Below are 139,411 nucleotides of genomic sequence, written 5' to 3' on the forward strand. Positions count from 1 at the left end.
GAACTGGAGTCTTGGGTTCTGTTCCCAGTTCTGGGAGGGAAGTGTGACGTAGTGGTGAAGGTGTGTGGGAGCCAGGACTCCGGGCTTCTATGTTCAGGTCTGGGGGAGAAGCGTGATTAGGATGACCAGACAGCAAGTATGAAAAATTGGGACAGAGTATGGGGGGTAATAGGCACCTATATAAGAAACATCCCCAAATATCGGGACTGTCCCTATAAAATCAGGACATCTGGTCACCCTAAATGTGATCTAGTGGTTGCAGCAGAAGCCTAGGTGGTCAGGATTCTTCGAGTCATTTCTCAGCTCTGTGAGAGAAATGGGGGTCTAGTGGTTGCAGTGGGGTCGGAGTGTCAGGACGCCTGGGTTCTAAGGCCTGGAATGGGAGGGTGCTCTGGTGGTTAGGGTGTAGGACTTGGAACCAGGGTTCCTGGGCTCCCCCCTGGAAAGAGTAGGGTCTGGTGATTACAGGGGTGGGGGGAACTAGAACTCCTGGGTTCCATTCCTGGCGCTGCTACTCCAGGAGAATACCAATGCCCTGCTCTGTGAGCGCGAGTGCTCAGAGCTCCTGGCGGGGAAGGGCAGATGTTCAGAGTCGCGCCGTTTCTCAGGCTGAAAAAAATAAATCTCCCGAACCAACATAAAAGCAGCCTGACAAGTGAGATAAACCCAGCCTTGTGGTCTAAAAATATTGCCCCTTTATCAAGTCCTGCAGTCAGGAATCCCAGATAGCTGATGGCAGAGGGACACTTGCACGGCAAAGGGCCTTGACAGATCATGTGCCTGATGGAGGCAACGTCCCACCGCTCCGCTCAGGCTGCGCCTGCGTTAGAAGAAACATGCGTGGAGCGTAACAGCGTCCGTGCTGTTACTCGGGTCTGGGGGAGATCCCACGGGCACCGATTCTCATTTACACCGAGGCCCTTTTGCATTACTCTAGCCCTGGGAGTCACACCCACGTTCAGGCCCCCTTTACACTGCCAGCGCAAAGGCACCTCAGTGCTAATGAGGCTCGGGGCCCAGAAGTACTTAGGTGCCTAACTCCCATTGGAAGTCAGACACCGAAATGACATTGAGGTTCTAACTTGTCTGTCAATGCACCTCACTGGGGAGTGTGCGTTACAATCCCAGTTTGTGCTGGGTGAGTCTGTTACAGCCCCATCTTGGGCCCTTCAGCGACCTTTCGCTCTGCAGGTCCCTGGTTCAATCCCTGGTGTGTTGGCCAAGATGGCAGCCGAAACGTGGGGTATGACACGTCGCACCACTCGCACTGACTGGCGTCACACCAGCGCAGCACATGAACCCCCGGGGTTTGCATCTGTGTCACTCATCACCTCAGCGATGTTCCCTAATATAGACAGGGCCTTAGGGGCACCCCTGGGCTGGAACTGAAAACAATTAGCAAAGCAACTTTGCCCCGGCTTTTCATTTACCCGAAGGCCCTTTGCCCCACTCTGGCAGCATAAAGGGGCCTGAAAGTGGGTGAAAATTGGGGTTCTTCCTGGCTTGTTATTGGAGGGTTGTTAGCGAGCCCTGGGGTGCACGCATGAGTTTTGTTCAGTGTACGGTTGCTTGTCAGCGTCAGACGACGACGTGAGTTTGTTATGGTGGGGCTGCTCAGGGTGGCTGAATTGAGCAGGCTAATTTGTTATTGTGGAGTCGCTCATAAAGACGGAGGTGGGTGTGCTGGTTTGTTTATTGTAGGGTTGCTGATAATGAGCGAAGGGACTGTGACCATTATTTTTCATTATGAAAAACAACTTCAAAGCATTTGGTTTAAAGAGCGTTGCCTCACTCCTCTCTCTCTACACACACACACACACACAAATAAGATTTACAAGGACTTTGTAAACAGGTGGGAAAAGCCGACAGGTCAGATTTTAGCCTGTTCTAAGGAAAATGTCCCTTTAAACACCTCGGCTTCTGCTTAACTATATGATTTTGCCGTTCCCCAGGGATAAGTTGCTAACCCTGTCATGCCTCCGAATCCTGAGTCACTTGCATGATGGAAAGAAAAGAAGCAATTTGATGGCAGTCACTGTATCTCAGCCCGGAGATTCTTCTGTGCTCCAGAGAGTTGTCTCTTAGCAATAGGGCCTGAGTGCATTGGTTCTGCTTCATTCAGTCCCCAGTGGCAAACAACTGCGCTTGTATTTCTTAAAAGGTGAAATGGGGGGAGAGCTTTGGAGAAGAAATTTGTTTAGAAGTAATGATGCTGCTGGTTTTACCTAAGGATTAGCAGGGTTTGCTACTGTTAATGGAAGGTTTCCCTCCCCCCCCCCATTCCAAAGTGTTCCCCATTTCACAGGTGAGGAAACTGAAGCCCGGAGCAGCGGTGTGATTTGTCCAAGGTCATGCAGCAAGCCAGTGTCAAAGGGGGGAATAAACGGAATGAGTCTTGACTTCCAGTCCCTTGCTCTAGCCACGAGGCCGTATTCCCCTTCCTGAACTAGGAATAGAACCCAAGAATCCTGGCTGTGGTGGGAGGGAGTGTCAGTTACTGGATGGAGCCTGGGGGTCAGGACGCCTGGGTTCTCTTCCTAGCTCTGCCTAGCACTTGCTGGGGGATGGCTATGAAGTTCAATTCGCTGCTGAGCCTGAACCTCCAGTTTTGGAAGGGATGGGAATCCAAACCCATCTGTGAACTTGACGGGTGACTCTGACCCCTTTGGGGTGCTTGAGGTCCCCTTGCCAGCACAGAGCTCTGAGCTGTGCCCACAAAATCCCCTTCTCCAAGCCTCCACAAACCCCGCTCTGGGCTGACAGCTACTGCCTCTCCAAAGGGGTTTAATTAGCGGCCAGGATATTAGCAGCTCATTAGTGGTTTTCACTAGTGTTCCTGGCAGCTGTCGCCATGACACCCAAACAAGGGTGGAAGAGTCAGTGGACAGCTTAAATAAATGAAGTATAAAAAAACAACCTGCTCCCCCTTTTGCTCTGCCCATGGCTCATTAGCCCGAGAGCTCATTTCCTGCTAGTAATGAGGAAGAAATGGCTTCATGGAGCGCCTTGAGGGCCTGGTGAAATAGAGGTGAGAGCATCTCATTAACATAGCCTGGCGGTAAGGGATAGGGGTGTGTGTGTGCCCCTTCTCTTGGCAACCACCATTGCATTCCTCTGTGTCAGACTCCGACACTGCTAGTCAGGTGGGTGGCAGATTGCCAGATTGGATTGGGTTCCTGGCTGTGTTGCCATGGGACACTGGGAGGGTGGGGGAAAATGTAGACCCTTGTGGGTACTTCACCTGCTTCTGGAGCATCCAGCATTGGCTGGGGTTGGGTTCAGGACATGAGGTGAAATGGACCAGCTAGATGGTCTGTTCTGGGCTAGACTGCATGGACTGATCTAGACAACATATTCTAGATAGGTTTCAGAGTAGCAGCCGTGTTAGTCTGTATCCGCAAAAAGAACAGGAGTACTTGTGGCACCTTAGAGACTAACAAATTTATTAGAGCATAAGCTTTCGTGGACTACAGCCCACTTCTTCGGATATATTCTAGATAGTATTTTCTGGACTAGTTCACCTGAATGAGATGCATTGTTCTAGATGCCCATTCTAGACTGCCCCAGACTTGAAGGGTGATTCTAAGTGGCCTTGTTCTAGGCAGCTCCAGACTAGAAGGAGAACTCTACTAGGCTAGGTGGACTGTTCTAGATGGCCTTTTCTGACTGGATTAGCAGTGTTGATCTGGATGACCTAGTCCAGAGAGAAAGCTCTAGATGGTCTGTGCTGGAATAGCAGTTTCTGTATTTCTTGTTACCCTGCCAGTACCTCAGCCATGATGCTGAATTGCCTTTAGAGGATTCTCTGACACACAACACAGCCAGTGAGCGATCTGGAGTCGTCTTTCAGCTTTGCCTTTCACTGCAGGGCAGAGGGGTCAAAGTGCGGGAGTTAGCGCCAGGACTGTTGGGTTCTATTCCTGGTTCCGATGTGGATTCACAGGGTGACCTTGAGCAAATCGCTGCACCTTGCTGTGTCTCAGTTTCCCAAGCTGTAAAATGGAGCTAAGGAGACCGACCTCCTTGGTAAAGCACTTGGAGATCTACATAAGAAAAGATCTGCGCATTACAATTACGAAGTGCTTTGAGATCCTGAGAGGGAAGACTCTAGAAAAGTGCAGGGTGTGATAATTAATCATGCAAAGGACGCTTGTTAGGGCCTCAGGAGAATCCAGGGGATTTAGCAGACCCTACCAACGCCGTTACTGAAGAATATCAGACTGGCTTTAGTTTAATTCCATTTTTTAGTATAGTCTTTTTGCAATAGGGAGACAGAATAGCTGAATCATTGCATTGTTATGAGTTGCTATTTGTATTGTGGTGGTGCTTCGGAGCTCCAGTCATGCACCAGGACCCCGTGCAGGTATAAACACAGAACAAGACAGTTCTTGTCCGAAAGCGCTTCCCATTTAAGTACGCGACAAGAGACAACAGCTGGCTAGAGACAGCTCAATGGGGGAGCACAAGGAAACAGTGAGACAGTATTGGTCAGCAAGAGACGCTGGGGTCTCAGCCCAGCAGCAGCCTAACCGGCCTCAAGTTTTTTCTAGGCAATGCTCTTAGTGCGGCTTTGTCGTTTGCTCATAGCTCGTAATGAGGGGGATGGAGGGGCAGGGGCAGGGGCAGGTAATTCTCCCAGGGCTGGTGGAGTCTTATTGTTCTCCTGTTATATCACCTTATTTCGAGTGTTGGATGGGGGAAGGGATGACGGGACTGGGACAATAGTCTCCCATGTTCCTTTAAGTTGCTCAGACATGGGCACTCTCTCCCCCACCCCCCGGAAGTACTCCTTGCAGCAGATGGGCTGCATGCCATCCTGGCCCCTCGGTGCCTGGGTGGACCAGGCTGGGGTGAAGGCCAAATCATCGTTCACTCTCCTTTGATGCGATGCCCCTAGGTGCTCCGGGGCCCACGATGAGTTAGCACCTTTCATAAAGAGCTCTGATCTGATTAGTGCTCTGCGGATGGAGCGCGACCTAATTCTTTAATCCAGATGAAAATTAGAATGAGACACTGTAGACCATTAAAGTCTCAGGGAGATGCAGAAATTCTCATGATGTCAATGGGCCAGCTCCCCCACTGATGTAAACGGGCATAGCTCCATGGGTGTCAAATGGGCCAGAGCCCCAAATGGTGTACATCAGCATCACTCTATTGAAATTAAGGGGGCTATGACAATTTAAACCAACTGAAGATCTCTCCCAATGTGACTGACGTGATTTTTACCATCAATCTGTACGCGTCTGTTGAAACTATGAAGCTACAACAGGAAGGGTGGTTAGCTTGGGAGGGTGGGGTGGAAACCTGTTCCTCCTACCTTGGATTAAGGTAGCATTTTGACACTGGGGCCAAATCCACAGCTAATGGGGGGAGGGATCCTGCTAAACCCAGGGTTGTGAGTTCAATCCCTAAGGGGGCCACTTAGGGATCTGGGGCAAAATCAGTACTTGGTCCTGCTAGCAAAGGCAGGGGGCTGGACTCAATGACCTCTCAGGGTCTCTTCCAGATCTATGAGGTAGGTATATCTCCATATATTATTATTTTTTATTTGGTGTAAATCCACAGCACTTCAGTGGAGGGACATTGATTTACACCAGGGGGCGGGGGAATCTGGTCCATTAATTCCAATGCAACTAGGCTGATTTACCCTGGGGGGGGGGGCAGAATCTGGCCATCTTTTTTTAGGTACAGGCGCATGAAGAAACAAACATCCTCGCGCTGACAGGGGCCAAGTGCCATGTGACGGTTGCCATGGTAACAGAAAGCTTTCTGACAGGGTCTGTCTCTGGGTGATGCAATCCAGCGCTGGGGGTTTTGTTCGGTAATAGCAATGCTTTTATGGCATACAATGGTTGCAAGGGGGGGAGGCATTTCTCTGTCAGCCCCCTCGGCAGCGCTCCGAGCTCCTTGTTGTGGTGTTGTCGTCGTTGTCGTGGTATTGCGTGTCCCTTTAAAATGGTGCCTCCTTCCAACCTTTCAAAGGCAAAGAGATAACAGGCGAGGTGACAGAATAACTCAGATGGGAAGGTCACTTGGTTCTAGACAGGCTGAGTGGGGATGGGGTGGGAGGAGAGGAGACGATGGAGGGGGATAACCTGCAGCTTCATATTATCCGTATTGCAGCATTGCTCATGGACCACAACCACAGAACAAAGCCAGGCCCTGCTTCAGTTTCCAGTCTAAGTAAGTAGCAACATGGAAGCAGATTTGACTCACTGCCCAGGCATCTCGGCCTCCTTGTTCAACTCAGCCAAATGCCACTTGCTCTTCGTGGGACATTTTTTTAAAAAACCTTTCTTCCAACATTGCCTATGAAACAGCCCCCTCCCCTCTCCCCTGCTCCTTTGCCACCGGCAAAAAGGAAAACAAACCAAAGCCCAGCCAGGCTTTGCGGGAGGATGGTGTTCTGTTGATTTGTTTTGTATTTTGGTTTTACGCTGCAAAAAAACAAACCAATCCAAGTGAAACAACAATAAAGGGTTGTTGTTTTTTCTGGAGACGTGGGGGGAGGACACACGTTTTCCCTCAATGTTTTATGGGAAATTTTCCACAGTGACTAGTTGCACTGGGACCAGATCAGCTGGGGCAAGGGGATCCATGATGCAGGGGCAGCAAGGGAGGTGGGGGTGGGACATGCTTCGCAGGGCAACATCCCTGGAGGATTCGAACTCTATGGTTTAGACACTAGGGGCAATTTCTCCTCTATGGTTCCTCGCAAACCTAGAGCGGCGGGCGGGTGTGAAAGGTTTTACTTCCGGGAAGATGGCGGCCTCCATGCAGCGCTGGGCATGTGGCTGCGGGGAAGGAATCCGGTGTAACAGTGAGTGGCTGCGTATGGGGAGCCGAGGGGGCTGGAGATATCGGGGGCCCCTGGAGAGCAGAAGGTGGGAGGTTGGAGGTGGAGTCGGGGGGGCTGGATTGGGGGGCTGGAGAGGGCTGGATAGGGATCCGGGGGGCTGGATGGAGAGCTGAAGTTGGGGGTCTGGATAGGGCTGGATGGGGAGCTGGGGGCTGGAGAGCTGAAGGGGGCTGGATGGAGAGCTGAAGGTGGGGGTCTGGAGAGGGCTGGATGGGGGTCTGGAGAGGGCTGGATGGGGGTCTGGAGAGGGCTGGATAGGGCTGGATGGGGAGCTGAGGGGCTGGAGAGGGCTGGATGGGGAGCTGGGGGGCTGGAGAGCTGAAGGGGGCTGGATGGAGAGCTGAAGGTGGGGGTCTGGAGAGGGCTGGATGGGGGTCTGGAGAGGGCTGGATGGGGAGCTGGGGGGCTGGAGAGCTGAAGGTGGGGGGCTGGATGGGGAGCTGAGGGGCTGGAGAGCTGGAGAGGGCTGGATGGGGAGCTGAAGGTGGGGGTCTGGAGAGGGCTGGATGGGGGGGCTGGAGAGGGCTGGATGAGGAGCTGGGGGGCTGGAGAGCTGAAGGTGGGGGGCTGGATGGGGAGCTGAAGAGCTGGGGGTGGGGGTTGGATGGGAATCCGGGCGGGGGCTGGGGAACTGGCATGCTTGGGGATGGAGAGCTAGTGGGGGGCATATAGGGGGTCGGAGGGAGGGGGATGCCAAAGGTTGGGTGCTATACTTGGCTCCCCTTGTCTTGCTTTCCCTGGATTTGATCTCCCATTTGGAATAGGACAGATCAGTTTTGCCAACTGTTCAAATGGGAAGGGGGGCATTGGGTGGGGCAGGTACTGCCCTTCTGGTTTCTTGCAAAGAACCCATTACAAAGGAGATCAGTATCCTTGTCCACATTTTACAGATGGGGAAACGGAGGCACAGGGAGGTGAAATGACTTGCCCAAGGTCACACAGCAGGTCAGTGGTGGAACTGGGAATAGAGCCCAGGTTTCCTGAGTCCCAGTCCACTACGCCACAATGTTTGTATGTTTATAGGCTATTGGCAATGGGTGCTGCTCAATGCAAATGATCATTTCAGCATGTGTAATTATGTGCCACCTTCCTACGATAGAGTGATGCACAGGGAGGCCTGGAAACTGCAGGGTTCAAGTAGCATCAAGCTTTAGAATAGCAACCTGAGTCCATCATGAACGGCTGTCCCAAGAACAAGACCGGGGGGATGACGTTTGCAGAGCAGCAGTTACAGAGGCACGGCTGGAAACAAGGTACGGACTTGATGCATCCAAAAATCAGGTGCACAAAATAACGATTGATCTGGAGTAGGTGGATCGGAAGTTCCTTTGCTCCCTGTCTCCCAACACAAGGACCAGAGGATACTCAATACAATTGAAACGTGGCACATTCAAAACTGTTACATGCAAATAATTTGTTCGTACAATGTGCCATTGGACTGCAGAACTCCTTACCACAAGATGTCATCGAGGCCCAGATTCAACGAGGGATTGAGTGTGTAGGTAGACAATAAGAATGGCCAAAATTATAATAAGTCAATGATAGAATTTTTTGAAGGGATATTAAACCTCATGCTTCAGGGTTTAAGACAATCTCTGACTTATGAGGGTCAGGAGGAAACCTTGCCCCAGAAAAGGTTATCCCAATAGTGAAGGGTTTCTCGCACTCTCTTCTGAAGTAGCTGGTGCTGGCCACTGTTGGGCACAGATCAGTGGGTTAGAAGGATCTCAGTACTGATCCAATCTGGTGATTCTTGTGCTCACAATATTGTGTCTCTTGGCTGCACTGGGTTTTCCATTTCCGTGCAAGGGGCTTGTTGAAGCTTTGTCCCCTTCTAGTGCCTGAACCATGTAAGAGGTTTATGGTTCTATTGCTGGTTAGTCTTTCAGCTAAGAAGCTGGGGCTTGTGTTTTTGGATCAAGAGGTTGTGGGTTCGATCCCCACCTACGATCCCTCCAGGAGCCATTAATGTGAGGGAAGTCCTGCATTTATCTTGCTGTGCTCTCTCTAGGCAAAGGGCTGGGGAAACGAGAGAACGGCATCTCTGAAGCAATCAAAGTGAAAGTGAAATGCGACACAGCTGGGGTAAGGAAGACCTGGTCTATACAAGCAAAACTTATCATCAGTACATCTAGGCTGTATAATGCGGTGCCCCCCTTGGCCTTATACATAGGTGGAGTGCTCTGGGGGCTGGATGACTCTGGGGACTGCGAATAGGCTGTTTAGATCCTGCTCGTTTGCCATCTGGCTTCTCCTTGGGCCTGCATGGAATGAGCCCAATTCCTAGTGGGGTAGGCTTGTTGAAATTGTAGGTTTGTCTGATTTTTCTCCCCTTCGAGACTTCTTTTGGTGTGTGGGAGATTGAGGTGCTGAAGGCCCCCTCTGGGTCCCCTTTATTCCTATCTTTCAAAGGCTCTCGTGGCCGCACCTGATGCTGTTCCATCAGCGCTGCTTCTGGATTGGCTAAAGAGAATCAGCTGCTCCTTCTCTCTGCTGCCTTCCCTCCCAGAGCTGATTCTGCCGCTTCGGCTGCTCCCCCAGCCCCTGCTAGGCCAACAGATGAGGTTGGCTTTAAACTGGCTTCCCCCTGGCCTGAGCTGTCCCACTCCATTGCCAGCCCAGGGCCCTCCCTTGCACACGCATACGCCTCAAGCTCCTTGAATGTCCCACACTTGCACAAGCTCTGTGCTTTGTAAATAAAGGAGGACCTAGAGCCTGACTGGGTTGGGAAGGATCCCGACAGCCGTGTTGGATCAGCAGATCCTGAAGGGGAGCAAGGCAGGGTTTTTTAAACCCTTTCTTTTCCAACCCAGGTGGGTCACGACCCAGCAGAGCAATTCACTTTCCATTGGTGGGATCACCTCTTCAACAAGTCGGCTGCGAACATCTTGGTGGAGGCTGGGCAGGTAAAGGGGGAGATTAGGGGTTGGGGGGATCAGGGAGGCCTGGACGTCTTGATCGAAGTGCTAAGAGCTAGATGGGATTGACAAAGAGCGGCCGACGCCAGGCTACAGACGTGGTTGTATAGGAGACGCCCTCCCAGAACAAAGCCGGACCCTGCTCACTTCTCCAAAAGCGCTTTGGGTGTTTTCCCTGGCCAGAGCTATAATGAATGGAGCTCCCGCAACTCGCCACTCAGTGTGCGTCTGCCTCTGTGGCCAGTCCTCTGACGCTAGGTGTCTGTTACAGCCCCCTGCTACAGAGCCTGGGTCCTTAGTTCAATCTGTAATGACTCGTGATTTTCGCTCGGGAGATCCCTGGTTCAGTACTGGTGGTGACTGTCACATATGTTCTTAAGGACCGTGCGTCACGGGCCTGATCTGACGAGATGCTGGGCTTTACAAAGGGGGATCACTATAGTCACCCCCTTTTTAAGGATGGGGAAACTGAGGCACAGAGAGGTGCTGTGATTTGTCCAGGGTCACAGTGCCAGAGCTGGGAGTGTAGAATCCAGGAGTCCTGAGGCCTCACCTGTACCTTAACCACAAGACCATCCTTGGACCAGTGATCAGGAAAAACATTACAGTTGATTCTTTCTTTCTTTTCTGCTCACTGGTCCAAGGGTCTCATGTGGAAAGGTACTGGGTTGGGTGGCAGGACACTGGCTTTCTCTTTTTGCTGCAGTGCTGTGCTGGCTCGGGCATGGTGTTCTCCCTCTGGGAAACTGAGGCACGCAATCTCTAAAACCGAGCCTATGATACCGAGCCACCTTGGCAAAGCGATTTGAGATTGAACGCTCTCCTTTGCCGTGATGCTAACAGAAAAACTCCAGAATAGTTAGGCAGCCGGTGTTTATGTTACTGAGCAATATTGTCTCATCGTCTCCCACCCCCTTCCCCCCCTTCCATCTGAGAGTATCCACCGGTCATCTCCTGTCTCATACTTAGATTGGAAGCTCTTCGGGACGGAGACTGTTTCTTTGTTCTGTGTTTGTACAGCGCCTAGCACCATGGGGCCCTGGGCCAGGGCTCCTAGGCAGTACTGCAATACAGATAAGAATACAAACACCTGTCAGGAATGGTCTGGTTATTACATAGTCCTGCCGTGAGTGCAAGGGACTGGACTAGATGACCTCTTGAGGTCCCGTCCAGTCCTGCACTTCTACGGTTCTATGATTAACCGTATGTAAGTGTGAAATATGGAGCACGTAATTAAACTAGCTAGTGGCCTGTCGTGAGTTCTGGCTGTTCACACGATGCCTGTTTAAATCTCCTAGGATGGCGTCCAAATGAAAAAGCTCTCTGAGCAGGAGGGGGAAATCAGCAACAAGAAGCCCCGCAAAGCACCCAGTTCCAGGAGCATGCTGTATGGCCGCTTTGTGAAGGTAATAGGGCGTGCGGGTCGGTGTTCGGGATTCCCCGTCGCTGCAGACAGGCTCCTGTGCTGTCGGCTCTAACGTCTAGCATTTCTGTAGTGCCTTCTGTCCTGAAAGATCCCACAACTACACACATGCTTCAGCCACTGCTGAACTTCAGCCACCTTGGGCGTGAAATGAGCCAACTGTCTGGCAGCGCATAGTGACGCTGTGCAGGGATTGCGCACCCAGTGTTGAAATGCAGCCCCCTCTGGGGTGGAGCGTGGTAGCTGGACAGCATATAAGGATGCAGCATAGGGTTCGCTCACTGAGCTCTGAAATGCTGCTGCCTCTGGGGTAAAACAGGGCAGAAGTCTGACAGCACATAGCAACGGTGCACGGGGATCGTGTTCCCTGTGCTGAAATGCAGCTGACTCTGGGGTCAGGCACACAGCTGTTTTGACACCTGCCCTGCAACACTGTACAGTTTAGGGACAGTAATAGTGTATCCAGCTGAGGCTGCGTGGAGGGGAATGTGGCCTAGATACTGGGGCTAATGACACACATTATATGGAGATATATCTGACTCATAGAGCTGGAAGGGACCTTGAAAGGTCATTGAGTCCAGTCCCCTGCCTTCACAGCAGGACCATGTACTGTCCCTGACAGATTTTTGCCCCAGATCCCTAAGTGACCCCCTCAAGGATTGGGCTCACAACCCTGGGTTTATCAGGCCAATGCTCAAACCACTGAGCTATCCCTCCCCCACTGCTGCCGCCATATAGAGTGCTACCTCCTCACAACCCTGTGCTCATCCCTCAAGAGGGGGTAGTGGAGCATTTCGTAGCTTCCCAGGCCAGACAGGACTACTGTGATTGTCTAGTCTGACCGCCTGGATAACCCAGGCCGGAGAACTGCCCCAAAGTCATTGCTAGGGCAGATCTTCTGGAAAAAACATCCCATCTTGATTTAAACACTGCCAGTGATGGAGAATCTACCACGCCCCTTGGGTAATGACTCTCTCTGTTCAAAAGGTACACCTTATTTCCAGTCTGAGCTTGTCTAGCTTCAGCTTCCAGCCGTTGGCTCATCTTAGACCTTCCTCTGCTAGATGGAAGAGCCCATGATTCAGTACTTGTTCCCCATGCAGATACGGAGAGACTGTGATCAAGTCACCCCTTGCCCTTCTCTCTGTTAAACTAAATACGTAGACTCAGGCAGCTCAATCGCTATATGGGACATTTTCTAATCCTTTAATCATTCTCGCGGCTCTTCTCTGTACCCTCTCCAATTCCTCACCGCCCTTCGTGAATTGTGCATAGATGTGGGGATGGGGAAACTGAGGCCCAGAAAGAGACCATCACTTATGTCCAAGGCTACCCAGAGAGGCAGAGCTGGGGATAGAACCCAGGAGTCCTGACTTTTTCAATCTAATCTGCAACGCTACCTCTCTGGACTAACACAGAGCCTGCTCCCCCACCCTCCCACTCGCTTCCCCTTCACCTGCAGCACAGACCGTGGGGAGGTGGGGGTGTCTCCAGCACGGTGATTTCTGACTGCACCTGTCTCCGTCCCAGGCGGCCACGCTGACGGCAGAAGGGGAGGAACCAACGAAGCAGGTTTCCACCTCGGAGAGCAGTGAGGACGAGGAGCAGAAATTGGACCTGTCCAGTGTTAGGAAGTAAGTGCCCAGCCAGGCGTGGGGGCAGGGAGCAGCTGTTCTGAGCCACTGGGCTGGCCCATGTGCTAAAGGCACCAGCCACAGGACCCATCTCTGCTCAGAGGGCCAGATCCTTGAGAACAGCCTGTACCCCAAGGAGGTTGGGGGAGGGGCAGTCCTACTCCGTGATCGGATTCTGCAGTAGTCCCTGTGACTGCTGTGTCATCCCACGGCTAGTTGATCTCCATTGTGTTAGAGCTGTCGTTCTCCCCCCCCCCCCCCCCCCCCCCCCCCGTCTGTCCCCAGCAGTGCAGGAGGAGTCCTTGTGCCACATGCAAGGGGGGTGGAGGGGGCAAGATCCCTGCTGGGTCTTCCTCCCCACCCCGACTTGCCAGAGACCTCAGGGTTTGCTCGGGGACTGAACCATTTCTCCAGGGGAGTGGTGGACTTGGCTTCTTGGTGGCACCCTAGGAGCGAAATAGCCAGTTCTCCCCTCCTCGCTGGGACTTGCAAGCACCATGAGGGGTAGGTGAGCAGCTGTCCCTTTCTGTCTAGTGCCCCATGTGGTAGGGGCGGGGTAGGACACAGAATGTGGGCCCGCTGAATAGAACGGCACTGGGGAGCACACCCTGTTTACCCCCACTCCAGCTCTGGTGGCCTTCCCCACCTGCCAGCCAGCCTCTGACTAATTCATTCAGTCCTGGGGACAACTGGAAAACCGGAAATGCCTGGTTTCCACTGGGGGAATCTCTCCCCAGCTGTTGCCTTGTGCATATCGCAGGCGGCGGTGTCATCCCTTGGATATACAGCTCGGCCTACAGAAGCACTGCAGCGGGCGACCCCTTTAGCAGTTAGCACCCCAGCGATCCCTGCTGCAAACTCTCGTCTCTCTCCCCCAGGCTGACGGATGAGGAGCTGGTCCGAGCCTGCGGCGGCCGCACTGCGCACAAGTAAGTGGGCGGAAAGACATGGCTAGTGCCGACTCGGAACGCCACGTCCTCCCCCTTCCTCAATTGCACCAGGATCCCTTCCAGCCCCGGTGCCTTCCATTTATCCAGCATGGTGGTTGGGGAGGGGAGAGAGTTCCACTGAATGACCTACCTTTCCTGCAGCTCAGGTGGACTTTTAAGGCTCCTGGACTGTAGCGTCCCAGGCTGGGGGCTATTCAGAGCGGGCTGAGTTGGGGGGCTGGTTCTGTTTGATTCCACATCTCAGGAACCCGTCCCCGCCTCTGAGTGCGGTGGGAGCGTGGGGCTGGAGCTCAGACCCTATGCTCTGCCCCCTGGCGGCACATTGCCCCGGCTCCCTGCTAACAAGGAGGCCTGCCAGCAGGACCTGTTCTAACCCCTCCGACACTTGGCCCTCCTGCTTTGCTAGCCCGACCCAGGAGTCAGAGGGGGGATAGCTGGAGTCCAGTTCAGGCCCAAGGAAGGGAGGTTTGGCTCACGCACCCCCTAGTCCCCAGCATCCCAAGGCACCAGCCAGTGTCCAGCTGAGAGTCTGTTGGATGCAACTGCAGTGGAAGTGGGGAGGATACATTGCAGGGCTGACTTACGAGAGGGCGGTCGCAGGTCTCCCTGGCCTAGGCACCATCTCTTCTCAGGCCGTCGTTAACCTGCCCTGTCCGGTGCGTTCTTCCCAGGGGAGCCCGTCACGGTCTGACCATGAGTGCCAAGCTGGCCCGGCTCGAGGAGCAAGAGCGAGCCTTCCTGGCTAAGTACAGCCAGAAGGAGGAGCAGAGAGGCGGCGCCCCAGAGCGTGAGCAGGAGGCAGCGGCGGGTGCCTCGGCCCCGGAAAGCAGCAACCCGGCTGAGAGGCGGCAGAAAGCCAAGAAGAAAAAGCGGAAGAGATCCAAAGAGAGGGGGGGTTGTGCCGAGGAGGAGGAGAGGCGGGCCAGGAAGAGGAGGAAGAAGAAAAAGAAAGAGAAGGGGGAAGCGGCGGAGGGTTTGGAGAGCGAGTTGCTGGACTCAAGGGAGCAGCCTGAGGGGAGGACGGAGCAGGACAGCCCCAGGGAAAGGGCCAAAAAGAAGAAAAAGAGGAAGGGGCAGTGAACGGGGGCTCATCCTGTTTGAGGGGGGTGCCACCCTCCCGCCTGCTATGAACCCGCCGCACATTCATCTCCTGCTGCGGGGCCTCTTCCCAGTCACTCGGCAACCGCTCTTTAGCCCATGTTTCCCACCCCCGCTTTGGCTGCAGGGGTTAACAGGCTGGCCCTCTCACCCAAGGGGGCCGCTCTGTGCACAAGTACGTGGGTGGAAAGACATGGCTAGTATCCGACTGCTGGAAAAGAGCCACTGGGGAGTTTATAGCCGGGGTGGGGGTTTTTCCTCCTCCAGGATCTATCCCTGATGCTGCTGGAGCCCAGCCGGAAGCAGATGCTCTTAGGACTTGTCCACACAGCAGGTTACTGCGTGAGGCACTTTCAGTGCATTGCAGCAGCGTCCACATGGGATGTTACTGCACAATAACGTGCTGTGTAGACAAACCCTTTGACCCCGGACAAGGCGGAGCAAAGAGGAGACTAAAAATACCCCTCACAGCGCTGATCACAACCACTGAGCACGGCTCTGCCCTGCAAGGGAAACAGCTGATCACGTGAATAACTCAATTCTCCAGCTTTTGCATCCCATTTCTGGCTGTTGCGTCCCAAGCGGGGTTGAAACACCAGTAGCGACGGGGGGAGTTTTGCCGCGGACTTGACGGGGCCAGGGTTTCACCCGCTGTATGTTTGCAGCAGGGGTCAGATGGGAAGAGAGGGAAGGAAAGGCCAATTCAGAGAGATTTTTAGTGTCAATAAATCTTTAATTGCAGAGAAAAAACAAGGTGGATTTTATATACACATCAGCGGTGGCTACAGCTGTAAAGCCCATGGAACGCAGGCCCTTCCGTGGGTAGTATATTAAACACACTTCATGTCAGAGCTTCGTTTCTAGACCCACCTGTAACTCCCAACAAATACACTCCCCCCCTTTTAATGAACTTTAACCCTTTGGTTCTGATCCAAAGCCTCCCGCCGACTGCAAAGGGCCTTGGGTCAGACCAAGCACAATCCCCAGCACACGTGTGCTGACCACAGCTGGCTTTGCACGCGCCAGGCAGAGCTATGCCGGGGATTTCCTAACACCAAACAAGGCGCTGAGCGCCCCCACCCGTGAGATCAGCGCAAGTCAAAGGCGCTTTGCAGAACCAGGCCCTACTGGCGCAGCACAGCTAGGCCTCACCCCTACTAACCAGCAATGCTCCCCTCCCCCCAACACCTGCTTGATTCAGTCAAACACGGGGCAGGGCTTGTCTCTGCTTCCCAATCAAATTCCCCCCCTCATTCAGATTTTGGCTAAAGCCAATCCTGCCTGGCCCCGGCTAGGGTAACTGCAGGACACAGTCAGTCTCGGGGTAGGGCGGCAGATTAAGCGAGTATTTTTGCTGCAGAGCCATTGGCACAAACCTGCCCCCCAGGAAGTGATAGCGGCCAGCAAAATGCTGCGCCGCTTTCTTGGGGGCAGTGAGAGAAATGAGCATGTCGGGCTGGAGGCCGTCGGGGCTGCCTTTCTCCACGTCCCAGCCTGAAAAAAACCAAGGGGGAGTCAGTTAGCCAAGTAAGTCCCACTCCAGGCAAACTCCCTCCCACGTCTGAAGAGCTTCCCTGATGTCAATCATAAGAACGTTACTAGTTCCCCACGGAATACGCAAGGCTCAATTCTCCTCTCACCGATCAACAACTCCCAGAATGTCTCTTCCGTGCATTACAGGAGCACCTAGAAACCCGAGCTGAGATCAGGCCTAGGTGCTGCAGAAGAGTGGGGGGGAGAAAAAGTATTTGCCCCTATTTTAGAGCTGGGGAATTGAGGCACGGAGAGATCTGCCCACGGTCACATGGAGCTGGGACTCGAACCCACTTTTCCTGAGTCCCAGTTCAACACAAGACCCTCATGCTGACTAACAAGATGGCTGACAAAGCAAATACTGGCTGACGCAACATAAAGCCAGCTTGTGAATTCACTCACAGGGCACGAGCTGGCCACGGTCAAGAAGGAATTCTTCCTTTCCGTTCCCTACCAGCACTGCCCAAGTGTGTTACCGGGGTAGAAACAATTACCTTCCCCTGAAGCCTCTGGCACTGGCCACCGGGATTTGGCTGGCCCAGTGAGTTTAAATCGATAGTACAAATCTTCACAGCAGAAGCCTGGGATAACCCAACAGGTCTGCTGCTGTCCCGACCAGTGACATCGCTGCAAAGCTCAGCATGTCACCAGGACCTTAGAGGCCCACTAGGAACATAACAACCCTGCTGATGCAGCCAATGTGATCAAGAGAGAGAAGTTAATGGATGCCCGAGCGTCTGGGCAGCGCCGGGACGGGATGGAACGAACCGGAGGGGATATCGATGCTGGCGATGGGGACGGTGACTTGCTCCAAGGTCCTGAGGATGCTGCCAAAAGGTTCCCGCACGGCTCCCTTGAAGCTGAACCCGAAAATAGCATCCACCACCAAGCCATACAGCTCGTCAATCAGCACGGCCTGCAGGCAAACGGGGGTCAAGAGATTAAAACAGCAGGATCCCCCCACCCCGGCACATGCACACTACAGAACATATCTAGGCAAGGAATAGTCTTAAGTACCAGCATCTCCAGCTGGGCCCGATCCTGGTCTCAGACTGGCGTAAATCCGGAGTAACTGCATCGGTTTATACTGGGGTGGCTGAGCTCAAGCCAGGTCAATCCGGGGTGACAAGCGAAATACAAAGGGCCTTATTCTAACCTCACCCGTCTGTAAAGCAGGAGTCGCTCCACTGAAGTTAGACTGGCGTACGGGAGAGGAGGCTCAAGCCCCGTATCTTTGTAGAAAGAGAACACGGCTACCCCAGTCTAAACGCACTGACTTCAGTGGAGTGACTCCTGATTCACACCAGCGTAACAGAGCAGACCACGGCCCAGTCATTTGCACACACGCTCCCTGCTCTGCAGAGAATTGGGTGGCAGCACCAGGTACATTTGTCAGAGATACAGGGGACGCCCAGACGCTGTGGCGATAAGCACCACAGAGATGCCCATGAACAAGTAATAAACCCACGTTGCTCATTTCCACTTTAACTGGATTTATTGGTTCTGCAGTGGTGCCTGAGAGCCCCGTCATGGAGCAGCTCCCCAGCGTGTTAGGTGCTGTACAAACCCAGGACAAAAAGACGCTCCATCCTGTAGCCTTTCCCCTCTGACACCTCGCTTCCCCTTCTTCCTTGAGATCCCAAAGCACTAGGTGAATATTAATGATTTAACCTGGCTACAGGAAGTCAGACTAGGCCATCGCAATAGGGTTCAGAATCGAACCTAGACGAGGAAATTAACCGTTGGTCTGCGTCTGGCACGTGAGCCTCTCTCCCCTATTTTGTGCAGTGAGGCGTATACAACTGAAGCCAATGAAATGGACCAAGACAGCACGAAAGTAACAATGCTGGATATTCCACGCGCCCTACCTCCGATGGGAACTCCGAGAGAAAGGGAATGTCCATCTTCTGGCACTGAGTCGTCAACCCTTCAAACAGAGCTTTGCCGGGCCGCTTGGGGTAATGCACGCTCGGCTCGTAGCCCTGCAGGGACAGAACAATACCAGGCGACGCTCCGGTGTGGTCACGGGGCTGATTCCCAGCACAGACCCACAGCTAGCGTCACCTGCCTGGGGCTTGGATGTATCAGGTCAAACAAACACCACACACTTCAGCCTCCTCTCTGTCCCTATGGTTCCCCAAAGCACCTCCTCTCTCCTAGTTCCCTCTCCCGTCCAGAGCTACACCCTTGTGCCCAGGGCCGAGGTAAACAGCTGCACCTGCCGCAGCGCGTTGGTAGAACTTCACCCAGGGCTGCTCACTGAAAAATCCGTATCCTAAAGGAACGGGCCCCCTGTTACGGAGTCCCCGGGCGATGCTCTGGAACTGCTCCCCACAAAGCCAGTCAGGACTTTGGGGAGGCTCCTCTCCCTCAGAGCAGACTGTCTTCAGGGCAAGAAGCTCACACGGCTTCACCTCCTGGGTCTGAACTTGGAGCATTCAGCATATGCCCCTCCGTGCGCTTCCCACAGCGAGTCCGCCCAGGCGGGGTCCCGGGGAAGCCAGAGGGTCCTGCACCCCCACTTCACAGTCAGACGTGGCTCTCAGCCAGCCAGTAAAACAGAGGTTTATTAGATGACAGGAACACGGTCTAAATCAGAGCTTGTAGGTACAGAGAACGGGATTACTCAGCCAGGCCCATTCTGGGGCACAGCGAGCCAGACACCCACGTCTGCCCTCACTCCTAGTCCCCAGACAGCTCCAAACTGAAACCCCCTGTAACCCCTCCTTTCTGGCCTTTGTCTCTTTCCCGGGCCAGGAGGTCACCTGATCTCTTTGTTCACCTTTAGCTATCCCCTTGCAAGGGGGGAAGGGCCCTGGCCATTTGTTGCTAGGAGACAGATTGTCGGCCATTTATGCACACTGGAGACTTAAAAAATGCATAGGGGAAACTGAGGCACCCACACAGTATTCAGAGGAAACATTAAGAACAGTCCCACTTCGTCACACCCCCTAAGGAACATCTCAGCTAAGATCTGAATGGAGCAGGGAGGTTCCCAGGCATCGTCTGGCTCACTCCTGCATGAGCGAATACGCGTGAAGGACGCTTGCTCGACTGCTGCCTTTGCTGTATCTGCTCTGGGCAGAGAGGACTTAAGTCTCCAGACATATTGCCAGCACTACTCACAAACATCTTCAGGTGCCTGGCACAGACCAAGCCGTCCCCGCCGTTATTCCCCGGGCCACAGACGATCAGCACCGTGGGTGGGCTTTTGGTGAAGGAGCTGGGCGGATAGGCCTGCGGGGGGAGAAAAGAACAGGCTTCGGTAAACAGCACAACAGGCCATTCGTAGAAACACAGGGGTAGCAGGGATCGGAGCCCTGTAACCGACCACAGACAGAGGCGCCGATAACGCCACCTCCAAGGTAGCTGTGCTGCTTGCCAAAAGCCTGGATAACAATGCATGCTGCCTAGCTGGCGGCCTCCACCCCAGAGGTGGCTGCATTCCAGTGGCCTGCATGCGCACGTGTGAGAGAGAGATGATCCTGCTGTGTTTAGTCTCGTGCTCTGGGATGGCAGATACAGCCTTATAAACCTGGGAAGCTGCGTCCCAGGGCAAACTGATCTAAGACCCTCATTTACAACCCTGGGTCCCCTGGATCGATCACTTGCAGGAGCTGCAAGGGGCCACGCCGCTGCCTTCCGGCCCTGCACAGAGCTCCCTCCCCTCCCTGGAAGGTCATGGCTGGATCAGGACGGGCGGGGCTCCCGGAGAGCAGGGGGAACCCGGGTGTGCAGTGCTCACCTTGGCAATGGCCGTCGCACAGCTCAGCCCCGCCAGCTCCATGAGTTGGTCGACGCTGAACTTGTACTCCGTGAAGAGCTCTTGATCGATGGCTTGTGCTTCCTCCTGGCTGAGAAGAGACGCAAACGACATGAGCCACCGGGCGTGTGTGATTGAACGGCTCGTCTTTGCGGCCGTTAGCACAGGTGCTGCCTCTCAGCAGCTAACACGACCACCCGGCTCACACCGCCACTCGAGAGCAGCTAGTCCTCCAGTACCGTCCCGTAATTCCCCCCGGGCAGCCCGAAAGGACAGGCAAGATCCCCCACAAGGCACTGGGAAAGAATTCGGGGAGCAGCTCAGCTCCCTGCAGCGCTAAGGAGCCCAGCAGACTTTGCACCACCCATGAGCGAGCAGCGCCCGCGTGGCCAAGGGTTATTTTGCACTGTTGCTGCTCTCACTTCAGCGAGGCTGACTCGAGAGGAGTCGCAGCCCAGGGGTCGGCAACCTTTGAGAAGTGGTGTGCCCGTCTGCCGGCTCCTGCCAGCCGGGGTCCCGGCCGCTGGCCCCGCTCAGCCCGCTGCCGGCCCGGGGTTCCGTCCATCCAGGCCGGCAGCGGGCTGAGCGGGGCCGGCGGCCGGGACCCCAGCTGACAGCAGAGTGCCACTAAAAATCAGCTCGCGTGCCGCCTTTGGCAGGCGTGCCGCCGATTGCCGACCCCTGCTCCAGCTAATACTGCAGTGAAGCCAGGCCGTAAGTTACACATGTAACCGCTCCAACATCCCAATCCCCGCAAGTATCATCCACCATCCCTGGCTCACTCGCAATCTCTCCTGTTTTACATCCTGCCTCTCTTCCTCGGGATCTCCACCATCAAACATCTTGACAGTGCTGGGGTGTGCCGAGCGCAGTGGTTCTCAAAGTTTGGTAGTGGTGACCCCTTTCACATAGCAAGCTTCTGAGTGCGACCCCCCCTTATAAAAACACTTTTTTATATATTAACACCATTATAAATGCTGGAGGCAACGCGGGATTTGGGGTGGAGGCTGACAGCTCACGACCCCCCCGTAATAACTTCGCGACCCCCTGAGGGGTCCTGACCCCCAGTTTGAGAACCCCTGGCCTAGCGCTTCCTGACTGGCTCTTGCTGAGATCAGAGGCCCGTAGGAATAACGGAGCTGGTTGGAAATCTTCCAACAGAACGTTTTTCTGATTCAGAGACACCGGAGTATTCTGTGGGAATGTACTGACGCCGATATTTTGCCTGGGAAGTGATCAAAGCATTTCCTTTGAACTTTACCCTTTCCACTTTTATATGAAAACGTACAAATTGAATCAAATGTTTGTGGGAACTCAAAATGTTTCAAGGAGGGCCACAGGAAATATTTTGGAATATTTCCTTTTGCAAAAAAAGGCCAAGATTTCTATTTGGGTTAAAAACGAAGTCTTGGCATTTCCGTGGGATACGAATTCCATGTATCGACCAACTCGAATTAACAACCCCCGGCGGGAACACGCACATCTGTTTCCTTCACGGGACGCCAGATTTGCCACGCCAGATCAGAGCACTGATTCACCGACGCTCGTGAAGTTTTGCACCTCCAGCCTGACCGTGTCATAATCACTGATCCAGCCATTCCAGCCACCTGTCTCTGGCCCTGCCAGCCCTGACCGCTTGACTCTGGAAATCAGATCAGCATCTTGTCCCTGGCAGCGGTCGGGCGTCAGGAGGCGGTGGAACGCCCGTGCTAAATGCCACACGTACCGAGGTGTGTGTCGAATCCCGTCCTAACCCCGCCGAGATCCAGGTGCTGCTCCGGGTACCCGGATGCTCAGCGTTTACATTCCCTCTCATCACAGCAATAAGCTGCTCCAGGGAGCCACTGTCTCAAGGGCATCGCCCCTCTCAGGTGACGAAGGCACCCAAAGGTCAGATGGGCTAGTCTAGGCCTTCTCTGTCCCCCCAGTGCTGAGGCCAGGGAGCTTTAGTGCCTCAGGGCTGGGAGTTTGTTTTACCAAACTGTAAAGGCAAGGCAAAGGCAATTTAAGAAGGCAGGGAGCGGGGGGTTACGTGGGGCCCAGGGGTGGGGACGGCGAGGAGAATCACACTGCACAGGTGCAAGCGGGTGTTTTCATCCTCCGAGTCTCCATATTTTAAATTAATTTTAAGACTTCTTCCTCTCCCCTTAGCAACCACCTATAGACACTCCCTCCCCTCCTCTCAGTCCCTGACAAATGGGCTATTCCCCATCCCCGAAAGGTTGCCCCAGGTCCCTGCAGAACCCCCCACTACCCTCCCTCCTTTCCCCATCCCCTGCAGTCCAACCACCTCCCTCAGCTCCTCTCCTGGTGCTCTGCAGCACCCCCTCCCCCTCCAGCCCCATTCCCCCCTCCTCCCCTACAGCCCCCCATTTCCCCTCTCCTTCCTGCAGCCCCCCTCCCTACAGCCCCCCCATTTCCCCCTCTCGTCCTTCAGCCCTCTCCCCCTACAGCCCCCCATTTCCCCTCTCCTATGCTGCAGCCCCCTCCCCCTATAGCCTCCATTTCCCCTCTCCTGCCCTGCAGCCCCCCCATTTCCCCTCGCCTCCCATGCAGCCCCCCTCTCTACAGCCCCCCCATTTCCCCCTCTCCTCCTGCAGCCCCCCATTTCCCCTCTCCTCCCCTGCAGCTCCTCCCCTACAGCCCCCCATTTCCCCTCTCCTCCCCTACAGCCCCCATTTCCCCCATCTCCCCCTGCATACCCCTCCCTACATCCCCCCATTTCCCCCCTCTCCTCCTTCAGCCCTATTTCCCCTCTCCTCTGCTGCAGTCCCCTCCCCTACAGCCCCCATTTCCCTTCTCTCCCCCTACAGCCCCTCCCCTACAGCCCCCCATTTCCCCCTCTCCTCCTTCAGCCCTCTCCCCCTACAGCCCCATTTCCCCTCTCCTCTGCTGCAGCCCCCCTCCCCCGGCTCCCCTACAGCCCCCTACCCCTCCTCCACTGCAGCCCCCCTTTCCCCTACACCCCCCCATTTCCTATCTCCTCCCAGCAGCCCCCTCTCCCGATTTCCCCTCCCCAGTCCTTTCCCCTACAGCCCCCCCATTTCCCCAGCGCCCCCTCGGCGGGGGCAGGCCCGGGGGGCTACCTGAGGTGCGTGACCCCGCTGCGCCCCGGGTTCTGCATGGCGCTGCCGCTGCGCCCCCGGCCTGCGCCCCAGGCCCCCGCAGGAGACACCCGCTGCACCGGGCAGCGCCCCCCGCCCGCCGCCGCCAGCCGGGAGCCCGAGGAGACCAGCAGGCCGAGCCCCAGCAGCGCCCTGAGCCCGGACATCCAGCTCCGGCGGCAGCCGCCCAGCCCAGCTCCGCTCCGCCCCGGAGCGCACGGAGCAGGCGCTGCGCACAGGCGCCCCGGCGTGGGGGTGGATCCCGGAGCCAGGGAGTGGAGCCGGGCCTTCCTCCGGTCTCTGCATCCCCTCTGGGCACTGCAACCCCCCCTCTGGGACCATGCAGCCCCCTCGGGCTCTGCAAAGCCCGCTGAAGAGACAGGCCCCACCGGCAGCGCCTGACTCGTCCTCTGAATCGACCAGCGCCTCTGAATATACCAGCCTCTCCGCCTCTGAATCGACCAGCCCCTCTGAATATACCAGCCTCTCCGCCTCTGAATCGACCAGCCCCTCTGAATATACCAGCCCCTCAACCTCTGAATCGACCAGCCCCTCTGAATATACCAGCCTCTCCGCCTCTGAATCGACCAGCCCTTCATCCTCTGAATATACCAGCCCTTCTGAATATACCAGCCCCTCCTCAACCTCTGAATATACCAGCCCTTCTGAATATACTAGCCTCTCAGCCTCTGAATATACCAACCCTTCTGAATATACCAGCCCCTCTGAACATGCCAGTCCCTCAACCTCAGCCTATGGATATACTTCTGAATATACCAGTTCCTTTGCCTCCGGATATGCAAGCTCCCCTGCTGCCAGGAATACAAACACACCTGAACATGCAAGCCCTGGTCTCTCTGGGTATGCAACCTCTGGATATGGGAGCCCTGCTGCCCGCGGATACAAAAACCACTCCACAACTGGCTATTCTAAGTCTCTGGATATGGGAAATCCATCTGAATATGGGAACCTGTCCACCCTAGACTATGAAACCCCTGCAAAACACACAGGGCCTGTGAGGCTCAGCCCGTGTAATGCCCTCAGAAGGTGCCAGGGGGATTGTATGTGCTGGAGTGATAAGAAAAAGCAATAAAGACCCAATGGAATAGATGTGTGACCCTTTAAAGGGCAGGTGTCTTACGGCTTGGCATCTTGGGTGTGCTTAAACTCGGGTTTGACTCAGACTGCGCCCTTTTGAGCAAATGAAAAAATATTTCTAGAGAGCCTGATTGAAACGTTAAAGGGGACATTGTCAGGGTTACAGAAATGATGTAGTAACTAAAAGCCACAAATATCCTATACGTGGGTGCCAGTAATGCTTAAGATTATTAAAACAGAGTTGTAAAACCATCGAATTCACTTTCCACCGCAGGTGTGGTTTGCTTTATTTTCTTGCTCTTCAATGCAAATGGAAACAGACTAAGGCCCCGTTGCTGCAGGCAGATCCTACGGTGGTGAGGTTGTGCATGGATGGATCGAACGATTATCATTTGTATCAAGGTACCCCATAGAGGCCCTGACCAAGATCAGGGCTGCATTGTGTTGGGTGCTCACTAGATGCATAGTCAGAGACACACCGTGGCCCGCTCTTCCCATTTTACAGAAGGGAGCTGATGCAGAGAGAGATTAAGTGATTTTCTCATAGACTCATAGACTTTAAGGTCAGAAGGGACCATTATGATCATCTGGTCTGACCCTCTGCATGCTGCAGGCCACAAAACCGTCCCTACCCTTTCCTTGACTCTGCTGATGAAGTCCCCAAATCCTGTGTCTTAGTGACTTCAATTGGCAGAGAACCCTCCTGCTAGAGATCCCTGCCCTCAAGGTCACCCAGGGAGACAGTGTCAGAGCCAGGCCTTGAACCTACATCACCTGAGTCCCAGGTCAACCTGTTAACCACAAGGTTAGGATTAGGTTTTAGGAGATCATCCCTGCAACTTGTTTTGTGCAGGACACCTTTGTGATGTCAATGAGACTCCAGATCATCTACTGGGACCCCATATCCGGGGCTTAGTCAGTTTCACTTTTGTTTCTAGCCAGTGTCTTGTCAGTTTCACCTCCCTGAATGCCACCTGCTGTAGGAAAAGGCTGCGGTGTTTGAGTTGCAGGGGACTGTTCACATCCAAGCACAATAGAAGTTATACGAGTAAAAATAAATTCTATGTTAATTTAGGGTTTGTAAAACTTTTTTTTTTTAAACAACCCTTGTATTTATGTGAGCTGACAGGGCCTGATGTACTGAAACCAATTGGCTTCAATGGCCTGTTTTGGCTCAGGCCCTGAACGTCTTATGAAATCACACCTTGCGATGACCCAAGAACTAATAACCTGAATCCGAACCTTCTGGAACCTTTGAGGGTGAGAGAATTCAAAAATCCCAATTCTGTGGTTTCTAACCACCGCTAAACCACATAGAGTGAAACGCCTTTGTTCGATGAGAGAGATCCTTTAATCATGGCCTTAGGAGAGAACTCAAATGAGGATGTTCCCTCTCCAAAGCCATGATCCTACAAGCACGTGGGTGACTTTATTCTTGTGCGTAGTCCCCCTAAAGTCCCTGGGATCGTTCATGCAAGTAAAGTCACACACGTGTTTAAACGTTTGCAGGACTGGGGCCTTTATGCATGAAATGTTAAGGTTCTTCAACAAGTCAATGAGTAGTTAGAGCCTGTACCTATTGAGATCCAGGAAGTGGGTGGGCTTCCACTGCTAAAGGACCCCCCCCCATCCTAAGGGGAGGATCTACAAGACCCGGAAACCAACTAAGTTCGGGGGACAACTAATATAATGACAGGGACAGGAGTGTGGTCCAAGGGTCAAAAGAAGGGAACCTGACGGGGACACCGAGCAGAGAACCTCGGACAGTGCCCACTGCTCCTCAAAGGTGTCAAGGGAGCCAGTGGACGCCACCCAGAGGAACTCTGCCCGGATACGTGAATGGACAAAGGGCAGTCACCCTGCTCCGTCTCAGAAAGAGTTCAAAGCCGGCCCTTGGAGGGGGGGCTGAAAGCAGCCGAGGGAGGCTGATTGGGTAGACAGCTACAGGTGTGGCCACACCCAATTAGGGTCCAGCTGGCCCTGATAAAAGGGCTGGGAGCTAGGCAGGGGGAGTCTTACTCCAGTGGTGGAGTGGGAAGGGCCTGGTTAGAGAAGGGTATCTCAAACAGAGCAGTGCTGGGGAACCCTGGCCAGGCGAGTCCCCAGGCTGAAGCCGTGCTAAAAGGGCCTGTGGTGGTCCTGAGGGTGCAGCCAGGCCAGGAAACGGCAGCAGGTCCAACCCTCTTGCCAATGATGAGCAGCCATTTCAGACTACAGTTTGCCCCTCGGAAAAGATGCTAGATGAATACTGGCAGTTGGTCACTGAGGCAAGGTGGGCTTTGGGGAATTGGGCTTCCCTGGGGAGGATTCCTTAGTGTGGGGGCACTGCTGTGGGGCAATACCCCAGAGAAGGGGCACTGTGGGCTGGGAGGGATGTGGGGTGAACTGAAGGGTAGTACCTGAAGAAAGGGAGAAGCAAGCAGCAGCAAGTGAGACGCTGGCCAGCAGGAGGCGCTCTAAAGCTGAAAGAGCTAATTCCCAGACCAACCAGCAGGAGGTTCTCTGCCGGTGAGTGCACCACCTTGCCACAGAGCCTGATGCACCACCATCCTGCATCATGTGCAATCATTCACACCAGTGCAAAGCAGGTGAAAAACACTATCAAATCAGCAGAGGGTAGATTTTACTCTATTTTCTCTGTGGGTAAAATTTTGCCCCTGTGCAAAGGGCCATGTGCCTAAGGGGGTTAAGTAGGATGTAAGTGGTGTATTTCACCAGGACTTGGTAGTGCTTAGATCCCAGGCACGGGGGTGAATTTCACCTGGATTTAGTACTTCATAGATCCCACGCACAGAGGTGTATTTCATAAGGATTTTGTGGTGCATAGATCTCACACACAGGGGGTGCACCTCACCTCTGGTGAGCGCTTGTAGTGTGCAGGGTGCCAAGTAACATCCAGCAGAAAGGAGGACACACAAAAGTTCTGACACCTTGTACAAAATACAGATTTATTCATAATAATATTTTACAGCAAGAAACAGCAACCAAAAGAATGTGAATTTAAAGCAGATGTTGCTGTGAATGCCACTTTGAGAACGAAAAAAGCTGTTGCTAACTTTATTATTTGTGTTATGGTCACGGCTCAAGGCTCCAACTGAGATCAAAGGCCCATTGTGCTAGGAGCTGTACACACACACACACGGTGAGACACAGCCTCTGCCCTGAAGAGCTAACAATCTAAGGCCCTGCTCCTGCACCTTTACTTGTTTATATTGGATCAAACCCCAGGGTCCTCACTCAGTCGAGTTTCCCAGTGAGGTTTTTCCTGAGTAAGGACTGCAGGATTTGGTTACTCTGTTGGTAACGGTTTCCACTGAGTACCCAAGAATGAGATACCATCTCAGCCCACTCCTTCCTCGTAGGCATCTGTTCCACCCTCCTATCCTTTACCCTAGTCCCCTTTATCGAGTGCTAGTGGTGCCTTGACTCAGAAGGCTTCACAGTCCCATCTGAGGATCCTACTGTGTGACCTAAGAGTGGTACCCACAGTAGAGGAGTGTGGGTCTCTGTCTTCTTGCAGTGGCTGACCCAGAGAAGTGGTTAAGAGTCTACTACAGCTGCCAGCTAAGGGAGTTACTCCTTTAGCTCAAGTGCTGAAGGCTCATGATTTCAGGGCCTGATCTTAAGCCAGTGGAAGTTTGCACTGGCCCCACTGTGACCCAGGAAACGGGGTGTGTGTGTGTGTGTCATGAAATCAGCAGCCCTTGGCTTTCCAGAGTCCAGTGACCAAGGGCCAAACTCAGAGGTGGTGTAAATTAGACCGTCTCACACTAACCGGGGCTCCCTTATATGCATTGACCAGGAGCATCTTGGTTTATCTTACATGCAGCAGAGGTTACAGACAGGAGAGATCATTGCTATTTCCAACAGAGTAACGCCTGGGCAAGAAGTGGTACCTAGCCAAGGTGCCTTTGAAGCAGACCTGTTATAGATAGTAAAATACAGCACCCCATTGGAGAGCAGCTTACAGCCACACGATTGCAAAGCAACGTCCAGTGACGACTGATTGCCAGTTATTTGTAGTGTGCAAAGTCAAACAGCAGTAGAGAGGGAGGGAGGAAAGATATATTTGCATTTTATTATGTGTAAGCCATTGCACTCAGGAACTCTATCCTGACCCCATGGTGCAAGCTACTGTACAAAACGACGCTCCCTGCCCCAAAGCGTTTATCATCCAAATTTGCATCGTGGATTTGTAATGTCAGGAAGGACCTCCACGGTCATCTCGTCTGGCTAATACACGGCTGGGGGATTGCGCTCGGCCACTCCTATGCTGAGCCCGACGACTTGTGGAAAGACATCCTGTCCCGTGTCTCAGTCGAGATGAGCTGGGGATTCGGCAAGATGGAGGTTGCGCCAGAGGGCGAGGGATGCAGAGGAGAAGGCCCTTGCACCAGTGGTGGAGGGACAGAGAGGAGGACGGTGCCTTGAAGAGGTCGGGGGGAAGTCTGTGGAGGGCTTTGTAGACCGAGAAGGGTAAATGTGCCCTGCACCGTGCTATGACTCAATGTCTAAGCATCCCTGGTTTACTCAGAGCAGAGCAAAGCCAAGCCGCTGTAATTTACCATCACATGAGCGTGCACATTATGGACTCGAACCTGCGTCTCCTTTGCTGTGGCCAGGGCTCCGGTCTCTCGCCAGGGAGACATCCAGCTGGGTTGGCAGCAGCTCTAGGAGGGGAGCAAACACGAGGGGAGCGATTAACGCTGTTTTTTAGGTGTTCCGGCTGTGACGCAGGGCGAGGAGTTGCAGTGACTCCGCACGCCGCCGGGGGATCGGACAGGTGAGCTGGCTGGGCAGCGGATTCCACTAGCTAGCAGCTCTAGGTTCTCTTTCCAAGCTCCCACCGCTAGGCCACACTTCTTCCAGCTCTACTCAGTACCCGAGCAATGGCCTTATTTCCTCGCTGGGGTGCTGCAGAGAAGTTGGTGGGGTCAATTCAGGGCGTGATCCCAACCCAACTCCCAATGGACCTACTCCCGACAAACGATCCCGCCCCATGGCCTGGGAACTGTTCCCACTGCAGCATCACCTACCGCTCCAGGGTCCTCGTTCTCAGTCGGAGGGTTTCATAGTCGTGAGGGCCTGTGAAATCTGATGGAAAAGAGCAACACTCAGCAACGGCCCAAGTGGAAACATTTACTTCCAGTCGATACAAAATATTGGCCGTTTGCTTGTATTTTACAGCTCGGTTTCAGTGGAAGACAATGGAGTTATACCAGGCATGAACCTGGCCCGATAAACATAGGAACGGCCGAATGGATCACTCCCAACGTTCACCTAGTCCATATCCTGTCTGTGACAGTGGCCAGCCGCGTGGTCAGAGGAAGAACCTTCCATTTCTTTAGGCCTTCAGAGCAAGCCTGTCTGCCTGCCTGGAAGAGACGCGTTAGCCAAACCCAAGTTCTTGGGCTCAGTTCTGCAGTGACTGGGTGGAATTTAAAGGCCTGTGTTATATGATCTGACCTTAAACTCTATGAATTAAACTCTGTGCAACTCCTGCAGTAGGCAGATGGGGGATTATCTGCCCCCTACGTAGATCTCATGCTGATTTTTAATAGTTAGGTCTCAGTTTCAGCCCTGGAGCATGAGAGATGCCTTCCAGAATTTGCTGTCATTAATTATGAAAGCTCCGTCTACTCCTGATACCCACATAAATGTCCAATCCCTGATACGCACTTAATCCAAACCAGTGGATCATGTCTAATGACCACACACAGCCCCCATGGCCCGTTTTAAGGACTTATTCAGGAATAAGAGAACCCAGGTCTCTTGACCCCCAGTTCAGCGCTCTATCCACTGGACCGGGCTGCCTCTGATTTGGTAGCATACTATGCACACTTTGCATAGGCGTGCATGCAGAATTGCCGCCCACAAGTGTTCAAAATGCATCGGCCCTCCTAAAATCATGACATTTATCATAATAATTAAAAATAAAAGTTAGGATTGTTTTTATTTAGTCTGGGGTATTTTTATCCTCTAGTGTTACACTCAATTCACATTTTCAAAGCTTTTCTTTGCAATCACAAGGGCTAGAACCATTTAAAAAGAACCCTGAGAGCTGAGATTCTCATGCAATCACCTGACTCCAGCAGCTGGGGCTTGAAGAAAAACCCCAAATATCGTAAGACTCGCAGAGCTTTGGACATGCTGCAAAGGACGGCACAAGGTGCAGGCCGATGGGGAATCAGGACCTAGCATTGCTTTCTTTATAAGGCATCAATATTTTGTTTTCCTGCTTACTTTTCGATGAATGATGGCATCTCCCATTCTGCAGGCAGTTGTAGTAGAAAGGATCCGGGTGCAGGTAAGTGTTGTTCAAATTGCTAGGCGAACAAAGCAAAGGCACTTTGATATGACAGTGACAGGATAATCAGAAACATGACAGGCTAAATTAGAGTCTGGATTTTCATTTCCACAAGGGCCCCTTTACATTGCTCTGGCAATGAGAATTCACACCTAGATCTTCATGTCTAATTCATAAACAAAAAGACTCCATAGAACCCGAGCTACCGTTGCTCTCATTGGTCCTTTCTCATGTTCCAAACCGTACAAAATTCAGAAATACCAAGGCAAGGTTTAATTGTCAATTTCTCTGTGTAATGAAACATTAAGATCCATGTATTTTCCCTTTACTACATCACACCCCAGCCTTGACTCCAAGCATACCAATTACAATTATTTTTACACCTGCTTGGAGTTAATATTATGTATCTTTTAGCTAATAGGATGTGTAATTTTAGCTAATATCAATTCTGATTATTTTTATACCTGTTTTAGCCCTTCATTTTGAGTCTTATAAGGGTGGGAACTATCGGTGCTTAAAGTGGGATGAAAAAAGTGTGTGTGTGTGGGGGGGTCTATTGCCGTCTGGGAGCACCCGCTTTGGTAAAATGGTGCTTGAAGTCCACCGCATGGTGACCCTGCTCTATTATTATTATTTTTTGGCTGGGTCTGTGACCCCTCTGACCCTCTCCCCACACATGTTAAGCAGTAGTAACTACTCTATTACAATCACTGTTATTGTATTTTTCCATCAGTGTTGTGGTGGGTGATCTAGGCATTTGCTGCCCCCCACTGGAGGCCCCACTGCCTTGGTGCAACCCCCTCGAAGAAGGCATCCTTTTGAAGAAAAAGAGCAGTGAATTCAGACCTCCAAGAACTGCCTAGAGAGGCCACCCAGGGTCAGTTGCAGGCAGGACCAACCAGAATTGGTCCTCCACTGGCTAGAAAGGCCAGGAGCAAGCAAAAGCCAATCAGAGCCCAGCATGGAAGAGAAGAAGGGGCTAGTTGCTTCTTCTAGGGGAACTGGGACAGGGAAGGAAGGATCTCTCCTGTTTTTTTTTAACCCAAGAAACCAGTCCCAAGATAGGCCCCTAACCATCTTCCTAGTCATCCTTTCCCTGGCCACTGGAGAGTGCTTCTCCCCATAGTGGGGAATAGAACCCAGGAGACCAGACTCCATGTCCATTGCACTAAGTAGCAGACAACACTGGGGTTACCTTTGACTTCACCATTTTGGTTGGGCCCTTGAAGGACTCTAGTTCTTATGTTATGAAATTAAAGGCCAGGCGGCCAGCTTGAGTTACATAGATTTATTGCTATTAAATTAAGGCACACTTGCTTTGCAAGATGGCTCAGGTGAACCCGGGACAAGTGGATCTACAATTATGGATAAGATTAACATACAACGTGGACGCCAAACTTTGTGTCTCTCCCAGAGGCCGCCTCAGTCTTCTTGTGAAATTTGTATCATGATACAACATCACTGAGCGTCTTTATGGTTACACCACTTCATGATGCAATGGCCCGGTGCACCATCGGTGTTACAACTTCCTGCTGCACTTTTACCAGCCAGCACCTATTTTGAGTCTCTCTTTTACCCACCTATTAGCCTGAGGCTGGTTGTGATATTCTGGAGCCGTGACAGCGCTGTTGAGCTCCTCGCAGCGATTGTGTGCTAGCACCGGGCGGCAGCGTGGGTCTCTGTGATCTAGCGGGGATCCTTCCGCCAGGACCGTTGTCTGTGCTGCACCCACCTCTTCAAAGAAGAAGTTTAAATGGTTAGGTAATAATTATAATTAATACTATAATGCCTATCTGATATATTGCATTTTTCGTCAGCAGATCTCAAAGCGCCTTACAAAAGAGGTCAGTATCATTATCCCCATTATACTGATGGGGAAACTGAGGCAGAGAGCGGGGAAGTGATTTGCCCAAGGTCACCCAGCAGGCCAGTAGCAGAGCTGGTAACAGAACCCAGGAATCCTGTGCCTAAGGCCCTGAATTTGGGACTCAGGAGAGCTGGGTACAAATCCTGGCTCTGACACAGACTCCTTGTGTGACCTTGAGCAAGTCCCTTATTTTTCTCTGTGCTGTAACTTGCCATTTGTAAAATGGAGACAATCCTTTAGAGAGACAAGGTGGGTGAGGGAATAGCTTTTATTGGCCCAGCTTCGGTTGGGGAGAGAGACAAGCTTTCGAACCACACAGAGATCTTCAGGTCTGGGAAAGGAACTCCGAGCATCACAGTGAAATGCCAGATGGAACAGATTTGCTTGGCATAAGTAGTTAGCTCAGATTGTAAGGGACCATTCACGGCAGAGTGGCCCATTAAAACTTCTGCAGTCACGGGATAAAAAGAGGAGGTTAGTGGGTTACAGATGATTGCAATAAGCCATAAATCCAGTGTCTCTGTTCAGTCCATGGTTTTCTGTGTCGCGCGGAGTTAGGAATTTAAGCTCCCAGACTCGTCTTTGGAAAGTGTTGGGCAGGTTTCCTTTGAGAATGAGAACATTTAGTGATAGACAGCGATCGCTCTATAGCTGTGACCCTGGGAGTACCTTTTCCAGACCTGAAGAAGAGCTCTGGGTAAGCTCGAAAACTGGTCTCTCTCACCACCAGCAGTTGGTCCCATAAAAGCTATGACCTCCCCGACCTTGTCTCTCTAACATCCTGGGACCGACCCGGGTACCACGACACTCCATAGCATAATCCTCTGTCATTGAGACATACATTCTTCAGGGCTGGGATTGCCTGTGCAGCAGTGTGTAGGAGGTCAGACTAGATGATCATGCTGGTCCCTTCTGACCTTCAAGTCTATGAGAACAGGGCTTAGATCTCAGCTGGGACCTCGACACATCGCTGTAGTACCAAACCTTTTTCTAATCCGTCCAGCCTCTTACCTGAAGCCCTGTAACTTGGTCCCTGCAGAGGCTGCCTCCCAGTGTGCTGCGAGCCACCCCGGGCCCTTCGCTGTGGAGAAGGTCTCGGATGCATTGAAGCACCCAGCACGGACTCATATTGCTCCTCTGTGGTCTCTGCTGGGGGGATGTGCTTCACGAAGGACCTGTTATAGCCACAGAGAAGAAGGTTGGCTTTCTGGTTAAGGTACTGACCGCGTCCAACAAGACGGGAAAGGAAGGGGAAAGACCCCCACAGTGATGGGTGTCATGTTGTCCATGCTGTCCTACTTACGAATTGCTTCCCTGGTGCAATGCCTGGGGCCTGTTCCCATGCCCCTGGTGCAGTGCTGTGGAAAACCGGACCTGACTGGAGGTCTGTAACTTCCCAGGAAAGTGTTTCTGAGCAGAGAGATAGAGAGTGTCAGTGCCTAGAAACTACAGCATTGGGAGTGATAGAGATCCACCTTGATGGGATAGATAGATAGATAGATAGATAGATAGATAGATGGGTGTGTATAGGGATAGATAGATGATGATGGGTGTGAATAGGGATAGATAGATGATGATGGGTGTGTATAGGGATAGATAGATGATGAGGGTGTGTATAGGGATAGATAGATGTGTGTCGATAGGATAGATAGATAGATCGATCTCAGGAAAAGCAAACAAACCTCTTTTCCTTATTTAGCGACACAGAGCAGATTGGCCACTTGAGCTGTATTGTCTCTTGTTACCAGGGCCGGCTCCAGGCACCAGCCCAGCAAGCAGGTGCTTGGGGCGGCCAAGGAGAAGGGGCGGCACGTCGGGCTGTTCGGTGGCGGGTCCCTCTCGGAGGGAAGCACCTGCCGCCAAATTCCCACGGAAGAAGAAAGCGGCGTGGTGGAGCTGCCGCCGGAGTGCCGCCGATCACAATTGCGATCGCGGCCTTTTTTTTTTTTTTTTTTCCCCCGACGCTTGGGGCGGCAAAAACCCTGGTCCTGCTTGTTACTTGACCTCTCTGATCTGGTCGCACTTTTCACCCGCATAAGTGCACAAGGAGCAGGGCAGGGAAGAATCAGGCCCTGAGTATTTACCCTCTAGTTTTCTCCACTAACAATCCAGACCCCCTGCAGAACCACCATGGTGAACGTCAGCGTTACGAGCCATTACTGTCAAATAGGTCAGACTAGATGACCACGCTGGTCCCTTCTGGCCTTATAGGCTAAGACGCCATGTTGAATTTCTCACCGTGGGGCGCACTAGAAGGAAGTTCTCAGGGACATTCAAAGATCCCTTTAGCCTTCATGGAATCACAGGCATTAAAGATGGAAAAGAACTAGGGCCGACCTTTCTTCTCTGTTACAGCTATGCAAGCTTATACGCCAATGGGCTTACACGGCTGTAACTGCGAGCAGGTTTTGCATTAAATCCCCTAGTCAACCTCCTCCTCCACATTCTGGCTTGGCCAAGGTAGGGGTGTTTGCTGAAGCCTATTCTGCAGCACCGTGAGATTTTTTCGGCCTTGGTTCCATAGATTCCTACAGGACTGTTCAGGTGAGTCAGGGATGCAAACCTAAAGGGACCAAGTGACGAGGCTTCCCCGACATCCCTAGCAGGACAATTTCATTAACTGTTCACCAGGGGGCCCATAAGGCTTGGGCGGGGGCGGTAAACGCTGCAGCAAAACGCTGCATTGGCTCTCTTGCCGAATAACGCAGAGTTCAGTGGATTTAAAAAACCCGCCGAGGACAGAATCAAAGACGTGATGTGGGGCAGAGATACTCACAACAGCCTTGTTCCAGCTGCAGCTGCGTCCCCTGCCCGACGGCGACACGCGAGGAAGGACGGCCCAGTGGTTAGGGCACTAGCCTGGCACTTACAAGACCTGGATCCAGTTCCCTGCACTGCCTGTGGGTTGCTCTGACCTATTCTCTGCTACCTGTGGTCCCAGGGAAGTCGAGAGAAGAGCTGGAGCACAGCGCTCTCTGGCCACGCCCCACTCTGCCCCCATTGGTGGCGTCATGTTGTGCCCTTATGCCTTAGCTCTGCCCCACCAGGAGGTTTTCAGGGGGCAGTTTTGGCCAACTTTATGCCCCCACAGCAGCATACGGAGCCTTTGTGCATGTGAGAATCCAGCCTCAAGAACGTGCCAGGGTCAGCCATGCAGACCCACCAGGGACCGCTGCTCTAACCCCCCTGCGCCTGCTGATCACGCAGAGCAGGGCTAATTTCGGTCCCCAGAGGCCAAGGGGAAGCCGTTCATGACTCACCAGAGGGGCAGCCGCGGCTATCCCGCCCCCGTGGGAGAAGCGGCTGTTCAGAGAGAGCTGGTACTGGATGGCATCCGTGAGCTTGTTCACGATCCGCTCCTGGGCCGTTTCGGGGACATCCTGCCGGGAAGTGGAAGAGGGCCCCGTTAGACCGAACGGGGAGAAGGGGTGGCCGGTGCTACAATCCCGCACGTGGGCGTGGGTCGCCTGTCTGACTGAATCGTGGCATGGTCATGCTTTTGAACTGCTTGGCCCCCCCACGTTGCTTTCCTAGCAAGGATCCCAAATTAAACGGGAAGCGTTCGGATGAATGAATAATATCCTAGTTCACCCAGGCCTGAGGCTCTCCAAGAACTTTACAAGCCTAATTAAAGCCTCACACCCTCCCCCACTGATCAATCTGGTCAGTATCATTCTTTCCATTTTACCCGGGGGGGTCTCCAATTGCGAAGGCCGTAGCAGGCGCGTCCTCCCAGCCGTCACTTGAGGAGGAGAGACCAGATCATTACGAGGGCGCAGACACCCCGAATTGCACAGCCAGGGCCTTCATCCTGACAGACGGTGGCCACTGGCTTTAGGGTCAGGCTTGGTGGGGTGTGGATTGGTCTACGCACCCAGACGCCTTACCCGGCACTTAGAGAGCAACGTTAGTGCCTCCTTGTAATGCAGGATCGCCTTCTCGGGGTCTCCTAAGTGGAAGCGGGCTGCTCCCAGCCCTTCACAAGCCTGCCACTGCCCAGGGAGGTCATCTGGACACAGAGGGGGAGACTGGGTCAGAAGAGAGAGCAGGAGGGTCAGACGTCATCCCAGCATTCCCTAGCGCTGTGCCAGCCCATTCCTGCAGTGCCGACCCCGAGGGACCGCTTCCTTGGCGGCCTCCCACCCAAAGGCTGATCCAGCTTGAATCTGCTTAGCTTGGGAGGGCTGCTTAGATAACAGAACTGAGCGGCGCAGGCTGGTACCAGGCCCCCAACACGCTCCTAGGGAGAAAAACCTGCCCACGGACTAGGGATGGCGAACGCCCCATCCTGAGCCGCGGCTCCCCTTACCCGAATCCTTGAAGGCCTGCATGGCGTGCAGATAGTTCTCCCCCGCGGCCTCGTGGTCCCCCAGCTGGCTGAATGCATAGGCCAAGTTGCCAAAACACTGCCCTTGAGCCTTTCTGTTCCCCAGCATACCTGGAAACAGCCAAAGACATCCCCTTTCAGAGCTGGTGTCACGCTGAGTACGTCCACACTGCAATCGGGAGGTGTACCTGAACTAGCTTTGATCTAGCCAGCTCAAGGAACATTACAGGCTGTGCGCTGGAGTATGCCGCACCCTGGGCATAAACTTTCGTGGGGAAAAAAACCCCACTTCTTCAGATGCATGGAGAAGTGGGTTTTTTACCCACGAAAGCTTATGCCCTAATAAATCTGTTAGTCTTTAAGGTGCCACCGGACTCCTCATTGTTTTAGCAGGCAGCCCAGGGTCCCCTGTGCCACTGTTTGGCACATGGCCTTGTGGGACTTTTTTGCAGTGTATTTGCGGCTGCCACCAAGGGTAGGTCTATACTTATCTCCGGGTCCGGCGGTAAGCAATCGATCTTCTGGGATCGATTTATCGCGTCTTGTTTAGACGCGATAAATCGATCCCGGAAGTGCTCGCCGTCGACGCCGGTTCTCCTGCTCCGCGAGAGGAGTACGCGGAGTCGACGGGGGAGCCTGCCTGCCGCGTGTGGACCCGCAGTAAGTACCTTGTAGTTCGAACTAAGGTACTTCGACTTCAGCTACGTTATTCACGTAGCTGAAGTTGCGTATCTTAGTTTGAACTGGGGGGTTAGTATGGACCAGCCCCAAGAGGCAAACCAAAGTAGCTCCTACTTCATACGAAACACTGGCTTTCACCTTTGTGCGCCCATGTGTGTTACAATGAAAAATACATTTTGTAAATGAGTCTGTCTGAGCCTCCAAATGGGGAATAGTGGCTCACCAAGTCAGTTAATTAATTCTCTTGCATAAAGCTATCTTGAAGTTAAGTATTATTCATCGTGAGTGAAGTATCCTTCTAATAATCTAATCAACTAAAGACGCTGCTGTTTGAAAAACTGCCAGGTCCTACAAGAAGTCCACCAGTCCTGAAACATCTTTGGGAGCTAAAGCATGAAGGACTTGCTGTACGTAAAAAAAGGCTCTATATTTCCCTCAACAGATACAGCACCACTTTGCTGGCTCAAAGCGAAAATTATTTAACCCCAATTGTCTGAAGAACATATTTTAAAGTTTCTTACTTATTTTAAAGTTTCTTATTGTGGGATAGCAACCTTCCCCATGGGAAATTGTGGGAGCTTGAGGTCAAGTTCCCATAATTCCCTTTGCTCCATCCCAAGGATACTTTTTAAAAATCACAACGCCTATTTAACTTGTGGAACTCACCGCTACAGGACAGCAAGGACATGATTTTAAAAAGGACTAGGCATTTATCATCCATGATTACATTAGATAAGATAAAGAAATTATTTGGGTTATAAACGCTCATGCTTCAGCGTATGTGTCTCATCACTAACTGAATGGGCTAAGAAGAGACTTTCTGGTTATTCTATAATTGTCCACTAGGGTTTTTTTTCATCTTCCTCTGACCCAGTGGCTCCTAGCCATGGGTCAGATCCCCTGTGGCAATTTATGTGTTCCTAAGATGTTCTGTGAGCGTCCGCTGTGTCCCATTGTCTGCATGTCAAAGAGAAAGGCACATGGGGGGAGGAGAGGGATGCTGTTTAATTTGGGGTATCCAAGACGGGTGACATCCCCCTCCATGCTGAATCAGTAGCCGGGGGTCTGTGCTGTTAATGGATGGAAGACAAAATGTTATTGGTCTCCTTCCTCTTGTTATAGTCTAGCGCCCCTGAAAGGTTCTAGACTGAGAGGCCCAGAGACCAAAATTCTCCCTTTAGTGTTTGCGAAAGGTTTTAGATGGAGAATTCCAGAGCCTTCGATTCCAGCGCCCCGCGTTCTCCAGCCCCGCTGCCACCTACCGTGCAGCAAAGCCGCTCTCTGGTGGAACCCCAGAGCCACGCCGAAGTTCTCCAAGGTGTTGTGGGCAGCGCCCAGGTTCTGCAGCACCACGGCTTCCTTGCGCCGGTCTGCCTGGTCGGCTTGGCAGAGCGGGAGGGCTTTCTCGAAGCTTTCGGCTGCCAGGGAGAAGACCTTGAGCTGGGCATAACTGAGGCCCATGTCGTTGTAGACCTTGCCTGTAGAGTGAGAGAGAACTGGGTTGTGGTCTTGGATTCTCGGATGAAAGGTCGGAAGACAAGAGAAAGGGGCAAGAACTCAGACTTCAAATGCATGACTAAGTGAGCAGCATAAACCAAATGACCTTATCGGAGAAGTTAGAGTCGGGAACGACCGACTGGCCCATCCCACAGGGCGCTGGATCGTTCCTCACAGTCCAAACATCCCTGACTACCCATCATTGGACTACTCTACCCATGGCCCATTGGGTCCTCTGCTGAAAGGAGACAACTAACGTCAACTTTGTTGGGGGCTTTTGTGATGTGGTGAGTGGCCTGTGGAGCATTCAGACCCACCAAGCCCTGTTGGGTAGAGGCCCCCAAGCAGCTACTCCCTTCTCGTCTCTTCTGGTCTGTATACTGCTGATTGGACTGCAGTGGTTTTCACTCCTTACCAACCTTGTTATTCTTTCCGTATGAAAAGAGCCACTATGTACTTTTGGCCTAAACAACTTTGGTTTTAGACAAAGGAGAGAGAAAGAGAAAGAGAGAGAGAAAGTGCAGGCACAGTGTGCGTGTCTCCTTCACAACAAGCTCCATCTGGACGGGACACAAAGCGGCAGCAGAGAGCTCCGAGGAATTTACTGTGCCATACAAAGGAAACCGCATTCGCACCAGCTGCACAGATCTGTACCGGGTTTGATCTGTAGCCTGCGGCCTCCATGAGGGAGAGCACAGCATGTGTGTCTCCTCTGTAACATGCTGCGCTTCAAGGGACGCAAAATGGCGCCTGCCTCCAGCTAGGTTCCTAGGAATGTAAAAGGGCCTTACAAAGAAAGGACAGTGCCGTGCACTACAGGCTTGTTATAGGCTTGAATCACTGAGCTGCAGCTCGCATGGCTTGGTAGTCCCAAGTCACCCAGCCTTACCCAGCAAGACTTTGTTTGGGATGTTCTCACACAGCAGCTGGCATTTGTTCAGCACCTCGACGATCTCCCCTGCCCCGTACCACCGGCTCTGCAGCATGTAATTACTGGCCTCAGCCAGGGCCACCACGGCACCTTCTAGCTTCTCAGCCGCGGTGTAGGCCTGCCCGGCTTCCTGGAAACACTGGGCTGCCCGTGAAGGGTCCTGCATCCCCAAGTAACAGTAGCCCATCTTCATATAGGCGCCGGCCTGGTTGCCAGCCTGGGCTGGGCAGTAGTGACCCAAGGCCTTGCGGAAATACTCCAGGGCCTTGGGGAAGTCCCGTAGCCCCTCATGCGCCACCCCCATGTTAAAGTAAAGGTCCCCCAAGTGCTCCCCAGCCTCTCCCTCCTTGGGCTGGGACTTGAGTAGGAACTCCAGGCCCTTTTCTGGCTTCCCGGTCTCCACGTAGGCCGCCCCCAGGTTGAAAGCACAGGCCTTCTGGACCTGCACGCTCGGGATTTCCAATGACAAGAGAAAGGCCTTCTTGAAGCAAGCCAAGGCCTCCTGAGCCTCCCCAAGCAACAGGGCCTGGTGGCCTGCCTTGGTGAGGTCTTCGATCTCAGCTTGGCTCTTCAGAGGCTTGTCTCCTCCTTCCCCTGCCTCCGCAGGGGCCTTGGCCTTCTCCTTCCATTTCTTCTTCTTCTTCTTGGAGGCCAGAGGTGTGGGGGGATCCGGGTCCACAGGGGGAGCTTCTGACCCAGTGGATTCTACCGAAGCCATCGACAGTTCTGGCGATGATGGGACATGGAGGGCCTGCGGAAGACAAGAGTAGGGGTCACAGAGATGGATCCATACAGGGACTGATCCAACATGGAAGGCTTCCCACTGACTACAATGGCTGTTGAATCAGACCCAAAAGTAACATTAGGTTAGCCTCTAGTCAGGCCACTGCTCCGGTCCACCATTATCCCCCCCTCACATCTGCGTGGGATATTTCATTGCACGGCTGCGACCACCAGCATTTCCTTGCAGGCAATCGCTCCCACAAGCAGCACGTGAGCAGGGAAAGGTCCAACACGAGCCAATGGCCAGAAGTTGAAGCTAGACCAATTCAGACTGGAAATCAGGTGTAAATTTTTGACAGTGAGGGTAATTAGCCACTGGAACAATTTGCCAAGGGTCGTGGTGAAGTTCCCATTGCTGACGATTTTAAAATCAGGACTGGATGTTTTCCTAAAAGCTTTGCTCTAGGAATTATTTTGGGGAAGTTCTCTGGCCTGGGTTACGCAGGAGGGCAGAGAAGATGATCACAATGCTCCCTTCTGGAATCTACACATCGATGTATACAAGGGCGCAGATTTAACACCAAGCTCCAAGAGCAGCCAACGTCTAATTCATGGGAGATGGGAGGAATTTTTCCCAGGCGTGGGGTCATGGCGCGAAGAGGGGATTATCCCATAGCAGCCTTCTGCTGGCTTCCTCTAAAGCCGTGGTGATTAGAGACAGGATAGTGGCTAGATGGAGCACTGGTCTGTTCAATTCCTAAGTTCCTAGCCATGATGGCTAATATTTTGCCATGCACCACTCTGCCGCTGCTGCATATGGGGCCAAATGCAGCCCCTGGGATACTTGATGTATTTCTGAAAGCCCCTGCTCCTGGAGTCAGGTGATGACATGTCAATCTCAGCTTTCATTTTTTCAAAAATAATAAAGTTTCTAGCTCTTACGGTTGAAGAGAAAAAGCTTGAAAACATGACCTGGGCACAGCCCTCGAGACTATTAAAAAAAAAAAATCCAAAAGGGAAATAAAAAGAGCCTAAAATGTATTATTTAAAATCTCATGATTTCGGGGGAGGCTTTTGAATTCTTGGGGTTGGTCTTACTGCTGTTAAACCAGCAGAGTTTACACCACAGCGGAGTTATCCGTGCATCGTCTCTTGGGTGCCCTGTTAGCATTTCCTGCCTATCCACGTGCGGCGTAGCTGAGCGAGGGTGGCTGCAGGGACGTCCCGACTTCGACGCGTTTAAAATTTCGATCAGACCTGCAAGCATCCTACTGACCTGCCAGGGCTCAGGTACCAGGGTGATTGGGAAACGTGTCGAAGTGGAGTTAGCAACAGCATTGAAGGGGCTGGGAGATAAATTAAAAGAACTAAATAGACCTAGATTGGCTAGATGAAGACTCAAATGGAGAGACAATGGTGACTGTTTACACTGTGTGCTGGGCCTCATTCTCATTCGCATTACAGCCCCGCTCTGGCAGCGCGAAGGGGCAACTCTTTATACTGCCAAAGTGATGGAAAGGGGAATCAGAGCCCTAATTACACAGAACATCAACATTCTGAGTTCCTCAATCTCTCTGCTCCCTCTGCAGATTCCTACTTGAATCAGGGTGAGGAGTGGCCTGCGGAGGACAAGAGGAGGGGTGTAGCTAACGGAACAGTAGCTGAGGGAATATAGCCAGTTGGTTAATAGTCCTGCCTCTGCCACTGACTTGCCCCGTGACATTGGGTGAGTCACTTAACTTCACTGGGGTAGATTTTCGAAAGACACACCTTCCATTGGATTTAGGTGCCTAAATGCCATGAAAAATCTCCCTCTCTGAGCCTCAGTTTTCTCAGCTGCAAACCAGGAATAATCCATAACATTACTTACCTAATGCTTCATGATTGTTTGCGGAGCGCGCCCAAGATCTTAGATGGCAGGTGCAGATCACGGTTCTGATGCCAAAACGCCGGTGGTCTCAAAGAAGCATCATGAATGGTTCTCAGGAATGTCTAAGGCTCCTTGAAATCATCCTTAGGCCAGACTGCTTGTATGCCCAACCTTGCAACACCCCAGAAAGTTGGAGCTGCGTGCTCGGATCAGACCAGCTCCCCGTGAATTACACTCAAGCCTGCCACAGGCTGCTTGTTCCTCTGAGTGTTAAGAAAGCGCTAAGGAAATGAGCGAAACCCAGGCAGGTGCACCTGCATGGTTCTACTGAGCTCTGGGGTTCTTCCTCCCGGGAATGCTTCCCCATGATGGCCCTTAGGGCTCTGGTTTCTTCTCAATCGCCTTCCCATTGCTTGAGACACATTGGGCCGCCCCATGGCAACCAGCTGCAACAATGCTGGGCCCTCCCCCGCTGGGGCATGTCACCTGACGGATGGTTAAATCGGCCTCTCAGGGCTCGCGGTTGGGGTGGGTGTTTATGAATCACACTATATGGATTTTAAAGGAATAAAAGGTGGGTGAATAGAGCACAGGTGGAAGGTGCCAGATCAAACGCCCTGGTGACTGGAGTCTTCTTTATCCACAGATACCTGGTATCGCTTCCCCCGCACACTCTTCATGTAGGGTGACCAGATAGAAAGTGTGAAAAATCAGGACAGGGTGGGGGGTAATAGGCACCTACATAAGAAAAAGCCCCGACTGTCCCTATAAAATCGGGACATCTGGTCACCCTATCTTCAGTCTTGGAGCCTCTAGTAAGGCAGCCAGCAAAGGGGCCCGTTAGTAACAATGAGGGTGGCTGGTTTGGTGGATGGCTGAGACCCACCAAACTCACTGCACATAAGCCACCGATTTGCCATCAGATGCTGCTGCTCCCCCGCATTTCTGTGGGAATTTTAGCCAGACCCAGCTGTTGTTCTGGTGCCACTGGCGGGGGAGCTGGTAGCACTTCTGCTGAGACACCATCCGCTGCATATCTCTGTCTCCTGCCACAGTCAAAGGGCATGAAGAGATTTGCACACCAGTCGAGCTACGTGATCATTTGTATTACATCAGCACCTAGAAACTCCAACTGAAATCAGAGCCCATTGGGCAAGGCACAGCACTGTCTGTAAACACAGTGAGAGACAAGTTCCTGAACCAAAGAGCTTACGCTCTATAAGACAAGACAAAGGGTTGGTGGGGAAACCGAGGCACGGAGCTGCAGTGAGTTGGCCACGGTCACCCGGCAAGTCATTGTCAGAGTCAGGAACGATCCCAAATCTCCGGAGCCCCAGGCCACCGGACCACACTGCCTCTCAGTCTAACTGTAGGGCTATTCTCTTCTCTTTCCTTAGTTTTGGCACCCTGACTTCCAGCACTGGGCAGGGTGTGTGGGGGTTAGGGATACACCCACAGCCCTTGCAGCTGCTGGGTATTTTAGTGTGCAAGCCAACAGGATTAGCATGGGTCACTTCATCAGTGGCTTTTGCAGGGTGCTTTGTAAAACAAAGGAGGCCAACTCCTTGCTCCAGCTCATTCAAATAGGGACATGATGCATGACAGGTGCTGAAGACATGCCCCTTTCCAAGGAGCTGCAAAGAATCACAGGCAAGAGTTAGCCCTGGTGTAACTCCCAGGGCTCCAGTGGAATTGACCCCAGGGATGGATCTGGCCCTGCATTCCGCATTGTTCCAGGTCATGGTTGCATGAACAGCACAAAACAACCTGACAAAGCAACACAATCACTTGCCTCCACTGACAACATTGGAGCCCTTTAGGGTGTATTAAGAGAGTGAACATAACACCCTGCCATTCTCACTTGTGCACCTCAGTCATTAATTAATTAAACCTCACAACACCCTTGGGAGGTAGGTGAAGTCTGTAAGGAACTGGCTAGCATGTGCGGTCTGTTGCCCTCTACTGGGTGGAATCAGAAGGGCTCCGCTGTGTGTCACAGGCCCTATACTGCTAAGAGCTAATGAAGATTCTCTTGTAGTTCAAGTGGCAGGGGTCTGTGTGCTTGGAACAGAGGGGGCACATGTTTCAGTTCTGTCCCGGCAAACTTCTGAATGACCCCCATGGGGCCCAGCATTAGTGACAGCTTTGAAGAATTAAGTGGCAGTGACTGTGATATCGTCTCATCCTTCCCATTTCACAGATGGGAAAACTGAGGCACAGAAAGGAGAAGAGAATTGCCCACAGTCAGATAGTGAGTCAGTCCCAGAATCCAGGAGTCCTGACTCTCAAGACCCCACTCTTCTCCCTTGGTGGGGACAGAACCCAGGAGTCCTGCTGTCCATTCTTCCTGCTCCACCCACTAGATCTGCTTCTTCTCTGTTGGTTTATATTAGGGGTGCAGATGTCAGAGGCTGGGGGAGAGAGAGGTCTCTATTCCCCACTAATGTAAGGGCTGTGTTGCAGGGGACTCAAACGCCAATGAGAGATGCATTGGCAGCAGCTGCATTACGCAAACTGCTCCACCCGGCCTGCCTTGGCGAGACAGCCCCCCATTCCCTGCACACTACAGGGCTACTGAGAGCGGGGGTTGGGACAGTCTGTTTGCCCCTTTCTAGCACTTCTCCCCCCACCCTCCTCACACATCCGATGGGCTGCAGGGCATGGGGCAGCGGGGTGCAGAGGGGAAAAGGGGTAGATGTGGAGCCTGGTTTGTGGAGCCAGGCAGCAGATGAGCCCCTGGGGAGGGGAGTGCAAAACTACCCCCACCCCCAGGCTGTACCCAGTGCCCAGGGTACCCCCCAAGCTGTGCCCTGGGACCTCCCTGTCCAGGGGAACCCCCCAGCTGTGCCCAGGAACCCCCCTGTGTCCAGGGGAACCCCCCAGCTGTGCCCAGGAACCCCCCTGTGTCCAGGGGAACTCCCCACCCCCCTATGTTCAGGGGACCCCCCTGGGCAGGGCTCATGGAACCCCTCCCCCCTCTGTGCCCCCCCCAGGACTACATTCCCCAGCCTCCCCCGCGGCGCAGCCACGTGTCCCGGAGCAGCTGGGGGAGGACTGGAGGCGGCGGGAGATTCAAATCCCGACTCCCGAGCCGGGCGGAGCCGAGCTGAGCGGGATGGAGCCGGTGGCGGAGTCCGGGCCGGCCCGGGCGGGCTGTGAGTGAGACCGGGCGGGGGGTGGGGAATGGACAGACAGACAGACATTGGTGTGGGGCAGGGGAGGAGAGGGGGCAAGCAGCCAGGCTGGTGGACGGGAGCAGTGGGGGGCTGCAGACAGAAAGGGGGGTGGTGGAAGGGGGCAGACAGGCTGGGGGGGACAGACTGATGGATAGGAGCGGTGGGGAGTTGCTGGGATGGACAGACAGACAGACATTGGTGTGGGGCAGGGGAGGAGAGGGGACGAGCAGCCAGGCTGGTGGACGGGAGCAGTGGGGGGCTGCAGACAGAAAGGGGTGTGGCGGAAGGGGTCAGACAGGCTGGGGGGGACAGACTGATGGATACCGTAGGAGCTGTGGGGAGTTGCTGGGATGGACAGACAGACATTGGTGTGGGGCAGGGGAGGAGAGGGGACGAGCAGCCAGGCTGGTGGACGGGAGCAGAGGGGGGCTGCAGACAGAAAGGGGTGTGGCGGAAGGGGGCAGACAGGCTGGGGGGGACAGACTGATGGATACCGTAGGAGCTGTGGGGAGTTGCTGGGATGGACAGACAGACATTGGTGTGGGGCAGGGGAGGAGAGGGGACGAGCAGCCAGGCTGGTGGATGGGAGCAGTGGGGGGCTGCAGACAGAAAGGGGTGTGTGGCGGAAGGGGGCAGACAGGCTGGGGGGGACAGACTGATGGATAGGAGCGGTGGGGAGTTGCTGGGATGGACAGACAGACAGACATTGGTGTGGGGCAGGGGAGGAGAGGGGACGAGCAGCCAGGCTGATGGACGGGAGCAGAGGGGGGCTGCAGACAGAAAGGGTGGTGGTGGAAGGGGGCAGACACACAGACACCGGGGAGTGGCTGGTGGATGCAGACAGGTGGGGACGGACAATGGGTCGGAGATGGGGTGGGGGAACCGATGGGTGTAGGGATGTGTGGTCCCGACCCTGGGGCAGAAAGGAGACAGGTCTGGGTGTGCAGGAGGGGGCAGAGAGACACAGGTGAGGGAGGGGCCAATGACCTGACTGTAGATAGGGCACAGATAATGGGGAGGTGCAGGGATTGGTGCCAGACGGACAGGCAGGCTGGGATCAGGCAGAGAGCTGGGTTTGGACCAGCCAGCCAGTGGTGTGTGGGCAGGGCTTGAGAGGGTCGACAGGATAAACAGTGTCCAGGATGGACAATCAGAAAGGAATCTGGCAGTGGGGGGAAGAGTGCTGGCCCTGAGATGGACAGAGTGACGGTTGCCAGTTAGGGTACAGTGTGTGGGTGTTGTTGGGTGATTCCTGTTTCTCCTTTAGAGTCAGGCGATGATCTAGTGGTCAGTTTGGAACTTGGGACACCCATGGACAAATCCTTCCTCTGCCACAGACCCCCTGTGTGACCTTGGGCAAGTCACTTAGTTGCTCTGAGCCTCCGTTTCCCCATCTGTAAAATGGGGACAATAGCACTCCACGGGGGTGATGAGAGAATAAGAATTGTGAGGTGCTTGGATACTATGGTAACGGGGCCAAAAGGAGAGGAGCATAGGGGTAGGGGTAATATTTTGTGGGTAGGATGTCAGTGAGGGCAGAGCCCTTTCAGATGGTAGCCAATACACAGCGGGAGCCAGGAGACGGGAGGGAAGGGCTGGCAAGTTTTCTAGGGAATATGCCAAAACCCTGATTTTAGAGAGAGAGAGAGAGTGTGTGTGTGTGTGTCTGATTTTGTCTCTGGGAAGATTTGAACACACAAGGCGTGTGTGAGTGCAAAAAATACAAATCTGGCTGAAGATGTTTTAAATATGACCTATGGACTGAGTACAACAGGGACTTGTTGTTAACCCAGCTCGCGCACTCTCTCTCTTTTGGCTGGCCATGCAGCGAGGGAAGGGAAAACCAGATCTGTTTACATGTGAAAAAGAAAGTAGAGCATAATAGCCGTTAGATGGAAAGGGTTATTAAGTCATGTCATAGTCCATCCCCCCTCTAGCAATGTACAACTGTTCTCTTCAGTGTGTGGCCTCAGCCAACTTGTGATTCATAACTGTAGATGAAGTCACTTCAGTTGGTGTTTTCCATGGTGGGACTAGAAGCTTTGGCTTTTAATTTCTGCTAATGCAAAACTAGTCAGGACATGGCACTGGGGCAGAGTCTGTGCTGTGGCCACTGAAACATAAAATTCATACTGTTGTTGGTATTAAAAAGTAATTTTGCATAAATCTGAGAGCTGAAATGGGAGAGTGCAGTTCGAAATACACATTTCAAAACTCTGATTTTTGGCAAACGCCTTTTTGCTTATTGCAACCGACCGTTTTAAAAAATTGTCCTTCACCACCGATGCTGTGGTTCGGTCTTGCATTTCCTTCAGTGTGGACAGTGAGAAGAGACAGGCTGACTTCACTTTCAGGTTCTCGTGCATTAGCACAGTGGTGCAAAATATGTGCTGCAAACGGCGCGGGAGAGATTAAGACGCTATTGGCATTGGAAATCCTGGGAATATTTTTACTAAGTTTTCTGAAATCTTAATTGAAATATTTTAATTAATTATTATTATTGTTTTAACAAAACCCAAACTCTTGTCCATGCGTGACCTGGCCTCGTCTCTCTCGAATTGTCCAGATGAGCGTCTCACCGCCGATGAGATGGATGAGCAGAGGAGACAGAATGTCGCCTATCAATATCTCTGTCGCTTAGAAGAAGCGAAACGGTGAGCGAGCATGGAAGGATGACTGATTCATTAGAGGGGCCCTGTCGGGGTTATGTTGACCTACCTTAACTGTCTCCTGTATAACAGGTTTTGCCTTCTAAATCAAACACCGGGCGTTTGGGCTTCTGAAGTCACTCCTTTTCCCCCAATGTTGGCATGCATGGGCTGATCTGTTTCTTGACAAGTGGGTCGTGACCCCTAGGGGAGGGGGGAAGGTACATGAAAGGCAATGGGGAGGACTGAGGAGGAATAACAGAAAACTGCTTACAATCTAAGCAAAGGTTTCAGAGTAGAAGCCGTGTTAGTCTGTATCCGCAAAAAGAACAGGAGTACTTGTGGCACCTTAGAGACTAACAAATTTATTAGAGCCTAAGCTTTCGTGGACTACAGCCCACTTCTTCGGATGCATATCTAAGCAAAGAAAATCTTGTGCACCCTGATCCTTCAAGGTTGTCTTTGCTGTCAGTTTCTCAAAACACACACACACATCCGCTAGATAGGCTTATAGCGATCAGCAATGCCTTTTTTTTTTTTTTACTCTGACTTTTGTAGCAAATGTAAAGGGGGGGCCGGGGTATGACACTTCTTTTTGCCTGTGAATAAAGGGTGGCCAGCCTGAAAAGCCGGAGGCAGTGTTGTTAGACTACCAACAAACAATAAGTGGAAGCAAAGGGCTCTGAGCATGGGCTCGGGCACAAGTGGATTCTAGTCCTGACTGCTACATTTTCCCCTTACCTTGGGCAGGCCAAGTCACCTCTGTGCCTTGCTGTCTCCTGTCGGTAAAAATGCAGAAACCCAGGAGGAAAAAGCACTATCTGAACAGATGCCAAATATTTGTTCATCATTACACATCTCCATCTCCTGAAGCCCAACCCGGTGGCTATGCTGTGTCTGGAATGCCCCGCAGGGTTGGTGGGAGACCGACGCTTGAAGTGGTAGCAGCGTCCTGGTCTTGTAACAACAACGGTCTCCCTAACTGGTTTTCCGTCTTCTGTGCCAGATGGATGGAGGCTTGTTTGAACGAGGAGCTGGCCTCCCCTACGGAGCTGGAGGAGAGCTTACGGAACGGGGTCATCCTCGCCAAGCTGGGCCACTGCTTTGCACCCGACGTCGTCCCGCTGAAAAAGATCTATGACCGCGAGCAGAGGCGCTACGAGGTAAAGGAATCGGGTGAAGGGATTTGCTTGGGTTAGAGGGAGTGAGTTTGAGACTGGGACTTTGGAGACCTGGGTTCCAATCCTGGCTCGTTGTGTGGCTTTGGGCAAATAACGGAAACTGCTGGCACCTCTCCAACTGGAGCTGACGGGAACTGCCGATCCTCTCTGAAGGAAATGCTGGAAATGAAACTGATGAGAGGCATGAATGAAATGGACCAGCCTATGTTCACTTAATAATCTGAATACCCCCCCCAAATTAAATGGGGGCCTTGTGAAGGTTAATTAGTGCCTATCCAGGTCTATAAAGTGCTGGGTAGCATTATCAACCCATGTAGAGGGGGTATTGATCAGTAGAAGACCGTTTCTCTTCAGATCAAGAGATCCCTGGTTCAGGGCCGTAGCAACGAAGAACGTGGCCCCCTCTGAACGGTGGCCCCCTCCGAACATATGTCCGGGCGGGGCCCCTTACAATGCAGAAACTGGAATGCGGTATTTATTTTGCCACTTTTAGGGGTCCCCTTCCTTGCGGGGCCCCCTCCGGTCAGAGGGCGCTCGCTATGCCTCTGCCCTGGTTGAAACCTCTGTTGCCATCAAAGATTTTTAGATGCTCAAATACTGTGGTGATGGGTGGCAGAATAAAACTGAAGAGCTCAGCTCCAGAAATGCTGGTCAGGTGGCTCACCTGGATAACCGCATGTGGGGATGCAAGTGCTCACAGCTTGTCGCTCTGTCTCCCTCGTATAAAGTAGAAATGGACCCCCCGAAGAGGCCAGTGCAAACGCTAATGAGCCGCTTAAATCTTCAAAATGGGGCTTTAAAATCTTGAAGTCTGGGAGTTTCAAAAGCCTGCCCCGCTGGCTTAACTCTGCACCCGTTCAAATCAATGAGAGTTTTACTGCTCATGAAAATCCCGCTTTCAGCACACTTTTCTGTAAAGGGGTGAATTTCAACCCATTCATGCATAGAAGCTGTTACACTGCCAGAGGGCTGTAAAAAGCCGGGGGGTAGGGCGGGGGGAGCTTGGTGTGAATAAGAATTAAGGCCCCTAATAGGTTTAACCTAAATCCACTCTGCTAGGTCCAATGACTTTCTCTTAAACGCTCAATTTCTCTTAACACAGCAACATTTTAGCCACAGTATGCAACTGGCATGTGAGATGCTGCCTGTGTTGGATGTGTGACAGGTTTGTTATATGTGACCTAAAACGGGATTTATTTACTCTAGCAATTAATTTCTTTGCTGACACAGTGGCATGTGGGTTCCATCCCCCTTTTGTAAGCTTCCATCCCTGCTGCTTATTAAATCTCTGCACCTTGTTCCAGTCACATGGCGTGAATGGGACTCTAGGCAGGAAAAAAGGCTCCTTTTTAAAGGTTGGTGGTGATTCATTCTAGACCCTGAGGGCCTTTGAAGTCCCCTTCTATTTCCAACATATCAAAGACTGTCTTGGATGAATGCAGCCCATGTGTCTGTTTCTGATACATAATGTGATGGTGCATAACACATAACGAATCCAGAGCTGTAGGGGCCGATCCTGTTCCCACTGAAGTCAATGGGAAAATCTTTATTGGGTAGATGCTTTTGAATCCGTTCGTATCCTCTTAGATTAACTAACCCTACTGCATGAACGAAGGCTCTCATTTTGCAAAGAGTTAAGCACGTGCTTAATTTGACTCATGTGAGCAGAGTTATTCAGGTGTGTGAGTCTCTGGAGGATCTGGCCCTATATGAATGTTTGTAAAATTGTTTGAAAAGCAGAACATTTCAAAAGAAAATGAAATTAACACATGAGTCTCTGATCCTGCAATGCAACCGATCGGTTGATTTCAATGGGTTATTTACTGTGCTTAAAGTTCAGCTGTTTTGGGGGTAGGGACTATGGTTATCTTTTTGTTCAGTGTTTGTACACTGCCTAGCACAATGGGGCTCTGGTCCTTGACTGAAGCTCCTATGTGCTACTGCAGTACGTACAAACAAATAAGTCTCTGCAGGATTGGGGCCTTGAATAAAAAATCCTTTAAATTCTAGGTGATGATATTGGTGTGTGCTGCAAGATCTGTCAGATTCCCCTGTGGCTCTCATTTGGCACACGAGCCATTTCTTTGCTATGGGTGAAACTGGCGTTGCATCCTGTGTTGAAGATGGACGGATGGATTTTTTGGGGGCATGATCTGATGCTCCTGACAGAGCTCGCTCCAGACCCCGTCAGTGCAGAGCTGACTGTCCGTCAGGGTCACTGCTGCATCGTTCATGGCCTGTGCTGGCTTAAATGGGTTTGGAAGAACTAGATGTAGCTGTAAAAAGCAACAGAGGGTCCTGTGGCACCTTTAAGACTAACAGAAGTATTGGGAGCATAAGCTTTCATGGGTAAGAACCTCACTTCTTCAGATGTAGCCGGTGCATCTGGTTCAGTGTCCAGGACCAGCGTCACCAGAGAAAGGCGCAAGAAACCCCCTAGTGGGCAACAGTGGCATCACGCACCCAAAAGGGAAGAGTTGTTCTAATCCCTGGTTAATCTCTCCTTTTTCCAGGCAACTGGACTTCATTTTCGACACACTGATAATATCAACCACTGGCGCGAGGCCATGACCCGCCTGGGGCTTCCTACGGTAATGTATTAGCATCAGCATGTCCGGGCCAAAAGAAGAGCACGGGAAAGATGAGACGCGCTCTCTGCTTTGATAAAAACGCAGAGCCCTTTCGTGTAAGCGGGAGCCACTCGAGTGACTTCACCCAGCCAGGTGTATCATCCACACCTTGTGGAGTCAACGGCAGCTGGTCAGGCTAATAAAATCTTCATTTGATACCCTGTGAATGTGAAGGAACCTTCCTTTGTCTCCTGCACAACAGGGGCGTAAAACTTTCTAGGGCGCAGTCAGGTCTGCATGAGCGATCCCTTCTCCATCTGTGAGTTACAGTGACTCGAGAGTGGAAGGAGGGGGCGTTAAGGGGTTGCTGCATTAATAGTAGAAGACTAGACGGTTGTACAATCCTGCCAGACGCTCGACAGCGTTGTCTGTTGAATCGTGTTCTCCCCATGGGACCATGTAGAAGCAGCTCCCAACATGGATCAGCATTGGCCCTCCGTGTCAGCAAAGACTGTAATGATAATCCCTAATGCTTCTCCGCTTCAGGTCTTCAAAGCACTTTACAAAGGAGATCGGCATCACTGTCCCCATTTTACAGGTGGGGAAACTGAGAGGCAGGTCAAGGTTACCCAGTAGGTCAGGGCACAACGGGGAATCAAACCCAGGTCTTTTGAGTCTCCAGCCCATGCCTAGCCCCTGTGCTGCCAAACAGTTAAAGCTAATTGGCACTTACATGGGTGCTGTCTGTATTGCCAACAGATCTTTCACCCGGAGACAACGGACATCTACGACAAGAAGAACATGCCCCGGGTGGTCTATTGCATTCATGCTCTGAGGTAAGTGAGAAATCCAGGATGTAACGTGTTAAAGCGTTGCGTCTCTCTGGGATTATAGCTAGGGCCCTACCAAATTCACGGTCCATTTTGGTCAATTTCATGGTCACAGGATTTTAAAAATTGTCAATTTCATGATTTCAGCTATTTAAATTTGAAATTTCATGGTATTCTAATTGTAGGGGTCCTGACCCAAAAAGGAGTTGTTGGAAAGGGGGGTTGCCAGGTTATTGTGTGTGGGGGGGACAGTTTCCGGTACTGCTACCCTTACTTCTGGGCCGCTGCGGGTGGCGGTGCTGCCTTCAGAGCTGGGCAGCAGGAGAGGGGCGGCTGCTGGCCGGGAGCCCAGCTCTGAAGGCAGTGCAGAAGTAAACATGGCAATACCGCGGTTCCCCTAAAATAACCTTGCAACCCCCCCTGCAACTCCCTTATGGGTCAGAACCCCCCATTTGAGAAACGTTGGTCTCCCTGGTGAAATCTGTGTAGTATAGGGTAAAAGCACACACAAGACCAGATTTCATGATCTGTGACGTGTTTTTCATGGCCACTAATTTGGTAGGGTCCTAGTTGTAGGAACTGAGGAGTTTTTTGCCTGTAGATTTTAATCAATGATACTTGCACCCTCTGGTGGCTGTTTTATGTTTATCTCCTGAGGCCAGTAATTCTCAGATTTGGGTCCCGATCCTTAAACTCCCATGCACGTGTTTAACTCCATGTCTGATAGACGACTCCCATGCGTGTCAAGTGAGGGCATGTGTGTGTCTCTGTGGGATCTGTGTGACTGGATTTAGGTATCCAATTCTATGCTTAGGCTCCCTGGCCTTTTTTTTCCCCCCCCCCCCCAGATTGTTCCCCAAAGGTGTTTCACTGCAGCTCCCATTGGCTGCCATGGGGTGGGGAGTTCGGTGCCTCTGACAATCCAGCCACTTACTCTAGGTGCCACAGACTCTAAATGCCATGACAAAATGTTATAAATATAATCCATGCAAAATATGGGGCATGGGTGTGTGTGTGTGTGTGTGTGCGCTCACACGCCATGTGCCCCATGCCCCTAAAGCCATTGGGTCTGGGCTGTTTCAGAGCAGAGGGGTGGGGTGATCCCAAAGCCGAGGGGAGAACACCCTGATAGCGTCCCCCACCCTTTTAAGCCAAGGGGGGTTCTGATTGAACACATGTGACTGGCAGAGGGGGGGAGAGATGGGGTCCAGTTTATTTTATTTTCCAAGGTCAAAGCAACCACCTCAGTCTCTCTGGAAGGCAGCAGACAGCCAGTCTGGGTCACAGAGTGCTGGTGTCTGTGCTTTACAAAGGGGTATCGTCCCTGTTTTACAGATTGGGAAACTGAGGCACGGGGAAGGGCTGTGACTTGCCTGAGGTCCTACAGTGAACCAGTCACAGAGCTGGCATTGTAGAACTTTGATTTCCCAGTTCTGTGTTCTAATGACCAGACCACGGAGCTTACTGTGCCATCTACTGTATGGATTAAAAAACCCTTTAGCGTGTGTGTGTTACCGTGTGTCAGGAAAAAACTGAATTGTTCAATTCATCCATGAAGTGTGTTTGTTTTAAATTTTCAGTTTATACTTGTTTAAGCTGGGGCTGGCTCCGCAGATCCAGGATTTATACGGGAAAGTGAACTTTACAGGTATGGGATGGTAAAGGACAAATCGGGGCTAGTTCCTGGGGGTTTCCTTGTTGACTCGAGCTGATCTGTGTTTACTGCTTGTATCTCTGGAATGGTTCTGCGGACGGGATGCTTCCGCAGGCTTTTTATTTATAAGGAGCTTTGTTTAAGCTGAGATACAAAAAAAGTCAATTTTCTATCTCTGTAGCTAACTAAGGAGATCAGTGGCCCATTGTGCCAGGTGCTGTACGTACACATGTTAAGAGACCGTTCCTGCCCTGAACTGTCTAAATAGACATGATGGACAAAGGGTGGGAGCGAAAATAGAAGCCCAGGGAGGGGGAAGTGACTTGCCCAAGGTCACAGGGTAGATCCGTGGCAAAGGTGGGAATAAAATCGAGGTGTCCTGCCCACTGGACCCCACACTCTCATTTGGGAGACTGGCTCCCTGTATGTACCCAATTCAGCGCCGTTGACAAAAGAGACAGACGCACATGCTGCTGCTGGCTCCGTTAGCTTTTCCCTTTTGGGTCACTGGATGTCTCTTTACCGTATGGCCCTGATTCTGCACCGGATCCCTGTGCACATGTACAGCTCCAGGGAAGCCTGTGGCACTGCATAGGGGGCTCCTGGTGCGGATTAAATTGGCTGATGTCCATTGACATCACCTGCCGGTTAGGGTGGGGGTTAAGTCTCTGTACAGTGCCTGGCATCCCCGGGGCCCGTTCCTGCTTGGGGCCTCTGCTTGCCATCCTCACGGTACATAGACATGTCAGAAAGAGTCTGGTGCCGGCCCTGGCCCAAACGGCCGTGTATTCGCTGACTGGGCTTGCTCTGTTCCAGAGGAGGAAATTAACAACATGAAGCGGGAGCTGGAGAAATACGGCCTCCAGATGCCAGCCTTCAGCAAGATCGGCGGGATTCTCGCCAGCGAGCTCTCCGTGGATGAAGCGGCAGGTGATTTTACTCCCTGGGTTGGTTTTCCTGCAGCGGCGCTCGTCTGAGTCCCTCCCTGGGGTCTTTTGGCTTAATCCAGCTCTGTAACCCCTGAATGCATTTGGCTTCTTTATGGGTCGGTCTAGGTCCGACTCAGCCCAAACCACAGGGCAAATGGTTGTCAAGGGAGAGTTAGGTGCATGCTGCTTAGACCCCCCGACTCCAGAAGAGTGGATCCCGCCTGTGGATCACAACCTTGCCTCCAGTCCGGGAGAGAGGTGGGACCCGTCGGCATCTCCCATTAGCTCCCTGCCTAGCGTGCTGGTTTTTGTGGATCCCGGTCCCAGGTGCCCCTCTCTCCCCCTGCATTGTATAGAGAGCAACCATCTCACCCAGGGTTTGTGGATTCTGGTGACTGTGTTTTTTTTCAAGCCCCCTGAAAGCCAGGAGTTGCAACGCTGTGTCCCTGTGTAGCTCCGGGCCGCAGATAAATGGAAAGACTCAAATCCTCTCGCTCCAGCCTCTGACCACACGATGCTCTTCTGTCTCTGTCTCTTTCTTGCTGCGTCTGGTCTAGTCCACGCCGCTGTCCTCGCCATCAACGAAGCTGTGGAGAGGGGGGGGGTGGAGCAGACCATGGCGGCCCTGCACAATCCCAGCGCCATGCTGCTCCACTTGCGAGAGAACCTCGCCGCCGTCTACCAGGAGATGCTGTACCAGGTGAAGATGGAGAAAGCTGGCAATGCCAGGAACCAGGTAAGGGCAGAGCCCTCGGTGAAAGGAGAAGCTCCGTTACCTGGTGGTAGCGGTAGGCTCTTATCTTATATGTGGACCACTGCGTTGTGATGTGCATCATGATCGGGGGGGATGCGCCTTGACACCTAAAATTCAGGGCTTGAGTCATCTTCGAAATGGATCAAGCAGGGCGGGTTTCTCTGCAGCCAGGAAAGGAAGTGGGCCAGATCCTCCAGGAGGGCTGGCCTAAAGCTGGCTGAGCTGGCCACAGGAGGAACGCTGGGTGGGCGGAGCTGGTGGATATGGGGGTGCAGTTGCAGAAAAGGGGTGCGCATCTAGGCCAAGATGTGCAATGGTGGGTGGCTTCTCCCTCTTCTCAGTACCTGCAGGAGAGCCCAGAAAGCGAGGATATTTACGACCGATGTCTGACTCAGGTTGAAATACAAGGGAACATCAACAAAGTCAACGGTGAGCAAAACAACCTCCCTCCCCCCCCCGAGCTGCTGGAGTAAATACGCTGCTTATTGAGCACGTCCCCTTGGCGGGGTAGATCTGCCCAACACTAACTAGCTCTCCCAAAAGGCTTTGTTTCACGTGAGACCCAGGCTGGGTTCTTCAGTGGGGGCATGGCCTCTGCTCCGGTTGTTTTCAGAGTCCTGGCTCGGAGCACTAGGCGGGGAATCTCTCCCTCCCCATTAGGGGGCAAAGGGTTTCATTTCAGGACATGGTTCCTTCACTGACTTCCCCTGGCACAAAGGGAATCCCTGAAGCAGGTAACCTGGGTAAACTCCTTATAAGAGCTTGTCTACACAGGGGTGGAGACGCTCCTATTCCAGGATGAGTGCCTTTATTGTGAATTAGTTGAACTCCGTTTTGGAAGTGGATTAATCAGGAATAGCTAATCCACTTTAAATTGATAGCCTTATTCCGGATCGTCTTTCATGTGTCGACAAGCCCTAATGCATTGCCCCTGGGTGGGTGGCTGGTAGCGGGGATCGAACCCCAGACCTCTGGATTTTTGAAGCCCAAGCCTCTAATACGTGAGTAGTTCTGTTGGCTGAAGTTGGGGCAGGCTCACGTTGGCCTAGTCATCAGTAGAGGTCAATGGAGCGCCACCTTGAGTGGATGGTGGCCTAGTGGTTAGCGCACTAGATTGGGATGCCTTAGACCTGGGTTCTATTCTCTCCTCTGCCACCACCCTGCTGGGTGACCTTGGAGAAGGCATGTCCCCCTCTGTGCCTCAGTTTCCCCCTTTGTACAATGAAGATCAAGATACTGACCTCCTTGGCGAAGAGCTCTGAGCTCTACTGACAAGAGCGCTTTGTCACTTGCGTTGCGGGTATGCTAGAAAAATCAAAGCTCGTGGGTCATCAGTAGGGGGCAGAGAGTCGCTCCATCAGCTGGCAGCAGTAGCAGGCTGTTCTCGGTGAGCCATCTGCTATAAGGGGACAGGATGTAGCTAGCATATTGCACAAATATCAACCCGCCCTTTCAAAACGGGCTCCTCGACAAAGGTCCAGCCACGGGACAGCTGACGTTCCAAGCCAGCCAGCGCAGTAAGTGGAGTCTAATCCCGTGCTCTGCCTGAGCCGACCCCCAGGCCTTTTAAATCCTCCCTCGCCAAAGGACGCTGACTCCAGGGCTCCGTGATACCAAGCGCCCCAGGCTAGTGGCTCTCTAGCGGTGTCTCCGTGCCTCTCTTCTAGTGCACGGAGCTCTGGAATACGTGGACGATGCTCTGGAGAGGCAGGACCCTCCAGCCTTGTGCCGGGCCCTGCAGGATCCCGTCCTGGCCCTGCGCGGTGTGCAGCGGGAGAACGCAGCCTGGTACTTGGATCAGCTGAGTACAGATCGGGAGCAGAAAGCACTGGTAAGGCCCAGCAGGGGAAGTAGCCTGCATACCGGAGCTGGGAGGAAAATTGCAGGGCTAGGAACCAAGTGGTGCTGTGGGCTCGAGCCCTAGCAGTCCAGACACCCTGTGCTGGGGCGGGTCTGGATCAAGTGAAAGCCCCATGCTCTAAAGGTTTCCTGTAACACATGGACATTCAGGAAGCCCTGCAGCCGGTCTGCATGTGAGCGACTTCCCGCGGAGGGATGGCAGGCGTGGCCCTGGGAGGGGAGTAGGCTGGCTGGGCCGGTCCCCCTTGTGTGCAACCTCCTGCTGCTTTCCTCCTTGCAGGAGCTGGGCTACGTGGACCTGCTGGAGCAGCAGGAGGTGCAGGCGGGGATCTACGCAGCCAATGAGAAGGGAGATCAGGAACATGCCAGTAAGTCCTGGCAAGTCCCCCATGCAGCGAAGGGGACTGGTACCGAGCTGGGGGTAGCCAGGGTCGCTGTGAATCTGAGGCCAGATCCAGGCTTCTCGGCCTCTGCCTGATGCATCTGGGGCTTGCTCCAGTTCCTAGTGACCCTCGCCACAAACCCCCTGTAACTGGTACCTTTGCTGGCCACCTCGCCAGAGAAGCCAATGAATCGTCGAGAGACGCCTGCCCCGCAGGGACTCCCTGTCTCCGTTCACTTGCTGCATTTGCTCCCGCTCCTGTCTTGGAAATGTTAACGCATTAGTGCCCCAGCCGGAGAGGGTCTGCACATCGTGCTTGGCATCTGGCTGCTATAGGGATGGGGCATGCGCCAGTTGGTAGGTAGAAGGAAGGTCGCTTGCATCACCTCTGGGAGCTCCTGGGGCTTGGGCCATCCCTAACTTGTGTCCCTGCTTACGGGGGACTTTGCCTGGCCCAATGGACCTATCCTGCCCCTGCCTTGCAATGCCGCCCTGTTGCCAAGGCAGCAAAGAGTTGCTAGGGCCAGTCCCGTGCCTGGGCAGAGCGCATCACGCCTGCCCCGAGTCCCCTGTGCAGCAGGCGAGCTGCTCAAAATGCACGTGGTACGGAAGAGTGTCTGGGTTGCAAAGCCCCGCGCAATAAGCAGAATTCAGGCAGCCCGGGCCTGCCTGGGCCCCAGATCTCCGCCCTCCCATGCCCCCGTCGTCCCAAATTCAACACCCCGCGATTATTGCCGCTGAACGGAACTGGGCAGGGCAATTCCTCCGTAGCCCAGAGCCGGGGCTCCAGGAGACCTGTGTCTTCGCTGGCGGGCTGGCAGCAGTGCTCCCCCTAACCCGGCTCCCGTCCGGACACGCAGCGGGGCTGTAACCTCCAGCTGCCGGGGTGGGGTGAAGCTGGAGCTGGACACGCAGCAGGGAGGCAGTCGCTCCGTGCCGCCGGAGGGTTAGTTTTTTGCAGCATGGCCGCTCCCGCTCAAGCGGCGTGAGCTTGGTTTGAGCGCTGCCTTAAGACCAGCCCCGAGTTTCGCCCCCCGGTTAATTTGCCTCGTTTGTCCCGCTGGCGCGCAGTGAGGCAGGCCGTGAGCCGCATCAACGCTTCGATCCGCCGGGGGGAGGCGACGGAGACGGTGCGAGAATTGATGAGCCCCGAGGCCCAGCTCCCCGAGGCATTTCCCTTCGCCGCCCAGCTGTACCAGCACGAGCTGGCCCTGCTACAGCAACACCATCCGCAGGTGAGGAGAGGGCAGCGTCTCTGGGGGCGGGGGAAAGAGGAGAGGTGACAGAGGCTGTCAGACAGTCGGCTCTTTGCTGCTGTCCTGGGGGCCACCTTCACAAGCATGCACTTCCCAGACTGCAGTCCCTGCAGGGGAATCGCTACAGCTCATTGGCCTAGTGCTGAAAGCCCTCGACCGGAGATCTGGCTTCAATCTCTGCCACAGACAGCATGGGACAAGTCTCTCTGTGCCTCAGTTTCCCCCACTGTAAATGGATTCGTGTTGGGAACTGTAGGGATTGGGGGGCAGAAAAGGATCATTGTTGTGTGTGCCCGTCCCCTCCCCGTTTCTGCAGGGTGAGTTGGGGCAGGAGGAACTCTACGTTGCAGTGGAGATGCTCTCGGCCGTGGCGCTGATCGACCGGGCGCTGGAAGCTGGGGACGTCTATGGATTCTGGAGTAGCCTGGTCAGCCCTGCCCTGGGCCTATCTGACATCGAGGATGCAAACGCGCAGCGGTAATTGGGTGGATCTGAGTGGGAATGATGCCCCGTGTACCGATTCCAGTGGAGTGAATTGGCCGTGAATGAGTTAAAAGGCTTTGTGGCATTTAAAAATGGCAGAGCCAGGCCCCTGACGGTTGTGAGGTGGGTCGAGCTGGGTGGGGAGATTTCTGAGGCTGTGAAACAGGACCTGCAGGAACTCACGACCTGAATGGTTAAACTCTGTCTGGAACCTGGTTCTGTTACCAGATGTCATCTGGGGCTGGCTGCAGATCTTCCCAGGAGCCACCACTTGTACCCAGCTTCCTGAAGGTCAGGTGGCAAGAGAGGGATCTGTTGCTGGAGGAGAAAACAATGTTGGTCTTATGCTAAGAGAGTTAGGGGTGAATTTGTGTATGGAAGTCAGGACTCCTGGGTTCTATTCCTGCCTGTGGCAGGAGGGGGGATGGTCTGGGTGGCCAAAGCCGGGACTAAGAGTCGGAACTGCTGGGTTCCATTCTTAGCTATGTTATTGGCTCAACGCGTGACCTTCACTGCTCTGTGCCTCAGTTTCCCCATTTTGGAAACCAAGAGACTGCCTCCTGCGGCGGGGCGTTTTGACGTTTTCTGACGGCGTTTTTCAGACCCTTGGATGTGGGACCTTTCAGTCCCGTGCTAAGCACTGGCTCTGTCTTTCCCCTTTCAGCTATTTTGACGACTTGTTGAAACTGAAGCACCGGTCTGGGAAAGCCGGGGTTGCGTTCCTGAGCTGGAACGACATCCAGGCCTGCGTGAACAGCGCCAACTCGGCGGTGCAAGACGAAAACGACAGTAAGTGGCTTTTATCCCTGAGCGTTGGGGCTCCGTGAGCTGTAGTGAGCTCGGAATCACCGGCTGTCTTTGTTTTTCCTGGCGCAGAGATCCTCGCCATCAGACTGATCAACGAGGCGCTGGCGCAGGACGACCCGGAGAAGACGCTCACTGCTCTGCTGCTGCCCTCTGCCGGGTTCTCTGCCGTGACTCTCCCGGGAGCGAGGCGTTACCACCATGTCCTGACCGCTGCGCTAAGGCAGAAAGCCCAGGTAAGACTGTCGGTGTTGCGTTGCCGAGACCAGCTGGCTAGGGAAGGGGTGGAAGGGCTGTTGCTTGGGACACGTTAAAACCAGCGTGTGGCAGAAAACGATCCAGCTGGATAGATGTGCGGGACGGGGGAGAACTGTCATTCCAAGGCTGGGTTAAGGATTCACATTCCTGGCAGTGGCCTTTGGCCCTGGGTTAGAAGCCCAAAGTCACAGGGCCACATGGGGAATTTCTGCCTTTTTGTCTCCAGGCTCTTGCCTGCGTCTTGCTCCACCTGGTTCCAAAAGGTCCCATTGCATTTTCCACAAGAGCCCTGGGGCCTTGAAGCCAAATTCCTCCCACTCCGTTAAATGCTGTTTTTGCCAGCCGCCCCTTCCCCAGAGGTGGCTGCATCTCCGTGACGGAAGCACTGCCTCTGCGTGCGGTTTGTAAAGATTCCCCGGCTCATCCCTTTGTGCCTCCTGTCTCCTAGGTGACCGGAGATGATGGAGCAGCTCTCTGGTGGGAGGAGATCCAACAAGGGGTTTCCAAGGCCAATCAGGACACGGAGGCAGCCAGGAGACGTAAGGGCTCGGACGCTAACTTGGAGCAGGTTCAAGCTGGCGCTGAAGCCCGGCGCTCTTTCGTTACTCCCCTGCGTGCCAAGAAATGCAGGACGGGGAGAGACTCTCGAGCCCGGTGATGCTGGTCTTTCCACCCTCCCTGAATCTCCAGGGCTAGCGAGATACTCTCCGCCGAGGTCTTAAGGGATCAGGGTAGGCCCTGCGAGATGAGCTAGGCTCGGGGGTTCTGGGATGCTGACCCATAACCTGCGGCAGTGAACGCCACTGAACGCTGTGCCAGTGGCGATCCTTCCGAGACGTCTTGCTTCTCCCCTGATCCTCCGATTGCCATCTGACTTGGAGCAGCCCCTAGGAACCTGTTCTCTGTACCATCTGGAATCCACATTCCCCAGGGGCGTAAAGGGTTAATCTCCTTCTCCAAAGCTTCATGCAACCGGCTGCCAACTACTCACTGGGAATGGCTGTTGGAAAGGTGGACTGGGCTGCCGATGCAGCAGGAACTCGGCTGTTGGAAGCTTGGAGACCACTGGCCGTGGTGACCTGCTTCCAGGCAGGCCTGGACCAAGCTGGGCTCGCTGTGGGGTGTGTGGATGAATGCACCCTCTTCCTTTTCTAACCCCTTCCTTCCCCGTCTCTTCCCATAGTGGCTCTAGGCATTGCTGCCATCAACCAGGCCATAAAAGAAGGGAAGCCGGCTCAGACGGCACGCGTGCTGTGTAACCCGGACGTCTCCCTGCGCGGCGTCGTGGCAGAATGTGCAGGGGCCTACCAGGCCCAGCTCGCCACCCTCCTGGCTACCAAGAGACAAGCAGGTAAAAGGCTCCTGACTCCTCTGACCCTGAAAACGGCGGGGGCGGGGCTGAGTCGCCAGCTGCTGGCGTTGGTTCGCCTCGAACATCCATAGCTCTTTGGGGCAGGGAGCATTCTGTGTCCGTGCAGCGCCTAGCGCCGCGGGCCCTGGTCCGTGACTGGGACCCCGAGGGGCTACCGCAGTCCAGAGCCATAACGCCCCATTTCCACGCACTCCACAGGAAAGACGTGGCCGACCCTAAAGCTCTGACTGCCAGAAGCCAAGAGGGGAAGACTGGGTGGTCTTGCTAGCTGCCCTGGTTTGTACGCTCCCCCCTGACGCTCTGGTACCAGCTGCTGTCCTGGGCTAGCTGGACCATTGGGCTGCCCCAGTATGGCCAGTTGTGGGGACGTCAGCCAGGGGAGGCTGAACGTGGGGGATGGCCTAGTGGTTGGGGCCCTAGCCTGGGATTTGGGAGACCCAGCTTTGCCACGGACTCTGGGCGAGTCTCTCTGTGCCTCAGTTCCCACTTGAGGAGGAGGAGGATGGGTGACCGCGAGGGGAGAAATAGCACAAGCCAGATGTCAAAAGCAGAGAGGGGGCTGGCAGATAGTTGCTATAGGAAGGGCATCTGATGCGAGAGAGAAGGTCTCTTGCTCTGGATGTATGTGGGGAGAGCAGGGAGTGGAAAGCCGAACTCTGAAGCTGGGGACAGGGCTATAGAGAGCTGCCTAAATGTTCCCTCAGCTGAGCCTTGGTTTCAAAACCTGATCGGAGGCCGCCGAAATCCACTTTGCTGCTGGGATCGGTTTAACCCTGCGGCTGCCTCTCCTCTTGCCTTGTTCGTGTATGTGTGTGGAGCTCTATTAACGCTCTCCTTCCCCTAATCCTGTCCCAACGGCAACGCTCAGGGAACGCCAAACGCCACTGGGTCAGACACCAGTTGAAAGATGGCAGCGTGTATTACTTCAGCCTGCAGAGCTTCGAAGGCAGCTGGGAGCGGCCGCGTGACTCTGTCCTGAACTCCACCCACCTCAGCCGGGAGGAAATCCAGGTGAGGGGCTGTGATCAAAGCCCTCGTGTCTGGAGTAGTGCCAAAGAGTCTGGCTTGCTGCTGCCGGGCCCTGGATGTTGATCCGCGAGGCGTCCAGGCTAACGGGCTGTGTGTTAAATGCTCTGGCTGCATCCATGGTTCTAGCCCGTTATCCCACTGGGACATGCCGGAGCACTTCAGAGATGTTAATAACAAAGCCATTCGTTCTCCAGCCCTCTTGTTCTGCCCAGAGGCTTGCAAGAGAGATTGGGTCATATCACTGGAAGCAACAATCCCAACTCTTAAACATCCGGCTCATGGGAGTTGCCAGACTGGATGAGACCTGGGGTCCATCTAGCCCAGTGACCTATCTCCAGCAGCGGTACCAGCTGCTTCAGAGGAAGGCGCAAGAATCCCGCTGTTACAGGATAACCTGCCCATGGGAGATGTTTCCTCCTGACCCCGTTAGAGATTCTCATGCCCTGAAGCATGCGGGTTTCTAGTGCTTCCAAAAGCCAAGGGATATTTTTATGCACTCTCCAGCCGTAGGATTATCCAATCCTGTCACTGAATCCTGCTAGCATACAGATGCCCCCGAGTTACGCAAACCCGATTTATGCAAAATTCGACATGCAAAATTCGAGTTTTGCGTAAGTCGGGGAGCGTCTGTACATACTTTAGGATGTAACACACTGGCAAAGTGTGCTTCTGTCTCCCTCTATTGGCTGAACTGAGTAAGAAGCTTATGAGTCTGTCTCTGCCTTTGAGCTGATTGGATCTGGTCCTTCAGCTCAAAACAGCAGCGGATCGTGCTTTTTAGGTCCAGATGGCCTGGGTTCAACCCCAGCTGCTGACCCAGCTGGGGGTGTTCCCTTCTCATTGGTGGATGGTGTACGTGCGTCTGACGCATACAAAGTCTTCCTGAACTGATCTGTCTCTCTCCTATCTCTGCAGTCGACGATCACGGAAGTGACCACGGCCCACGACCAGGAACGCCTCTGGGAATCCAACGCTGGATTCGTCGTGAGGCTGCAGGCCCGCATGAGGGGCTACCTGGTCCGCCAGGAATTCGTGGCCCGCAGACACCTGTTGCGGGAGCAGTTACCCGCTGTTATCAAAATTCAAGTGAGGAGCGCTGCCAGACTGCCAAGCCGATCACACGCTGACATGCACGACATCATTTATATAGCGCTGGGTCTTCAGGGTGTTGTACAGGCATCCTGACCATTTCCCGTATTACCCCTTATTTACAGAGAGGAGAACACCTTTATTATTCATCCTGTCTATTATGGTAGGGCATCAGGACCGGACAAGAACGGGGGACCTGTGCGCTAGGTGCTGTACAGGGTGATCACCAGTCCCTACCTCAAAGAGCTTGCCACCTGAGAAGACACACCCGGGGAGGGGGAAGGGTGGAACGTGTGTTCCACGTTCAGCAGTGCAATGGTGACAGTTGAAGGCCTGTATTTTTTCCATAGCCGCCTCTCTCTTTGGGGGCTTGCAGCCTGGGTTTTGGGAGGGGGTGCCGACCCTGGTTTCGTAGGCTCTGTTGAAGACTAACCGAGGCAGGATGAGCTGAGGAGTAGGGGTTGTTGGGAGTATTCTGTGCTCTCCCGAGGGCAGCTTGGAGGTGTGAGGATTTCCTCCTGTGGGTACAGACCAGGCCTTCCCAGACTGGAAGCTGGTGCCTTGGGTCACCCCAGAAATGTCACGCTGTAGTTGATTTGTGTGTGATATATTTTTTTTTTCCTCTTGGGGTATCCAGTCATGCTGGAGAGGCTACAGACAGCGCAGCGCTTACCTGCAAAGATTACGGTACTTGCAAAAAACCAGAGATGCTGTGATAAAGGTACTGGAGCCTTGTCTGCTTCTGTAACCCACCCCCCCCACACACACACACCCTGCTCCTCTGTTTTCTAGTAGCAACAACATCCTATTTGCAGCTATTTTCCCCGTCTAGATATGGGAATCCCTGTGGAGATGCAGCCACCTCTGGGTGGAATGTAGCCGCTGTTTGACAGCAACAAGAATACATTGTTCACTTCTGTCCTAAGTCACTGCATCTAGTTGCAGGGGGAGTTTTAGGGAGGCAGGACATGGCTTCCCAAACTGGATGTTGACCCCAGGTGGGTGACACCCAAAATTCTTGCAGATAGCGCTACAGTGGTCAAGAATCTTGGCGTTATCTGTGATCAGAAAAGACACCCGGGTGAGCCCAGCGCCCCCTAGTGCTGTGTAGATGGACTAAGGGAGCCTAAGTGAAATGGATCCAATCGTTGTCTCAGAGAATACCCTCCAAGGCTTCCCGTGTCCAGTTAAAATGGCCAAATCCGTCTCTCCTCTTCTGTTCCCTCCTCTCAGATCCAGGCATATGTGAGGATGTGGCGAGCTCGTAAAAGGTACCGGGAACGGCTGCGCTACTTCAGGAAGAACGTGAGTGGCTGATCCGTGAGGGCAAGTGAAAATATAACCCCAGAGGCTCTGAAAAGAGCCTCTTGCAAATAGACTAAGGGTACGTCCACACTTGGCGCGGGGGGGGGTGATCCCCAGCTCAAGGAGATGTCATTGAGCTAGCATGCTTAGCTTATGGGCCAGTCACCCCGAGCGCGTGCTAGGTATGTACTCAGGACGCCTCGCCCATGCTACCATGGCTACGTGCTATTTTTAGCAAGCGAGCTTGCTGAGAGCTGGCGCGAGTGTGTTACATCCCCAGCTCGAAGTGTAAACGTACCCCGAGAGTCCTTAGGCCCTCTTCTTCCTCTGCCTGAGGGAGACACTCAAATCCTCTTGTATCTTGTGCTGGAGCAAAGAGGAGCCCTCTGAAAGTGAAACAGCTAAATAACTGTGTGGCGTTCCAGCATGGGACCTGGGGATGAGGGAGGAGCTTTGTGTTTCTAGGTGGGGGGGCTAGAATTTGCCCTTAGGTTGAAATCTGCAGGAAAAGAATCTGATGAAGAGGAAGGGGTGGGGATGTGTCCAGGTCCAAAGGCCCACATTTGTCAGTGTCTAGTGAGCCTGGGTGCCGGATGAGAGCCACCTCAAGAAGGCTGATTTTCAGACAGGACTGAGTGTGTTGTTTTGAGGATGGTGTCGGAATGGCAAGCCACATGTGTGTGTTTGGTTATGTGGTTCCTTCATTCCTGGCCCTGCTCACAGACTAGGGGGTTCTTGAGGAAGTGTTTGATCAGAAGAGCTGGTAAAGTCCCAGTTTAAAGCAAGGTGGGGTGAGTGGTGCCTCGCTGACATAGGGAGCAGTCTGTTTTCTCTCTCTCTGTTTTTGGGTTCTTGTGTGTTTATCATTCTGAATTCTAAGACATAAAGTTGTGACGTTGCAACCTTCTAGCAAAAGGATTTAGGTTTTTAATCTAACTTCTGTGTGTGTGAACATCACACCGAGCACTCTCCCTCTGTAAATCAGACCCCTTTAAGACCTCTCAGGTGTGGCACCCAAGGTTGCTAATCCCTTTTGAAAGTTTGGGGTAAAGGGGTGTGGGGTAGGGAAGTCTGTTGCCTGCGAAAATTAAGAAGCTGAGTGTCTGGAGTTCATTTAGCCTGTTGCCAAATGTAGCGGCTCCTGAAGAAAGCAACAGCCGGTAAGACCCAGGGTAAAATTTTCAAAAGCATCTAAATGATTGGCTCCTAAGTCCTGTTGACTTAGATGCTTTTGGAATTTTTACCCTCAGCACTCTGCTAACATATAAACCCTCGCAAATCCCCTGTGAACCAGGAAGAGAGTAAACCCACTTCACAGATGAAGGGGAAATTGAGGCAGAGGGCGGGTCAATGACTTGCTCAAAGCACACAGCCTCACATCGAAGACTAGAACCCAGGAGTCCTGACTCCCTGCCCCATGCTCAGACCATTTTCTCAGGCATCTGGCTAGGAGTTCACTGTCTAGAAGGATCCCGTTGAGTACGCTCCCTCTGCCTGACACCCCAGCTAATCAGTTTGCTAGTTGCATGGCTGGTATATATATTTTTTCTCTCTTTACATTTGCTGCCTGCCACGGGGACGCTGTAGGAAACATCCCTCTTCCCCTTTGTTTGTCTTGGCAGATTAATGCTGTAATTAAAATCCAGGCTTTTGTGAGAGCTAACAAGGCCCGTGGGGATTACAGAATGTTGGGTAAGTGCCTGCCTGTCTAGGTTTTATTTAATACAGATGTGGCTTTAATTAATCGCAAGGATGTTGCCTTCTCATTACCATTCCTACACTTCGGGTATGGGCTGAAGCCCCCTTTGCACAGCACCAGACTACAGGGACTGCAGAGACCAGGCCAGCCCTGGTGTAAAGTGGAGCAGCCCTGAGGCTGCTCTAACTTCAGGCTGTTTCTCCTAAGGGAGCTTGGAATCAACAGATAGCCACATAGCAGCATGCTCTGGCTTCACCCCCTATCCATGCCTGTGCTGGGAGCAGGCGTAGAGCCCTTGCACTAGCTCCATGCCAGCCGGGGAGGCCCTGGTTCCCATTTCCACCCACTTTTTAAGGCCCCTTTATGCTGGCCCTGAGCATGACAAGCCCTCAGTAGCCATTTAACCGCATTCAAGGGAGAGTTCCCTCTGTCCCCTGCCAGTCCACGCCAGGGACCCGCCACTGAGCATCGTCCGGCGCTTCGCCCACCTGCTGGAGCAGAGCCAGCACGACTTCTGGGAGGAGTCGGAGCTGCTGAAGCTGCGGGAGGAGGTGGTGAAGAGGATCCGCTCCAACCAGCAGCTGGAGAGCGACCTCAACCTTATGGACATCAAGATCGGGCTTCTGGTTAAGAACAGGATCACACTGCAGGTCAGGGGGTCATCGGGCGGTGTGTGTGTGTGGGGGGGGGGTAGTTCAGCTGTCCCATGGCTTTTCCTCCACGAACCCTACTTTCCCATTCAGGGGCCAGGCTCTGCTCTCCGTTACACCAGTGTGATTCTGGCGTCGCTCCCCTGGACTGGACTAAAGCTGGGGTTCCTTAATCCCCTAGGCTCCTTTTATGTGCTTGTCTGTGCCTCTGGAAAACCTCCTCCCAAATCCAGCCCAGGTGTAGACATGGAGCTATGCCTGCTTGTGCCAGAACTGAGTTTGGCCCTTCGGGCTTATCTCGGTTCAGGGCAAGTGCACCTGTGTTCCCGCTCTGTAATCTACCAAGGGCACCCAGCTCGCCAGTTGTCCCCTCTCAGGTGGAGATCCGCATCCCTCTCTCTCCTGACCAGGGTATCTACGCTGCCCAGCGCCCTGATTATACTGGGAGTTCCCTAGCAAGTCAGACTGCTTAAGCAGGCCTGCTTTGCTTTTCCCCCGGAGGTGTAAGTGACCACCCAGCCCTTTCTAAGCAAGCAGATTTATTCTTCAGGTGAAAGCATGACTGAGAAAACACAGATTTAAAAACAATGAAACCTACATGTGCGCTAACAAGCTGACCAGAGATCAACCGAGGTCCATTAACAGCTCTGGTTGGCGGTCAGTCCTTCAAACCCCAGCCAGGGGATTTTCTACAGTCACAAGTTCATAACAGCTGGTAGCAAAGAAGAAGCCCACCTCCCCTGCCCCATGAATCAGCCAAGTCCTTCCAACCCTTCCCAGGAAGGACTGCCCCCCCACCCTCCCTTGGACAGAAGGGCCCATCTGTTTGCTGGATCTGAAAGCAGGCCCTGAGTCTGTTCAAACTCAGGGGTTTTCTTGGTTGGTTCTCTAGAGAACCCAGTGTGAACCAGTATATGCCAGCCTCTCCGGCCGGGGGCACCTCTTGGGAGCTGTTACAACCTGAGGGACTTTGCCTAATCACACCGCCCACCCCTGTCCCTGGAGGGCTGGGGTTTCCCCTCCTCCATGGAATTGCATGTGATCCCTGCCCTACAACGCTACCTAACCTGAATTAGACGTAACTTAATGCGATGACATTTGTCCAGGTTATTGCCATATCTGTCACAGGGCTTAATCCAGAATCCACGCAAGTTAGCGGGAATCTTTCCCCTGATTTCAGGGGGCTTCGGATCCAGCCCCCGATGAGCTGGGTCAATGTATAAGAGTTGCGTATTTATTTTTATTTTGTGGGGCTTTTCATCCATGTGCCTCAAAGCGGGTCAATATCACCATCCCTTCTTTTTACCAGTGGGGAAACTGAGGCACAGGGCAGTGACTCACCCAGCAGGCCAGCGGCAGAGCTGGGAATAGACCCCGGTGTCCGGACTACCGGTCCGGCGCTACGCACTAAGTCACGCTGCCTGCTGTTGAGGTCGGCAGCACCTTGCTGACTTGCCCGAGGCCTGTTGGGGAACAGGGAGCCTGCCAACTGCATGCAGAGCGAGCCAGGCCTCCGCCGTGCATGTGGAGCTGGTGGGTGTGGTTTGATGGGGGATGAATTTCCCCGTGGTGTGTAAACGGCAAAGCTGCGTGAATCCCAAGGCCCGAAGGGGTGGCATTTTCCCAGAGGATTTAGGAGCACAATTCCCATTGCAAGTCCAATGAGACCCGTGCTCCCAAATCACTTGGTGTCAATGGGGCGGATGCTCCTAAATCACTTAGGCGCTCTTGCCTCCCTCCCCCTTATCTGCTCGCCTGCCCCACGACAGGAGGTGGTTTCCCACTGCAAGAAGCTGACGAAGAAGAACAAAGAGCAACTGTCCGACCTGATGGCCATCGACAAACACAAGGGGCTCAAGTCGCTCAGCAAGGAGAAGCGTCAGAAGCTGGAGGCCTATCAGCACCTCTTCTACCTGCTGCAGGTGAGCTGGCTGCTGGGTTTGGGGGGGGCGGGAACAGTCTGCATCCCCCCCCCGCCCCACCCATCTGGTCACGTGCCTGCTGCCTCGGTTTCCCTGGAGGGACTGCATGTGGGCTCAGGGAGTCCGCGCACAACCCCGTCTTCGGGCATGGGGTTACCAACAGGTCGGCGTCCGATCGAATGGAAACCCTGCCCGGCCGGGATTCTGCTGCCTCGGCCTTTCCTAAAGCCACACCCGGCTGAGGCAGCGGCTGCTGCAAATGTCGTCTTCTCGCTGACGCAGAAGTGGGGTGCGGTTCCCCAAATCGATTCCCCGCCGTTGCCGGGGCCTGGGCACTGCTGGCACCTGGGGCTCTTGATCCAATAGTCCCTTCTGGCCCTACGCTCTGCAGATTCCCTCCCCAGCGCCTTCCTCTCCCCTTCTCTGTCTGGACCAGCTCCCTCCTTAAAAGGAAGCGCCACCTCTGAGTTACCATCACCGGATGCTTTGTCACCTGCCCCAGCCAGTGCAGGGATGCGGGCGTGCACCCCAGCGGGCTGCGACACTGGGATCTGCTCATTAGTTTTCCTGCGATGGGTGTCAATTTGTTATCTAGTATTACGGTAGCACCTAGAGGCCATAACCGATCAGGGCCCCATTGTTCTAGGCCTGCATGTGAACATAGCAAGAGACAGTCCCTGTTCCAAAGAGCTTTGTCTAATCAAGCAAGACAAAGGATGGGAGGGCATGGAGAGGGGAAGTGACTTGCCCGAGGTCACCCAGCAGAGCTGCAAAGAGAACCCAGGTCTCCTGACTCCCAGTCCAGGGCTGTATTCGCCAGAGCACGCTGACTGTTCCAGCCCTCGGACCCCAGGATAACCCTCCTCTTTAACGCCTCTCCTCTGTCCGCAGACCCACCCTGTGTACCTGGCTAAGCTGATTTTCCAGATGCCCCAGAACAAGTCGACCAAGTTCATGGAATCGGTGGTCTTCACGCTCTACAACTACGCGTCCAACCCCAGAGAGGCCTACCTGCTCCTTCAGCTCTTCAAAACCGCCCTGCAGGAGGAGATCAGGTAAGTGCTACGGGCACATACCATCGGCTAGGGAGGCCAAGACCAGGACTGCCCTGATACCAGGGCTTGAATGCCTGTCTGTCTTAAGGAGCTGGCAGTCTGTCTCTTCCCTGCATTCAGATGAAACCATCTCAGATGCCTCTGGTATTCCTAGATCCCTCTGAGACACGTGGATGCCTAGGAGTCAACAGAACGCTCCCTAGCTGTCCGTGCAAGGATGTAGGGCTAGGTCCTGTCCAAACTCCTATTGACTAGGTTTTGGCGCTTATCCCCCTCAGGGGATGGCTGGCCTGCAATCAGGTGTGTGATTGCACCATGTGTAGACAGACCCGAGCTGGCTTTAATCTACGTCGCTTGGGCATCCACAGCAGGACGGCTGCATAAGCCGGCCTGAGACCTCGGGCGTGCGCTCAGGCAGCGAGCCCGTGCGGCCGTGGCTTCGCCGCTCTTGGTGCCCAAGTTGGCTCAGGTGTGTCTACACATGCTGTAGGGTTTAGTGCGGCCGGGCCTTTAGCGTCTGAGCACCAAAGTCTCTGAGGGGCATGGACACCCTCCTTGGACTAATCTAGACACGCAGGAGGTAGGCTGATTCCACAGCTTGGCAGATCCCGAAGGCACCATAACTGCGCTGCTTGTCTTCAGTGGCTATTTGTTTGTGCTGGCTGCAGCTCTGAGCCCAGATCAGAGTTTTGTCCTTTCTCACCCCCACCGTCCAGGTCCAAAGTCGACCAGCTCCGTGACATCCTAACGGGGAACCCCACCGTGATCCGGCTGGTGGTGAGCTTTTACCGGAATGCCCGCGGGCAGAACGCCTTGCGTCAGATCCTGGGCAGCCCCGTGCAGGAGGTTCTGCAGGACAGAACCCTCAGCATCCGCACCAACCCCGTGGACATCTACAAGGCCTGGATCAACCAGCTGGAGTCTCAGAGCGGACAGAAGAGGTCAGGCCCGGCCCACGCCCAGCCTCGCCACAGAGGCCACGTTGGCTTGCCCTGTGCTGACGCTTAAGGGTGTCTTTCTTCTATCCACAGCAAGCTCCCATATGATGTTAGCCCCGAGCAGGCCCTGAGCCACCCCGAGGTTCAGCGTCGGCTGGACATCTCCATCCGCAACCTCCTGGCAGTGACGGACAAGTTCCTCTCTGCCATCACCTCTTCCGTGGACAAAATTCCGTAGGTAGCCCCGGGCCTGTCTGTTATAGCCGGTGAGGCAGCGTGGCCTACTGGAGAGGGTACTGGGCCGCGAGCTAGAGGTTTACTCCCAGCCCCGGACTTGCTGTATGACCTGGAGCGAGTCATGGCTCTGCTCCGTGCCTCAGTTTCCCCATATGTAAAGCCAGTCCTGACCTTCCTCCATGGAGCGCTCAGACCTGCAGAGGAAAGGGGTCAAGCAGGACTCTTCGTGCTAGTTTAATTAATTAATGCCAAATTCCTGGAGTGCGGCAGCTCTTTCTGCAGTTCACATCCCGGTAATGGAGGGGGAGCATTTCCTTCAGAGGAGGAGTGGGATCTAGCGGTTAAAATGTGGGACTGGGAGTTGGAGAGACTTGAGCTTCCTCCTTGCCTGACCTTGGGCAAGTTGTGCCTCAGTTTCCCCCCTGTAAAATGGGGATAATACTTTGGGTAATACTCTGCACCTCCATACGCAAGAGGGTGGTGCCATGGAGATTACCTAAGAGATAGCAGAGGGCTTTGAGAGCTCTCGGAGAGGCTCGCCGGGTGGCATATGGCACCACAGGCTGGCCTGACATGCAGGAAGACGCCCCTAAAGAGCTTACACTGTCCTTTAGGCAAGGTCTGGCCCAGGGAGCGCCGGGCTTGGCTTGGGTTTTGTTGGCAGTGGAGACATCACTTGTACCAAGTCACTGTTTTTGTTGCAGTGCTGGGGCGCCCCAGTCACGGCCAAGGACCCCACAGTGCTAGGTGCTGCACAAACTCAGAACAAAGACACCAACGCGCTTACAGTGAATAAGGAGCAGATTTTTAATGGGGAGGGTAATTGGCCATTAGAACAACTGGTCTAGGGATGCGGTGGATTTCTCCCAGCATCTCAAGACTGGATAGCTTTCCCATAGATCTGCTGTCCTGGGCTGGATTCAAGAAGCACTGGGAGAGGTTGTGTCGGAGGCCAGACTAGATGATTGTTAACAGGCTCTGGCCTTAGCACATGTGAATCTAAGCCCGCTGGTTGACCTCTGCCCACGTGATGATCCTCTTCTCTGATTTCTTTTAGCTACGGGATGCGCTACGTGGCCAAAGTCCTAAAGACGTCCCTGGCTGAGAAATTCCCAGACGCCGGCGAGGAGGAGATCTGCAAGGTGAGTAGAGGACGTAGATAGCTGGCCAAGGTGACAGCAGCAAGGTCTCTGCAGCTGGCTGCCTCTAAACATCAAGGCTAGAGAGGCGTTGGATAGCCGTCCTGCCCTCCCCCTGGCATCCCGTCAGAGAGGCAGTGTGGCTTAGGGGATCTGGATTCCAGTTATACCATGTGGCCTTGGGCAAGTCACATGCCTGCTCTGTGTCTCCATTTCCCCATCTGTGTAAGAGGGATAATCCTAGTGTAATGAGCTGGCTAGTGTATGTGCACTGCTGCCCCCCGTGGGTTGCAATCAGAACTCCTGAACTGTGTTTCATAGGCCCCGTACTGCAAAGCTGTACAGGAAACTACCAATGTGTTATAGCCTGGAACAAACGTTTAGGCAGCATCCAGACCAGGCTAGAGCCGCATAAGAGCAAGGCATCACTCGTAGTAATATTTCCCTTTCTCTGCTCCCTGCACCCTAGATTGTCGGGAACCTGCTCTATTACCGTTTCATGAACCCGGCCGTGGTGGCTCCGGACGGCTTCGATATCGTTGATATCTCTGCCGGCGTGGCCCTGCACCCGGAGCACCGGCGCAACCTGGGCTCCATTGCCAAGATCCTGCAGCACGCGGCGGCCAATAAGATGTTCGAGGGGGAAAACGGCCATCTGCGGGTGGTGAACCAGTACCTGGAAGAAACCCACTCTAAATTCAGGTTGGTGCCATGCGGTGGCAGTTGTAGCCATGGTCCCATTGCGCTAGGTGCGGTACATACATGTAGTGAGACTGCTCCGATCCCCTAAAGAGTTTAATTGAAACAAACAAGGCCGACATGAGTTGTTATTCATCCCTCTTTCGCAAATGGGGAAACTGAGGTCCAGAGAGAGAAGGCGACTTGCCAAGTCTCCTGCAGGGAGTCAGTGGCGGCGCTGGGAACAGAATCCAGGTCTCTTAAATTCTAAGCTAAGGTCTCAACCACAAGGTCAGGCTTCCTTTTGCTAGTGCTGCTGCAAAGCTGGGGTAACAGCAAAGCTTAATTGAGTTTTGAGAGCAGCCGCCTTCTTAGCTAGGGACATGAGTGGAAGAGAGGATCTACAATTAACTGGCCAGAACTGTCCCTTTGTTCTGTGTTTTTACAGCAGGGAGCACCGTGGGGTCGTGGTCTGTGGCTCAGGCCTCAAGGCACTTTGACAATACAAGTAATTAATAGGAATTAAGGGAGTGAGATATATATATATATATATATATATATATATATATATATATATATATATATATATAACAGATCTAGCTACACCAGTAAAAACCATAGTGTGGACTCTGTTATACCAGAATGCCTGTACAGTAGAACCTCAGGGTTACGAACACCTCGGGAATGTTTGTAACTTGGAAAAAAATGTGATGGTTGTTCTTTCAAAAGTTCACAACTAAACATTGACTTAATACAGCTTTGAAACGTTACTAGGCAGAGGAAAAATGCTGCATTCCCTTTATTTTTTTAGTAGTTTACATTTAGCACAATGCTGTACTGTATTTTCTTTTTTGGGGTCTCCGCTGTTGCCTGATTGGACCCTTTCAATACCAAATACGGTGTGTGGTTGACTGGTCTGTAACTTGGGGGTTCGTAACTCTGAGGTTCTACTGTACTTAGATCAGCATAACTTATGTTCGCTCCCCAAACCTGCATGACTATCCAGTCTATGCTCCTTTCTACTGGTAACTGTATCCATACTAGGTGGGGTTGTATCACTTTAAATAGCCCGGTACAATGAAAGCAGCAAAGCGTTCCTAGTGTAGACAAGGCCTTGGTCTGATCCCAGTTCAGCTCTAAATTAATACACATACATACCGTGCGAGATCCCATTGCAATGATGCCTCCTCTTTGCTGTCCAGTTTAAACTGTCCCTGAAGGTAGTCAAAACTCTGTGCAACTCTCCCACCGCCCCTTCTCCTCCCCAGTCCTCTGTCGTTTCCAGCATTTGGCAACAGTTGAGAGTAATTAGCATGTGCCCCTTTGGTACCTCAGGATTCAATAAGCAGATCAGAGTAAAAACGAATGTGCAATGATTAAACCGCATTCCTGGCACTCCCCTCGGCCTCCGTGAATAAATTAGTCCGTAATTCAAAACCTTTTAGGCACTTAGAAGAATGCATGTGTTTGCTTCTCCACCTTGTTCTCGGACAGCTGATGGACTTGGCTAATGCGGTAGCTTGCGAAGCAGAAGAGAAGTGGCAGAGGGTCGGTCTGTACAGGGAGCAGCACAGAGCTCCGGTCCCAGGCCGAGGCCCGAAATTGACCAGGGTCGTCGGGGTTGATTTACTACTTGTATTGCAGTGTCACTTAGGGGGCTCAGTCCTGAACAAGCCCCGCACCGATGCCCCACAGACACAGAACGAAATGACCGTCCCTCCCCCAAAGAGTGTCACGTCTCTAGGATTTGCTGGAAGGGGCCCAATCCCATGAGGTGCTCAATCAGCACCCTCCATTCCATGACTCCAGTGGGGGACTGAGGGAAGACGGCACTAGAAGTGGGAACTGTGTGTTCTTAAAGGGGCAGGAGAGGGTGATGCAGGACATGGTAACGCAACGGCGCTGCTGCCTTTCACACCTAGTTGCTTGGTGAGTTCTAGCCTGTTTGGGTGCCCAAAAGCACATGCCGCTAGCTAATGCATCACAAAAACCCACAGGACGGAGCATGTAGGCAGTAAGTTGGTACAGTACACCCTGGCTATAACGAACCCCTGGGGATCCAAACCATTTGTTCGTTATAGCCAGGGGTCGGTTCTAGGGAAAGAGACCTGCCGGGAGGTGTCGGGGGGGATGACGGTGGCTGATACCTCGAGTCCAGCAGCAGGAGCTCCTCTGGCCCTGGGGCAGCAGTGGGCTCAAGCGATCCAGGAACCAGGTTTGCTTAGCCCAAGACTTGTACAGACCCTCCCCGACTTAAGCAAGCATTCCGCTCCGATACGCCTTGTCTAACTCGAATTTTGCGCAAGTCGGAAACGTCTACCCGACCATTACGCAAAAAAACCCCTCCCCTCTCTAGCTTACCGAACTTTTTCCGTACGTGCGGATTTGCGCACGTCGGGTTTGCGCACCCCGGCGGGCGTCTGTCATTGTGACGGGCGTCGTGCCCAGGGTGTACTGTACTGCAATCAGAGGACGTGTCGACAGTCCGGAGCTAGCGCGAGGAACAACAGAAGCAAAGCAAAGCTAATCTGCTGTGTACCCCGGGCGGACCTGTACAACGGCTACCCAGGGTTCACTGCTATTTTTACTTGAGCTAGCGAGAGCCACGCGAGCTCGGGTACGTCTACACGTGCTGCACTCGCACCTTTGATTGCAATGTAGACATCCCCTGTGTAAGTCCCCAGCCAAATGGGCCGTACAGCATGAGGGGTGCACAGCCTGCAGCCAGGAACGCCGCACTCACCAGCCTGGGATCCGGCTAGCCCAGGATCAGGTCTCGAAGTGCGACCTGGGCCACAGGAAAATATGAAAAACCGGGTCGCTTTGGGCAAGTGGCTGCGTACTCGGTGGCTGTTGCTTCCCGTCACGGGATCAATAAAGCAGTGCATTGAAATTTCCTACAGTATCATTCCTGCTTTACCCCCCCTGAGGATACAGAAGACAGAGGCCCGGGCTGTGATGTGGCGTTCTCTCTACTGAGAGGCAGGCCCTGTGGTTCTCTCTGGTTCCCCAGCCTGTTCCCTACTTGCCCTAAATCCTGGACTGGATTCAGCAGTCACGGAAGGGATACGTTCCCCCCCCCCCCATTTCCCCATAGGAAGTTCATCTGTGCTGCCTGTTCCGTCCCTGAGCCGGAAGAAAGGTTTAATGTGGATGAGTACTCGGAGATGGTAGCTGTGGCCAAGCCGGTCGTCTATATCACGGCGGCGGAGATCATTAACACCCACAAGGTGAAGGGGTCTGGAAAGGATTCTGCCTCTGCCGCGGTCGGGAGGGGAAGGAGGGCTCACCCTGGTGCCTGTCACCATAAAGGACTCAAACCTTGGACCCGGCAACCCAACCAGTACCTGCGACAAGTGCTGGGGTGGGGTCAGAAAACAAACCCATTTGCCCCTTCCCCCCGCCCGGGTCGGGTCAGCTCTGCTCCTGCCCGTGGGCTCAGCGAGGCAGTGGCTGCGTGCCCTGCTCCTGCCAGTTACCGCCATCTCACCGCAGCGGGACGGTGCCGAGGCGTCTCAGCCTGCTCTTTTCAGAACCGCGCTCTAATTCTGCAATCTCCTTTTGGACGTGGGGCGACCGGTGCACGTGCCGTATTCCAGACAAGGCTGGACTGTACTATTGGTTTATATCATGGTGGGCGCTTGTCTGGAATATGGTTTTTAATCTTATTCCTTTTGTGCTCTCCACCTCGCTCATGGTCTCCCTCTGGTGATGTAGCTGTTACTAGAACATCAGGACTCCATTTCGCCCGATCACAAGGACCCTCTGCATGAGCTTCTGGAAGACCTTGATGAGCTGCCTACCGTCCAGTCTCTAATCGGTACGTGCAGACCCCTTGTAAGTTTCAAGAACGCCCCTCCCCTTGTGTCTTCTTTCAAGTGAACATATATTGCCTGTTCCCACCTCTGATAGTAGCCCGGCTAACTTCCCTTCACCTGGGCCAAGTAAATTACTTGTTGGGTGAGTAACTAGTGTTGCCACCTCCTTGGGTTTTTGTTTTTTCCCTTAAAGCCTCAACCCCTGAAGTCATGCGACTCATAGAACCTCCACTCACGTTCTTTTTAGAAAACCAAGTTTCTAGTCCTCGTGGTTGCAGGAAAAAAACTTGAAAACATGACCTGCGTGCATTAAGACCCGGGGGGGGGGAGGGGAGGCAAAGAGAACAATATTTATATGTTAGATCTCCTGATTTTTAAGCCCATTTTGTGGGTTTTCGACTGCGTGAGGTGGGCAGTACTGTTGCATCCGTTTGTTTCTCATCCTTATGATCAAGTTGGGAGGGTCCATTACTTATTTCTATGATGCTCGGGGTTATCACTTTTCCTCCTTTGAGCTGGGAGGATTACTGATTAGCAAGGAATAATACGGCACCAGGTACCACTCAGTGGGATGGTTTCAGAGGGGTAGCCGTGTTAGTCTGTATCAGCAAAAAGAACAAGGAGTCCTTGTGGCACCTTAGAGACTAACAAATTTATTTGGGCATGAGCTTTCGTGGGGTAAAACCCACTTCATTGGATGCATGCTGTGGAAAATACAGTTGGAAGATATACACAGAACATGAAAAAATGGGTGTTACCATACTAACTCTAACGAGAGTAATCGGTTAAGGTGGGCTATTATCAGCAGGAGAAACAAAATGTTTGTAGTGATAATCAGGATGGCCCATTTCCAACAGTTGACAAGAAGGTGTGAATAACAGTAGGGGAAAAAAATTAGCATGGGGAAATAGTTTTTACTTTGTGTAATGACCCATCCACTCCCAGTCTTTATTCAAGCCTAGTTTAATGGTGTCCAGTTTGTAAACTAATTCCAATTCAGCAGTTTCTCGTTGGAGTCTTTTTTGTTGGAGTATTGTGACTTTTAGGTCTGTAATAGAGTGACCAGGGCGGTTGAAGTGTTCTCCGACTGGTTTTTGAATGTGTTAATTCTTGAGGTCTGATTTGATGTGGGATGGTTTATTGTTCAAAGCCTCAGGTTTGCAAGCAGAAGCACAGAGGGGCTCGGAGTGATTTACCCCACATATAGCAGTCCACCCCAGTGGCAGGGTGCCGTGTAGAACCCAGATCTTCCCCCCGGCTCTGATCACCCCTCTTCCCTGATGAATGACCGAGTAGCTACTCCTGACTTTCTTTGGCCTTTTTATATATATGGAGATATACCTATGTCATAGAACTGGAAGGGACTTTGAGAAGTCATCGAGTCCAGTCCCCTGCCTTCACTAGCAGGACCAATTTTTTTGCCCCAGATCCCTAAATGGCCCCCTCAAGGATTGAACTCACAACCCTGGGTTTAGCGGGCCAATGCTCAAACCACTGAGCTATCCCTCCCCCCTTGCAGGCGAGAGCGCTCCGAATCCAGGCGATGGCAGCCCCGAGCAAGCGCTGGCCCAGCTCGGCAAGCAGGAGGTCTCGCTCACCCTCACCAACAAGTTCGATGCGGTGGAGGCCAGTAGCGAGGAGGCGGATACAAGGAGCTTGCTGCTGAGGTGAGAGCGACCCTCTGAACGTGGCAATCCAGCATCCAGCGAGTCCGTGGCACGTTCTCCTTTGAAAGGGACCCTGTGGCCCAAGGAATTCAGTGAAGCTTTTCTGACACTCAGAAGCCAAGCCAGTAAAGGGCCATCTTGGTCTGGAGTCCTGGCTTTGCTCGATATGTTTAGATGTCCTGGTAGTGGCATTTGCAAGGAAATCTTCCACTGTTTGGCTCATCGCCTTGCAGCTAACTAGCTCAACCCACCCCCTTCCTCCAAAATGGGTAACTTGTGCTCCCTTTCTTTTGTTTTAGCACCAAACAGATGCTAGTGGACGTGATCCAGTCCCAGCCGGGGGATTCCCTCTTGGAGATCTTACGGACAGCTGCATCAGAGGATCAGGTGGGGTGGAGAATAGCAGAGAGGGGTTGGCCAACAGAGGGGGATGTTGGGGGCTGGGTGAATCGCAGCCTGTCTTAAACAGGAGGTGTTCGTTAAAGACAACCGCTACCCATAACAAACAGGCTTTCACCCAGCTTGAGTTCCAGCTTTGCGTCCTTTGTTTACCCGGGGCTAACACCCTGCCTGGAGCTTGCTACAGCACACAGTGCCATCTACTGGCTGAGATATATACTGCGAGCACACATCATTGCAAAGGAGAGGAGCTTAATTGGAGCATATAGCACAGGTGTGGCTGCCCCATAGCGCCCCCTGCTAGTCGTGTGTGGTGGTGCTGCAGGCACTCCCGGCCTAAATTCCCTCCTCCAAGGTGGGCCCCTTCAGCCTTCCCCACACAAGCTGAAGTTGATGCCCTGGCTTAGCCCTCCAGCCAAGTCACCGACTAAAACTTAACCCTTTCCGGGGTAACAAGTCCAAACAAAAGGTTCTTCTGCCCCGCTTGGGCTTTTCTTCAGCCTGCCTTCTGGGCTCTGTTCCAGACCCTTCTAGGCTCCCTATCCGCTCCGGGGTAGAGCCGAGTCCCCTGCTTCTTCCACACCCTATCAGGGCCTTCCCCAGGAGCCCAACATGTTGTCTGCCCTCTCCTGAGGCCCAGCTGTTTATCGGGCTGTCCCCTGAGTTCAGTTAATCCCACTTAAGCTGGAAGGCACCTAATTATGGCTCAGGGGTGAATAATTGAACCGGGCTGGCCAGTGGCCTCCTGGTCTTTGAAAGGGGCAGGCCAGCCTGCTACAATCGCACCCTGGCATGGGAGCATTGTTGATTCCTTCAGCCCACCTGTGCCCCACCCAGTCTGAGAAGCCGGAGTTCACTGTGCTCAGGGAGGAGATGTAGTTCTCTCTGGCCTGAGGTGCGTGTGTGTGGTTGCTGGGGGGCTGACTTCCTATGCTCTCCCCGCGGCCTCCAAGTCTCGAAACCTGCTTCCGGGGATGCTGCCGCAGGTGCCGCGTTGATGGAAGAAATGTTCTCCCTCTCTCTCTCTCTCTAGGAAGCCTTCCATCACCACCAGATGCACAGACGGGCCCTGCGCGAGGCCCAGACCCCGGACAGGTTGAAACGCAACCGCTCCCTGGCTGGCAACAGCCAGCTCTCTATGGAAGAGAAGAAGCGGAAAGTCATCCGGAACCTGCGGCGCTTGGAGAGCCTGGGGGTGGTGGACTCAGCCAATCAGTACCAGGAGATCATCAACGAGATGGCCAAGGTACCACGCCCCGCAGCCTGCCCCGGCTTAGAGAACCTAGGAGAAGGCCAGGGGACTAGGAACAGGCTCGATAACAGGATAAGCTGAAGGTGTTGGATGCACAGAATCCATTAATACTGGAAGGGCTCAGTTCAGATGGGAGCCAAATTAATCACTAGGGTGGACAGACAGACAGATAGCAGAGGGCTCCAGCAGACAGCCTGGCTCAAGTCCTTACTTTGTCAGAGACTCCCTGTGTGACCTTGGATGAGGATAAAGACCCTGATTGTGCAGTGCTCAGATGTGACAATAATGGAGTTCACGTTAGATACTGATCTGCACAACAGAGCTACCGGGGGCAGCTAGTGTTGGAGGGGGTGGATGTGTTCGGGGGACGTAGGCGGCCACTCAGAACATTCCTGTAAGTGCCTGAAAGAGAATCCGATGCTTTAAGCCCCGTGGTCCTTATCCTGTTCCCAGAATCCAACTGGCGTTTAGCTTGTGGTCAGCTTTGTAACCACACATGAGTCGCTGTGATTCTCGCTTCGGTAAACTGGCACAAGGCAAGGGGTTTTCCAGCTGTTCGTTTGTTTTGTTTTTTCATCCCTGCCCGTGCTCCAGGATATTCGCAATCAGAGGCGTTACCGGCTGCACCGCAAGGGGGAGCTAGTGAAACTGCGGCAGACCCTCTGCGGCCTCAACTCCAAGACCTTGTTTTATGAGGAGCAAATCGACTATTACAATCAGTACATCCGGACGTGTCTGGACAACCTGGCTGCCAGCAGCAAGTATGTTGGACTATGTATGGGCTGGAAAAGAGCTCAAAGCTGTAACCGCCAACACTTATGCAGAATAAGCCGGAGGGTAACTGAATGTCATGCTTCATGGCATGAGCTGATCAGGGGTCAGGAAGGAATTCTTCTCCACTCTGTATGTAGCCTTATATCCCTCTTTAGTTAACCTCAAGCCTTCTTGCTAGTTGGCTGCCTCTGTTCATCCAGCACTTACTTCCTCTCTTGGCTCAAGAGCTTTCTCCCCTACATCCCTTTAATCTGGAAACCCCTCTATGCCTCTCCCCACCTCACTGACTTCCCCCCTCCGGCCCCACTGGAGATCTGACTCGTAGGTCCAGATCTGTGAGTCGGACGCGTCAGCGTAAGCGACTCTCTGTGTTTATCGCGTACCAGGCAGGCTGCTGTGTGACTTCGTTTCAGCCCCTGGCGTTCTCTGCTTCTAACCCTTCCTCCCCCCATTCCTTTTCTCTTAAGGCTCAACGGGAAGAGCAAGAAGCAGCAGTCGCTGCATTACACGGCGGCGCGTCTCTTTGAGAAGGGCGTATTGCTGGAGATCGAAGACCTGCCTGTCAGCCAGTAAGTACTCACCGCCGCCAGTGCTGCTCCGGTCTGAAAGCTGCCCCAGTCCAACAGCCACTCAGTTCTCTGCCCGTGTGATAAGACCTGGGTCGTCTCAGCCTGGCTCTGCTCACTTCCCCTGTGCTGACAGTCTCAGCCTAAAGGCCATACAGGCTGGGAGTCAGAGGGGCCTCCGGCAGGGCAGTGTGTAAGAGGGAAGATTATTCGAGCCGGCCAAAAAATGAGAGAATCTCAGGTGCTTTCTTCCTCCAAGTCTGGTGGTTCGCATATACTCCTTGTGAAGCAGCGTATAATCTACTCCAGTGTACAACAGGAAACAGACAGAGTGAAGGCTACGGAGCTGATCAGCAGCAGAGAGTGGGACTAGAACCCAGGCGTCCTGATTCCCAGTCCCCCACCCCGCTGTAACCATTAAGCAACACTCCCCTTCCAGAACGGGAATAGAACCCAGGCGTCCGGATGCTGCTGTCTCAGCCTTTCCGTTGCCCTCGTTTAACTCTCTCCCCTTCCAGGTTCCGGAACGTGATTTTCGACATCGTTCCGTGTGGGGAAGCCGGCAAGTTCCAGGTGAAGGCCAGATTTATGGGGATCGACATGGAGAAGTTCCAGCTCCACTATCAGGTAGGGGACCAGCCCTGGTGCCTTTGCCCATGGGGATGCTTCTGTGCTGAGCATAACAGCAGCACAGAAGAACCGAGGTGGAGTCAATGCACCAATCCGTGGTTGGAGTTCGGAGGTGACCCGGCTACACTAACTCTTGCCGTCCGAGAGGTATGCATTACATAGACTCCCAAGGGTTAATGTCATGGTTGGAGACTGGATAGAACCCAGGAGTCCTGGCTTAGGCCATGTGCTCTACCCGCTAGACCACACTCCCTTCCCGATTCAGGAACAGAAGTTAGGGTTCCACTCCTGATAGGGGAGAGCAGTCTGGTGCTTGGAGCAGGAGACCTGTTATCTCCCTAGGGTCTATTCTTAACAGTGCAGCCAGCTTGCTCCATAGACGAAGTGAAGTACCTTCTCCCCTGAACCCCAGTATCCCCAAGAATGCAAACCCAGCAGGCAGTTAGCTTTGACCTCCCAACACAGATGGGCTATGAATCATAGAATATCAGGGTTGGAAGGGACCTCAGGAGGTCATCTAGTCCAACCCCCTGCTCAAAGCAGGGCCAATCCCCAGACAGATTTTTGCCTCAGATCCCTAAGTGGCCCCCTCAAGGATTGAACTTACAACCCTGGGTTTAGGAGGCCAATGCACAAGCCGCCGAGCCAGGGGTGTTCTGGATAGTGAGGCTGATGAGATGTCTACCTAGAATCCTTAATTTATACCAGAGTAAACCCCTCCAGGGAGGAAGAGCGCTTGGAGCAGGGAGCTGATTGATAAGATTCCTGGGTTCTCTATTCCCAGCTCTGGAAGGGAGTGTGATCTGATGGTTAGAGCAGGGGGGGCCAGGACTCCTGGGTTCTATGCTCCCAGCTTTGTCATTGACTCGCTGTGCACATTGCTTCCCCTCTGCCTCAGTTTCCCCATCTGTAAAACGGGGGATAATGCCTACCGCTGGCGGGGGTGTTGGGAGACTGAACGTTCGTCCGCTGCTCGGAGAGCCAGGGATGCCGTTGGCTATGGAATCCCAGCATGATGTGCCAACAGCAGCTCGGAAGGAGCTGAGGGAAGGGTCCGGAGCTCCTGGAAGTCGAGGGAAAGATTCTTCCCTGACCACCAGGGGCGCTGGCTCGGGCTCCACCAAAGACCTGTCACCAGTGGGACTTTCTCCCTCCCAGGACCTGCTGCAGCTGCAGTACGAAGGTGTGGCCGTCATGAAGCTGTTCAACAAGGCCAAAGTCAACGTCAACTTGCTCATTTTCCTCCTCAACAAGAAGTTCTTCAGGAAGTAGGAGGAGGGGGGGAGGGAACCTGCCAAAGAGATTTCAGGGACAGAATCCGGCTTCTGAACGGTACCTTGCCAAGGAGAGGGGAAAACTACAGAACCGGAGCCATTGCCGTTAACGCTCTCCTGCCCAGAACTGGCACGCTCGAGCTCTTCTACATCAAGCCGCAACTTGTTGCCTTGGGGGTTAAATCTGGATCCCAGCATACATGTAGGGGGCGGGGGGGATGACGCTTGTGCCTCCCCTATTCAGGGGCTGGCGCACGCTCTGGCAGAGGGTACAGCACCCCTTACAACTGCCCTTTTTGTGGCAATGGTCCCCAGGGGGCTTTGCAGTGGTCTAGAATGACTGGTGTGCTGGTCTGCCCCATCTGCCTGCCCCCTTGCAGCTGGGGGGCTGACGGCTGATCCGCAGTCCCTTTGCGGCAATGGAGCTGGTGCCCCAGGGTCTGATTCCTCGGTGCCTTATCCATGCTGCTGCTGCTTTGACTAGATAGGAAACGCAATTACTCCGAGCTGCCGCCCACTTCCTATGAACAAGGCGATGGTTTATTTTATTTTGTGTGTTTTTTAACTAGCCTGAGACTTTTAGGCATCGAGTGGTTGAGCTCTGGCTTATCCCTTCTCAGCCACGCGAGCGCGAGGTTGGAAATTTTTTTCACCCTTCCCTCCGACGCGGGTGAAACCAGCGAGAGACGTGTGAGAGTTCTTGGGCTGCACCGAGGCATGCAAACGATCCGCGTACCACGTGAGGGTCCTCTGCTGAACGGCAGTGAATCGGGCTCAGGCCTAGTTGAACAGCTGGTGTTGGACTACTCTTAGCACAAGGCATGGGGTGTGTGTGTGTGTGTGTGTGTGTGTGTGGGAGGAGGTTAGCAGTCTCTGTGGCTTTTTAATGTATATTAAACCCGTTTTTTAAAACTAGTATTTTTAGATGTTTGAGTTCTGAGCTTAGTTCTCTTGGGTCACTTTGCCAGTGGCCGTTTAAGGACACGAAGGGGTTGTAGGCTGCAGACCTGATCTCTGACATTTTAGTTTTTTTAAAAGATACATTGATTGTAATTTTTCCCTACCCCAGCAAAAAAAACCCAGCTACCTCTGTTTTCTCAGTCAGAATCAGACTGCCCATAGAAGAAGAAAAATCCCATAACCACACCAGTGTTGGCCACCCTACAATAATAAACACTGTGTGTGGGCTGCCCAGTACCTTTGGGCCACCCTACAATAATAAACCAGTGTGTGGGCTGCCTGGGACCCATGGGCAGCCCTACAATAATAAACCAGTGTGCAATAGAGAGCAGCTGAAACCTAATTAAGGCCACTAACTTCATTTTAAAGCCTCCAGTGGGGAAAAATGGATCAAAATAGCTCCGCTTACCATGGGGCCCTGGCCAGACTGGTTCACCCATTGCAATGTGTCATAAAGTGCAGGGGAAGGGGGCCTGGGCATGTCAAAATTAGGGAAGACCTCGATGGTGTGGTTTTTGTTTTGGTTTTGTTTAAATCTTCATGTTCTCTAGGTGGGCTGTACCCCTGGCAAATGGAAGGACTAGCAGGGTGGGTGCAATCGCTCTCCATCTGGGAAGGATAGGAAAGAGGGTAAACGCGAGTGGTTAACATCTGACTGAGGCGACTCTGGAATGAATAATCCCCAGGGGACAGGAAGGGAAGTACAAACCAGGATCTTGGTCTTGCGAGATGCTCCTGCATGTGTTTTAAGCAGGAGTGCTGCTATTGATTTGAACGGGGGGAGGCCTGCTCACCCCACTCGCGGCCCAGCATTCTGGGGTGCTAGGCGCCGTCAAAACCCAGAACGCAAAGACAGCCCCTGCCCCCGAGAGTTTTCAATCAAAAGTGCCACCAGCGTGAGTCGGTGCTTGAAGCCGAGCGTGTGCGTTTGTGGGGGCAGGGGCGAGGATTGCCGATGCCTGTACCAAAAAGCCCCCCTCTTTCTTACGACCTGAATTTTTCTTTTAAATAAGTTTTAGAACCCCATTAAGACGCTACTGAAACCTGCCACCCTAGCACCAGTAACGCTGCACTGCCTATGCCGAGGCAGGTACTGAGAACGCTTACAAGTGCCTGGTATAGTCAGGCACCAAAACAAGGCTTGAAAGTACTTGTGTTTATAATATGGCGTCACGGGTGGGCAGGACACTTCACAGGGCTCGTCTTCACGGCCGCGTGAACTCGAGTTCTGGCCCTAGCTCAAATTCCATCCACACACGCGCACGCCCCCTTTAACTCAGGTTGGCTGCAGCTTGAGTTAGCCCGACTCGGCGGCTACCACAGTTGCTCTGTGCGGCTTAAGTGTGAGCAGCCACACTGGAGCGAGGCTAGCTAGAGCGGCATAACCTGAGTCTGCAGCGAAGACATCACCCTAGATACGGCAGTGTGGTTCAGTGCCCTGGGAGCCAGGAGACTGGAATTCTCGCCACCGCTCTGCCATGGACCTGCTTGGATGTGCCTCAGTTTCCCTCTGTGTAAAACAGGGATAATATAATACCTACTTCATTATATAGATAACCATTTACCATCCACCTGTATAAAGCCATTTGAGATCTGTGTGTGAAAAGCCTTGTGTTAAAACTGGCAGGTCTCTGACCAACAGATCTTAGACTAGATAATAGATACATAACTCTTCGGATGCTGGCGTTTTCCCTACTGCTTGCCAAGGCATACTGCTGGCCAGATCCTCATCTGGTGCGAACTGGCAATGGGGCTTGGCTGACTTACACCAGGTGAGGCTCTGGCCCAGCAGGTCTAAGGGTGCAGCCTTCAAAAGGCAAGAGAAATTCCCTGAGTTCAGTGTTCGTAGTAACGAAGGCCAATTGCTTTAGCAGCTGCAGAAAATTTAGCTAAAAATCCAGCTTCAGGGGTGAACCCCTTTTTCTCCTTTGCTGATACAATGACACCTAGTGGCCTAAGAGAATATTGCCTTTTAAAATACATTTCGGCTTCAACCTTTTTGAATGAGTATGAATCTGGGACAGTGAGTTGGCATTAGCTTTACAAAGTAGTTTTATACCAATTAGCCTTTTATTTTTTTTCCAATGGCATAATGATTTTGCAGAAGCTGGGTAGTGAGGTGTTATTAAATCGTATATGGTTTTTAAAGAACTAGGAGTTATGGTAGATCAAACTGAGAACGAACCACCACTGTAATGGTGGAGTTGCAAAAAAGGCTAATATCATTCTGGGGTGTATTAACAGGAGTGTCGTATATAAGACACAGGAGGTAACTGTCCCACTCTGCTTAGCAGTGGTGAGGCCTCAGCTGGAGTCCTGCGTCCTGTTCTGGGCGCTGCACTTCAGGAAAGACGTGGATACATTGGCGAGAATCCAGAAGACAGCCACACAAACGATCAAAGGTTTAGAAAAGCTGACCTATGAGTAAAGGTTAAAAAACCTGGGCATGTTTAGTCTTGAGAATAGAAGACTGAGGGGAGGGGATCAGTCTTCAAATATGATCCGGGTGAGGTATGATCAGAGTGGTCAATGGATCTCCATGTCTGTTGAAGGTAGAACAAGAAGTAATGGGCTTAATCCGCAGTAAAGGAGATTTAAGTTAGCTAGTAGGAAAAAAGGTCTCAGGTGTACTTCATCCATGAGCATCTCGACTGGCTGTTTCATAACCCCCACAGCTGTTAGATTTATACTACACTCCACGTGAAGACAGAGCCTGCTCTAAACTTAGGAGTCCTGAACGTCCTTTGTGCTGGGAGCTGTACATGCACGTGGTCAGAGACAATCCCTGTCCCATAGAGCTTTGGCCAGGTCTGCACGAGGGTATAGCTATGCCAGTTCACTATGCTGCCAAAGTGCTCCTAGTGTGGACGCAGCCTGTACTAGCAAACCCGCACAATTAGCAATGTCGCTTATGCCACCCCATCGCTGAGCGAAACAAGCTATCCCGCTAGAAGCACGGTTTTGCCAGTGTAACTGGATCGGCACTCGGGCTTTCTGCTGGCTCAGCTGTGTGGATCAGAAATCACTCCGGATTGCCATCGCTACATCAGCAGAAGGACGTGGCCTCAGTCTAAATAGGCAAGATGGACAAAAGTTGGGAGAAAGGGATGGTTTATCTCCAGTAGGCAGACGGGGAGCCGACACGTGTTTACACACCCTGCAGCAGCGACTCGGTCCGCAAACTCGGGTTGACACTAGTGCTCCAAAACTCGCTGTATAGGCAGCGCTTCGAAGTTGGAGCCCAGGGTCTGAAGCCCCCTCTGCTCCCTGGGCTTCACAACGTGAGCTGCCCGCACCGCTGTTTTTAGAGCGCTAGCCCCAGCCGGCTGACCCAGACATACCCAGAGTGGCTGGGCTTGATTCTCTGTTGCTCTGATCCTCACAGAGTCCTTTTGCGCCCGGACAGAATGGGTGTAAAATGCTGTCCTGATGTAGCAATGGACACCCTCTGCCAGGCACCAGAATCGAGCCTGCTTTCACTCAGGAAACTGGGCATTAGAGACTCCAGTCTGGGTCCCGATCCAGCGCCTTAACCGCGAGGCCCTCCTATTAGGAGGGTGGGGTGGGGATTTACTCTCAGAAACTCTGCCGGTTCCATAAGGCTGCAGCGTGGCAGGGCCTTCCCTTTATGATGCTGGGGCAGGGTAAAGAAGCCTTCAAGTGGCTGTAAACCAGTCACACTCCCGTGGGTGTGAGGCTAAGTGCACTGAAGATTGCAAGGTGCTTGGGTACTACGTTACTGGAAGGCAGATCAATACCAAAGATGCTTCAAGGGGCCTTAATAGAAACAAGGATTGTGCTAGAAGGGCTCCCGAACCTGGCCAAATGCAAGATCTACAGCGACGCATGTGCGGCGTCAGGATTCTGCCTGCGTGGCCTGAACGGGAGTTGCTCGCCCCTCCAGCCTGATGGCTGCTCTCCTAGCTAGTTCTAGTTCGAGCTGATGCGGTTTGGAATCCGTTTTAAAACGTAGCGTCATGAGGGACTGAGCTAAACCTGTCGCTGCTGCTTTCCATGCAATGATACGTGTTGGATTTAGACGTCCGCCCAGCCCAATGGCCGGAAAAGGCCTAAAACATCCAACATTGCGGGGGCTCTTTCAGTGGGTTTTTAACCCAGACCAAAGGACGTGGCACGCTCTTTTTGTCTAGGGATGTTGCAGTCAACCAATTGCCCGCTGTTCTATTAGGGCCCAATCCTGTGGGGCGCTGAGGGCGCTGGCCCTGATTCGGGAAAGCCCCTAAGCGCGTGCTTACTTGCTAAGCAGGTGACTAATCCCATTGACGCGAATGGGGCTATTCGCCATGCTAAGTGGGGGCTAAAGTGCTCTGCACTTGTCCAGGATCCAGCCCCCAAATAGGCCTGATCCTGCCAGCTTTGCACATGCTCCATTCCCCTGAGACCAGCCCCTGCTCCTCTTGGCATTGGAGTAAACTGAGAATAACTGCAGAAGTCAGCAGCATTTCGCTGCTAGAGGGGAAAAAATGGGGAGCAGGACGGGGTTGGCAGATGTCAGTAGGGATGGAGAGTGCTGGGGGTCATGCAGAACGGGGTTGGCAGACGTCAGTAGGGATAGAGAGTGCTGGGGGTCATGCAGAACGGGGTTGGCAGATGTCAGTAGGGATAGAGAGTGCTGGGGGTCATGCAGAACGGGGTTGGCAGACGTCAGTAGGGAGAGAGAGTGCTGGGGGTCATGCAGAACGGGGTCCTAAAGAGAGATTCTGCAATCAAGGACCTGACCCTCAATTATATTCAGGCCCCCTTCGCACCACTCTGGCAGTGTAAAGGGAGCGTCAAAGGAGTCTAAATTACAGTTGAGGCCTTATATTTTAACTGTAACTTACACTGAATCTAAGTCTCCATTACCCGGCCAGCACAGCGCAAAGGGGCCCTGTGTGTGAATGAGGATCAGACCCTCACCCCTATACATTTTGCTCATGTAACTCACCTGACGGTGTAGGCTTGCTGCTCTGGGCTATTCTCTCACAGACGGGTTAAGCGAGGAACTGTAAGTCTTGGAGCTCTGTTCTTGCTGTGTCCCTGGAAGGAATTTTTGTCTGTTTCATGTCTTTTTGTTTTTGTCATTCACTTGCTGTACATAGTGTGTTAATCCTGCCTCTCCAGGCGTGTGCCCGCTGTATTCAAATCTCCATTGCTTCTCTGTGCCCGCGCCTCACTCGGTTTATTCTAAATAAACGTCTCTATGTGGACAAAACGGTAGTGACGTTGTCCTTGTTACAGATCAACTCTGAAGCAGGAGGCAGCGGGGTGTAGGCAGGAGACCTGGATTCTATTTCTGCCACTGGCCTAGTGGGTGACCCTGGGCATGTCACTTCCCTGCTCTGTGCCTCTGTTCCTGCCTTATAACCTAAATAGATAAGATGGCCAAAGGGGAAACAATCTATATCAAGATTATCTATATGCATCTGAAGAAGTGGGTTTTTTACTCACGAAAGCTTATGCCCAAATAAATCTGTTAGTCTTTAAGGTGCCACCGGACTCCTCGTTGTTTTTGTGGATTCAGACTAACACGGCTACCCCTGAATCTATATCAGTGGTACTGAGACCTCAGTGATTCAGATGCCACATAAGCGATCAACATTACCCAAAAGAGCCGCAGTAGTGTGAATTCATTGTTTCATTTACTATTTATAATTTTTCTCACAGCAGAATGACTGACCAACTATTTTATCAACTACAATTGGTTAAGAACATATTAAAAGCATCCTGATTGGATGATTTAATTATTAACCAATCTAAATCATTAACCTGTGTGTTAATATGCGCTACAAAGAGCTGTAGGAGACACATAAAAGAGCCACTTCCGGGCCTCAATCTGAGCATCATTGATCTAGACAGACAGCGCCTGGCGCAGCAGGACTATGATCTTAAAAGGGGCAGCTAAATACTACTTTAAGTAACAATAAGGGCCAAATTCTGCCTCTGGTCTATGCATGTAAATCTGAGGGGGTTGAACAGGAGAATCAGGCATGTTTCCAGGGACAGACTCAACGTGCAAGGAGACGGCGCATGCTTTTCAATCCATACGCTTACCAAAAACGACCCAAGTTTGATCGTCTCGAAATGCCACACACAAACAGTTTTATATTGTGACAAAGTCAGGCCGGAGGGTCCTGGAAGGCCGGATATGTTAGCACAAGAATGTTACAGGCCCTTTTTCCTACAAGCTGAGAAGGGGTTACCTCAGGTCAATTAGGGACACCTGAATCCAATTAAGGGCTGCCTGAGGCCTCTAAAAACCCCTCCTCTGGGGAGAGTAAAGGGGAAGAGAGAGACAAGCTAGTGGCAGCTGGGAAAGAAGCGGTTTCCAGGCTGAGAGGCTGTGCTCCTCCCCAGAGGGGAACAGCCAAACCCAAGTGCCTGCGAGGGGAAAGACAGACACCCCCGGACAAGCAACAGGACGACACCTTGTCCCAGCAGGGAGGCAGGAAAAGGTATCCCCTTTTGTTTTTGTGTGTACAAAACTGTTTCCTTTTCGTATGGTGGAGGATCACCCCTTAGGCCAACCCTGAGGACAGCCAAAGGAGCACAGAAGGGGAAGGTAAACACTGCCTGGAGTGGGGCTGATTTACCCCCAGGCCCGCCATTGCTAAGTCTGGTGAGCCGGAGGAGGTGCCTTTCCACAATATTTATACAGCAGCATCTTTATGTCTAGAGGGATCTCAAAGCACTAGGTGTAGAGGTCAAAAATCATTTGACCCTCTTGTGAAGTGCAGCCACTGCTGGGGTGAAGCGCATCCGTTGTTCCACGGCAACATACAATTCTTCCCTTGGAGCAGCTCTGTCCAATTCAAACCACAAGATGAAATCTCTGAAAGCAAGAGCAATGTAATTACCCTCATGGGCTTCTGGCCAACGTAAAGGCACTGCCCTCCCTCTGCTTTTATGAAGAGTGAAATAGGATAAGTGGCTTCTAATTCTCTCATTGCCCCCTGGCCATCACAGTTCATTGGGAGGAGCGCCATCTCTTGCAAAGCACGCCTTAGCCTGAGCTTACACAATGAGATCCCGTATGGAATTTATGGCTGAGAGGTAAAAAGGGGCCCGACCTACAACCAGGAAGGCTGGTACTGGGGTGAAAGCACAGGGTTTGGCCTGGCAAGATGTGGCTTCAATCCCTGGTTCTGTTACAGCCTTATTGTGCTGGGCAACTCACTTAACCTCTGTGCTCTGTTCCTCATCTGTCACATGGGGCTAATGTCTCCCCCTGTGTTTAGATTGAACGTTCTTTGGGGGCAGGAACTGTCTCTCCCTAGGTGTACGTACAGCACCGAGTGCAGTGAGACCCCAGCACAATTAGGGTTGTTTCTCTATTAAGCCAGGAATTTCCAAAAGGGAGGAGTGATATTTCCCCCCCCCCCCCCCGTCCTCCCCTCCAGGTGCCCAATCTCTTTAAAGGGGCCTGATTTCTCAGCACCTGCCCTCTGACAATCCAGCCCCATGGAGGCCGCTCCGAAATAGGTGTTGGAGAACTTCCGCCAAAGTTAATGATCGGGCAGTGGGGGCTGCTGGCCAGGTAGATGACTGACTGTAGCTAGGTGGTGTTCGTGTGGGCAGGGCTTTGCTTTTCAGGCTGTCGTGTAGTTTGAAGCGTGGACAAGCAGGCAAGGTTTGGAGGTCGCATTCTTATTTAATGTTTGTATCCATTGATATTCCAGGGCGCTGATAAACAGGCTCCCGCAGCAAACTGCACCCCCATATCTCACCTGCACCTCCCAAAGATTAATCTGCATCGCAGATGACTCGGTTGATAATGAGCTCGATAATAGCAACATTAGCTTGGAACGGGCTTCATTTAAGTCCCACTGAGTCAGATGCTTAGATATCTATTCAGCTCTTGTGCAGGGAATTTAGGCCACTTTCAGACACACTTAATTCTTACATAAATACTATGATTACATCTCATAAAGACTATGATTATATCTTTAAAAGAATAAATTTGTAGCAAGCTGCAGAAACGCTTCACGTTCTAAAATCGGAGCGAGCGGTCGTTAACCTGTTGGCTGCTGCGCCGCCAGGAGAAAGATCGTGTGCGTGAATCGGCAGGCTGGGGGGTTATGTGGTTTTTCTTCCATTTGCAGCTCAGCAATAATAGATCCTTCTCTGAAGCACACGGTTATCTTTTGAGTTGGGACTCTGTGATTTCCCCTGGCTCTCGGCAATCTAAATCTTTCTGCCTCAACGTGGTTTGAGCTAGGAAGCTGCCGTCAAGACTTTCGTAAGTAACCAGTGATTTTTTTGGGTGTGTCAAGTGGGTAGAGGCCCAGCGGGAGATCCCTTTAATAATAATACTGCTGTAAAGAGGTAGGCATTAAAGCTCTTTACAAAGGAGGTCAGTAGCATTTATCCCCATTCACACCTGGGGAAACTGAGGCACGGGGAAGGAAGTGAGTTGGCCAAGTTCACCCAGCAAGGGAAGGGCGGAGCCTGGAATTGAACTGCAGTCTCCTAAGTCCCGCTGTTCTTTTGCTAGGCCAGACTGTCTCCTCACCCTCTGAAAATCAGGCCCCCTTGAAGGTGTCTTAATTGAATACCTAAAAAATGACTTGCCCGCTTTGAAAATTGTGGTTTAGATTTTGGTGGGAGCTTTACTCCTGAGACACTTCTATCACACTTAGCCCAAGGGTGTCTGTGCACCAGAAACCTCACCCCCACCCTGTGTTTGCTCACCCTGCCCAGGCAATAGTATTCTCTTCATTATACAGCTGGGGAAACTGAGGCACAGAGCATCCGCGTCTGGTTTTCTGCTGCCAGGCACACGGTGGCAGTCCTTTGCAACAGTGCAAAGTGAATGGGGAAACACGCTACCATTTAGCTCCCTTTTCACTAGTGTAAAGATCTGCCCAGGTGGAAGGCAATGGTGAAGTGGGACTCATGTGAGAGTCTGTGGCCAAGCCAGGCATCAAAGCCCGATCTCTTTTGTCCTAGAGCAGCGTCTTTAAGCACAGGGCTCCCCCTCCGGCCGTGTATGTGTTTCAACATTGGGCTCACTGGTGTCAAAGCACAAGTCCATGGAGCAGATCCCCATTCCATAGCCCGGGTCGATTCCCACGACATTGGACTCCAACCTTAAATCTGGGAAGCCGCTGGCAGGGGTTTGGGGCCTGAATTATAAGGCTTGCTGGGCGGATCTCTGTCAAAACCAGGCGGCCGCTTTTGTTTCCTCCCTGCCTGCTTAAAAAGGGGGTGGGGTGCCAGGCTGAAAATGTCAGCAAGCTGCCGCGCCAGCACAATCTCCGGCAGCAGCTCCACTAGGTGTCGTCGTAACCTGGGGAACCGCACGCCGTTGGGGGATTCTAGTCTGTTGGTCTGGCGATGCTGTTCACAGGGGTTTGACAAGAATATTTTGAGTTTATATAATAATTCAGCTGTGGCGCTCGGCGATGGGCACGTCACGCTGCCCCCGTTTTAAGGAGGGGGAAACTGAGGCACGGGGGGGGGGGTGTCTGTGACTTGGCCGATAAGCTCTTCGGGGGAGGGGGCTGCCTTTTTGTTCTGGCTAGAGCGCCTAGTGTCAGGGGTCCTGGTCCATGGGGCTCCTAGGTGCTACCTCCATGCAAATACTAATAATTATTATGTATATAATAATATTAGCGGTGAGAGGCTGCAGCCAGGATTGGGATAGTGTTGTGCCAGGCGCTGTACGTATGTGTACTCGGAGACAAGCCCCTGTCCCAGAGAGCTTTAACTCTAAATAAATAAGGCATTGAAGAGGGAGGGTGATGCATCAGGCCAGGAAATAGAGCCCAGAGTCCCAGGGGCCCTGCCCTGTCCTACCCACCTGCAGCTCATAAGCTTTCTTGTTGTGCGATTCCTCACCCCCCCCCCCCATCTACCTCCATATTCTTCTCCTAGGGGCTGGAGGCGGGATCGTCTTTTGAATTGTTGAGACTTTGGGGGGGGTCAGGTGCTGGGGATAGAGACGCAGGGCAGTTGGATGGTCACATAGGACTTTAATACACGCCTGCCCCTGGGCCGCCTGCTGTAAATTCCCACCAGACCGAGCCCGGCCCCTCTACTTTCCCAGCTCGGCATACAGCATGTCACCTCGCCCGGGATGCGGCTGCCGAGTGAGACAAATCACCAGTTGCCATGCAACCCCTAGCAACAGCGTTCCCGCTTCCCAGGCCCGCTCCGTCTCCCTCGTTATTTATTATCATAATTGCCTCCGCGAGCATAAACTATTTTAAATGATGTGACAGATTGGTGCATTCTTGGGGGCGGGGGGGAGAGTTGTTGTTGTTGTTTTAAAAGTGATGGAATGCTACCAGACACGTGAGAGCGACGTGGCTGGGAGCTGGGGCACCTATGAAATATTTCACAGGTAATGTGGCCAGTTTTCAGGATTCAGAGTTAACCCCCACAGTCCCCCAGAACGGACCATTCTGATCATTGAGTCTTAACCTGTCAGCAATTTGGGGTGGAGACTGTCTTTTTTTGTTCTGTATTTGTACAGCGCCTGGCACAGTGGGGGCTTGGGCCATGATTGAGGCCCCTAGGTGCTAACATAACACACACACCAGCAATAACTATGTACTTCCTAGATGTCAAAACACTTTACAAAAGAGGAGACCATCCTTGTTTTACAGATAGGGAAACTAAGGCACAGAGCGGCGAAGTGAGTTCCTCAAGGTCACAGAGCAGGTCAGTGGCAGAGCCAGGAATAGAACACCGCAGGGCTCCTGTGTCCTGACCCAGTGCTCTTACCCACCACCCCCAAAGCCATGCAGACACTAACTGCCAATATAGCCCCATTGCATGGGGGTGGCATTACCCAGTTTGCACTGGTGAAACAAGTCGCCATGGTTGAAATTCCAGAGAAGAGAAGGCCTTGTAAGTTGGGTCAGCGCCTTATTCTGAATGAGGCTGAGGCCTGTATGGACGCCATTTGTGTGGAGTGGTTTAGCCAGCAGGTACTCAGCATCCCCGGGTCTCTCAGGCATATCGCGGTGAGGGCACACCGCTGTGTGTTGGCTGTTAAATAGTCCTTTTGCATAAGAGGAGGACTTGGCCCCATTGTTCTCAGCAGGACCGGCTTTAGGCCACTTCCCCCGATTCCCCAGAATCGGGCCCTGCGCCTAAGAGGGCCCCCGCACCTTAGGCACCTTTTAATTAATTAATTTATTTATTTATTTATTACTCCTACTCACCCGGAGGCGGTCCGCTCCGGGTCTTCGGTGGCACTTCGGTGTCGGGGAGGGGGGGGTCCACTCCGGGTCTTTGGTGGCACTTCGGCGTCGGGGAGTCTGTCAATGCCGCGGAAGATGCGGCGCGGACCCCCCGCCGCTGAAGTGCCGCCGAAGACCCAGACCGCCGCCGGGTATTTCGAATCGGGCCCCGCAGGTCCTAAAGCCGGCCCTGGTTCTCAGCCACAATTACCTCTTCTGAGCAGCCCTGATTGTTTCACCTCTGAAAATCCAGATCCCTCAACACTGAGGGGAAACAAAAATCAGGCCCTATTAGATTTAAAATTTCAATACGGGGTTGCTACACTCCACCCCAGAGCCGGCTGCCTTTCTGAGGGGTACGGTAACTTAGCAAAAGACGCCGAGATCGTGCTGAGAGCAGGGGGGCTGGAACAGTTTGTATCGTGGGGGTGCTGAGAGCCATTGAACCAAACAGCAAACCCTGGATACGATGGACTCCACTGTAAGTCAGTGGGCGTGGCAGCCCCCCCCTCGTTTCAGCACCTGTGGCTGGGAGGCAGAGGGCACTATACCTGAAAGAATAATATTCTCGTTCTCTTCTGCGGGTAGCAGCTTCCTTGCGGGAGAGGGAAAAAGGACCAATCGAACGGGGGACGCAAATAAAACGGGAATGTTTGCCGACTGTCTGCTGTGTGTTGTCGCTGGTTGTTGTGTTTCTCTGGTTGCCATGGCAATGCCAGGGAAGACATGCCAGGCTGGTGCAGCCTGAGTCCCAATGCGCGGTTCATAAAAATGTCAGGGGGAGGCTTTGTGGGGAGAGGTCCGTCCCCCCCTCCCTCTCTCACTGGTCTTTGGTCATTTCAACAGCCTGGAAAAAAAAAATCAGTCATCAGGAGCCCCTAGTTTGTGAGGGGCACGTGTTTAAATGTAGACGTGCTTAGGTCCAGTGAAGACGAAGGAAGGGTTTGTCTACATGGGGAAATTGACCGGAATAGCTATTCCAGACTAAAAATGTCCAAACGGGGAGTTAATCCAAAATAGCTCTTTAAATTCACACCCTGCCTCATTCCCAATTAACTTCCCCACGGGGAGATGCCATAAGGTTAAGAACCGTCGGATTTCCTGACTCGGTATCTTGGGCAGGACTGAATGCTGCTTGTTAAGCCTCATGGCCTAGGGGCGACAGCAGAAGACTCTACGGCCTGCTCTAAATCCAGAGTTGACACCAGTATAGCGGAGATCGGTTGTTCTCCCGCGTCCACGGAAGTAATGGACAAGAAATGATGGGCTGAACCTGCTGCAAAGCAGATGAAGGGTGCACAGTTTTTTGTTTTAAACCCGCTACTGAAGCCCGGCAGTAGCTCTAAAGGTGCCATAGCCCCTGGAGGGACGGGCCCACGTCACGCAGGGAGTCTGTGGTGACTAGGGGCTTGAAGCTGGGTCTCTGGCGTCCCACTGCCCTGCATTAAGCACAGGGAAAATCTCAAGTGCCGTCCCCCGCCTGCTCAGTCAGTGCCCGTAACCTGAGCGGCAGGAGAACCAAGCCAGGCGGGGGCTGACAACAGGATCATGCCCACCTCCAGGGGGAGATGGATGGATGGGTGGGGGCCCTTCCCCCAACTCCTCTACGCTCCCACAGCCCCGAAGCAACCTGCCTCAGCGGGCGGAGCGGCGCTTTCAAGCCCCCAGCCAGTCAGGAACGCCCAGAGGCGTCCCCCGGGGCTTAACTTTGTTCACAGGGGAGCAGGGGAAGAATTTGCCTCTGGGGCCGCAGAGCCGGATTGAAACACCCACGCATTCCCTGGCTGCCTATTAACCCCCGATGTGCTGGAGGAGGGCAGCTCCGCGCCGAGAAGATCCACTGAGCTGGGATGTGGGTCATGGCTCTGCTGGCCACCTTCTTTGGGGTCATCTGCTTTTGACGGGACCACCGGACGGAGCCCCACTCCTCTCCAGGGCTGGGGGCGGTTGCCATTCAGGGCACATGCCAGGAGAGCAGAGTGTGGCTGTTAACATCCTCAAGGCTAGAGGTGTTCAAACTTTCTTTGCTTGGGGGCCCCCCTTTGACAATATTTCAGGCTGTGATGACCCCACCCCCAAAAAAGTGACCGCCCTGCCATGCCATGCTACCCTTACTTCTGCGCTGCTGCTGACGGCAGCACTGCCTTCAGAGCTGGGTGCCCGGCCAGCAGCCGCTGCTTCAGGAGTAAGGGTGGCAATACCGTGACCCCCGCCCCCCCACACACACACAATAGCCTTGGGTCAGGACCCCCAGTTGGAGAAACTCTAGACCTTTGCCTCATTATCCTTGGCCAGACTCGTCTTCTGAGCAGCCCCAATCGACTCAAGGTTTAACGATGCGTCAAGTATATTTCTGTTCTAGGCAGGTTCTTATTCCACCCTCATCACTGCCTTTGTGGAGCCCCTTCCAGTCGTGCATACAGCCATGTGGCCCACATCCCTCGCGCGCGGTTTCTTCAGTCTCAAGCCCAGGGGAGAAGGGAGTATGCGCTGGGGTGGGTAGGTTGTTTTGGTAGGGTCTCCTTTTTAAATGGACACACTGCTCTGTGTTCCTATCAGAGAAGGCTGCTTGGAGGCATGGTGAGGAGATCTGGGATGATCCTTAGCTCCTGTGGGAGTTCGCTCCAGGGTCTGGGGCCAGCCCCTGATGTGCCTGAGTCCAGGCCCCCGACTCCTGTATGCTGGTACTCAAATTCACAGTTTATCCCCGCAACAACATCCCAGGCGTCCAGCCCTCTGCGTCTGCTTGAAGCTGCCAACGAGGGAGACCAGTGGAGGTGGTTTGCGACCCGGACGCCTGCCCATGAGTGACTGGGCTGAGGTCCAGCAAACTCACTTCACGTAGCTCACCAGTGGGTGGTGGCCACTTTCTTTCGCTACCGCCCGGAGCAGGAATCGAATGGGTGACCTTGGACTGAAGGGTTTCGGCTTCCATTACTATGGAGGGGCCTAGGTCTATTCTATAGACAACATCCCCTCCCAGGGCTCAGAGACCCCCACAAATTCTGATCATTCTCAATCTTCCTGATCTAACCATCAGCCACCACCGCCACCCAGAGCTATGGACAGAATCCAGGAGTCTTGCATCCCAGTCTCCCTGCTCTAGTCATTAGACCCAATTTGCCTCCCACAGCTGGGAAAAGAACCCAAGCTTCCTGACCCCCACTCCCATTCCCACGCCGCCCTCGTCCTAGCTTCTAGGCAACACACCCCTCCTAATCCAGCCTGCGCGCAAAGGGGCGAGGGCCTTTCTTTCGGTTTAAATTTCCTTCTGCAGCCAGAGGTGCACAGAAAGCTCCAACTCCGCGTTAATTAAGGGGGTTGGTTGAATTAAATAATGAACGATCCTGTCTCCAAGTGGCACATATTTGAGCCGAAGCCAGGAGGTGTGGCCTTAACAGAAGGGCTCACCCTTTTTGCAGGGTCTGCCTGCTGTCCTGGATTCAAAGCCAACTCATTCTCTTTCTGGTCTCGGGGGTTGCCGCTGGCTCGCAAACAAACCCATGGGCTTCCCAGCCCAAGGAAGGACTGGGAGATCGCTGCGTGCGTGTGCCACGGAGGTTATTCAGTGCCTGCAGGCACTGCGCTTAGGTGGTCTGTGGATCTCAAAGTCCCTTTACAGACCTGTGTCCGTATCGTGATTCTCCTTTCTCAGCTGGGGAAACTGAGGCACTGAGCGGGGATGGGAGCCTGACCGGGGTGCCTGTTCCCTGCTCTAACCATTAGACACAACTCCCTCCAAGTGCCAGAAATAGAACCCAGGAGTTCTGGCTTGTAATCCTCTGCTTTAACCACTAGGCAACATTCCCGACCTATTTAGCTTAGGTACTTATCTGGCCTCAATCACTGTATGATTTAATTGCCTCAGAAGGCCCCTGTGAAGCAAGGTACTGTGCAGACAGGGAACAGAGAGTGAGTTGGCCAAGGTCACGCAGGGTGCAACATTGCACGCACACGCACTTTCATTCAGATTTCTTTCTCCCTTGCCTCCCATGTGGCAAGCAGCTCCAAGCAACCCTGGCGCCGCCTCCTGCCAAAGCCTCCTTTGTGCTTAGGTTTGCCAGACCCCTCTGTCCCTGATGCACCACCTCTGCCATTTGGCTGCCTCCCCACGGCCCTGTTGCCTCTGTGTCCTTGATTTGCCCTTGGCGGAGTGCAGAGCCCCCAGAGATGCAGCCTTCTACTGCCTGCTCCCAGCCTCTGCCCTGCCTCCCAGCCCCTCCTTTCCTCCCACAGTTACATGGGGAGGATGGTACCAAATCAGCCCCGTTTTTCTTTCCTCTCATCTGGTCATTACAGACTCTGGGCAGGTGGGAGGGGCAGATTCCGAGACCAGGGTAAATCCAGAGTCACTCTGTTGACTTTGATGTAAATCCAGAGTCACCTCATTAATGTAGCTGAGAACAAGTCTGCCCTATGTTCTCCGCTTCCGCAGGCAAGAGTCTGCTCTCCCACGTGCTAGTGTGACCCCATTGACCTCACTGGAATCAAGACCAGTGTGTCTGACTCACCTAGGTATTATTAATTAGTTAATATGTTGCACGTAAGGATCTCCCAGCACTTTGCAGTCATTAACAACTTAGCACTTTCACCTTCAGATATCAACGAGCTGAGCAGGGCAACCCTCTACTGTCCCAGAGGGCATTTTCTCCCCATTTCACACATGGGGAAACTGAGGCACAGAGTGGGTAATGACTTGCCTGAGGACAAACAGCGGTAGAGTAGAGAATAGAACTCAGGAACCTGACCTGAGCAAGCACTACGCTAATCTCTAGACTACACTTGTCTCCCAGAACTATGAAAGGAATCCAGGAATCCTGATTTCCAGGACTTGGCTCTAACCACTAGACCACACAAAGGTGTCATCAGATCACAGTCGATGATGTGGGGGGATCCCGCATTAGCCCATTTTCCAGAAGGGCCAGAGGCTCTGACTGTTGTGAATCTCAGTTCTTTCTTCTTTTCTTTTCTTCTTCTGTCTCATTCTCAAACAGCCAGGGACTGTCTCCTCCCAGCCACACCCCTTGCATCCCTCCCAGATAAACAAGTACAGCAGAGAATCAGAACTGGTCGAGCCCGGGGTCCCAATTAAAAGTTGAAAGGAGAGATTTTTCTGCCGGGGCGCAGCATCTCGATGCCGTCGGCACGGGAACGACCACTGGGAGGGGTTGAAATCTCATGGGAAATAGACGGGAACCTTTAGTCTTTGTATTACAATAGCACCTCGTGACCGAAACTGAGATCGGGCCCCGTTGTGCAAGGTGCTGTACTGATGCCTAAAACAGCCCCGCCCTATGCTGAAGAGCCTACAATGGAAATACACAAGCCGGACAAAGGGAAGATCAGCCTCCCCCGTTTACAGATGGAAGTTTGGGCACAGAAGGACAGATACCCCAGGGCTCAGTCCCCACAGAACTCCGCATTCATTTAGGGGCAGGTTTTCGGGCGCTCATGCCCCAGCAGCTCCCACTGTGACCCTTAGAGCCAGTTACTCCACCCAACGCCCTCAGCTCTTTCGAAGATCTGGCACTTCAACGGGAGCTGGACTCCCGTGAAAATCTGTCCCATTTCTGGTCAGGGAGTCCTGGGGAAAACCACGTCCATGCAACTTGCCCGTGTCTACACAGGGAACCCGTGACAGAGCCAGGGAATAGAACCAAGATCTCCAGTGCCTTCAAGCCTGGCCTCCCGTCTCAGTTTAGCCTTCCTGTAATGAGCGAGGGACCTGCGTATTCTGCCAACATTCAACACGGGAGCCGTGCCTTGCTGCCGGTTGGAACGAAGGCCACGGCCAGGAATCCAGAGCACGCCATGCTGCAAAAGACTGACTTGAACGAGTTCCTGAGCTAACAACTCTTCCCAGAAGGGAGAGACAAGTTCTTCCCCAACACGCGGCGAATGAACTCAGAGCCTGCACAGAAGTCCTAGTGCCACCTGCGAGGGAATGCAGTGCTGGTCTGGGTGCAGTACCAGAGTGTTTTGCAGTGTGTCTGCTCGCCCTTGGGCTAGGGTACCTCGAGAGAAGTTATAAAGCCACACCCAGTCCATGGGGTGCTGTCCTCTAGTGCCCCCTCGGCCAAGGTTCACGTGTTACACTCCTAAGATTCTAGGTTCTATTCCTGCTGCCGACAACTCGCCCAGGAGGGTGGCACAGAGACATACCCTGGCTATACCTCCCAGCAGTAGGGTGAGCAAGAGGCCTGAACTGTGGCTGGATTAGCCACGGGGATCAAGCAGTGGAACAATTAGCTAAAGCAGCCGCATTTGTGAGGGATTAGAGCTGGGGGAAGCCAAGGCATTGCAGGAGTGAAGGAATGTATCCAAAAGAGCGAGCGTGATTAGTCAAGGTGCCGGCGCTCCAGGGACAGCGAGAGAGTAGGTACAAGGCCCAGTGATTAGATAAGTGAATCAGGACTTCGGAATGATTAGGGAGAGAAATCAGGTTTTACACCAATTAGGTAAAGTCCCCCAGCGATTAGATGCGGTGGGTGTCTGGAAACAAAGCTTCCCAGAGGCCCTCAGTGGAGATGGGGCCGAGAATTGATTAAAGGAGGCATGGGAGGCCGGGAGTAATTTGATAAGAAAACAAAACAGTGGATCAATTCGCTGGAGAAAGAGGCCGAGGCTGGGAGATAATGAGTAGAGGGGAATGGAGCTGCAGAAGGACTGGCTGGTAAAGCAAATCAGAGATCCAACAAAGAATGCAGTGAGGACTTGAGAGGAAGAAGGATCTAACAGATTGGTTCTGTGTGTGTATGTGTGTGTGTGGGGGGGGTGTTCTCCAAAACAGGGGGCTGCAAATAATCTTGTTTTCTTTATAGCTAGATGAGGGGTTCCCTGAAACTTTTTTTCCCCCTGTGAGGGCCCTAATACAGTACAGGTTGAGAGCCACTCGTGTTGGGGTTAAGACACTGGAATGGGACTCAGGAAACCTGTGTTTAGCTTCTGGCTCTGCCACAGACTCATTGTGTGACCTTGGTCGTGTCACTTAGGACCAGCTTTTATTAAAATATGTAGGTGCCTTTGACATTTGAATTGAAAATTGAAATGAGTGGGAGTTAGGTGCTTTTGAAAGTCCTGCTAGGCACCTATCTGCATCTTTAGGTGCATAAATACCTTTAAAAATCTGGCCCTTTATCTGTCTGGGCCTCAGCTCCCCATCTGCAAAAGGGGAGATAACCGTATTCTTCTTGTCTATTAGTTTATAAGCTCTCCAGTGCAGGGACTGCCAGAAAGAGTTCATGTGCCCCTTGTATCTGAAGCAGCTAGGAAGGTAGATCCAAGCAAGAAAAGGCTTGGAATAACTGGGAGTACATTGGGCCTGATTCAGATCTCATTTACATGGGCATAAGTGTTGATTTGGAGTCATTCTGGATTGATACCTATGTAAGTGGGCCATTGGGTCAAATTCTGCTCTCATTTATACCAGCATTAACCCACAGTAACTTTACTGGGTGAGGCCAACAACAAATTTCACTCTCTGGCTTCAGTGGAGTCACTCCAGATTCACACCAGTGTAACTGAGAACAGAATCTGGCCCTTTAACTCTTAACTATTCATGAACCAGATTCTGCTCTTGTTTACACCAGCATAAATCTGGAGTAATTCCATTCACTTAAAACGGAGTCACTCCAGATTTGCATCCACGTAACTGAGATCAGAACTGACCCCAGGTGCTTGGGGAACATCTAGATGAGGGAACCAGCCTGGCAGAAAACCAATTAGGTAACGCAATGGAGCCTTGGAATAATTAGACCAAGGAATGCAGCTTTAGCGAGCCCAGTTCAGTGAGGAAATGGAGCCTCAGAGACCGAGATGAGAGAGACAATCGGGTCGTGGTGCAATTATCTAGAGAAAGTCTGACTGGAGGAAGAGGAGAGAGCTGTGTAGGCAATTAGGTGAGGAAGATCGACTCAGGGCAGGAGCTGGTGAAGGAAACAGGGCCTGGATGACATGCGAATAGGTAGATCACTGGGAAGGTAGCTATCCAGTGATCAGGAATTAGACCAGGTAGCTAGATCAGGAACTTCAGCCACTGAGGAGGGAATGAGGTTTAAGGAGGCCCTAGATGGGTGGGGATTGGAGAGGGCGTTAGGGAACAGAGCACAGGTTTGGTGCAGTGGGCCAGGGTGCTATTGCCCAAGGATTAAATGTGTGAACCTGAATCTCTGATCTGGTGAGGAAGGGGAACCAGGGATCCCAACCATACATAGAAGAAGAAGAAATGGTAACTTGGAAGGGTAGCAGCTGGGAGATGTGGTGGTCTAGTGGTTAACACATAGCCCATGGAGTCAGGCTGCCTGGGTTCTACTCCTAAGTCTAGGAGAGAGTTATCTAGTGGTTAGATCTGCAGTGAAGACTCCTGGGTTTTATTGCCGCTTCTGGAGGAAGCGTGGGTTAGAGCAGGGAACCGAAAGTCCAAAAAAAAAAAAAAAGGTTCTATTTCAGACTCCCCATGTTACATGTAGTTTCCCCTAATCTGTAAAATGGGATTTGTACTTTGTGCCTGGAGAAGCCAAGGGCAAGCAGATATTCTGCACTTTCATGACCTTTATTTTAGGTCAAGAAAATAACAAAATCAAAGTCAGAACAGAAATAAAGTCTCAGTGAGAGAGAGAGCACAGTGTGTGCATCTCTTCTATAACAGTCTACACTGAAATAAACACAAAATGGTTCCCAGGCCCTGCAGCCATCAGAATCCTTAAAGATTTAAAAGGTAGAGACCACAGAAACAGAGCTGTAACAATGACGTATGAAGCTATCGATACCACCTGACCATTCAAGGGCATTTTGAGACTTAGGGCCAGATTTTCAAATGCTCAGCGCCCACAATTGTGATGACTAAATGGGAGCTGAGCTCTTTAAAAATTCTGGTCTTTTTTTTAGGTACTTACCTGGTCCCTATTGTCATAGTATGTGAGTACCTCATGTTCTGTAATGTATTATCCTCCTAACACACCTGTAAGGTAGAGCAGTGCTCTTATCCCCATTGCACAGATGGGGAAACTGAGACACACTGACTTGCTTAAGGTCACACAGGAAGTTTGTAGCAGAACAAGGACTTGAACCCAGGTCTCTAAGTCCTAGACTAATGACCTAACCACTAGACAGTCCTTCCCCTGAACAACCAATATAGCTGGTGATGTTCAGTAGATACAGCAGTGGCCTAGGAGTCCAGAGACAGAGGTTCTACTCTTGACTCTGCCACAGACTTCCTCTTTAACCTTGGGCAAGTCATTTAGTTTCAAATCCGCAAAAAGTGCCTAACTCTCCTTGGAATGCTATTGAACTCCCACTGATTTCAATGGGAGTTTGGTGCCTAAATACCTCTGAGGATCTGGGCTGTAATCTCTCTGTGCTTCAGTTACCCAATATCGCCAGCCTCATACATTCAAAAAGCATGAGTCAGGCCCTCCAAAAATCATGAGATTTTAACACCTCACCCAGTGGGGGGCTCATTTTATGGGTCTTCTGGATTCTGAGCCTTTAAGTTTACACTCAGTTCATATTTTCAAGCTTTTCTCTGCAACACCGGGAGTTAGAAACTTGCTCTTTATTTTAAAAAAAGCTGTGATTCTCCTGTAATCCCATGACTGCAGCAGCTGGGGCTTTAAGGAACACACCGAGTATTGCCTACTTGTTAAATTTTCAGACAAGCATCTTTGTGCTTTCTCCCACGCTTGGGAGACACCCCCAGGAACCATCCACAAAACTACCTCATTCCCCTTCCAGTCCCTCCTTAAAACTCGCCTTTGCCAGTTAAGCTGCTGGCGTGCGGATATCTCAGCCAGTCATGCTGACCAATACTTACTCATTGTTTTCCCTGCACGCCCTCCGGTCTGTCTGTCCGGCTCCGTCTGTTGTCTCTTGTCCTAGACTTCTGTAACCCGTCTGCCCGGTGTTAGCAGCAGCAGGGCGGGCCGGATTCAATGATCTAGGGATGCCTTCTGTCTGAGAACTGACATAACACCAGCTCGAGCCCTTTTGTACAAGCTTGGGACAGCTACGGGTGTGTCTACTTTGTGCTAATCAAGTCCCCCAGCACCAAGTCTCAGAGTCCATCAATTCAGGCTCGGGCTGTGGGACTAAAAACAGCATGGGAGGCGTTTGGGCTCGGGCTAGAGCGTGGGGACTCGGACCAGCCGCAGCCCGGAACATTCACACTGCAATTGTATAGCCCCAAGTCAGCCACGGCCGTGCCACGGGCCTTTTAGTGCTGTGTAGACGTATTGTAAATTCCCTCCATATGGTCCCTGGGATGGGTAATACTTCCTCACCTGCAAGCACTCAGTCCAGGGGTTAGAAACCAAGCTTGGGGCTGGGGACGTGAAGGGGGCAGGCACAGAATAAACATGGGAAAACCGGTAATTAATAAATCAATAAAATCCATTAGGTATGACCCCCCCGCCCTCCACCCACCGTTGTGAGCGACGATGGAGGCAACGTACTCTAGCATTAACCACTGCTGCATGCTCACCCTTTGTTGTCCAGGATTGGCGGAGTCCAAAATTCAGGAAGGTCTGTCTCTAGCCTGCTAAGGGAAGTGCTGCTGCTGGAGTTCCACCACTGGTCCCAGCTGAAAGTGATCATAGCTTTGGTACCAGGAAGGGAGGATCCAGCATCCTTCACGTAGGCGGCAGCTTCAACTCAATATAATATCTGAAAGCCAACACTGGGCTATCAGTGGCTCTGCCCTGACTTTTCAAAGAGAGATCAGGAGCATATAAGATCCTTAATGGATTCCTTATCCCCAAAGAAGCATCCTAAATAGAAAAGCCTCCTTTGTGCTCGTTCTGGGCTCTGCTACCCACCCATGCCAGACCCTAGAAAGTCAGGGTGACTCCTTCACTCCAGGCATACTTGGTGTATTTTTCTTGCCCTTTCATTTCTCAACAGGGACAACGATGTTCTCTTACCCCCAAACTCAAAACATAACTGTAGTTTCACCAAAATGTCCCCAAAGTGACATAAAACTGGCATGCAAATGAGGCCTGGCCCCTTTTCTGGTGTCCTCTGTCTCAGCAGCAGATGGCAGCAGAGAGCTCCTTCCCTATGGCACCCTGTCCGTCTGGCATTCCCAGGCAGCTCTGGGCCACTCTTCTCCCTGTTCACCTACAGGTGTCAATAGGGAGCTTTGTAATCTCTAGGGCTTCTGGCCACAGAGTTTATACTTAGATTTTTTCATGCTTTGGAGGCAGGGCCCTCTTTTTGTTCTGGTTTTGTACAGCACCTAGCACCATGGTGTCCTGGCCTGTCACTGGGGCTCCTCCGATAATACAAACAGTAAATCCTATTAAATTCATGACCGCTGGCAATACAGTTTACCCATCTGTAACATAGGGTCATGTCTATTTAAACTGTAAGCGCCTCAGGGCAGGGGACTGTCTCACCATGGGTTTAGACAGCACCCTGCTCTTGCATACTCCAGGTGCTACCATGAAACAAGCAATAACAGTGAACTGTAAACAGAGCCAAGTCCAAGACCACGTAGCAGGACAATGGCAGAGATGTGGCTAGCAGTTGCTGCAGCGTTGGGGGATAGATCGTTATTCAATCCGCTTTGGCTGCCCGTTGCTGTCATGGGCCTGCATGGCTTTCTCTACTCCAGCGCGATCTTTTGGTCGAGTTTGCACGCTGAGCTGGGATGGGGCTCTTTGCAAGTTTGCTCCATTCACACAAGCAGAGAGGAAAGGACAGAAACACAGCATCCGCCTCGCACGTGATGCTGACTTGGGCACTGTCGGAGGGGAACTTGTGGTTTCGCTGTCAGGTCAAATATCAGGCCTTGGACATGACCCCTGGGAAAGATAAGCGGTGGCTTACCAAGTATGGTAAGGACTGGAGCTCTGCACTGCTCCCTTCTCCGGGTGAGGAGGAGAGATTGCAGGACATCGGAATGTCACTGAGCTAAATGGTCCCTTCTCAGACGGTTGCCTTGCTGCACATGGTGCGGGGCCCCTCCGATTCCCAGCCGCGCCAGCAGGAGCCCAGGAGCTCAGCACTTCACAGGATCGGGCCCTTTGAATGGGACTTTCATACAGGGGAGCATTTTTGAACAGCGATCAGGCCTAAAAATAATAAACCTGTTTCCCTTTTGCAGGCTTCAGCATTTGTCTTACCATGTGGTTGGACTGGAGATAGGGTTAGTCATATAATCTAAGGGTTGGTCCAGGAGTAGGATACAGAGTTAGTCATATGGTCCAGTGGTTGGAGCAGGAAATTTAGATTAGAAGTGCTTTACATAGGGACCTTTTAAAAAAAAATTGTTTTGTTTTGTACACAGGGCCTAGCACCATGGAGCCTAGGTCTGTGACTACCACAATGCCAATAATACAGGGTTAGTCCTCAGCTGATATAATTCAATCTACACCAATTTATTCCAGCTGGGGATCTGGCCCCTGGATTTTATTCCTCTGCTGGTTGACCTCAGACAACTCATTTAACCTCTCTGTGCCTCGGTTTCCCCACCTGGAAAAATGGAGGCAATCAGATCTGAGGCTGTGAAACCGGAATGTCTTTTTTTCAGTCTACGTCCACCGTACATCTTTCTGGAAACTGCCTGTCTGCTGAAGTAGCAGCCGTCTTGTTCTCAGAGCTGCTGCAGGCTCTTAAAGAAGAGATGCACACACCGTGCTCTCTCTTGTTCTCCACGGAGACTTCACTTTTGGTCTTTCTTGTGGTTCTCCTTAAATCTAAAATAAGCTTCATTCAGACTGAAAACATAAGATACAGGAAAGATAACAGCCCCTGGCTTTTAACTGCCTAAGATCCCTGGGTGAAAGGGGCTATGTAAGAACAATTGGCGAGATCCTTATATGTTGGGGAGGGAGAGTTGCCTAATGGGTAGTGCACTAGGCATCTGGAGACAGGGGTTCTATTCCTGGCTCTGCCGCTAACCTGCTGTGTGACCTCATGCAAACCACTTCCTCCCTCTGTGCCTCTGTTTCCCCATCTATGAAATGCAGATAAGGATACTGACATGCTTTGAGATTTGCTGATGAAACCAATAGCCCTATTGCTATCCCTGCCGCTAAGGATCTGGTCCAACAATTGCAATTCCCTCTCTGGAGCACTGACCTTACAATGATTCTCCTCCTTCTTACACCGCCAGGAGCTTTCATGGCGCAATGCCTGATTTGCAAGTGGAGGACGCAGCTCTGGGATCTCTCATGAGCCACCTGTGGCATTGTCTACTTTAAGGACTTTGGCTTGGCACGAGTGTACTACTTTGGAAGCAGGGCCTCAGTGTGCTAGGCGCTGCACACTGTAAGACAGAGGCCCTGCTTCCAAAGAGCTTTATAATGTAAGCAGAAAGGTGAGAGGGGAAGTGACTTGCCCAAGGTCAGCCAGTAGGTCAGTGGCGGAGGTGAGAGATTAGCAGCTAGGTCTCCTGATTCCTGCCTCTCAGCAGTCCAGGCGGGGAGCCATGTAGACAAGGCCTCTTCTCCCCCTGACAGGCCCTATGGCAAAGCTTCGTGTCCCTGTCTTTCGCTGCAGCAAGAAAGAAGTTGTGCTGACAGCACACGGGGCGGCCTTCGAGACGATCAGCTTGAGCTGTCACCAAACGCCCTGCAGTGTAACAGGAGCAGCCTTCGCTGCCTGCCAGTCAGCCGTTTGCACCACACAGGGCTGCGGGGGAGCTGACTTCGCCCCATTCCCGCACGAACAGGCCGACCCCAGAGGGGTTGAGCTGGAAGAGACGCCTGGAATTCTCTAAGGCCCCCACACGAGCGCTGTGGTTTTTGGCTTATGCAAACACTTAGCAGTTTTTTAATTTAAATTTCCTAGTGGGCTCACTGAGACCTCGGCTTCTCTACAGAGCCAGGGGCCCAGCTGTGGTGGTGGTGGTGGGGGGGGGCGTTTCTGATGGCAAAGCCTGTCCCCTAAGAACTGAGACCACCCTACTGGTGTCATACAGACCCCCAAAGAGCTCTCGGGTCAAAGCGGCAGGGTAGACCAGTGGGTAGGAAGCTAGCCGGCCATTCTGGGGAACAAGATTTAATTCCGCCCTCTGCCACGGACTTCCTAGGTGGTCTTTCAGGCATCTGAATATCTTTGTGAATCCCACCTTACGTGATTTGCCTAACTCTCACTGATTTCAGTTTTGAAGCGAAGCACTTTGGAGCACGCGGGGACCTCTGTGCCTCAGTTTCCCATCCACCGCATGAACTAGTAGTCTTGTGCACCATAGATCCCTCACGGATGGTGAGGTGCTCCGTTACTGTGGGGACGGGGGTCACAAATCTACCAGAGATCCAATGATTATCAGCCTGGGCTGAATTTGAGCTTAGTAGCCTAGAAATTCTTCATCTCCCAGGCCCCTCGGGGCCACCCCAGCCCTTTAGACAAGGAGCCTGTACCTTTTCTGGGACAACCCTCACATACTTCATCCCATCAGCATCTTTGGAACGTGGGAAGAAAAGCAGGAAAGGCTCTGAAACGATGGGGCCAGTGGGGAATAGCACAGAGCTGTTTGAGAAACCGTCTCTGGACTCGATTCTGGTCTCTCGCTAGCTTTATGCCAGTGTAACGCCATTGCCTTCAGTGGAGTTACTTCTGAGGTACAACCGCATGAGAGGAGACTGAGGTCACGTCTACACTTAAACCTGTCGCACTTCAGTGTAGACACTCCCTCCAGCCATGGCAGGGGTGGGCCTGTCGCTGTCGTTAATCCATCTCCCTGAGAGGCGGTAGCTAGGTTGACAGAAGAATTCTTGCGGGGGTCTACACCTAGGCTCCTCACTAGGTCAGCCTAGCTACACCGCTCAAGGGTCACACCCATAACGAGGCCGATGTAAGTTTTCAGTGTAGACCAGCTCTCATGCATTGACCTTGGTAGAGTCAGGAGCGCCCCACCGTGCTGTGTCATCCCCATGGCCCCACCCATTCCCGCCGAGGCCCCACCCCTCACAGCCTTTTCTCCTTAAGACCCTGCTCCCTGTTCACTCCTCTACCTCCCATTGGTCGCCCTTAGGGCTGGTAGGATCATAGAATCATAGAAGATCAGGGTTGGAAGGGACCTCAGGAGGTATCTAGTCCAACCCCCTGCTCAAAGCAGGACCAATCCCCAACTACATCATCCCAGCCAGGGCTTTGTCAAGCCTGACCTTAAAAACCTCTAAGGAAGGAGATTCCACCACCTCCCTAGGTAACCCATTGCAGTGCTTCACTGCCCTCCTAGTGAAAAAGTTTTTCCTAATATCCAACCTAGACCTCCCCCACTGCAACTTGAGACCATTGCTCCTTGTTCTGTCAAAAGTGTGTGTGTGTGGAGGGGCTGGGGGGCATGGCTTCACTGCATAGAGTTACTTCTAATCTACACCAGCGAGCGGGGAGACTTGGGCATTGAATTCTGTGGAGTTACTCCTGAATTACACCGGTATAAATGAGAGCAGATGTCGCACCTATACGTCTAGCTTTAGTCTTCTCCCTGCTGTCAATTGCTGTCATGCCATTAAAGTCGATGGGCCCGATCCCCGACTGATGGACAATATGGGCTTCAGCGTTGTGAGTTTTTTTTAATTGCTTTTTACATTTCAATGAAAATTGATAGGAGGAAAATAGAAACTTTTGGGCATTTCCCCGCCTGCCTGCAGGGCTGGGAGCGTTCTGACCGTGGAGCACGGATTGTGGGTGTGGTTATGAACCCCAGCACAAAACTCAGGCTCCAAAGGGGTGTGTGTGTGTGTGTGTGTGTGTGTGTGTGTGTGTGTGTGTGTGTGTGTGTGTGTGTGTGTGTGTCCAGTTGCCTCACTTTGATTTCACACTAGGATTGAAAAAGTTTTGCACATCAAGGAGGAGGAGGAGAGATGCAGCCCTGCCAGCCCCACCTGTTCAAAAGCGGTGACACGCAGCTCCCCCCGAAATCACAAGAGAGAAATAATTCTTGGATACTCATTTATTTACCCTTCTGGTTTTTGAAGCTTTATAGGTCAGGGTTTTCAGCTAGAAGCTTGGGCCCGGCTCCTCAAAGGTTTGAGAATCTGGGTCTCGGTATTTATTTGTAAATGAAAGTTGAGCGTCTCGCGTCATCACTTGAGTCCAGGAGTGGCAGCTTTAAGTGGCGCACAGAGCAAAAGACAAGAGCTAAGACCACCAGAGGTTGGGGAGTGTTAGGCAGCTAACAATGCATCACCCTCTCTCCGCTTGCAAGTTCAAATCCACCGTGTGCCAGCTGGGTGGGTCTCTGTTATACAGACCCAATGCATCGTTGCCATAGAGACCAGAACAATCCTGCTCTATTTTAGGTACTTACGGGGCTCGTATAACGAGAGAACCTCACAATCTTTAACATAGTTATAGTCACCTCCCCCCTTTGGGGCAGGGCAATGCTATTATCCCTCTTTCACAGATGGGGAAACTGAGGCACAGAGACACCAGGAGTACTTTAGGTAAAGTCATGCAGGGAGTCTTCCGCAGAGCAGAGCCCTGAATGTGGTTCTGCCCAGCCCTAGGGAGGCAGATGCAGAAGGGACAGGGCAGCCCTGGACCACTGCAAAGGCCTTTGGGGTGTCACCTGAGCCTGCCCTGACCTGCGCTGGGGGCTGAACTGGCCTCCCAGTAAAGGCACAAGCTGCCCGGGCCGGTCCCTGCCTGTGCCAGTGCAGGTATGAAGCTGCCCCCTAGTGGGCAGGTGGCCATACTGCAAAATCCTCCATGCACCTTGCTGGCAAGCTAGCAGAGAGGACTGAATGGGCCATGGAGACCCAGCTCCCCCTCTCCTCCCCAAAGGAGGTACCCCCAGGGAGCGAGCATGGAGCTCACTGCTGTGGATAAATGGGGGGGGCTCTGAGGTTCCAGGAGGCTCCTCGATCCAGCGCTACCTTCCCAGGAGCCAGAGAACTCCTCCCACCCTGAAACTTGCTCTGCCCCACCCCATTTTTCTATCACAGCCTCATTCTTCATCTCAGGGAGATCCAGGAGAAGGGGCTAGACCTGTTCCCCAGAGCCCAGGCCGGGCTGTAACCCCACCCGCGGCCAGGGGCGACTGGACTATCAGGACTGCAGAGGCCTCTCCCTCCCTCTCCTTTCCCCCAGGTCAAGGAGCTCCGTCAAGGGATGCGCTGTTTTTGTTACGTGGTAATATCAGCGCCCCCCCCCACCCCGCCTCAGCCCCCGCCTGGCCTTCCCACTCCCATCTCATGACTAGATCTTTGCTGTCAGTCCCCCCCCCCCGCACACATGCTCTGCCGCCCGCCGGGAAGTGGGCATTTCATCCAGACCTAGTGGCCCTCACTGGATCCATCACTACCCCATGGCTCCTCACGCAGCCTGTAGGGCCTTTTGCCAGAGGGTTTGCGACTGTTTCCCTCCAATAAAGGATCTCACAACAGCTCATCTGATCACGGCCCCCCCCCCCCCGCCAGGGTGCTGGCATCATAGCAGTGTAGGGCAGGGGCAGCCCTGGGGCTCAGGACACCTGGGTTCTATTCACAGCTCTGCCCCTGATGGCGGGCAAGTCACTTGCCCTTTCTTCCTCATATCTATTTAGACTGTAAGCTCTCCAAGGCAGGGCATACTATGTGTGTGTACAGCACCTGGCACCGTGGGGGGGGCGTCTGGCTGCTACTGTAATACAGGGATGGGAGCAGGTTAGATCAGAGAGCTGCAGAACTGAATGGAAGCCTTCCAGTAAACTGGGCCAAAGGGTCCTTTAGGTTGCCAGAGGGCTGGGACCCAGTTAGCCACAGGGCGATGATGCTCCCAGAAGGCCCTTTCCCACCTCTAACTCCTGTGAGTCTACAGATCTGTTAAGTGTGTCTCGTTTCCTCCCGCTCCCCCCTCTCCTCCCCCTTCCAATGAGTCACCGGGACAGAAAAAAATAAACATGTCTAAAGAGAGCGACGCCTGTGGCTGTGTCTAACCAGTGGGCTTGACAGCACTGCTGTCTAGATCAAGCCTTACATTCCTCGGGCTCAGAAGACAGCTGTCCTCTTTCAGACAGAGCCGGGAACAGGGAATCCGGGCGCCTGGGTTCTGTTCCCAGCCCTGGGAAGGGAGCGTGGGAGGGGTGTAGGGGGTAGAACTGGGAATCAGGAGTTCTTGTTCTCCGCTCAGGCAGGGTAGGACCTAGTGGTTAGAGCAGAGGACTGGGAGCCAGGATCCTAGTCCCAAATCTTCAGCTGTGTGACCTTGGGAACCTAGGGGGACCTAGTTCCCCCTTCTCCATCTAGGGCGCAATGAGCCCCACCTCCCAGGCGCGAATAATTCGTGTTTGGGAAGCGCTCTGCAATCCTCGCACTGAAGTGGCTACAGGAATGCCAAGTATCCTCACTCGCTGCCTTTGGAGACAGATTTACTCTGCAGCTCTGCTCTGAGAGGCGATTTCTCTAGAAATGATTCTACTGCCACCTACTGGATAGAATCAGAACAATTCAGGTATGTGTCCAATGCCCTATATAGCTGTTGGCGATTCTCCCATCGCTCAAGTGGCCCAGGCTTTAGAAGCAGGAGGCCCCGAGTTCTGAGCAGGCATGAAGTCTTAAATGGCTGCAGCTCCACTGCGAGGAGATTTTATTGGGAGATTGTGGATGGATCAACTCATTAGCTGACCCCAGAGGCAGAGTGCTGGGATCTGTGCTGGCAAATCCTTTCCTAAGGTTTCACACTCGGGGTGGGAGGCAGCCAGCAATTTGCAGGCCCGAGCCAGATGCCATTTACCTCGTGGGTGGCTCGGGCTGTGGGTGGGATCCAACTCCTTCCCCCCACCTCTCTCTCTCTCTCTCTCTGCACTCGTTAACGTGACCCCTTATTACACTCTGCAGGCTCTGCATCGCTGCCGTTGCCGAGGCAACGTGTCGTCTCCACGGCAACCGTGACAACCTTATGTTCATTAATTTAAAAAGGTTCACAGTGTAACAAATGAAATAGTTATAAGCTTGTCAGGGTGTTAAGGAGCCAGGGCTGGGAGCGCACATCCCCCCCCTACCCCGACTCACTAGTTCTAGAATATCAGAGCCCCATCTGTCCCCCCTACCCACCACCCTAAACTCATCCTTGCCCGGGAGTCACTGAGCGGCCCATTTTAGAGGCTTGCCTGTTGTTTTACGTAGGTAAGGAAGAGGGGAGGTGTGCCCTAGAGACCTGTATCCAGACGCCGATCCATCTTCGGATATAGAGTCCACTGGGCAAAGGTGGTTTTCCATCACCTTTGCGCTTCCCAAAATCTGGGTCTGGCTGGGTTGAAGAGGCCCCTGTTTGTCCCCCAGCGTAAATTAGAGCAGTCCCAAGGCTGCTCTGACGTTTGGTGCTTGCAACGGCTCCCTAAGGAGCTGTCCAGCAGTCCAACTTAGCTGTTGCGTGGAGCAGTCTGGCCCTGTCCCCTTCCACGTCTGATTCTTGCTTCTTCAGTGGGTGAGTGATGTTGGATTGTTACCCTCCTCTCCCCTGTCCTGGGGGGGAGGATGGTTCCCAATTAGGGAGACCCCTTTGAGGACCCCAGCAGAGAAAAGGGGCCGAAATGCAGCCCAGTCAGCGTCTTGACTTGGATGTTTGACTGCACTTGTGTGTTGTCAGTTTCACTCTTTCCCCCCTACGGTCAGTTTCCAGGGCTGTTTGTGTGGGTCTCACACAGCCACGGGGCAGAGAGACAAAGAGGACATTTGCAATTGTAGATCCACCAAAAAATTGGCTCGGGGCAGGTGTGGTTCCTGAAACTATACTCAGGGCCAGATCCCCCGCTGGTGCAAATCAGTGTCACTCCATTGAAGTCAATAAAGCGATGCCGATTTACATCAGCTGAGTAGGTTGCGTGTAATTCATTAATTTTTTTTTAACCTGACTAGACTGTTTGACAGCGTCCCTTTAATCTAAAACAAAGGCCACGCTGGGCTCCAAATGTTGTGTAGAAACATGAAAGGAACTGCCATTGAGATGCCACTCAATGAGCTGAAAATAAGGTCACTTTTCAGCAAGAAAAGCAGGAGGGACCAATGGAAGTTAAAAACTCCTGAGCAGTGAGCCAGGGGATCAGCTGGTCTAAATCAGGTTAGCTGTGGAGTCGCGCGGATTGACAGCAACTCAGAACCTGGTTCTGTATTTTCAAGCACAAGTAGAATACAGTTGTAATATTTAATATTTCTAGAGGGTACCATAGGTTTGGATGGAACCTTACCGCGCGCTTTGCAAAGGAAGTCAGTGTCGTGGCTCCCCATTGTACAGATGGGGAAACTGAGGCACGGGGGGGGAAGACGCACAGCGGGTCAGTGGCAGAACCAGGAATAGAATGCTGAGTGCTGCTGTACTACAAATAATAACCCCTAGCTCTCATATAGCCCTTTTCATCAGTAGATCTCATAGCACTATACAGATGGGGAAACTGAGGCACAAAGAGGGGCTGTGACTTGCCCGAGGTCACCCAGCGGGCCAGTGGCATAGCTGGGCACAGAACCCAGGTCTGTGTCTTAGCCCAGTGCTCAATCACTAGGTTACCCTGCCTCCCCTACAACGTATGAAGTGTCTGTGGTGGATGTTGGCCTCTTCCCACAAAGAAGTGGTGCAGTGGGAAAAGAATTGCATGGGTGCGCCTGTCATCAACTCCTGAGCTTAAATAGATCCTTCAAAATCTTTCTCAATAATTAAACAAGCCAGGACTAAAAATAGCAGAGAGTTCTACAATCTGTGGCAGGATAATTTAAGGGGAAAGCAGGGCTCTAGGGAACAAAATGTCCTACCCCCAGTCTCTCCTGATGATTCAAATAACGGGCATTGGACGGGCATATCAATTTTGCCACATATTAGATGAAAGACTCCTGCTGATGGATGGTCTGGACGTCTTTCAAAATGACTGGGCAAAATGGGCACTGAAAAATTTTACTCTGAGGAGGTGAAGCTGTTTATTCTTTCTTTGTATTGCAATAGCCCCTAGAAATCCCCAAATGTTCTGCCCTGTGCAGATTCGTACACCGTCTCTGCCCCAAAGAGCTTGCAAGCTGTTGTGTCCCTAGCACGCACATGGAGAAGTGAGATAAAAACATAAAATACTCTTTCTGGAAAGCTGTGATGCAACACAGCTTTCTTGCGTAAAATCCGGAACGATAACACATAAGACCAAAAAAAAAACCCAGAGAGAAACAAAACAGGCTGCTCCCTAATACAGAATGGCACCACTCACTCCACCTTGCTCTAGTATGGCTCTTTGCAGACTGCCTCAGATGGATCCCATGTTTCCGGCCAGAGCCCCCTAGCCTGCAAGCAGGCCCAGGAAATTAGAAATTGAAGTGACAGCATGTTGTTTTAACACACTTTTCAATGCAAAGAGACAAGAGGTGCGAGAGGAAACAGAGGTGGGAAGTGCTGTGATCTAACTCAGGGTGATGGCACAGCCTGGAACTGCACCCTCAGGTCCTAATCATAGGTCACAGCCAACCCGCAAACAATGGCGTCTCTTCAATGTGGTACCACGTCGATACAGTCCTGCTATAGAGCCGATAAGAATATCACCTCTAAGGTGAACTCTCCTCTGTGTAGCTTCCGTAGGGAGGAAGGCTGGTTTGTGGTTCAGGCCGTGTCTACATTGCAGTGACTACAGCAGTACCACAGTAGTGTAAGTGCTTCCTACACCAATGGGGGGAGGAGTTTTCCCGTTGTTGCAGTTAACTAGGGCGCTCCTGGCCCAGCATTTTCCACAGCCCTGAGTGACGTAGCTAGGTTGATGTCTTTTTTCAGTGTAGACCAGGCCTCAAGCACAGGGCTGGGACGCCAGAGACCTGGGGTCAGTCCCTTGGTTTGCTACCGGCACGGTGAGTGACGTGGGGCCGAGTCCCGTCATCTCTCAGCTCGCCATCTGTAAAATGGGGCTAGCGATTCTGACGTCTCCGTTTAGACTGTAAATTCTTCAGGGCAGGGGCTGTGGCTCTCCCTGTGCGTGGCTGCTTAGTAGGCTAGGACCTTGCCCTTCGCCGAGGTTTTTGTGTGGTCCTGTAAGAACCATCGACTGATTACGGAGCGCTGCACCAGGGTGAGTGAAAGGTGTCTCGAGCCCTATGGATCTAAGATCTGAGCACCAACGGGTTTAATCTCACAACTCTGCTCTGGTCGTGTAAATTATCCTGATTCTCATGGGGCCTGGGTGTGACTCTGTTGGCGTCAATGAGAGTTACTCCTGATTTCCACTGATGTAACCGAGGGTATGTCTACACTACAGAGGCACAGTGGCATAGATGCTTGCTGCATCCACAGAAGGGTGTATTTCTGTCGCTGTAGTTAATTCACCTCTCCAGGAAGTGGTAGCAAGGTCAGCAGAAGAACTGTTCCCCTGGCCTAGCTGAATCTACAGTCAGGGGGTTAGGTCATCAGAACGATGGCTCTCAGGATGCAAAATTTTCCCAGCCGTGAGCGATGTAGAGCTAAGATTTAGATTTAGACCAGGCCCAAGAATCAGGTTGTACTAATCAGATGCCGTAGCATTTCACCCACACTCAGTACTGGTCTAAACGATTGCACAATGCGCGGGCAACAGACTTGCCCAAAGTCACCCAGCGGGAAAAAGTCAGAGGCAGGAATAGAACCCGGAACTCGTGAGTCCCACACCGGTGCTCCATGACAGTCTAAGAACCAGATCCTGCAATCTGAGCAATGCAGAGCTCCACTGAAAGAGAGAGAGAGAGAGAGAGAGATCTTGGCTGGCCAAGTGGGTCCATGCACATGTATCCGAATGCAGAATCCAAGGCCTGATTGGCCGTGACTCACGCAGGGTGGGGAAAGGAGAGCCAACAGCCAACATACAAGCAGAGCGCACCAGGGGATGGAAGGCGAACGTCATGACAGCTGAGCACATGTTCAGCGTGAAAGGAATGACACTAGGGCTATTACCGCTCATTAATTTAGTCATTATGACAGTAGTGCCTAAGGACCAACCAAGAATGGGGCCCTGGCGTTAAATTCTACTTAACATCAGACAATTACAATTTCCCAGGCTCAATGTGCGTACGGCCTCCCCTCCTCACGCTAGGCGCTGTACAGATGGTCTCTGCCTTGGAGAGCTTACAATCGAAATAGACCAGACCAGGGTAGGAGGAAAGAGGAAGAATGCACCTGCAGAGGAACAATGGGGGGGGGACATGCAATTTTTTGGGTGTGGGGAGGGGTTTAGTTAGATGGGGATCAGCTAAACAGAAAGAAAAGTGGCGGGAGGGGGGACCCGGAGGGGAAGGAAAATGAGGGAGGCAAAGCAGGGGAGAAGAGGCATTATGATAACAATCCTTGTGATTGCTATTCCCTGCAGTGCAATAATCATCTGGCATGGGGTTCCCCTCCCTGGCCCTGTCTCCAACACGTCCCCTTGCAACACGAGGAACGCAGCTCAGCCGCACATTACATAATCAGGAAAAATTTGTTCTCTGGAGCCCAGTGGCTCCTGGCCAGCGTTTGGCATTAAAGCGAAGGATGCTGGGAGGGAAAGTTGGATTACACGGGTAGGGGATGGCAGCCGGTCACTGCACAAGAGCAAATGAGCAGCAGCAAATGCCTTGGAGGGGCTTTGTTTTAAAGGGGAACAGTCTGGAGAAGTATCACTAGCGATTGATTCGCTACTGCCCTGCACCTTTATGCCACCGTCAAGTGGGTGTAAAATGCTCCCAGGCCAGCTCCTCGGCTGAAGGCAGTGGGACCATGTGGATTTATGCCAGCTGGTGCCCAATCATGTTTTGATTGCAGACTCACTTTGCACAGGTCTAACAATTTGCAGGACAAGCCGGAGTCCGGTCCTATCATTAAAGCCTGATCTACACAGAGAAGTTGCTCTTAAATTAACCCAGCAACATGACCATGGAGTGCCAGCTGGGATTCTTTGCATGATGAGACTGGGGGAAGTCTTGTAGATTTCCACTGAGGTGTTCTAGCCACATAACCTGGGGCCTGAGTCTGATCTACTGGTGGAATGCCATTAACTTATTTGCAGTTCCTTCTGATTTAGGTCAGCAAGGTGTATCTTTAAGGAGTCCACTGAAATCAAACCGCAGCCGTGCAGCGGTACTCCGGGGGGGGGGGGGGGCAGAAGCTTGCTGAATGAGTGCCTGACTGAGCTCAGAATCGGGCCCAAGATAAAGCCACACAGCTCACCAAAAAAGGGAAAGCCAGGGTGTCATTTTGTGCTTTAAAAAGAGAGTGAGAGATCTGGCTAATTTGAAATCTCAGACGCTTTGCATTTTTGTTCAGTGAGATAGACGCTTTCACAGCCGCGTTAGCTGATAAGCGGCACTGCTGGGCTCAGTCCTCCAGGGTGCTGCAACACACCTCCCTTGCCAATAAAGCCAGAACACTGGGGATTGGGAAGGGATCTCTCCATACGGCCTTGTGCATGCAGGGAATTTGCCCCAGTTACAGCCACTGGGGTAGCTGGAAACCTCCAGGGTAGCCAGGGAAAGCTGTGATTAGCTCCGACTGACTTTATCCCAGGCAGGGGTAAACTCCACCAGTGCTCCTAGCAGTTTTGATGATGTTCAGTAGGTTTAGTACTGCCACCGATGCAATTGTACCAGTGGCTGTAACGTTATGGCTAGGTCCTTGGAAGTGATGAGTCCTAAGGCCCCTTTATACCACTCTGGCAGCAGAAAGGGGCAAGAACAGTGTAAGGGTGTGAATCATCCGTCGAAAAATTTTCTACAAAACTTTTTCCCACTGAAAAAATGCCGCTTTGTCCAAACTGTTTCTCGGGCCCAGGATGGGCTTGTCTGCTCATGAGGGAAACACCCTGGAAAAGGGAAGGGTGTAGTGGTTAGGGGAGTCGTCTGGGATATGGGACACCAGTGTCAAGCCCCTGCTGCAAATCAGATATAGCAGGGACTTAAACGTGGTTCTGCTACCTCCCAGGGGAGTGTCCCAAGCACGGAGTAAGTGGATACCCTTTGGTTGGATGGTCTCGTATTTTGTCATGAACGTTTTTGGAAAGGGCTCTGTTTTGTGCCGCTGCGGAATGAAAAGAAGTTCCAAAACCTTGAAAGCTTTTGCCAAATGGAAATGTTGTTTTCCAGCCAGCTCTACAAAGAGGATTTGAAATCCAACTTTGGCAGGCAGGGCCAGCGGGCCCTCAGCTGAGGACAGTTGGCTTCACGGCCTTCAAAGGTGCTGTGCTCATTGACATCAGCTGAGGACCCAGCCTTTTATGTTTATAGCTAGAGCTCTGCAGATATTCGCAGCCGGGGATATCTGTGGACCTGCGGATCGGATGCGAATACAGATTTTGTATCCACGCAGGATTATATTTATAGGGGACAATGGGCCAAATGAATGGATCTGAATGCTAGGGTATTTGAAATCCAGCTCCAAATTCTGCAACTTGATCAGCTTTACTAAAAAGGAAGGTTGCCCTCCCCACCCCACCCCCCGATCTGAAAATAAATTCAGCCAACTGGAATGAATAATAAATAATAACAAATTAGATCCCATTCCCTGCAATTACCCACTACCTGCACCTGGCACAGTTGTTATAGGGATGTTGTAGCCTTTTCCACTCATGCCATAGAAAGGAAGGTTGGCCTAGTGGTCGGGGTGCTAGCATTGAACCTGGGATTTGTGGGTTCAATGCCTTACTCTACTGCAGACTCCTTGTGTGATCTCTGGCTGGTCTCTCTCTGACTCACTGCCCCAGCTAGAAAATGGGGACAGGGGTGGTGCCCGGCTTCACAGGGGGAGTTGTGAAGATGAATACGTTACAGGCTGGGGGGTGCTCAGATGCTATGGCAATGGAGGTATAAGTACCTAAGAGATACTTGAGGAGGAGCTCTGTGGAAGCTTGAAAGCTTGTCTCTCTCCCCAACAGAAGCTGGTCTAGTCAAAGATCTTACCTCATCTACCTTGTATTGGGTGAATAGCTGCATGGTTTCCAGCTGTCACTTTACTGAGAACTGCGCAATAAAACTGTTGCAGTGGGGGAGGTCTAGGTTGGCTATTAGGAAACACTATTTCACTAGGAGGGTGGTGAAGCACTGGAATGGGTTCCCTAGGGAAGTGGTGGAATCTCCTTCCTTAGAGGTTTTTAAGGCCCAGCTTGACAAAGCCCTGGCTGGGATGATTTAGTTGTGGATTGGTCCTGCTTTGAGCAGGGGATTGGACTAGACACCTCCTGAGGTCTCTTCCAACCCTAATATTCTATAAAATCAGGGCTAGAACTTGGGTCCTCCAGCCTCTAAAAGCCCTTCTTAAGCCAAAGGAGAATCTCTGTTAGCTGTATAAAGTCTGTGACCCACAGCTCTGGTGTTCCAATACCATCCAGCAGAAGGCAGTGACACTCACACCAGCCACCAGTTTGTTACAGTATTATTAGGTAGAGAGGTCAAACGATCCTATTTCAAGGCAGAGGATTAGGCATAGGGATGAAAGTGCTCATGCAAATACTATAGGAACCTAGAGCCGCAGAAATGTATTGCAAATAATAGAGGGGAAGGGAGCAAAAATACATCTCACTGCTGCACTGTTGGCTTATGCAGGAAGCGGAGAGTTTACAAGGGTGGGGAGGGGGGGTGGAATTTCTTTAGCTCCCCCCCAACCCTGCCGCATGTGAGTCATTGGGAAACTTCACCCAGTTTATTTTTAGAGTTATAACAAAATGCCCAGGAGAAAAAACGGCAAATGGATCTAAAGGAACACACCTGTGACCTTGCAAAATTCATGTACCTCCCGTCTGAGATCGTGCACAACTCATTCTACCCAAGGTCCTGCATATCGCATTCTGCCCAACACCCCAGGCCCCACAACTCCTTCCATCCCGTTCTCAAGACCCTGCAGAACTCAATGCACCACATGCCCACACCCAGCTCAGACCAGTCCGTGGCTGAGACCAGACATAAGTCACTCCACCCCACACTGCAGCCCCTTCCCCTCGTGTGCAAACTAAAGCCATGTGATTTCAGCGAGCGGGGACATTAAGCCAAATGTCATTCAGGGTTTTGGGTTCATTGGAACCCAGACCTCAAAGCAAACCTCAGTTGAAACCATCAGGCTTAGGGGGTTCAGCACGCCTGGTATGTCAATAACAGAGGGACACAGGGGGTTGACCAAGCCACAGCGTGTCCTGGGGCTGCACCCTGGAAGGTTGGAGAAACGCTGTGGAGCGGAGCGTGGTTCAAGGCCGTGACGAACGGTTTGCACATGTGGCTCTAACGCAAACCACTTTGCTTGGCCCATTGCGAGCCCCTGACAGGGAAGGGGTTTCGGTACATGCCGAGATATTGGCCTGGGGGCAAAATGCGCCAGTCACTGTGCCCTCCTTTCCTGCACCCACAAACGCGAGGCCTGCAGTTTCCCTAGGAAGAAGAAGAACAGGAGTACTTGTGGCACCTTAGAGACTAACAAATTTATTAGAGCATAAGCTTTCGTGGACTACAGCCCACTTCTTCGGATGCATGAGTTTCCCTAGGGGATCTCATCTCTCAGCTCACCCCAGCCCCTGCTGCAATCCAGGGCTGCAGACCCCGAGGGTGCCCCCCTGCCCCTGATGCAGTCCAGGGCTGCAGGCCCTGAGGGTGCCCCCCTGCCCCTGATGCAGTCCAGGGTTGCAGCCCCGCATGCAATGCAAGCCCCTGGAGGCTCCCGGAGCCCCCTGACTGCTCTGGGTGAGTTTGCACCCGCGTCGCCCGCCTCTTGCCACCCAAGGGGGCTGCAGCCGCCCCCAGCGGCCGGGAGCCCGAGGAGGCGCCTGCCCCTTTAAATCTCTCTCTCCCACGTGCTGTCTGGTCGTGCTGGAGACGGTGACGCACGCGGGACGTCAATGGAGGTTGTGGGAGAATTTGGAGGGGGGGGGGGAAGGGAGCCCCTTTGCAAAGCTCTGCCCAGCCGGGGGGGCGCGGAGTCTCGTGCATGCTCTAGCCGGGAGGGGGGGCAGCCTCAGCCCCTCCCAGGGTGCATTCACCCCCCCCCACCCCATTGCCCAGCCTCTGATCAAACTCCATTTTCTCCCTAAGTGACAGCTTCACCGCCCAGGCCGTGCAGTAAACACGGTGTCCCTCCGCCACCAGCTGGGGAGGGCAAATAATCCGCCGCCCGCGCGTGCCAGGGTCAGGCCTGGCTGGGGGTGCGGACACGTGACGGCACACCGGGGGGAGGGGGGGAGCTGGGCTCTTTGCAGCCAAGCAGTTGATTTGGGGGCATAAACCCAGGGCTGCCCCCCAGCCCTACTGACCAAGCTGCCCCTGGCATCCCGCCTGCACCCAGCCTGGCTCCTTGTGGCAAAGGCTGGTGCATGCCCAGATCCCAGGGCTGCTGCTCCCTGCAAGGGCCCTACTCCTGGCACGGCCCCAGGTCAGCCCCTCGTTTCACTATGGCTTTGTTTTCATCACTTTGCAAGGGCGACCCACTGGCTGGTGTGTACGTGTCCCCCGCTGTGCCCGAGCAGGGCTGCAAGTGGGGTGCCCCATGGCTGCCCCTCGTATATCCTGCATGCGTGCGGCCTGGGAGCACTGATTCCCCGTGCCTCTTATCGCCAGGGGCCTGGCCCACTGCATACACAGTGCTGGCTCCTAGATAGAACTCTTGGCCAGCCACCAGACCTAGGGAGAGGCCCCTGGGGAGAGGGAGATGGAGGAGGGAGTGGGCTTTTTTAAATGTTGCCATGGAAATACTGGAGGGGGGTGGGAGGGGAGGGAAAAGACAATAACAAAAAAGATGGAATATTTTCATGCTGGGTTTTGAAAGTAAAAAAAAAAAGTTTTGGTCTCTTTTTTTTTCATCCACAACATCAGTCATTTTTGAAAAGCAGGACGTTTTTATTTTTGCAAAAACGTTTGTGTGTTTGAAAAGGGCGAGTTTTCCTGGGGGGGAAAAAAAAATGTCGACTAGGTCTAGTGATCCGGGAGCATTTCGCACACCGTTTCCACTGGGGCGGGTAACACTGCAAGGTAGAGCCCTCCGCCGGACGAGTGCAGTGCCCTGCAGCTAGACCAGGATCCCACGGGTCCTGCAGGATCCGCTGCCAGGAGCGGGATTAAGAATAGTCCTGGCTCTTGCGCAAGATGCAGGGCTACAGAGGATGGAGGCTGCCGTCTCAGGCTCCCTCCTGAATTCCCTGTAGAGCCTTGAGGGGTGGGGTCAGCCATCAACCATGGCCCAGCGGGACGGGAAAGAACAGCCTGCAGTGTTGTGGGATTAAAGTCGATCTTGAGGGAAATTGCTGATTGGGGATATGCCTTTTGCACCAGGGAGCAACTGGGAGGATTTACATCTTGATGAGCGATAGACTTTGCCCTTATGCTATACAGTGCTTCTGTCTCACCTGGCTTCACAACAACCGTCCTAGTGGCACCACACCCCTGCGTGGTAGGGAAGTATTAACATGCCCACTTTTCAGATGGGGAAAACTGATACCCAGAGTGTGAAATGAACATGAGCCCAAAGTCAGCACAATGAGTGTGGGAAAGGCAGTGTGGGATAGTGGATAGGGCAGTGGGCTAGGCGACCTGGATTCTGTTCCCAGCTCGCCCATTAACCTGCTGTATAACCTTGAATGAGTGGCTACTCTGCCTCTGTTTCCCTTCCTGACCTTTGTCCTGTCTATTTAGATGGTAAGCTCCTTGGGGCAGAGGCTGTCTCTGACTCTGTTTGTATAGCACCTGGAGCCCTGGGCCCTGATCTCAGCTGGGGCTTTGAGCTGTTGTTATAATACTATCATTCATAACAATGACAGAATTAGGAAGAGAACCCAGGAGTCCTGGCCCTGTTGTCCATCTGCTAGACCATGCTGCCTCTTGCCAAAGGTGTGAAACGGTTCACATCTGCCATTGACTCACTCCTTTGTGCCTCAGTTTCCCCACCTATAAAAGGAGGCTAATGGCACTCGCCTACCTTGGGAGGCGGTTGTGTTTAAAAATACTCTTAATGATCCTCAGAAGAAAGGGGCCACTGAAGTACCAAGTATAATTATACTGAGCTTTTTCCAGCTGTGCATGACCTGCTGCAGGGGAGACCCTAGCGCGTTGGACCGCAGCTCAGGAGACCCAAGTGCTGTTCATGGCTCTGCCATGGGGCAACGTTGGGCAAGTCACATCACTGCTCTGTGCCTCAGTTTCCCTATGTGTATCACGGGGAAAATGCTGCTGACTTCCCTTTGTTCTACGGATGAACCATGTGATATAAGAGCCAGGGATTGGTTTTTAATCCCATGATAGACCCAATAAACTCACCCCACAGTAGAGGCCGTTCCCACAGCAGCCTGATTGCACTGGAACCAAATCCCAAAGGACTTCTCCCGGCTTGGAGGTGGGCTGCGGTGTGTGTGTGGCAGGTGGAACAGCACCAGTGGAAACAAGCAGAAGTGGGTGTCCGGCCAGAGGCAAGAAGCACCGGGAAATGCCCAAGTAATAACAACTCTCCCGGGGCTCATCAGCAGGGTCTGAATGCAGGACTTTCAGCTCTGCTCTTACTTGGGCTACAGGAGGCATGCCACGGTGCACTGTGACCCTTCCTTGTCCTGTTGTGGCTACTCTGCATACGTTGGCTAATGGAATCTAAAGCTAAAAGCCCTGTGAATTCAAACCCCATTGATGGCCCCAATGAGTGCTGGTTCCTCCGGCAGCAGTAGTAAGTCGTTATCCTCTAGTTGACTAACCACTAGAGGGGGATGTGGTACATGCCAGTGTGCTACCCATAGTTATGCCCGAAGGGCCAGATCCCCAGCTGGGGTAAATCCACATAGCTCTGTTGAAGTCAATGCTGACTTACCCCGGCGGATGATCTTCATCCCAACTGCGGGGAAATTATACTCCTGCTATTTGCACAATGTGTGAAAGTAGCAAACGTTTTTCACCCTTCGTCTGAGCTGCCCGAGCGTAAGTGGCATGTATTTATGTGTGAGCACCCAGGAGTCCTCCTCCTACCCTGCCCCTCCCGGCGTGGGGCAAGGGAAAGTAATTTCCATTGTCAATAGACTGCATACCAGCCGTACGAAAAGATCAACCCATCGCCGTGGTGTGGGAAGAGAGTTACTCAGCATTTGGTTCCCAAGAGAAAAATTGCAGCTGAAACTGACTTTCCAAAATACTTTGAGGCTCGCAGAAATGTTCTAATCTTCCAGGGGCTGCCAGGAGCCTTGAAAATATCCTGGACTTCATTCTTCCCTTGTTTGCACCAGTGCAGATCAGGAGGAAGTCTCCTATACTAAACTGGCGTAGGAGAGAGAGTGGGGCCCATAGGAGACGATTTTTTTTTTTCCTGGTTACATGATTGCAGCTGATTGGAAAACAAACACGCCAGATTCTGTGCAAACAACCCTCAGTGGGATGACTAATTCCGTCTCCGCATAAACTGATATGGTGCTAAAAATAGGACCAGTAACAATAATAATAATAATAATAATAAACCCAACTGCAAACAGCCCCAAAGCCAAACAAACAGAAAAGTCCACCAGCAAGATGCATCTTGAGATGACATGGGAAGGATCTGACACGAAATTTGCTCGGATCAGCTGGGCATATCTTCTTCGTCGATTCCACTGGCATTGTTCCCCATAAGCCTCCCTGTTCTTGGCCTGGGGTACCACAATTATTGAGTTTCCTGAGCTCTAGGTGGTCCCTTCTTGCCTCTATGAGTCCATGAAACTGTAACCACGGCAGACAAAGGGAAGATGGCAGGGTTGTTAATTAAACAATCCTTATTATTGAACTCCGGTCCAAAATTTAGATCTCCTCAAAATAATAAGGTATAAATATATTTTGTTGCACAAAAAGAAAATCTAATATGGATAGAGGCCTTTGCATGAAACGGATTCCTTATAGGTCAGTCAAATGCTTTTAGGCCCCGATCCTGCCCTTGGCTCCATTCGTGTCACAACTTTCCATTGGGACTGGAAGCTCTTTGGAGCAAAGGCTGGGTGTTTGTTCTGTGTGTGGATGGTCTCCCGATCCCAGAGTGAAGCCTGTTAGTATTAGTCCTGTTTATTGTGGTCGTGCCAAGGGGCCAGCGAAGAATTGTGCTAGGCACTGATGGCCGTATTTGGGGTCTGCAAGGCATTTCCCTCCGGGTCAGATTGGCAGAGACCCTGGGGATTTTTCACCATCATTTATTTATTATTTGTATGTCAGTAGCACCACGGAGCTCTTCTTATGGACCAAGACCTTGCCGTGCTAGGTGCTGTACCAACACAGAACAGAAAGACAGCCCTTGCCCCAAAGAGATTGCAGTCTAAGGATCAGATGAGAGACAACAGCTGGATACAGACCAACAGGGTAGTACAAGGAAACAATGAGACAGTATTGGTCAGCATGACAGGCGGTTGTCTCCCTGCCCCCTACGGGAACATACAACGTCCTTTATTAGCTCCGCTTTAGTATAAATGCAATGTTTATGTACCTCTCCCTGCCATAAAGTCTCCTGATGCTGCGTGTGTGTGTATATATATACACACACACACACACACACACACACACACACACACACACACATTGTGTAATTCGACGCCTACCTTCCGTGCACTGGGAGCCTCCTCCTACACCAAACGTATTGTAAAACTTCCCTATTCCTCCTCAGCCCTGAGTCACTCGCTTTGTGGATCCTCCCACCGGCGCTGGAACTTATGTTCTGGAAGAAGCTGATTGCTTGTGTCAAAAAGGCTTAACTGGAGTCTGCATACGGCGGAGCCCCTAACTCAGAATTCTTTTGTGTCTGTGTCTGTACAGCCCCTAGCACCGTGGGGGGTCCTGACCCATAGCTGGAGCTACTAGGAGCAACCGCCACACAAATAATAAATAATGATCATAATTTTTGCTGGCAGAAATACAGTCCTCGCCCTGTCATCCTTCCCATTCCACGCTTCCCCTGATTATTCTATGGGCCTGACACTCATTTGCGCCGTTCCTGTGGCTGGGGCAGGGATGAAGGTGGCTTTAAGGCCACCTTTGTGCTTCTCAGATTCTGAGGCCATGTAGGGCTCTGCACAGGTCCTGATGTAAGTGGGAGCTGCCCGATGGCTGCTCTAATTTATACACTGTTCCCGTGCTCCGGTAATGCAGTGTGCCCTGGCTACACCACCCTTATTTCAAGACTGGAAGCAGGGTCCTTATACCAGCGCCACGCTGGCTAGAGGGGGTCCCTGTGCAGGAGGGGATTCTCAGGGGGCCATATCCACCCACTTTAAGGCTCTCTGTGCTGCCTGAGCGGCCTAAGTGGGCCTTATTGTCTCTGGGAACCAGGTCTTTCAGATCCTCCATCAAGAAGGAGGCAGGTGTCTGCAGACCACATCACAGAGGAAGTGGGATGCTATGTAACAGTTGTGGTAAGTGCGTGGTGCTTCTAGCCATCCTGAGGATTATCTCATTTCCCAGAGAAGTCATTCCCAACTTGTCACTCACACACCACTCTCCAGGAACTTATTATTTAAGGTCTCAGTCAAGATCAGAATGGGTGTGGGGGGCCTGGCGGCTTTTCCCTTGGCTTTAATGGCTGCTGCATTGGTTACACTCTGGGCAACTCTCTGCTTTCAGAGCAATTGTCTCAGGCTCTCTGCAGACTCAGGCAAGACCTCGCTGTGCTGGTTACATTCAGGTCACATATCCAAGCATTTTATCACAACCACAGGGGCTATAAACATAAATTCTTTTTTAAATGAAAGCTGAGATTCTGAGATGCTCTCCTGGGATGCCATGAACAGGCGCACCAGGCATGGGTCTAGATAGTCTGTGCCTTAAACTGGCCTTACTCCAGGGGGTGGAACATTGCAGCTAGAATCATTCCAGGAGACCTTCCCCCTCCCGCTTTATTTTTAAAGGAGTGTGATCCCAGCATAATTAATCCAGATTGAAACTACATATAGGAAGAATTTAAGAAGGTGGAATGTAATTAACCTGGGCTGGAGCTGGGCCAGGAAATTGTGGAACACAAGAAAAATATTAGGATTGGAAGTTGGGTATATGGATTTGATTGACTTAGGAAAGTAAGATCATCATTTAAAAAGAAAGAATTAACATCCTTAGTTTTATTCTTATTGCGGCCAAATAGGCCAGTGAAGGGCTAGAATAGAATGGGATAGAATTCCTATTAATGCCTATACGAGAGAGGCAGTCTGGTCCACTATATAGCGTCCTGGGTGACCCGGGGGGAAATCCTTTCACCTCTTTGCATAGTGTGAGCTCTTTGGGACAGGCACTGTCTCTTGCTAAGTGTTTATACTGCACCTAGCACAGGAGAGGCCTTAGGTTGGCTGGGGCCTCGGGGTGCAACCAATATTAAAAGCGAGCAAGCTGATTTGTAGAGCCAGTAGAACTAGCCCTCAGCCCAGCTTTCCAGAGCCCATCCCACGTTTCCTATGGTGTGTTTGATATTATTGGCCCAGCACTTTGAACAAACTATTTTCAGACAATGGGCGTGTTTCGCAAACGACTTGCTACAATTCGTGTGGTGTGATTGCCCCCCCCGCCCCCGAACCACATGGTATTGGTTCTGCTCCCTGATTGGGTGAGTGGAACTTTTAATTTCATTTATGTAGGGGCCGCCCTCCCCCTGCTGTCTGCGCACCTGACAGACACTAATGGGCATGACATTAAGGCCCCTTTTCCTTGCCCTGAAAAGGACCTTAAAGTGGACGTAGATATAATTAGCACAGCCTTTAATGGCAGAGAGGTGTCAAGGGGCCTCCCTGAGGATCAGGCCCTAGTTGTTCGCGCCCTTGTCACTAAATTGATGTAGATACCAGTGCAAATTTTCTTAGTCTAGACAAGCCCCAAAATTGGTGAGGGGCGGGGGAGAGAGGGGAAATGATCCAGTGCAATCAACCATTCGGGTTGGGCTGTAAGCTTCATACTGGAATGAAGTGACTTGCCCGAGGTCACCTGGGGAGGCTGTGGCGGGGCTGGAAACTAAATCCAGAACTCCTGGGTGCCATTCCAAAGCCTTAGCCACAGGACCAGCCTTGAAACATTAAAGGAGCAAAGAGTGACACACATGTTCCAGTGTGAATTTTAAGACTAGTAATGACTCATGCCAAGGGATGGGGCTAGGGGCCAGGAACTCCAGAATTCAAATCATGCCTCTGCCACCGAGTTGATCTAGTTACGTCACTGATCCGTGCCTCAGTTTCCCCTCTAACATGCTGATAATCTGCCACCTCCCCATACAGAGGGTTGTCGGGTGTTAGTGAATATTTGTACCGTGCTTGGAAATGGTAAAACACTAAGTATTATTATTATGTAAGGTGAAAGTACATTTTTGGCTTTAAATATTTTGGGTCAGAGCCTCAGCTGGTTGAAACTGACGTAGCTCCATTTAAATCAATGGGACCGATTCCTACTGTGTCTACATCACCTTAGTTCTGTTGAAGTCAATGGGTTAGATCTCTAGCTGGTGTAAAGTGGCATTCATTGCAATTCAGGGCCCAGTTTCTTGTTCTCATCCCATGCCCTTGTGGAGCGAGGAACAAAAACCCAGGAGTCCTGACGTCCACCCTTCACCTCTAACCACTAGATCAAACCCGCCTCCCAGAAACAAGAATAGAAGCCAGGAGTCCTGACTCCCAGCACCCTCGTCTCTAACTACTAGGCCACACTGCTCGTTATCTGAGATACATCCTGCAGTATTGTTCGCTGCATGTCTAAAAACACCCCACTGCCTTCCGAATTTCACCATCGGTGCAGGGGCGCTGCTGGAACAAGGCGGGCGAAGAGGGAGGGGCTGCTGCACCGCCTGGCTTGAAATGGTTTCCATCATATACTGGGTATACAGTTTGGTTCAATGGCTCTCAGCACCCCCACTGTACACATTGTTCCAGCCCTGCTAGTGCACGGCTGGAAGGCGCTCAGATGCGACGGTGAGGCTCGCGGCATGAGAACCAACGCAGACCAGAACTAGGGTGACCAGCTGGCAAATGTGAAAAATCGGGACGGGGTGGGGGGTAATAGGCACCTATATAAGAAAGGGCCCTGAATATCGGGACTGTCCCTATAAAATCAGGACATCTGGTCACCCTAGACCAGAACTGGGGTTGCAACTGTCCACGCCTGGAGGATTTTGCTTGAGAACAACGCCCCAGGGAGGGGGGGGGGCGCAAAAATAGAGGTGCAGAGGGTCTGAAGGAGCGTTCTCCTGATATAGGGTGACCAGAGAGCAAATATGAAACATCAGGACAGGGGGTGGTGGTGGTGGGGGTAATAGGAACTTATATAAGAAAAAGACCCCCAAAATCAGGACTAGTATCAGAGGGGTCGCCGTGTTAGTCTGAATCTGTAAAAAGCAACAGAGGGTCCTGTGGCACCTTTAAGACTAACAGAAGTGTTGGGAGCATAAGCTTTCCTGGGTAAGAACCTCACTTCTTCAGATGCAAGTCAGATGCAACATCAGGACTGTCGCTATAAAATCAGGACACCTGGTCACCCTCTCCTGACATCTAGTGACGAGCTGGGGAGGGGGAAGGGGATGGAGACCAGAAAGCAGCCAGGTGCCAGCCAGGCCCCTTGAAACCCTGCAAAGATCAGGCTTCTAACTACCCCTGGGCTGGTGCTGCTAGTCCTCCAGGCGGAAGGATTCGCAGCAAGCCACGCTACAGCCTAGCTTGGGGGGAGGTGGCTTGGGTGCAGGGGTGGGGGTGGAGAGGAGGGTGCTGGGTAGCTAATCCCTCCCTCCCCGGGCCTTGCGTCGGGCTTGGCCATTGGTGGGTGGGGAGCCATCTGTCCGTCCCGGCATGCTAGACTGCACTAGCTGGTGGTTACGTTGTGTCTTTTCCCCGGTGGGTTGGAAGTAGTTACCTTTGTAGCCAAAAAGGAGGAAGGAAGGAAGGAATCGACACACACACACACACACACGCAACCCCAGGGAGGAAGTTCATTGAGACACTGAGATTGCTCCTGGTTGCCCGGGCTCGCCTCTGAAGTGTGGCTGCGGTGCTGCTGTTGTTGTTGTTTGGTTGTTGTTGTTGCTTCTCTGGAGCCTCCACTTCTCCAACAACACCCCATCCCCGGAGGGGGGGCTCCTGGCAGCGACTTTTTGGGGGGGAAGGCAGCGCGGAAGCGGACGCTGGAGGGTAAGTCGAGTCCTGGGGTGTGTGGGGGGGGGTGGAGGGGTAGCCTGGGGGTGGCGGTGGACTGACAGCTTTGGGAGTCCGGGTGGGGATGGTCTTGGGTGGAAGCCGGGGTTAGGGTGACCACAGAGCAAGTGTGAAATCCAGAGACGGGGGGGATAGGCTCCTCTATAAGACAAAGCCCTGACTAGGGGCACACTTCTTATAACATCAGGGCAGCGGGTCGGCCTCGCCTGGGTACCACGGTGATGGGCGGCTGGGGGGGGGGGGGAGATGGAGCCATAGATCGGGATCGATTCTGGCTGCGGGGCGGGAGGGCGGCGAGCGCATCCTCCAGCCGCCTCTGACATTTCAAAACAAACCCTCGCCAAAATGGTGCAGAGGTGAAGGGAGGAATACAGGCGGCGGCGAGGTGTTGCCTCCCTTGTGTCTGCCTGACAGCAGCGGCTGTTTGCAAAGGGGGGGGGATCAGAGCTGGGGGACCGGTGCGGGGCCAGGGCATTGACAGCTCCGCAGGGCGGCCGAGGACGGGGTGGGGTCGATCCCCCTGTCCCCCCCCCCCCCGCCTTGGTCTTAGATGTCGCTTGGGGTGGGAGACAGGAAAGAGAGAGAGGTTCTGGTGCCATTTGACAACAACCACCGGAAAAAAAAATGGTGCAGAGGGGAAGAAATGTTGCCAGGGTTGGAGGTGCCTGGGGGAGGGTGGCTGGGAGACAGCAGCTGGGAAGGGGGGTAGGGGGGAGAGAGAGAGAGTCCCAGATCTGTGGTGTTCGCCTGTTGTTTGGGGAAAGTGTGTGTGTGTGTGTGTGTGTGTGGCTGACAGCTGAGGTTGTTGCCGAGGGTTACGGGGGGGGGGGGGAGGAAATGGGGACTTTGAATCCTGCCATTTAGCAGCGGCCACCAAAATGGTGCAGAGGGGAAGGAGGATCTGTCCCAGGAGGGTGAGTGGGGAGGGGAGGCTGGGGGAGCAGCGAGAGTCTGGTGGGGGACAGGGGGTGTCTGGTAGCTGGGGGAGCAGCGAGAATCTGGTGGGGGACAGGGGGTGTCTGGTAGCTGGGGGGATAGAGGTGTCTGGTGTGGGACAGGGGGTGGCTGGTAGCTGGGGGGAGCAGCGAGAGTCTGGTGGGGGACAGGGGGTGTCTGGTAGCTGGGGGGAGCAGCGAGAGTCTGGTGGGGGACAGGGGGTGTCTGGTGGAGGGTAGGGGGTATCTGGTAGCTATGGGGGGCAAAGGTGTCTGGGGTGGGGCAATGGGGTGTCTGGTAGTTGGGGGCAGGGGGTTCCTGGTATCTGGTAGCTAGGGAGATAGAGGTGTCTGGTGGGGGGCAGCGGGTGCATGGAGTCAGGAAGCTGGGGGGATAGAGGTGTCTGGTGGGGGGCAGGGGGTATCTGGTGGAGCATAGGGGGGTATCTGGTAGCTGAGGGTGGTGGGCAGGGGGTTCCTGGTGTCTGGTAGCTGGAGGGTGGCAGAGGTGTCTGGTGGGGGACAGGGAGTGCCTGGTAGTTGGGGGCAGGAGCAGCAGTGTGGCGTAAGTACGGAGAGAGGGTCCCAGAGCTTCTAAATGCCGAAGTGTGCGTCTCTGCCATGGGGAGGGACAGCGCCCTGGGCAGCTGCTCCTTCCTGGGGTGATGGGCGACAGCTAAAGCCACCAAAATGGGACGGGGGATTGGAGCAACACCCCCACCCTATGCTTGGGGTGTTGGGAGCAACAGCCCCCCCCCCCGTTTGGGGAGCTGGGAGCAGTGTCCATCTGTTTGGGAGGCTGGCTGGCTTAGTATATGGAGCACCGGGGTGGGGATGGGGGGTGGGGGGGAGGAGGGAGAGAGATTTGATTGGCAACAGCAGCTTTTAGGAAGGGCGATGGTAAATAGAGTCCCAGGGCTTCAATGACTTGGACGGCTGCCTGTTCTGGGGACTGACAGCTGTGGTTGTTTGTTCCTCTCTGGTTGAAATGCTGCTGAAGGCTAGTCTGTGTCTCTGTGTGTGTGTGTGTGAGTGTGTGTGAGGTGGAGAATAAGGTGCTGTGGTGAGGAGCCGAGACTCCCCCCGGGGTGGGGGTAGGGGGGCGTTAGGTGGCGGTGGGCGCACGCCTCGGGGGTGGCAACAGTCGCCACAGGACAGTGTGCGTGCGGGTTTCTGGGACCTGGAAGCTCTAGGGAATGCTGAGGTTTGTCTCGGAGGGTGCCAGTGTCGCTGAGGGTGACAGGAGACAGAGGCACGTCCCACGACCTGAATGGGGTGGCAGGCCAACAGAAATATCGCAGGGGAGAATGGGGGGGTTTAAGAAAGACTCTGTGTCTCAGAGGCCCGCTGAGGTGCCGTCGGATCTGGGTGTTGTTTGGCATATGTGTTGCATCTGAGATGCTTGTTTGCCATCAGTAGATCTCTGCTTGCCCTTTGCTTGGATGTTGTCTGTCTCTTGCTCAGACGCAGACATGCACACGGCTCTTTCCTTCTGGGTGTCTGTTCTCACCCCCTGCCAAATCCCCAAGGAGCTGTCTCCACATGTGAAGGAAAAGGGGGGGGGGGCGATGGCTGGGAAGGGTCAGCCATAAGTTGGTCCATTTCCTTCTCCTGCGTGCTCCACACCCCCCCAACATCCTCTGCCCTAGCTCTCCCGGCTGTGCGGAGCTGACATTTCACGGAGGGCCCTTTCTCCGCTCTCCCTGCCGGTTTGGTTTTTGGGAAGGCAATGGGAGCTGAGTGCTGGGTCTTTTGACTGTCGGTGGAACAGAACCTGGAGCGCACCTACCGAGGGCTGCTCCATTTGGAAAGGGATCGTTGAGCGCCATACCGCCCATTCGAATGTCTGATTCTCAGTTGCACTAAGGACCCTTTACCCATCTCTGTCTGCACAAAGGGGCCCGAGGCCCGGCTGAAACACAGAGTTTGCATCCCTAACTGACCTAGTTATTCTGTTACAATTCCCCCCCAGCTCCCGATATAGTTGCATCTGAAGAAATGAGGTTTTCTACCCATGAAAGCTTATGCCCAATAAATCTGTTAGTCTTTAAGGTGCCACCGGACTCCTCGTTGTTTTTGTGGATACAGGCTAACATGGCTACCCCTCTGATAGTTACACCAGGACAACTACTAGTGTGGGTACAGTTATAAAGGTACCTTTATACTGGGATATTTATTCTCCTGTAGCTATACCAGTATAAGCACCTTTATCCTGGTATCACTGCATTCACACTAAGGGAGGGGTATATATCACTTTAACTATACTGCTATAATTAAAGTGGTACAATTTGTGCCTTGAACTATTTTTCTCTCTGTCTGGGCAAATGTGTTATAGATGGACAGGGCCTGGTTCTCCGTTGTCCGACAACTTACATAGGCTCTGAAGGGAGAGACGCGTTCTCCCCCCATACCCCGCGAACCAGCTCCTAGAACGGCGCCAGTCAGCAAGGCGCTAAGAACCCTGCGAAACACCCCCTGAAATCCTAGTGTCAAACCCGGGTCACGGCAACGTGGCTGCGGCTAGACGGGTGCGTGGCTCTGCCGTGGGGGTGTTCAGCAAGCGCAGGTTCAGTGCACCCCCTCCGGCCTTGATTCAGCAAAGCAGTGAAGTCCGTGCTTCACTGTTAGCGTGCGATATTGAAGTCAAGGCCACTCCCCTGCTTAAAGTGAAGCGGGTGTTGAAGAGTTAAGCGGAACGGAAGCCTCACAAAGTGAAGGTAACGAAAGGTGCCATTCTGCTCTGGTAGCAATTAGCACCCACCTGGCACTGGTATAAATAACAACTCCGGTGAAAAGCAGGGGAGTTTGCACCACCCTGGATTCCCTGTATGACCTTGGACAAAGCCTTGTCTAGACGTTAAAGTCTTAGCGATATAACACTTTTTGGGGGGGAGGGCGGGAGGTGAGGGGTGTGATTTTATTTTTTACCGAAATAATTATGCCGATAAAAGCCCTCGTGTGACTGAGTTATACTGAACTCGCTTCTTTTGCTTCCTAAACTGCAGTGTGTTGTAGTGATATAAGCACTTTGATGCCGCTATAATTGCATCCACAGCGGAGGTTTTTTTTGCCGCTTTTATTATGCTGGTATAAAATCAGAAAACTGTAGAGCTGGAAGGGACCTCCCGAGGTCATCTAGTCCCAGCCCCCTGCGCTGAGCCAGGACCAAGTAAACCTAGACCGTCCCTGACAGGCGTTTGTCCAGCGTGTTCTGAAAAACCTCCAATGACAGGGATTCCACAACCTCCTTTGGACGTCTTACCTCCCCTTAGAGTGAGAGAGTTTTTCCTAATATCCTAAATCTCCCTGCAAATTGGGCTGGTTTTCCTTCTTGTTGTATCCTGGGTGGACGTGGGGGAACAATTGATCACTGTCTTCTTTCTGTCAACATTTTGCTGTTCTCATGTTCCTTCTCAGTCTTCCCTTCTCTACGCTAAACATGCCCATTTCTTTCAAGCTTTCCTCATAGGTCATGTATAATTAAAGCAGGACTACTTGTCAGTGTTCACAGGTCCTCGCTGTCCCTATGCCTCATTTTCCTCATCTGTAAAATGGGCATAATAATAGCTCTCTGTCTCATCCTTTGATGCCTGTCTATTTAGAGTATAAGGCTTTTGGACCAGGGACTGTCTCTTAGTTTTATTATTGAACATTTGTACTGTGGTAGCGCCTAGAGGCCGATCAGACCTAGATCGCATTGTACTAGGTTGCCGTGTAAACCTATAGCAAATGACAAGTCCCTGCCCCCAAAGAATTGAGACTTAAAGACATAACCGGTGGCTGTGATAGGCGGGGTGTCCATATGTGGGAGAGGGCAAGGTAACAAAAATAATAAAACGTGCACAATGCTTAGCCAATTGGGAACAGTAATTGGAATGGCCTTGGAATGCATGACTCTGTTAATGTAGTCGTGTGTGTGTGTGTGTGTGTGTGTAACCTAGTACAGTAGCAATACCTAACCCCCATCTAGCGCTTCTCCTTAGTAGATCTCACAGCCCAAAAGAGGTCAGTTACCATTATCCGCAAGGGAGCTGTGATCTCAGTTACAGTGTCTGGACCTCACCATAACACTCCCAAAAATAATAATCAGGGGAGAGAGAACGGGTCGCTGTTAAATATGTGTATCTAAAGGAAATGCTTCTTTTTTTTTTTTTTTAAATATGTTGAAACAGTTTCAGATTTTCTTTTCCCGAGTTGTTTCTCTCTGTTAAATTACTTTTGTGTGTATGAAAATCAGTATTTGGACATTGGTGTCTCTAAATTCGTGTTTGTTGTCGACAGGGTGCTAGCCTGGGATGCTCTATTCTCCTGGCTTTGCTATTGACCAAGAACATCTCTGTGCGCCTGTTTCCACTCCCACTCTTGGTCTGTTTTCATTGCAAGCTCTTTGGAATAATAATACCACCACCTAGCTTTTGTACAGTGCTTTACAAAGGTCCGTTTCATTAGCCCCATTTTACAGGTGGGGAAACTGAAGCAGAGAATGAGGACAGGGCTTGTCCAGTGTC

The 139,411-nt window shown here is 52.6% G+C and overlaps 5 protein-coding genes across 33 annotated transcripts in view; 3 read left to right on the top strand and 2 right to left on the bottom strand.

Annotated features, from left to right (window-relative positions):
* Positions 1-5,937: 5,937 nt before the first annotated feature.
* LOC101942307 (G patch domain-containing protein 4) lies at positions 5,938-15,632 on the top strand. Of its 3 annotated transcripts, none has more exons than XM_005280695.5 (8): positions 5,938-6,183; positions 7,959-8,112; positions 8,871-8,944; positions 9,673-9,765; positions 11,076-11,183; positions 12,731-12,834; positions 13,713-13,763; positions 14,456-15,632. In XM_005280695.5, the coding sequence occupies exons 2-8, from the start codon at positions 8,034-8,036 to the stop codon at positions 14,862-14,864; spliced, it is 918 nt and encodes a 305-aa protein (XP_005280752.2). In that variant the 5' UTR covers positions 5,938-6,183; positions 7,959-8,033; the 3' UTR covers positions 14,865-15,632. The 3 variants fall into 3 exon arrangements, with proteins under 3 accessions (XP_005280752.2, XP_005280753.2, XP_023964402.2); XM_005280696.5 differs by lacking the exon at positions 5,938-6,183 and adding an exon at positions 6,691-6,820; XM_024108634.3 differs by lacking the exon at positions 5,938-6,183 and adding an exon at positions 6,768-6,884.
* Positions 15,595-23,904, bottom strand: NAXE (NAD(P)HX epimerase). Of its 2 annotated transcripts, none has more exons than XM_024108633.3 (6): positions 23,721-23,904; positions 20,161-20,269; positions 19,542-19,652; positions 18,284-18,397; positions 17,184-17,331; positions 15,595-16,376 (listed from the first exon to the last, which is right to left on the bottom strand). In XM_024108633.3, the coding sequence occupies exons 1-6, from the start codon at positions 23,879-23,881 to the stop codon at positions 16,174-16,176; spliced, it is 846 nt and encodes a 281-aa protein (XP_023964401.3). In that variant the 5' UTR covers positions 23,882-23,904; the 3' UTR covers positions 15,595-16,173. The 2 variants fall into 2 exon arrangements, with proteins under 2 accessions (XP_023964401.3, XP_005280754.3); XM_005280697.4 differs by lacking the exon at positions 23,721-23,904 and adding an exon at positions 23,265-23,678.
* A 3,412-nt stretch (positions 23,905-27,316) lies between these two features.
* TTC24 (tetratricopeptide repeat domain 24) lies at positions 27,317-42,993 on the bottom strand. The gene is made up of 12 exons (XM_024108632.3): positions 42,584-42,993; positions 39,949-40,741; positions 38,825-39,040; positions 36,864-36,992; positions 36,442-36,563; positions 35,815-35,934; positions 33,858-33,964; positions 33,566-33,729; positions 32,268-32,421; positions 30,624-30,706; positions 29,417-29,474; positions 27,317-29,050 (listed from the first exon to the last, which is right to left on the bottom strand). Exons 2-12 carry the CDS (start codon positions 40,706-40,708, stop codon positions 28,948-28,950), a joined length of 2,016 nt encoding a protein of 671 aa, XP_023964400.2. The 5' UTR covers positions 40,709-40,741; positions 42,584-42,993; the 3' UTR covers positions 27,317-28,947.
* Positions 42,994-45,578: 2,585 nt separating this feature from the next.
* On the top strand, positions 45,579-91,044 carry IQGAP3 (IQ motif containing GTPase activating protein 3). Its single transcript, XM_065573563.1, has 38 exons — positions 45,579-45,738; positions 48,326-48,413; positions 49,414-49,570; positions 52,102-52,179; positions 52,918-52,994; positions 54,569-54,636; positions 55,459-55,572; positions 56,129-56,307; positions 56,667-56,754; positions 57,993-58,156; positions 58,466-58,553; positions 59,639-59,802; positions 60,140-60,300; positions 60,971-61,095; positions 61,183-61,346; positions 61,817-61,907; positions 62,552-62,719; positions 63,609-63,751; positions 64,685-64,855; positions 65,496-65,579; positions 66,092-66,163; positions 67,786-67,855; positions 68,304-68,512; positions 70,282-70,434; positions 71,326-71,489; positions 72,206-72,430; positions 72,521-72,661; positions 73,722-73,806; positions 74,273-74,505; positions 77,579-77,711; positions 78,199-78,301; positions 79,819-79,966; positions 80,266-80,353; positions 81,399-81,611; positions 82,212-82,378; positions 82,859-82,960; positions 83,476-83,584; positions 84,746-91,044. The coding sequence occupies exons 1-38, from the start codon at positions 45,699-45,701 to the stop codon at positions 84,857-84,859; spliced, it is 4,941 nt and encodes a 1,646-aa protein (XP_065429635.1). The 5' UTR covers positions 45,579-45,698; the 3' UTR covers positions 84,860-91,044.
* Positions 91,045-133,498: 42,454 nt separating this feature from the next.
* MEF2D (myocyte enhancer factor 2D) overlaps positions 133,499-139,411 on the top strand; it is a 182,213-nt gene continuing 176,300 nt past the window's right edge. For 6 of the 26 annotated variants that reach the window (XM_065573643.1, XM_008179037.4, XM_042843283.2 and 3 more), the window contains exon 1: positions 133,567-133,944. The gene's annotated coding sequence lies outside the window, so the exon portion shown is untranslated. Of the gene's footprint in view, positions 133,945-134,773; positions 134,883-139,411 lie in introns of those variants that run through there. The other 20 variants (XM_065573660.1, XM_065573658.1, XM_065573655.1 and 17 more) reach the window with 9 other exon arrangements.

The sequence above is a fragment of the Chrysemys picta genome, chromosome 20 (assembly GCF_011386835.1).
Source record: "Chrysemys picta bellii isolate R12L10 chromosome 20, ASM1138683v2, whole genome shotgun sequence".
Classification (NCBI taxonomy): Eukaryota; Metazoa; Chordata; order Testudines; family Emydidae; genus Chrysemys; species Chrysemys picta.

What these genes read in the sequence shown, in the direction of transcription:
- IQGAP3 (XM_065573563.1), top strand. Translation starts at nt 45,699, where the DNA reads ATGGAGCCGGTGGCGGAGTCCGGGCCGGCCCGGGCGGGCT. An exon ending in GGTGCAAGACGAAAACGACA is followed by an intron (nt 61,096 to 61,182) that starts GTAAGTGGCTTT and finishes TTCCTGGCGCAG; the next exon opens with AGATCCTCGCCATCAGACTG. An exon ending in TACCGTCCAGTCTCTAATCG is followed by an intron (nt 78,302 to 79,818) that starts GTACGTGCAGAC and finishes CCCCCCTTGCAG; the next exon opens with GCGAGAGCGCTCCGAATCCA.
- NAXE (XM_005280697.4), bottom strand. Translation starts at nt 23,449, where the DNA reads ATGTCCGGGCTCAGGGCGCTGCTGGGGCTCGGCCTGCTGGTCTCCTCG. An exon ending in AGCGGGGTCACGCACCTCAG is followed by an intron (nt 20,270 to 23,264) that starts GTAGCCCCCCGG and finishes GTCTCTTCTCAG; the next exon opens with CCAGGAGGAAGCACAAGCCA. An exon ending in CAGCATCGATATCCCCTCCG is followed by an intron (nt 16,377 to 17,183) that starts GTTCGTTCCATC and finishes GGTTTTTTTCAG; the next exon opens with GCTGGGACGTGGAGAAAGGC.
- LOC101942307 (XM_005280695.5), top strand. Translation starts at nt 8,034, where the DNA reads ATGAACGGCTGTCCCAAGAACAAGACCGGGGGGATGACGTTTGCAGAG. An exon ending in TGAAATGCGACACAGCTGGG is followed by an intron (nt 8,945 to 9,672) that starts GTAAGGAAGACC and finishes TTTCCAACCCAG; the next exon opens with GTGGGTCACGACCCAGCAGA. An exon ending in TGTATGGCCGCTTTGTGAAG is followed by an intron (nt 11,184 to 12,730) that starts GTAATAGGGCGT and finishes TCTCCGTCCCAG; the next exon opens with GCGGCCACGCTGACGGCAGA.
- TTC24 (XM_024108632.3), bottom strand. Translation starts at nt 40,708, where the DNA reads ATGGCTTCGGTAGAATCCACTGGGTCAGAAGCTCCCCCTGTGGACCCG. An exon ending in TAGCCGCGGCTGCCCCTCTG is followed by an intron (nt 33,965 to 35,814) that starts GTGAGTCATGAA and finishes CTCTCTGCTCAG; the next exon opens with AAACACTTTCCTGGGAAGTT. An exon ending in AGAACGAGGACCCTGGAGCG is followed by an intron (nt 29,051 to 29,416) that starts GTAGGTGATGCT and finishes CTCCCCTCCTAG; the next exon opens with AGCTGCTGCCAACCCAGCTG.